Below are 144179 nucleotides of genomic sequence, written 5' to 3'. Positions count from 1 at the left end.
AGGTTACATGTGAGGAGCATGGGGAGTGAGGAATAAGATAAAACAAACAGACTGGGGAATGACATCATCTGATTTTCTCGGTAACTGTTGAAGCGGCTCATTTAACGGAAAATGTTACCTCAAATGGGCTACAACTTGATCATCTTGTATAGAATGCAATTAATCAGTGACTGAATCAAGCTGTCTGCACGACAGTGGATACAATATACAATTTCATGAAAGGATAGCTAGATATACTGACATCTCGACCACTTCGAATCCAGTTTTCATTTAAAGAGAACTCAAGTTGCAGCTTATATTGAAGAATATGCAACATGTGGGGTGTTTTTTTTTTTTTTTTTTTACATGATCCATTATCTCAAATGTATTTTCATGGGAATTACTAAAGCAGTGTGTGACCTTAGAAAGATTTACTCGTATATTTAATGGCCAGAAATGAAACAGCACCACAAAGAATGACAGTAGAAGAAATACTGGTGGAGGCTGGTGAACACAATAGCTAGGCCCACGCCTATCAATGAAATCAAATGTGAACTGCAAACTGCAAGTGATCAAGAGTGCCATTGTATTTCTCCATATCATATTATCTCAGCGGCGTTACTACCAGGGGTGAAAGTGGGACAGAACGGTCAGGAACGCAGTTCCGGTATAAGATTCAGAGCCGGAATGCTGTTCCGGTAGACAGTGCTTTGATTCCGAAAATATGACGGCAAGTGGCAAAACGTTATGTAAAAAAAAAAAACAAAAAAAATGCTAAGATGCCATACATGCATTTCATCTCCAAGAAAAAAAAACAATCTACCAACATCAGATTTACATACACAAGTGTTAACAACAAGCATAATAAAGTGCTTGTGTAGTGTAATCCGTTTCCACCAATATCTATTATTAATTTTATTCCATGGACGGCATGGAGGTTTCCCCAGCTGCTGCAGTTATCTGAGTCTGACAATGATGAGTAACGTCAATGTGCGAATGCACGCAGCAAAGCAAAACGCCTGGACTCATTTATCCGTTCAATTGGCTGACATACTGACATGTGATCAGCAGCAGAGATAGTTAGCTCTGATTGGTTCGAATGTGCATGTTTTCTGGAACAGCAAAAAAAAAAAATAGAAGGTTGTTGAATTGATGCGACAAAAAAAGGGCAATGCAACATAAAATGGATCAAATCTTTAAGAGCAACGAAAGAGTTGAGGAGGCCTATTTATCATATTTAGTTTTATTTGCTCTGATGGGGAGGTTCAGAACATCTTAGCTGTCAATGTGCACTTTGGACTTACATTTGTTCGTTTATGTTGGGCTACTTATTCATTTCCTTATGATTTAAAAAAAAATTCTTCGAAACAAATAATAGTTGATTTGATTTTATTTGACTTAGAACACATCCATAACTGAACAGCATGGACATGCAGGTGACAATGTTTTTTTTCTAGGTAACCTATTGGGGTTCATCAGTTTTATTATTATTATATTATAGTTATTCTTTATTCCACAGCCCCTTTGAGCTCAATTTGACCCCCTTAGAATGCTTCAAAATGCACACAAATCGGCAGGCAGGTCAAGACAGGTGCAATCTGCATAAATGTGTGCCCCCTAGGAACAAAATCAACATTTCATTTCATTTTTTTTTTTTTTTTTTAAGGTGAAAGAGGAGGTAACAACGCAAAGCTTTAAAAACTTAGAACACACCAGTACTATATGAATGGGATACCATACGTGGTGCCTAGACTGCCGTTAGTACTACATCCAGTTTTCTTTGGGTGGGCAGAGCGTGTCCGTGGGTGGGCACTGCCCCCCTCTCCGCCCCCCCCGGTAACGCCCCTGCATGGAAGCCATGAATTTGGGAATTTAATGCTGCACATGGTAGACAACTTTCAGAATTTGAGCCCGTTTAGAAGCATACTGGTTCATTCAACTCAAGCAACTCAAGCAAGCAAGAAGAGAGCCTTCACGCCCTTTTTATCTTTTGTCATGCTTCACAATTAATCAGGTCAGACTATTTGGTGGCTTTAACGTTATCACTCATAATGGGATGCATTGTAACATTTTTACCCACTGTTGTTAGTAGCCCATTTATGTAGTTTACAACACTAGTATACAGGAGATCATTTACTCTGACACACCCGATAAAATAAATCAATAAACCATTTAATTGTGTTTCTGTAGCTGAGTGATTAATATTTTGAGGAATAAAATAACATTTAATATTTTTTTACTGAAAGATTGTCATCTAGAATGCCAGAAAATGATGAAAGACATCAAAATACAGACCATAATAAACAAGAGTGAATTGGAATATTTTTAAGATGTCAGTCCAATAACAGGTGTAGTTATTCATAACCTATATTTTTTTCATCTTGTTTTCAGATTCTGAGTAAACGCTTGCAATTGATGCTTTACCTGAGTATTTTTTTGAAGGAATATATGCACCCTCTAGTGGCGATTATCACCATTAGGTTTAAACCACAGAACAGGCTGATTTGGCACCCGTGCACATTTTATACTGTACTCATACCTGTCAACCCGAGGCCGTTGGCAATCTTACAAATAGTGACGTATGCCCTTACAAATTGGTGACTAATCTTACAACGTTTTATTTAGTGTGCAATATGAAATAAAAATAAAACTTAATTTTTAAAAATAATATGAATTTATTGGTAATATTGTCACATGTAACCTGGTGCAATCAAAGTACAATCAATATCTTCAGCTACATCATGATTACTATAATTTAACAGTGGCTTTTGTTATAATTGTATGTAGCACTTTTGGCAATTTCTATCATGTCTTTTGATGGCTGCACTTAATGGCACTTCAGCTCGCAATTAAGTTTGACTAGTTCGTTAGTGTGTCCAATTATAAATGAAAGAGGTCAATTGATAAGATTAACTTACCGATGCAATCTTTGAGTCAGGGAACATTTCTTTTGCTAATTCTGAGAAGTGATCAGCAATAGGCAAATTGTGTTCGGCAACAAATTGGCAGAATAAAATCTCCACTTTTGTCACTTTTCATTCTGCAGACAGCATCTTTATGACCAGTGTTGTTATTCTTACTTTTAAAAAGTAATTAATTACAGTTACAAATGACTTCTCTCAAAAAGTAATTGGGTTAGTAACTCAGTTACCTGAATATAAGAGTAATTAGTTACTTGGCAAAGTAACTGGTGTTACCTTTCATGTTTTGTTTTGTTTTTTTTTTTCATTTAAAAAAAAAAAAAACATAGTAACCTTTGCTATGTTTGGAAGTCATTTAAGACGTACGCACCTTAATGTTGTGAATCAACCGTTAAACTTGTTAAAATTGCTCCCGTTTTTGCATTAGTTCCCTTCAGTCTACTTTCGACATGTAAAAGTTTTAAAACTGTTTCAACATTGAAAGATAGATTAAAGTCAAGATTTTGCTGATTTAGGACTATTTTAGATAAAAAGTTACTTAGGTTCGCTAGGAAGGTTCACTACAACAGCGCCTTTCTGAGAAGTCTACTGCTTTAAGATGGCGGCTGTTTACTAATGCCACCGAGTCTGTCATTTCGCATCTAGTTCTATATGCATATGATATCTAGTTTAGCATCAAGTGGGCGTTGTAGGCTGTCGGCTACAGTCAGGAAATATGGGAGCCACCTAGCCTAGCATCGCGTTTGCAACAGCGTCACAACACTCTTCCCTCCTTCCCACTCCCGCTCTTCTATCTCCGTGTTTCTAACTTTTCTCGCGTCATTCAACCAACGTAGTTACGCATAGTAACGCAATTGTCTCGTTGCGGAAACGTTGACAAAATCTGAACGGAGAAAAAAACACGTAATGCGCAAAAAACAGATTTTGAAAGGTACGCCGTACACATTTAAAAATCAGTGCTCACTTGTACAAATTACGCAAAACCGTACAACTCAACAGGTATGTGTACTATGCAAGACAAGACATTGTTTTTTGTTTGTTTGTTTTGTTAAAAGAACAGTACTTTTTAGTTAAGTATATCTACACATTTTTTAAATTGAATTACTACGTGGATGAATGGGTGGATGATGAATGGGCCAATGTGTTCACCTCGGTGTTAATTTTGTGAGTGGTTTTGTCAAGATTATAACTCTCCATATACTTTTTAGCACTTTTTTTAAACAGCCTTTTCCATTTGTATTACAACCTCCCAACCTTGCGCTCTGCTAACGGCTATTGGCACCTACTGAAAGGAGATGGAGTGTGTCTGTGTCAAACATTTCTATCCGTCCAATAAGTAATGCAGCAAAAACAGCTGATGAGGCATATTTGCTTGTCAGAATGAGAGGCTGCACATATAGGTACATGATATCAAAGCACTGTGGCTTATGATGCCTGACCATCGTTTGAAGTTCAGCACCTTGAGGGAGGATGAGCATGCATGAGAATGATGAAGGAGCCGTTTAAAGACTGCCAGTTTGAAAATTATTCTGGTGCTTAAAATATCCCCTGGAGGTAAGTTATTAACTAAGTTGAAACATAGGTCACCTAGATGCTAATCTATTTACAGTGGGGCAAATACTCTAAGTTTTTAGTCAACCACCAATTGTGCAAGTTCTCCTACTTGAAAAGATTAGAGAGGCCTGTTATTGTCAACATGGGTAAACCTCAACCATGAGACACAGAATGTGGAGAAAAAAAAAAAAAACAGAAAATCACATTGTTTGATTTTTAAAGAATTTATTTCCAAATTAGAGTCGAAAATAAGTATTTGGTCACCTACAAACAAGCAAGATTTCTGGCTGTCAAAGGGGTCTAACTACTTCTAACAAGGTCTAACGAGGCTCCACTCGTTACTTGTATTAATGGCACCTGTTTTAACTCATTATCGGTATAAAAGACACCTGTCCACAAGCTCAGTCGGTCACACTCTAAACTCCACTATGGCCAAGACCAAAGAGCTGTCAAAGGACACCAGAGACAAAATTGAAGACCTGCACCAGGCTGGGAAGACTGAATCTGCAATAAGTAAAATGCTTTGTGTAAAGAAATCCACTGTGGGAGCAATTATTAGAAAATGGAATACATACAAGACCACTGTTAATCTTCCTCGATCTGGGGCTCCATGCACGATCTCCCCCCGTGGCGTCAAAATGATAACAAGACGGTGAGCAAAAATCCAAGAACCACACAGGGGGAACTTGTGAATGACCTACAGAGAGTTGGGACCACAGTAACAAAGGTATCAGTAACACAATGCGCCGCCAGGGACTCAAATCCTGCACTGCAGGACGTGTCCCCCTGCTGAAGCCAGTACACCTCCATGCCCATCTGCGGTTTGCTAGAGAGCATTTGGATGATCCAGAAGAGGACTGGGAGAATGTTTTATGGTGAGATGAAACCAAAATAGAACGTTTTGGTAGAAACACAGGTTCTCCACTTTGGAGGAGAAAGAATACTGAATTGCATCCGAAGAACACCATACCCACTGTGAAGCATTGGGGTGGAAACATCATGCTTTAGGGATGCTTTTCTGCAAAGGGACCAGGACGACTGATCTGTGTAAAGAAAAGAATGAATGGGGCTATGTATCGAGAAGATTTTGAGTGAAAATCTCCTTCCATCAGCAAGGGCATTGAAAATGAGACGAGGCTGGGTCTTTCAGCATGACAATGATCCCAAACACACAGCCAGGGCAACAAAGGAGTGGATTCGTAAGAAGCATTTCAAGGACCTGGAGTGGCCTAGCCAGTCTCCAGATCTCAACACCATAGAAAATCTGTGGAGGGAGTTGAAAGTCCGTGTTACCCAACGACAGCCCCAAAACATTACTGCTCTACAGGAGATCTGCATGGAGGAATGGGCCAAAATACCAGCAACAGTGTGTGAAAAGCTCGCGAAGAGTTACAGAAAACGTTTGGTCTCCGTTATTGCCAACAAAGGGTACATAACAAAGTATTGAGATGAACTTTTGGTATTGACCAAATACTTATTTTCCACCATGATTTGCTAATAAATTCTTTAAAAATCAAACAATGTGATTTTCTGTTTTTTCCCACATTCTGGCTCTCATTGTTGAGGTTTACCCATGTTGACAATTACAGGCCTCTCTAATATTTTCAAGTGTTAGAACTTGCACAATTAGTGGTTGACTAAATACTTATTTGCCCCACTGTAAATTTACCCAGGGACATAAATTTTCACCAAATAATTAAAAATATCTTTTACTGTATCGTGGCACATTGATATTGTGACATGAAATGGCCCGTATCGTGATAATAGATTTTTTCCATGTAACACAACCTGTTTATAGCGATTGGTTAGAACTCCGGTTTACATCTCTATAAATCTACAAACAGTTTTTCCGCCTTGGAGGTGTTTAGGACAAAGTTGTAGGTGGCACACTAAACTGAAACTCCGTCTACCTCCATTCTGTGAGCTGTCTCACCTCCTCCAGAGATGAGATGGACTGCTTGGAGATCATGATAAAATCCCCGGCAAGCTGGTCAGCCAGTACTTTAGTACCCTCCATGTCACACAGTCAAGTGCAGCTGCATTCCTCAGAACTTTCCTCACATTCTGTGCCAGTGTACGTACAACATTGATTTGAAATAAATTTCTTCAATAGAAATCCATGCTCCCTCAAGGAAGAGTCATGCGTTTCATATTTAATAGCCCTGCTACACAGTCATGCAGACGAAATCGTAGCTCTTCACTGATTTATGAACATTAATGCACAGAACAAGGCCAAGCCTCCGTTAGGAGATCTGCAGGCACTAAGCAATGTTTAATCAGCGGCGCTACAAACCGTGCTGTAAGCAGGGAATCGAGGATGCGCTGTGGTCCTCACTTTCACACAACTTGCATGTCTTCAAATGTTAAAGTGCTGGAAATGCTGATAAGACCATTAGAATACACTGCCTGTTTTCACACTAACAAGCACACAGCAGATTTTCGTTTGGTTTGCATTACTGATTAAAGAACACACCCAGGGAGGCACACATAAACAACTTGTCTTCTCTCGGGATGTTTATCCCTGTTTTCAAAATGACTCTTTTATCATTTCCGATTCAACTCTGTGCACTTTATTCATGCGATAGACAAAATATAAAAGGAACAAAAAGATTATGAATCAATTTTAAAAGACTTTCAAAAAGCAAAAATTGCTATCATAACTTGAATTCACTGTCAGTCAGCCGTGAAATAAACGATAGCAATCGCAAATTCCCAGGGAAAATGATCCTGTATTTCAAAGAGCAGCTGTTAAGATTAAGAGATTATGAAATGATTGCCTAAATTATTTACTTTTTTCCATTCCTTTTCATGTTAACTGGATCTATCAAAAGCTCAAAAAACATTTTTTTTTTTCCTTTTTGGGGATACTCGGAGTTGATGGGGCAATTATCCCTGGGGAAGTTTTGCTATTTATCCTGCAACTCTTCATTCTTTGTTAATCATGAAACAGGTATTTAAAGTTTTTGTTGTTGTCTTTCTTACTTTCTTTTCTTTCTTTCTTTCTTCCTGTCTTTCTTTCTCTGCATTTTGATGTTGGAAGTGCAGTTACTCATAAGTGGATTTTAAGGGGGGGGCAGGGCCAAGCCCCCCTGGTGGCCAAAAAAAAAAGTGTCATTGCATGTAACTGACTTTCCTATAAATATAAAAGTTGTATAGCAATAAAACCAACAAAAATGAATGAAATGAACAAAATAATATACTTTTATAATGGGTCAAAATTATTTTTTGAGCACCTTAGACGGTCATTTGCATTGCATATAATTTTCAAATATGTTTATACAGTATATTAGAAAAAAATATTTTTAAAAATGATTTTTTTTCTTTGAAAATATTTTTTTGATTGAAGCAACTTTTTGGGGGATTGAATGATTTAGACACAAATGTCCTGATCATAATATGGCCCAAACACAAAAAGGATTGCTTCAATCAAAGAAAACTGTGTGAAAAACTATGTGTTCAAATGCAAATTTTTCAACTTCAAATATTTTTTTGCATTCAAAAACTTTTTCTATGATTTAATTTTCTTTTTTTGATTGAAGTGATTTTCTTTTTGAAAATCTATATTTTTATGAAGCAACTTATTTATTGATTGAATAATAAAGACAAAAATGTCCTAGCCACAATGTGGCCCAAACACAAATCAACATTACTTCAATCAAAAAAGTTGCTTGAAAAAACTTGACTTCAATCCAGAAAAAAAAAAAAAAAAAATCAAAGAAAAATAGCTTTCACGTGCATTTTTTGAGTTTCAAATTTATTTTTGCATTCAAACACTTTTTTTTTTTTTTTTTTTTACTGAAGCGGCAGTTATTGATTAAAAAATATATTTTTTGATTGAAGAAAAAAATTGTTTTGATTGAAGCAACTTTTTTTTTTTAATAACAAAGAAACAAGCCTACCTCCTTATGGCTCCGCCCAGCGGATACAATTTTTGACAGGGGTAACTACATTGGCACAACACCGGTGGACGTACGATATTCAATGGATGACGATCTTGGCGAAAAGTATTGCCTAAGCAGCCTGATTTAGAATTCCCCTCAAGAATGATGGGGGAAAAAAAAGCTCATTGTCTACTTATTATTATAAATATTCTTGTAAGTTCATTTTATTGCTGACCAGGGGTCGCGTTAACCGAATATTTTCCGTCGTTGACCGTTTTTTTAAAACGGTGACGGAAAAAACTGAAGTCCGTCCGTCATTTTGACAGGTTGCAATTCACACCCCAGACCACAGGGTGGCAAGTGAGCATATTAATTAGCTATTGTCTCTCTTAATGCATGACGTCGTTGGCTATTCTGTAAGAATATTGTAGCATCACCGGGGTCTGGCGGCGGCACCGTGATTGACACATCAACGCGAGGTTCTTATTGGTGCACCCGGTGTGCCAGCGCGTCATCCAATTGGTGGCCTGTGTATAGACCCCAATCACATGACGTCAAAACTCCGCCCCCCTGACTGGAGCCGCCATATTATCCGTCAGCTCATCGTGTTTACACATTACCGCTACGTACATGCCTCCTATTAAGGCGTGTTTTTCTGCTCATCAACATTAATAATCAAAATGGTGAAGGCGTGTGTGGCGGTTGGTTGCAGTAACAGAGAAGATAGACGGAGAGACTTGAAGTTCTACCGTATTCTGAGAGACCCGAAGTGGAGAGCGAGATGGACTGCTGTAATTCGACAAGAAATCTGGGCACCAAACGATCACCACAGACTATGTATGTAGTAGTCATTTTATATCTGGTAAGATGCATTTAATATATATTTAGAATATTTTGGGCTGACAACCACAATTAAGATCATTGTGTGACGTTGGTGATTGGGGTCTATATAATTGCCTCTTTTTCTTTGGGGGTGGAGTTGTTGTTTTGTTGATGTTGTTGGCGGTAAGCTGAGTAAAAAGAGGGAGAAAAATACCACGACTTCCGTGTCTAATTTTTCGCCGCCAAGCAAGCGTTACAATATTCATTAAAAATGAATGAAAACTAAATACTATTGAATATGTCATCATTATCACTTTAAAAATTTAAGTGACGGGTAAAAATAGATAATGACTGGATTTTTATGACCCTGTCAGTCAAAATGACAGACAACTAAAATGTCTAGCGCAACCTCTGTTGCTGACACTGCGTTTCGGGGTCATCAACATGTTGTGCCCCCCTGCCCCAAAAGCCAAACTCCGCCTATGCAGTTACTACTGTCTGCTATCCTGACAGATACACTGATTAGCAATACTGTTGAACTGAGTGACAACATAATAGTGCAAAAAGCCTCTTGACAAGTTTTAATGTCATTACACAAGAATGGAAATTCATGTGTGTGCAGTCTCTCTTGGCACTCTCAAAGTTACTGTAAAACCTTCCCCACTTCTGAAGCTTCTATTTTAGGCGTTTTTATAGGCCAACAAACGCTACACATAATTTTATTGACCTCAGGAGAGATGTGTGACGAGGCCATAGCTGGTAGATGAGGTGAGTGAAGATTAACTCCCCAAGAGTAATTTCATCCAGTATGTTTTTACTGCCATGTTGGCATGAATTCCTCTCTAATTAACATATAGAGTGGTGCAAAGGTATTTGAGGGTAATAAAATGAAAGCACACACAACGGCAGCTTCCCACAATTAGGTGATGTCCCGCTTGTGCCACTCTAGATGCTGGACAGGGGGCGCCGCTGATCTCCGCCGAAGCTGACGGCAGTTAATAAAGTAAGGTTGCCATGAAATAAATCACTGAGCATACACGTACAATCAAATGACATCCAGAGCTGAAATTTGTGTCCTGCTTGTTACGGTTTACATGATGTAGCTGTGTAAAGTTTTGTAAATAATGTATATGAGAAAAGCCTTTAATCAAAATTCTGACTTACTGTGTCTTTGAACATGGACAAGTGGTTATGAAGTGAATTCAAAGCAAAAGTTGTTAAATTAAAATTTATCTGAATATGATTGTCTTTTAAACAGTATTACTTTTGAGTTTCGATCTTTTAACTGGGTTACATGGATTCAACACGAACAAGTTATTTGCTTCAGCTTCCAAATGTTGCCTAAATGTAACACTAGACAATAGCATTGGCTATGATGTTGTTGCTTGAGGAGTTCACAGATAAAGGCCCCTAATGGATTACAGGCATAGCAGTGTATGATAATTGCTACTTGACCGCAATGTGAACTGTGTAGAGCTCACAACAACGTGAGGGGATGCTTGATTTACAATTTGTCTATATGACATGGAACATTGTTAAATTGGTGAATCAGCATCCCAATCCATGAATTCATTTTCATTTCGTTCTTTGCAGATTCATTGCAGACAAATGTTTGGCATCTTTGTTTGGCAGCCTTCACGGATCAATTTCTTACCTTATGTGTTTGAATGATAAAATGCATTCAGCAGAATACATTGAATGCACTTAGTGTATGAATGAGCAAAATGTGTTCAAGTCTCAAGTCTGATGATATACAGTAAATGACAACAAGTGGTTTTGCTTGAATGACAGGATTTCCTTTTACTATATGAGAGCTGTTACATCCGCGAATACGGAAGTAAGGTTGGACCAAGCAGCAGACAACAAGCGGGGATGGCGTACAAGGGTTTATTAATCACAAACGAAAAAAACACGCGATTGCGGAACGGTAGAAAAACAAAAACGGTCCGTGACAGTAGGTCGACGGGGTTCAATAATACAAGGGTTTATTCATCACAAACGAAAAAACAACACGCGATTGCGGAAAGGTAGAAAAAACAAAAAGGGTCCGTGACAGTAGGTCGACGGGGCTCAATAATACAACTCGAGGGTAAACTAAGAAATTAGGCAGTGGCCGAAAAGGCAAAATACAAATGCTCAAATACCTGCACAACGTAGAGATTCAACGGAGGGCAGCACACAAACAAAATCCTAGACAAGGAATACGCGAAAGTAGCGAGGCTATAGTGTGAGAATCAAGTGGCGATAAGCAAGCAACATCTCGGCAGCTTTCTTCGGGATCACCCGTGCTTAAATCCTGTGTTGATGAGCCTGCATTGAGTGCAGGTGCGACATCAGGAACGCCCCCCACAATGAGCCCTGTGACAAAACATAATCTACCCAGCAGCAGAACGTGACAAGAGCAATGATAATGAGATACTGTACGGATGATAAAATATACTTCAAAAGGTATAGTATGTATTTTTCTGCCCTAGATTTTACTTCTGCCAAGCCCCCCTCCTTAAGATCTCAGGTTCAGGACTGACAACAAGTGTGATCTGCACATGACTAGGCCAAATGCTGGGAACAAAATAAGAAGCTAATATAAAAAATGACTTGTCAACTATTTTTGTTGATGTACATAAGTTCAAATGAAAATAACGCCTGACTAGAGCCTGAGTTATGCTTCATCGTTGCGTTGACAGCGTAGTGACGATGTAGACCCTACGGCATCAATGAGCATTCAATAGTTCTGAAGCAAGGGAACACTCTGTAATGCTCTGTAATTCACCGCCAAGACATTAGATGGGCGTGGCGTTGTGTTTGTACGGTTTTGGGGTACTCTTGTCGACTTCTAGTTGCCAATGGAGATGGAACGCTTGATTGTGGATCTTCAGCTCATCAACACTGAACAACAAATGTTGATCATACAAATGTTGAGGCGCAGGCGATGCAAAAGACGGTTGCGGAGGTGGTCTGTCTGACTGTTGATGCCGCACAGAGACTGGCAGTCACATTACGAATTCTATCATCGGGTGGAAACCAGCAAGCTGCGTTGTTCAGCTTTTTGTCCGATTTCTTTGCCGTGTCCTACAACCAGCCAGTGGGAGGCCATAGCAGATTTCTGGTGGCTATGGAACTTCCCAAACTGCGTTGAGAGCCTTGATGGTAAACATGTTATCGTAAAAGCACCAAGGCACTCTTAATCAGTGATGATGTAACAAAGTGTGTGAACTGTCTGTTGTTGAAAATTAAACACACACATACCTGTCTCGGAGTTTCTTCCATTTTTTTATGCAATCGCTGACCTCGAGCCCCGTGTTTTCAGAATTCTCCTTCAAAGAATTGCTTGCCACATCGATGATCCTCCCGTCGGCTTGGTCCATTTTTGCGTATAGCGCAGTCAGGATTCTGTGGAGGTGCACGTCAGGCTACAGCGGAGGGTCCAAAATCGGGCCTGCCTTGACTGCGCAGGTCTGCCGCAGAACCATAACTCAGCCTTAAGGCTACACAATTTTTGGGGGCCGTTCCCGACGGTCAAAGTGTCAGATTACAAAATATGGTGTCATTAAGTCGTATATTGTCTTAGAACCAACGAGTGGTCACACTACAAGTGCAGAGCCTGCCCAATCATCGCAGACTACCGCAAATAGCGCGATCCGGCAGCTGTCGTCCGAAGTCTGGACAAGCAGCTGTCAATGCGTTACATGTACGGACGCACTTTCAGTCCACTTATGGCTGTCAGTCTCCTTGTTTCAGTAGGGGTAAAACATTCCATCGTACCATCATCTGATTCTATGATGTTGCCTGGCCCTTGAAGAAGCATGGAAGATCCTCACTCGCAACATGGTCAAAATTAAGAGATAAGCCTGGAAATATTTTTTGTTCTGATTGGAACGGAGTTGAACTGAAGTGAACTCTCTTGGGACCCCATCACACCCACCATCGCTCACAGTTACCTCAGCTATCTCTCTCATCACCGTGGAAACCCATCAAACTGTTCCCAGCAGGCGTTGATCAGGAGCACGATTCAGCCATTAACACAGTATTATCACCTCTTCTAATGGACTCATTTAGCTTCTTCACATTTCTTTGAATGCTAATTAGCTTCTACATAGACAAAGTTGAATAACCAACATGTTCAGGAGTGAAGCTTGTCAGTTGATGAAGAGCTTTTACAGCACAGGTGAAGCAACAGTTTCTTACCACCAATCAATTTTTCAATCGAGACTTAAATGAGTTGATTAAAAAAAAATATATATAATGGATTTGTCTTTTTCTTTAGTGTATTTATTGTGCTGCTGTCTAATTGGTGTAAAATATTCCTTTGTAAAAATTAATCTTAGCGCGTCTTCCGCTTAAGACAGCACTGCCTTGCAAATAAATTAAAAAATGATCCCTCGAGTGGCATTCAATTTTTTACTACAAATATATTTGTTTGGGATTTTCTTCATGTACTCCTTTCTGCTAACAATATTCTACCTCAAACTTGATTAATTTCTGCTCACAGTAGTATATACTACTGCAGGGCCCTCAGTTTAAGAGATGAATTTCAAAGAGGAGGTAGGTTTTAATTTCACCAACACAATGACGCACTTTGGAGCACGTAACATCTCATGCTAAACAGATAGCTCTAAAATGATACCAGAACATTATAGCTACCTTCTCTAACCTCATACATTCTATTTTGTAAACACACCAAAATATATGACAAACCGTCTTACTTGAATTTGCTCAGCAAAGTGAATAATACAAAATCAAGCATATTCCATGCAGGAGAAATTATTTGTAATCTGGAGAATGCATCCTCTGAGAGACTTTCTTTAGCTAACCTTTAAAGTGTTGTTTTAGCTTCCTTAAAGGTTACAGACCTCCTTTTGGGAGAAATAGTCCAGCCTGCAGCAAATTAGTCTCACTGAAGGCTGTTGCTGGAAACATGCGACTTAAAAGTTCTATATTTATCTAGTACAGTGGTACCTCTACATGCAAATTTAATTCTTTCCGGGACCTGATTTATATCAAAATGGTTGTATGTAGGAGTGAAAGTGGCTAGCATTTATTCCCGGAACTCCCCGACGTGAAGGTCGCCACGGAGCCAGAATTTTATTTTATTTTATTTTTTTATTTTTTTTATTTTGGGGGGGGGGGGGTCAACCCTCTTAAACTACTGAAATGCAAAGAAAACTGTTTTAGCACAGTTGTTTCTATAACACAGACAAGAACTCATTTTCAATCAAAATTGTATTTTCTCAATGATTTGCAAAATTAAAGTTAACAAAAACAGCAATAACCCCCAACCTCCATCTCCTAATTTTTATTTTCCCTCATTTCCTCACATAATAAATGGCAAATCTCAATTTTAACTACTTAAGAACGTAAGATGTACATTAAAATTGAAGTTAATGCGAACGTTTACTTTTATTTTTTTATTTATTTTTTTTTTTAAATAATTAAGATATACGTAACATACATTCAGAAAAATAAGTACAAATGACATATTATGCAGAGTTAAATGGAATATATTTTGAAGATGGGGCAAAAATTGACTTTTCTAAATCATAAGGAAATGAATAAGTAGCCTAACATACTAAATGAACAAATATAAGTCCAAAGTGCACATTGACAGCTAAGAAGTTTTGAACCTTCCCATCAGAGCAAATAAAACTAAATATGATAAATAAGCTTCCTCAATTCTTTCCTTGCTCTTAAAGATTTGATCCATTTTATGTTGCATTGCCCTTTTTTTGTCGCATCAATTCAACAACCTTCTATTTTTTTTTTTGCTGTTCCAGAAAAAAATGCACATTTGAACCAATCACAGCTAACTATCTCTGCTGATCACATGTCAGTATGTCAGCCAACTGAACGGATAAATGAGTCCAGGCGTTTTGCTTTGCTGCGTGCATTCACACATTAGCCACGTTTACATGCTGACTTTTATTCATACCAATTCAAATCATTCCGAATGGAAATTTCAAATCAGCTGTTTACATGTCACTTCATCTATTCCGATCCAGCGTTTACATGTGACTGCCTTTATTCCGAAAGGACGTTTGACAACTGCCGTCTGACATGCGCAGATTAATCAAAACAAAGCGTCACGTTGCAAAACATGGAGGTCGATCGTCGGAGTGCTGCTGATTTAACTTTAATCCACTTGTTGTGTTTGTAGGGGTCGTATCCGCTTCTGCTGTTTTGCTCTTTTGCCTTGTAGTAGCCGGTTTTCCACCGGTTTCTAATCTGGTCAACGCTCCGGTCTATTACGGCTTCGTGTAACCTCTCGTGAACTTTTTTAAATAGTTCACTGTTCCTCGTTTTACGCCCGTCTAAGCGAGCAATTATAATCAATTCTTTTAAAGTTTGAATTAATACAATCTTTCCGCCAGACTCCAATTAGGTGCGCTGTGCTTGGAAGCCATGTTGCAAGTGACGTTACTTACGTCACAAAGTGACGTCACCACGTCAGTACGGAGCATGTGCCGAAAGAACGCAACCAGACACCATTCCGCTTCCCTGTTTACATGATATAATTTTACTTCTAATCGGTTTGGGAAAAGGAATATTCCACCCGTGTGAATCGGAATGAAATTACATTCGGTTTGGGCCTGTTCATTCCGAATGAGGTGTTTATATGGAACACATATATTCGGTTTGAACAAATATTCCGATTGTAATTGGAATATTTGGCTCCATGTAAACGTGGCAATTGACTCATCATCGTCAGACTCAGATAACTGCAGCAGCTGAGGAAACCTCCATGCCGTCCGTGGAATAAAATAAATAATAAATATTGATGTAAACGGATTACGCTACACAAGCACTTTATTATGCTTGCTGTTAACACTTGTGTATGTAAATCTGATGTTGGTAGAACATTTTCTTCTTTGAGATGAAATGCATGTGTGGCAGCTTAGCATTTATTTTATTTTTTTACATAGTGTTTTGACAGTTGCAGTTATATTTTCGGAATCAAAGCACCGTGTATTGGAACAGGATTCCGGCCCTGAATCTTATACCAGAACTGCATTCCTGACCGTTCTGGCCCACTTCACCCCTGGTTGTATGTATTGTCCGATAACAATACATTATAATTTGATTAATTTGTTCCACAGCCCAAAAAACTACTCTTAATCCTTAATCCTTCATAAATACTGCATGTTAGAGCTTTTGCCCCTCCCTACAGAGATCTCAGCCACCTCTGTCGATCGACGGGCAACCGACTTACAGGGTGGAGAGGCTTCTGGACTTCCGCCGCAGAGGCCGTCGGCGCCAGTATCTGTTGGACTGGGAGGGCTATGGCCCAGAGGAGCGGTCCTGGATGGGTGTTGTGTCGTTTGCTTATCCAGGACTTCCACTGCACCCATCCTGGTCCTCTCTGTCGTGCGCTGGTTGGTGCCCGTAGGAGGGGCGTTCCTGTTAAGCCCTCTGCCCCTCCCTCCATAGATCTCAGCCACCTCTGGCGGGTGTGCATGTTTTGTCCAAATTACAGGTTGGATGTCAAGTGGGTGGAGCGGCCACAGGTGCAGGCTATCACCATCAGCAGCCTTTAAAAGCCAGTGGGCGCCTCACCTCGTCGCCAGATTAACTCGTCTAGTTCTGCTGTCAGTTGCATCATGCCTTACTTACATCTTGTCTTTGATTCTCGGCTCACAATTTATGCTTTCACCCCAGGACCTGGGGTGATCCCCATGCCTGGTTTGGTCCCTGAGAATTAACTGCCTCTCGCCGGTCTGAATTCCACCAGCTTGATTTTCATTAAAAACATTTGTGGCTAATAGCAATTACACATGGCAAAACAAATAAATACCCACATCGGAATAATTTATTTAATAATGACAATAATAATGTAACCAGTTGGGTTATAATGAGGCTGTTGTGTTTTGCATGCTGTTCCTAAACGCACCGTGGGACTGTTCAAGAGCGTGAGAGCGGTGCGGAAGAGTGGGAGGTTTTTACATAAGTTCTAAAATAAATGATTAAAAACCTGACAAAGCTGGCGACTTCCTTGCCGATGTTACAATGACAATAATAATAATGATAATAAATCAGAAGTAAAAATTCATTTTTATTATCACCTTTACTTATAGAGACTGCCAAACAGAGGTTGGAGGAGACTAAAGAAGAGGGTCTCTATATCTATATCAGCAAAAGGCGTTCCATCTCCTCCGAAATAGCGTTACGACATTTAGAGGGGATAGTCGTTCCCTTGAGAGTCGTCCTCGAGATCGTAGACATATTCCGGCCGTACTGTCAAGCCAGTTCACTGACGCGTACACCACGCCCATACTGTATTTTCTATCTTTTCCTTCTTAATTTCAAGGGTAAGTGTCACCTTTTTTACCACCTTCACTAACTTTCTTGATTCCTCTCTCAAGAAAATCTGCTGTGCGTCTTGCAGGAAAACAATGGAATTGCGACACTGTCATAAATTGTCGTAGTTCGCGCATGTCATCATATGTCGAGACAAATGACGAGTCAAATTTTACGTCGGATGTCGAAAGGATCGTATGTTGAGGTACCTCTGTATACATTTTAATTCATTCAGACATACTTCCAGCACCACTGATAGTTTTGTGGAGTCATGAAGCCTCCACTGAGAGATTCCAAAAGCTGTTTGTGAAGAACTAAACATTGTTGCATCATTAACATTTTAAAAACAGAAATCTTCCCAAATGTGAGACTTGTAGTTTCTTGAATACAATGAGCCTAGGCAATTGAATAAAATGCTTCTAAGTGAGGCTGCAAAATGTTCAAAGTTACAAAATTGGGGGATATAACATGAATGTATCAGACTGAAGGTCTCAGTGAATATATTTGGAGATTGGAACAAGAATAAGTGTTTGTGCAAAGAGTCTATTGCAGTTTGAATCTGCAGTGGTGCAAAACTGCAGAAATTATTATTGTACATATTGTATGTGAGTCATTTAAAAATGTGCCCATCTGCATCAGTGGGGTGAAGCTAAAAGGCAACATTTTTTATACATATCCTCTATTGGACTGTGCAGGTGTACCCATCAAGAAGGACAACAGGGTTAAGAAAGAAATATTTTTTACCTCAATTAGTTTCCATTTTCATCTTTGAAACCACCAACTACCCCAATAGTACACCTCAAATCAGTTACTATGCTGCTGCCTTCTTCTAATCTTATATCTCTGCATCCTAGGTTGGGTATAATTGGCTGCAATGTGTGTATCCGCCAACTCTCTCGGGAGCCAAGAGGTCAGTGTAGTCAGGGTTCATTAGTGTCATGATGGAGCCGCCACCACAATTCCTCGGGGAATTGTAGGTTCTTGATCAGCGTCATATCTCACTTTTTGTCCAAGCAGCCACTTGCAGTACAGGAATGGAAAGCTGTTGTCTTAATTGTCAATCATTAACAGTTATTATTTTGCAAGACCACAAAAATATATGATATAAACTCTGGGGGGGAAATATTTTGAGGGAATATGTCATGACATGAAGATATACATGGATACTATACCGGCGTATACTGGCCTTTGGTGCAACTTGTAAACCTACGCCTCATCTTTCAAAAGCACACCTCCAATGCACATCCGTGTCCTATTATTAGGTTTCTGGTTTCTAGGGGATAGCAGTGAGTCTAGATCGAGGCTCCCTACTCTTTCACTGTTTTTCACTGTCGGGCATCCATGATGGATGAGGCAATCCAAAAGCACAGAAAATGAACCAATGTGAGCTGTCACACTTGCCCATCTTCCCACTTTCAGGCATTACCTGCATCTGACTAGAGTGCATTTTCGATGAAATCAATGTGTTGTTTTCCTCGAGCTGCTTGCAGAGATCTTTTGGTAAGCGGAAACGAAGGGGACTGTTAACGCTTCAGCGGGTGCTCGTTTGCAACAATGTCTAGCGAGTGGGGGTTTGATATTCGTCCCCTGGCTATTTGAGGCTGTAATGTAAAATAGCTAGAGCGGAGAGTAAAGCTAAGGGCATGGATCTTAATGAGATCCATGGTGAATGAATGATTTTTAGAAATGCAGATATTGAACATAATCATTGCAAAGGAGGGGAGGTGATCACCGGTACTTATATATAATATATATGCTTGTCTGGAAAAAAAAAATAGAAAGTGAATGGATGGTTCTAATTATGAGGTAATATCCTGTGCAAGGCTTTGTATGCAGTGAAAAAAAATGTTGCCGAACATATTTCCCCTATCCTCGGTATCTTGGGTAGAGTTTTAGCTTTATTTCTTAAAACCTATTCACAGCCAGTTTAGGCATATGTATAGTATTGACAAAGTATGTGTTGTGGTATTTAGTAAAAGAAAATGTGTTTGCTCCCGAGGGGGCAAATGAACACACACTGCATAGAGCAGTGTCAGAAGCAGTTTCCTGCTCAGGCATTAAAGCGCAATCATTCGATCGCTGGCAGTCCAAATGATTGGACATCTAACGCTGTCAATGACAGACTATAGTCACTGACAACCCTCCCAGTTCAAATGGGTTGGACGTCTACAGCAGTCAGTGGCACTGAAAGTGAATATTCACTGCCAGCCCTAGTGTTCACGTTGTATGTGTTGTAGTAGTTTTAAAAAAAAAAAAAAAACATTGGCAGTGATAGCGATTTTTTTAAATTAATCTAAAATTGATGTTTTTCTAATATGATTTAGTTTCGCAATTTTTTTTGGTCATCCAACATTTTTAACTTGAAAAGTGAGAATTTTAATACCTCGAAAGACAACCTATCTTCCTATTTTTTTGTATTAATCAAATATTTTTAATCCTATTATGTAGTTCTTATTTTCAAATTTGCTTATATGAATGTATTGCTCCTATTTTTTGGTACGTTTTGTTCCCCTAATACAGTATTAATGTAGATTTTATCAATTTATGATTCATGTAAACATTTTCTTTTTTTGCATCTACGGAGTATGTTTTTATCCTAATGTTTAAGCAGTTTAAGAATAAAAAATTCCTAATATTAATGGTAGAGGAACAATTATTTTTTTTCTTTGGGGTTGTTGTTTTTTTTCTGTGTGTGTGCGTTCTTAGTGTGGTCTCTTTATGCTATTGTTTAGATGGTTATTATAATTATTAGTTTGAAAAGCAATAAAAATATTGTGGGGTAAAAAAAAAATCCTAATATTGTTGTGGCTGGGATGGGTGTCATTGAATCCTGTTTCAGTGCCATTGACAGCGATGAACGTCCAATCCATTTGGACTGGCGGTGATCGAATGATTGCGCTTTCAGCACAGTGTGAGCTGTATTTTGTTTGTGTATTTTTAACTCATTCTGTGGCACCGAAGTGGCTATTTCCTTCTTCTGCTGTGAATTTAAATGAGTTTATCACCAATTTATCACTAGTAGACGTCAAATTCATTTGAACTGGAAGGGTCGCTGCCGACACTCCCATTTCAATGGATTGACGTCAATGGCACTGAAATAAGATTCAATGACAGCCATCCCAGCCACAACAATATTAGGAATGTTTGATTCGTAAACTGTTTAAACATTAGGATAAAAAATAATACTCCATAGATGGTTGTAGATAGACAAGGTTGTACTTCAAAGCATAAAACAACAGAGGGAAGCGTTCAAGGGTTTATTAAGTAGAAACAAAAATACACGATCGCAGAAAAGGGATGCGTTCGAGGGTTTATTAAAGAGTATGAAAACACCTGGGGAAATGCTAATATTCCATCATTTATCCATAAACGCATGCCTTTTGGAGTCATATCATGCCACTTCGTGTAATTACACACATCACAACACCAAGAAAATGATAGAAATTTGGATCGATTGTCAAGCTAAAATGACTGGCGCCCGAGATCCCGGAAATCGAGCATATTGTGTGTGTGACGTCACAACTAGGAAACACACGGCTCAGTGCTTGGTACTGAATGGCGGACAATTTTGTTTCTAGTTGCAGCGGCGAATCCGACGTAACGAACATTCTTCTAATGGGGACGAGGAGAGTTATGAACCTTTCTTTGGTGTTTTGGGTTACCAATTTGAGCCCAAACGAAAGCCAATGCAGCCTAATTAAACCATCATTGAGGGGAGCAATCACACTGATGAAACACCGGCAACAGATCGTGTGGGAAACATAAAATGGTTTGTTTTGCATTTCTTTTTGTGAAGCTGATACACAGTGACCGCAAAATAAAGTAATATATAGAACAATTATCATTTATTGTGCTATCATAGGTTTTCGCTCTGCCAACATACACAAATATGAATGGGATTAGAGGATTTGTTGTATGTATTTTACGATAATTTATACATGTGTCCAGTCCTATATCCAATGCATGATATGTTTTTTTATTATACAAGAGTACACACTCTGGCCATTTAGAGCTTGGCTGCTCCCCTCCTTTGCTTAGCCTGGGGTGGTGGGGTGGTCTCATCAGTGCCAGTCATCGTCCTCTTTCTCGATATCTCGGGACATTTAGGTGGCTGTGCGTGTAAGGTGGGCACCGCGTCTGCTTTCAGCAGCAATTTCTTAGCAAAACCTGATTTCATTTGTCCATAGTTCGAATAGCTTTCAGGTGTAAATGCGCACCACACAAAACTGTGCCGGAGGCTGGGTCTGCAAAATTAGCCCTCTTTGCACGGACGAACTTTACTCATTCTCTGCGTAGTCCAGCTCTTTTTCTCGCGTTCGGGAACTCATGGATACGACATTGCGACAAATGGCTATTTGTACACCACATATCATGACAGGTTTGAACTATTTTAGCGATTTTTTGATAAAACACGAACGCAACTATCTCGTCGATAATCAACAATGGCACCTGCCTCGACCTTTTGTTTCCTGGCTGTGACGTCAAAGCCCCATTCAGCTGTTTCCGGAATACTTTCGGAAATGTTTGTAATTTTCTATCTATTTTCTATAATTGCTCATGAATGTGATTTATTTTTTTGTTAACTTTATTAATATTTGTTATCTTGAAACATAACGGTTCTATTGATATCTCACAGCCCCTTAGTATTATAATTCTCTTTAAGTAGAAACAAAAATACACGCGATCGCAGAAAAGGGGGAGTAACACAATGGATCCTTGACAGTAGCGCAAAGTAAGAGAGTCCATCGTCCATCTTTGGAAATGTGTGGTTTATTTTGTTGCTGATGTTAGGGTCCGCTACTACGGAAACAAGGTTGTACTTCAAAGCAGAAAACAACAGAGCGATGCGTTCAAGGGTTTATTAAATACAAAAAAAATTCACGCGATCACGGCAAAGGGGGAATAACATAATGGGTCAGTGATATTTCGACACAGTTCTCTTGGATCGCCTGGGCTTAAATACAGTCACAAGGACAACACAGGACAACACAGGACAAGTGTGTGAGAGTGTCCAATCCGCGTCATTCTCTGGACATGTCTACATGCGTAAAAGCAATGACGATAGTAAATCCCACGTCACCTAACGCGGGAATTTCCTTGGATATGTGTGTGAAAAGGGCTTAAGCTTCAAAGTTCTAGAAAGATAATAAAAATAATAATACAGTGGTTTGAATTAATTCCTTGCGTGTTTCTAAAAGATGGTTATTCTAATGATCTCCCTCAGAACAGTCTAAATGTGAAACGGTGAACAACACTCTTGCGTCATAAAATCAATTACCCAACATTGGTGGTTCCTGTTGGTGATTTCGGGTGAAAGAAATACAAGCAGGAATCTTAGATCAATACAATGAAATAATAAGAACTCATGACTTAACATTAAAACCTCTATGGACGTGATCATTTCCAAATGTTTTAAATTGAGAAGTTGTATGACAATGTTTACTCAATGAGAATTATGGATAAAGGAATTTAGCAGATTGCTCTGTACTGTAGTGTAATGTTAACCATTACCTGCAAAAGGCTAAATGGTAGTGACATAAAATGTGCCACCTAAGAGGTATGAGGGGCACATCAAAGTGAGGAGTGTTAAAATATGGTGATTGTTATAGAAGCAATGAAGCAGCGTGGCCTGGCTGGCTCACTGCCGGCCAGGCAGTCCATCTCAGAGGACCCATTTCAATCAGAGACTTTTAATCAGCTGCACATTCAAAAGCAAGGCCTTTATGTCTTTATGCCATGACCTGGTTATGGAGTGAAAACAGCACAAGACTGCAACTTGTAGAAATCATGTGAGAATCAAACAAAAATGTCAAATAAAAGCCACTGATCCACAAAATGTAATGAGGAACGTGTTGTTAAAGTCAGTAACTTCAACTGATGGAAGGTGTGACAATGCCATAGAAGCAAAGTGTGCCATGTTCGTGTAATAGACTGTTTTATTAATGCAGCAGGTAGGTCACCTCTGTGCACACACCTATAACTGACTCCATTTTAGTAATTGCACAGGGAAAGATAGAAGATAAATATATCGTTGAAGTCATAAAATGGCAGTAAATCAATAAATTGCTGCACTGCCACTGTACTTAAGGAAAGAGAACGACCTCTTTGTCCTCGTCATTAAGCGTTCGTGTCTCCACTTTGGAATAGATTGTGGCCGCCTGTCACCGGCCCATTAAGAAGTTCCAAAGTACTTGTGTACCTCGGCCAGTTGGATCATCAAGCCATATCTCATTTTGGAGAAACTTGAACTTATAATTTAATGTTGTGAATAGTTTGGCAAGAAAACATCTGTGCCACTGTTCAATTGAATTAATGAACTATTTATGGAGGAATTAAAAGCTGAAGCATTTTAGTGTGCCTACTCGAGGGCATCGCTAAAAGGTTTTACAGTGTCAAGCAATATGTTAAATGCTTAATGTTTTCTGTTAATGGCCTACTGTTTGCTCAAGCTATTCTTGGATATACTGTACTGCATACAGTTGTGTATTGTATGATTACTGAAATATAGTTCTTGTATTATCATTACATAATTTTGTGCGAGACAGACAGAACACATTCTATAGAAAATACCTCAACATTGGTTCACAGCAGTGGATCTTAACCTTGCCAAAGGTAGCGAACCCCACAAGTTTCACATGTGGATTCACCGAACCCTTCGAAATTAGATAATGAAGCATTTATCAAATTCAAAACCAATATATCTAAGCTAGCAAGCTAATAATTTAGCAAATTACCATTCAAAATTCTTCTCATTTTGACAGCATGTTTATAAACAGGTCAAAATTTGAGACCACGCTGCCCAATGGTCTGTTGTATTCCCTCATACCAAGTGCGAGTCAACCTTCCACTGAGCAAACCAGATCCTCCTCCCGTCAGATCAAGGACTAGCAGGTTTAGAAAGCCACTTTGCCTAGATTTAATCAGCATTTGAAAATAGGGCTCTACGTTTCTTTTACCTTCGTCTAACCCCTTAGACTTACTCACCGAACCCCTGGGGTTCAATCGAACCCAGGTTAAGAACCACTGGTTTACAGCAAAGGAGAGTGCCAAAATGTTACCACCATGAACTGTGTTTCATTATCATCTTATTTCTGGTTTCTGAATTCTTTTGAGCAGGTGGTAGAGTGTTGACAGGAGGATGGAGAGATGGGAGTCAGATGTGAATTATAGAGAGGATTGGATCAAACGCTTGTCTAATGAGCCATCTGTGGCATCGTCCCTGTGGAGACATTCTGACCCAGTCAAAAAGAAAGATGAAACTCACTCGCTGCATGTTAGTGTTTGGTGCCGGTTATTATAGTATGTCTCATATAATATTTCCAGATCTTTTAATCCTGTTTGAAGCAAGGCATTTAGTTAAAGCGTGTCACATTTTAACCCTTGTATTGTGTTAGGAATCTACCCACATTTTTTCTAGTGGATTATATTTGAACTGTGATTTACTATGCCTGAAATACTAAACCTTTGCAGTACTGTATATTGTTGGTTGCAAGCCACTCGCAGGGCACAATGAGACATACGAGGGGCATTCAAAAAGTAATGCACTCAAGTGCATTGCTCGCACAGGATTTTACCAATCTTGTTTATATTTGGCACAAACATGATAGGACACACCTTTTTGCGATTGTTATATGTGTTTTTCTTCTTTTCTGAAAATCTTTTCAGATTTTCAAAGCTTAAACTAGCTTCCAAAATGGCTGCCCGTCTTGAAGCTCGTCAGAAACAAAGAGCTGTAATCGAATTCCTTGTTGCAGAGTTGTCACTGAGACTTGACAAGTCAAGTTGACTTAACTTGACTTAACTCCTTGACTTTTTACAGTACTATAGTCTATGGTCTCATCCTTGAAGACATTTTCCAGCCGATTGTGAATCCTAAGAGGGGTTTCTCCCTCTGCAACAAGGAATTCGATAACAGCTCTTTGCTTCTGACGAGCTTCAAGAGGGGCAGCTATTTTGGAAGCTAGTTTAAGCTTTAAAAATCTAAAAATAAGAAAAACACATATAACAGGGGTCATGAATTAAAAATCTTCTGGGTCCGAAATTTAAAAATTACAACAATCTCGGGTCCGGAAATACTTTTGATGCTTCTTTTTCTCCAAAAAATACAAACGTATCTTTACGTGGCCATGCTGATCATTACAACATTCAAAAATGTAAATAATATATAAAAGGTGCATAAAACTAAAAAAGTGCTTTAATTGAATCATGAAATAGCAACATAAGAGCATGTTCAAGACTTTTTTTTTTTTTTTTAATCGTGGATGCTGACAGGGGGACTTGCCTTTTTTTGACAGACCTCTTCTTTGTGCTTTCCATTAGCAAAGTTTCAGCAACTGCACTCATACAATCTTTGGCAATCGCTGCGTCACTGAAAGACTTTTTGTTTTGACCCAATATCCACGCTATTCTGAGGGAGCATTCATTTGCGCGTTGCTGTGCAGTGAATGAATGAACCATGAGCCTTGAGGTGCGATCATATTGAGCCCTTAATTCCGCTAGTTTTTGAGAACGGATGGCAGAGTTCATAGGGAAACTTTGCGAAAAAGCTGCGTGCTTCGTTTCATAGTGCCTTTTCAAATTGCTGCTCTTTACAAGCGCTACCGTCTCTGAACAGATGAGCCATAGCGGTTTTGTGCTGCCGCCAGGTAAAATGAACAAAAATGTGTTGGTCCACTCCTCCTTAAACACTCTGTTTTCTGCATCAATCTTGCGTAGTTTTGAGCACGCCATTTGCCGTACCTTTTTCGCCTCTTCCTCCAACTTCATTCGGCTCAGTATTTGGCTGTCACTCCGCGGAGTCTGGAAAGCGAGTGTGAGACATGCTGTTCTAAAACTAACTTTCAAATGCTTCACTCCCACTGGCTGGCTCACGCGCGTCACTGCTAAGGTTTTTTGTTTGTTGCCCACCTTCGCTCTGCAAACCCGCAGACAAAAATGATTTTTGTTGTTGCAACGTGTATTAGTCGCGACAGCTTGAGATCCGGTCCAGACGGCTTGGGGGTCCGGAACCGGACCGAGGTCCGCGGTTCCGTGACCGCTGACATATAACAATCGCAAAAAGGTGTGTCCTATCATGTTTGTGCCAAATATAAACAAGATTGGTAAAATCCTGTTCGAGCAATGCACTTTAGTGCATTACTTTTTGAATGATCCTCGTACAACCATTCACGTACACACGCTTCCAAACGGACAATTTAGAGTGTTCAATCAGCCTACCATGCATGTTTTTTGGGATGTGGGAGAAAACCCACGCAGGCACGGGGAGAACATGGCAAATTCCACACAGGAAGCCTGAGCCCGGGATTGAACCCTTGATCTCAGAACTTTGTATCACTTTGATTTCCTCCGGTTGATTAAAATGAGAGAATAATATTTTTGGATTGTTTTATAGTTAATCATAGATTGGAACACATGTTGGTATTTGAGGTTCTCCGCCACTTAGAGTTACTGCTCTCTATTTTCCTCACCCAGCTACAGAAGGAATGAAGGATAGGGTGAGCTGATGGAGGCTAAAGAGTCTCACTGTCAATTGGAGCAGTGAATGGACACTGCATCGATTGAGGAATTATGATGACTGCAGGGTTTGGTGCTGTGTGTTAAAGCAATACACAGAGCTGTCAGAACCTCTACTTTCTTCAAGATTCTTGATTTACAGTAGATACTGCTGCCTTATGAAGTTATGATGGCTATTTGTTTCTCGAATGTCTGAGAACACATTTAACATTACTGTCACACATGAACAAACCAAACAACAAAATATATTCATGGAGAGGGGAAAAAAACATATGATAGCCTAAGTGGGTGACAGTTTTCAGTAAGAGCTGTAACCCATGATAAAAATCAAGGTCTGGTCTGCCTACAGAAACTAGAGGATCCCTGTGGGAATCCAGACCTCTGCCTTATGACCTCAAAATTTAACCATTTAATATCTGCGCCTATTTTGTCCGAATTTGATTGCCTTTGAATTTGCCTTTATATTTAAAAAAACAAAAATGTTCACAATGGCCTGGTTGGGTCCCTTCGTTTAGAACACCATAACCTTCATGTCACTAACCAATTATAATCAAGATTTTGGACCCAAATACACAAAAACATCCGTAAATCTTTTGTTAAATTTCTAATATTGATGTCCCTTTGACAACCAAACATGCTCGTGACAATAAACTACGGTAGTTCAGTTCAATTTTTTCAGGCATGCCACTCAGTTCCCACTTACGTCATACGCTAAGTCACACAACCCACTCTTCCGACGTATGCGCTGTCAGCCTGTCACTCTTCCCAACCTTCCAACTCATCCGAAGAAAACAACGACAAATCTGGTTCATCCTCTTCCGCGAGTTGGTGAAATAATGCATTAGCTTGCGCTAAATTTAGTTTTCAATTCATTCCGCACGTTTCAAAGTACTCGCTCAATCCAAACGGCCGTCGCTTACTACCTCAATTCTCCTTAGGTGGTGCATCGCTCAGCAATTTATTAAAAAATGTTCACTACGTCCGTCCTTCATGACCTCACAATGGCTCCTGGGATATGTAGTCTTTCGTGGTGCTTTGGTTTTGAAAAATGACAAGAAATGATGGAAATATGGACATAAACACATGGTCCATGAATCTTAATGCTTATTTATGAGGGCCATAAACTATAAAACTCAAATGACAATGTCTCCCGTTTTACTTATAAAAATGGGCATCGACCTCAACATCCGCACTTTCAAATGAGACCGACCAGTGGCACGTGGGTGACGTACTTACAGCGTGACGAGGTTTTAATGATGATATGCATAAGCGTGTTGCTGCCGACAGGTCTGGTATTAAAGGGTTATTCACCTCTTCTGTTTCAAATTACAAACATATCCTGTAAGTTTGATAATTGTCGGTTACAGGTAGTCCCCTGTTTACGAACGAGTTCCGTTCCTACTCCGGCGAAGTAACCCGAATTTCCGCGTAACTCGGAATTAACCATTTAAGTACCCCTAAATACCCCATAAATCTCAAAATAACGATCCAAAAACATGTATATTGTATATGTTATATTAATAAAATAAAGCAAAAAATAAGATAGATATTACCTTATTGGCCCGAATATAAGACGGTGTTTTTTGCATTGAAATAAGACTGAAAAAGTGGGAGTCGTCTTATGTTCGCGGTCTAGAAATTATACACATTTACGACGTTAGATGGCGCCAGATATCATTGAAGCGATGTTCTGTCATGACAGATCTCAACTACTCTCAAGATTAACCAGTTTGCATTATTTTATTGCAATGTTTTTCCTTATTCAGATTTGTTTCAAGAGTACGGTTACAGTTCGGGCCCAAATACACCAGATGCTTGATCGTTGCGGTTCCGGTCCGACTCCGGTAAAAAGTAGCGCCGGAAATCCGTTCCCATTATATCCTATTGTTCAACGTATACCGGCCGCGTCAGTGCTCCGGATTGACTGCGGACCATCTCCGGCGTGCCGCAGCCCGCCGGATGGTATAGGCTATTTTCTATTTTTGCCGGCTACGCATCCGGCAAAATGGGCGGAGCTGGGCCTGGACGTAACAGCCCAGTTGCTTATTCACGGTTTAAACACCAGCAAACATGGACGAAGAACGTTTAATCATGGAGGTGGAAAGTCACAAAGTGATATACGATGAAGCAGATCGTTATTATAAGGACAGCATTACAAGGGAAGCTGCAAGGTGTCCTTTTATGTGTGTTTTTCTGGCACTGATATCAAACACACGACGTGCTGACAACTTTGAGCGAAAAAAAAAAAAAAGCATATCTGGAAGTGGTTCCACCGCAGAAATTCTCGTGCCCTGCGCACACACAATGTCGGTTTGTATACAGAGTCGAGGGGGGAAAGTACGAAAGAGAATAAGGAGACACCCACAAGTTTCGACCTGGTGGTCTTTCCTACATTTTACTTGACTTTTCATAGAAAAACCAAGTTTGCACTGGGCACAGGAATCTGCAGTGTTGAGACACCAATTCCAAATATGCGGTTTTTTAGTTCGTGTAGTATATAATTCGCTATCCTATTTATAAATATTACAGATTATTTAACAGTTGTTTATGACAGCTCTATGAGACGTTATGTGCCATAAATTTTAAATGTGCACAAAGATGTAAACCCACCGACACAACCAAGGGCATAATAGGGCCCCGTCCCCCTTCCCCCCACACACGGAGCCCTGATCTCAACATGATGCAGTCAATCTGGAATTAAGAGACATACATAACTAAAATATCAATATGCAAAGAAAAAATGTGCTCTCTCTCTGGTTCTCTGATGAGTATAGACTCCGTGTGTTTCTCGTTGTTTTAAATGGCACATTATAGCGCGCGATCACGCGAGCGCTCAAGAGGGAATGGAGTTGGCGGACCGCAGCCGTGTGCAGCCGGTATGATTTGCCTGTTTTTGACGTATTGCGTGGCACGCAGTCAACACTGGGCCGGACCGGAACCAGAACAATCATGCATCTGGTGTATTTGGGCCCTTAGACTTCACATTGATTGTTAATGCAGTTATTGCAATTTTGTTGTTTTATCACAATAGATTGGTTTATTTACATTTCAAAAACCAGAAGCCATTCATTTACAAATGTGATTGCACTTTAGTTTACATATTTAAATGTTCAGATATTAAGATTTGAATGAGGCATAATAACATGCTTTTTTTCTCTCAAATATATTGTTATAATCATTTGTTGCAGATGTACTGTAATTATTTTCTGTATAAAAATTAATTTGGTGTTCAAAAAGTCTTTTTTTCAAACTTGAGTCTTGAAAAAGAGGGGGTGGTTTTATAATCAGGGCCGTCTTATATTCGGGCCAATACGGTACTTCCCTCTAGTAACACCAATCACACCATAGTTCTTCTTACAATTTGCATTTGTTAATTTGTCACCGTCATACTATGAACACAATATGAGAAAATACAATAATGGCAAAGAACATACAATAATGCTATGAAGTAAATCAATAAAGACATATTTGCTTTAAATAACGTAGCGCAATGGCTGCACATTAATACTAAGGGAAATGTGGTTCAAATCTTGGGCAGGACAACCAAGAAAACAGCAGGTATTAGTGGCACCGGTCCCACGGTGAAAAAGAACGCTGCTCAGTAAGCTAGCTGGCTGAATGCGAGCTAACGGGGGGCCTCGCCGAGGCAGTGCCATTTACCGTTTCTCTACCTTCCTGAAATGTTAACTGGCGTTCACCCCCGCTTCCCAAGGGGAAGGCAACGGTCGAAACTAACAGAAAATAGAGCTGGCGTGGCGTCAAACAAGTCCCAGTGCAACGAAGGAAAGCGGACCCCCCACATATACTGTAGTATAATGAAATACCTGTTCTTCGTTCTTCAGTTATTTTGAACACAAACATACACACATACAAGAATACATAACCTCCGCTTCTGTAGGTTTCACCTATTAGGGGAGGTAACAAAGTCACTTTCAAACATCTGAGCTAGGGGAAAATCATGTGCCAAAATGATGTATATGCTGTTAAGCTATTCATGGATTTGGCCCCGGTCCATTTATAATTGGAGCTGTGTTGAAAGCTTTTTGATGCTTGGAAGGGGAAAAAAAGAAAAATTAATCTCTCGCAGAATAAGAGCATGGTTCACAACGCAATTAAAGCTCAGACATTAAATACTAGCAAAAGAGAGAAATTAAATGAAACAGAGAGGATTTATTTTCACCGTTAACCATGAATATAAAATCTTATTTAAACAGTTTCAGTATAGTGTCATCTCATTTTGTGAAGATAGTGTCATATAGATACAAATACATTCACCGTAAATTGATGACAACATCTTGACTCTGCAAAAGTTAACTGTAACAGTTATCTTATCTTTACCAAGTTGCCCATCTCAGCTCACTTTGGGCAAGAGGTTGGAACTAGGCATGTGGTGGTATGATATTCTGATGGTAAGATAACCTTAAGCAAAATTATCACGGTTTCACAGTATCAAGGTATTGCAATTACAGCTCTAATTTTTGTTACTTTGAAATATCTGGGTTAAAAAAAAAAACTTTTTTTACATTGAACAGGATTTTTATTTTTTAAAAAATAACTGAAATATTCTAAATAAAATTAAAATAAATGCAGTCCTTTAGGTGTGCGTAAACACACAGCCACAGCTCAACATTATTAGCATCAGAACAAAAATAATTGAATTATTTTTCATAAAAAGCACGTGTGTATGACTCGTATCATGTTTACATTATACACACACACTCTTTCTCAACACAGACATTTGTCAGAGAGAAAAACCACCACATCTTACCACAGCGGACACACTAGACATGCTGGCATTAACTCCCGTAGCTGGTGGGAAATGCTCATAACAGTGTTTAACAGCCTTTGTTTTTGTATAAATGCAAAATCATACTGGAGGTATCACCTCCTCGGCAGCCACCCTCCGCAAACATGCTTTACATGTCCGTTGGTCTGTAACTTTTCTGTAGCCAAAGTATTCCCATACCAGCGATTTCGTTTTCCTCGATGAAGGAAAAAGTTTAGGAGCTTTACCTCCTCCAGCCATCATGTAGCACAGATGACTCACTGAAACTGCGCAACAACCGGTGGGGGAGGGTTGAGCCTCGCAGTTGAAAGCGAGGGATTTCTCCCTGCATTTTTGGGACATAAAAAACAGCATATACCGTAGGGACGGTATGGCGGGTGTGAGATGTGCTTTAATGCTTTTGCACAATAACAGTATTAACAATATTCACCATATTTACAATAGTTATTGCAATTATGTGTGTTTAAAACTAGGTGTTATGATTATGTTTTCTAATGTAACAGTCTATTCGCTTGTGCTTTAGTGCTTACACAATGAAAAGAGTCATAATGTTTCTGTTTTCAGTAGACATCACCATAATGTTTCCTTTTTCAGTAGACGTCACCATAATGTTTCTGTTTTCAGTAGACGTCACCATAATGTTTCTGTTCTCAATAAAAGGCTGCGCTCCTCAGGGGTTAGGTTAGATAAGCTTGTTGTGAGCCACACGGCCCGCATCAACCTTTTCTCCTGACGGCTGTTAGCATAAAAGCTTTATCTTCGTCTCAAGTCTGATTCTTCCTCCGTCCCTTCCTAGGTCTTTTGTTGTTTTTTTAGTTCAAGTATTAAGTTTAGACCTAACAGGGGGAAATTTTGGTGGTTCTGGAACCTTGACATTTTCATACTACGGTTTACCTTGAAACTGGTAACCGGCACATTTCTAGTTGGAACACCTATCGTATTGCACTGTTTTCTGTTATTTCAGGTTTTACCAGGGGTTAATTTGTGCTGGATCCTGCCGGAACAAGATCTGCCACATCTTGATTTTGGCCTCCCTGTGTTCCGGGACTTATTTGGGCAGATCCGGCACCTCTCGCGTATGGAAAATAATAATAATATAAAATGTTTTTTAAAAATGTAGTGTAATAGGCCTGAATGGGGGGAAAGAAGGAAATGAGTGGTTGATGGCTTTCTCCACTTTATTGTGGCAACAATAAGAAAACAATAAACCAAATAACAGCGGACTGCTGTCACATTCGACCGCTAACTTTTGCTTCTCGCCCGTCCCCCTCACTTCCTACTACCTCACAGCTCTCCAGTCCCAGCATCTCTTACTGTAAAGGGACTATGCATAGTTATGAACATTACAGTACAAAATAGAATAATAATATGCATAAATTCATTTACAGAACAATTCTCAAGAAGTGCATGTTGTTTATAAAAATTTTACGTCATTTGAAACAGTCGGAGATTTGTTGATGCACTGGAAAGCTGGACCAACAAATCACGCTCCTGACATAAAATTTTTTTTAAAACCTTTGGAAATTTGCGGCATCTGGGGAGCAAGCAGCCAGGATCAAATAGTATTTCAACATGCCAAATAGACAGTTGTACTTACTGTCTTTTTTCCGAAAAGAAGGAAGATGGTTCAGAGCGGGTCAGAAAAGCAACAACGGGCGATGAGGGCAGCTGCAGCGATCATGCTAATGGGCAGGACCGGGTGCAGCAGGAGACTAGCTCCGCAGCAGCTAGCCGGGTTCATGGACAGCCAGCCAAGCCGGGGCAGGAGGCTGCTACCGTGGCAGCAGCTGGTCAGGTTCAGTCCCACCCGGTCTAGGGTCAGCTAAAGCGCCAACAGCCAGAGCAACAGGCCAGTACCCTTATGGGAAATTCGAGTTTGGGTTGCACAGTTTGTAAGGCGGCGGGAACTTTGGGGCCAGAGAAAATGGGGGAAGGGGGATGAAACTCGCAAAATAATGGGTTTGTGTTTTTTATTGTAATCTCAGATTTTTTATTTTTTTATTTTTTTTTTTTATGTTTTACAAGTTAGACTGTACGTTACTGTAAGTCCCACCTGGGGTTTTGTAGGCAATTGCTCATGCTGCGCAGAGTATAGCCTAAATAATTGTAAATTGTTGTCATAACATTTATACCATGGATATTATCTGAAATTGAGGCTTGTACGTCCCACAGCATGCGTGTTGTTTTCAGCACCATTTTCCGCGTATGCTCCGGGACCTGTGCCCGTCTCGTCATCCCTGCGCTGTCATATGTACTTTGCGTTCCGGCACCTTATGATTCACAAATTAAGCAATGGGTGTGACTAATGTTTTGGCCTGTCATTGTCAAAAATTATAACTGTAGTCCTCGCGATAAGCATTTAGTGTGATGTTTAATGTTGTCTTTTCAGATGTTAGATTGCAGTGCTCCAATGTCAACTTCAGTTGGGCCTTCTGACTTGATGGTGCCAGTGATTACATGCTGGGTGAGAGTGAATGAGGAGAAGGCTCAACAAGGTAATGGGGTGTTGAAGTGCAGCCAAAGTTAAAGCAACATAAACATTAGCTGCCAGATGGTTTGGGATAGCAGCCAGGTCTTTGGATCATGTACATTTGGCTTTTCTTTCAGTTCTGTGGTGATGAAAGTGATGTTTTTATGACCCGCTGGAATGCAGAAAGACTTCTAGTCTAGTTTCGCAAAAATACCGACAATCTTCAAGGTTGATCACCAATCATCAACCTTTGAGTTATGTCTGTTCATTTAATTCCCACATTTTAGTTTTGAATGGTAACAATTTTATTGTCAAATATAAAGCATGCAGTCAAGTGCATTTAACTCAAAGGCTCTAACAGATGAGCATCCACAGCCAGTTTCCCAAGTTTAAATGAATTAGACGTCTATCATCGTCAATGGCAGACTATGAGTTAAATATCTTTGCCTGTCACTGTAAGTGACTGGCATAGATACAGTATACTGTAGATTGTTAATTTAACCTGATGCACCACAGCAATACACAGTTGAAAACTGCCAATATCTTTTGAATGAATGAATAATATACCAATCTTTCAACCACAACACTTTTCTTTCCTAATCATATGTACCTTCGAAAGTCTAATTCCATTTGTCATGAGTTTAAAAGGTATAGGTGGCATGTGGCTGTCATATTTATGTGCTGTTGTTCATATGAGGTTTCCTCATGTCTTGAGTTGTAATATCTAAAAATTCCATCACCAACAGTTGAGGTATAATATGCTGCCCTTTCAAATAGAAGCATTTTCAGAAATGTCACTGACATGAATATTCAAATGTGAACCCATGAATAAAACATCTACAATACCAAGAAACAGAAAGGAAAAACAAGGTCTTATAATATGGTCAATGTCATTTGCCAAATACAAGATGTTATCCACCTCCAAACCAAAATATGTTGATTTCCTTTCCCTGGGAAAAATCTCAAATGGTTTTAAGAATCAAGTTTATTTCAAGATTTCATTGATTACAATCAATGCAGTATCAATTGATCCTTGACCCCTAACTGTGTCCCACAGCTAAAACCACGAGGCAGAGCAAATAGGAACATCGACTTGTGTCTCTAGTTTTTATCCGTTTGTAAGCGTAGACAAAACTTGCAGATGAATAAATCCCGCTAATTTGAGTCTTGGATCTCGGTTAAGAATTTGGAGAGGAAGATTTGGAATATTTCTGTCAATGCCAATGATCGCCACGATGTCCATTTTTTTGAGCTGCCGAACGATGAGCATAAGTCCAGTTTTAACCCCTCATTTCCCAGAGATCCATAATATGGCTAACGACCAGCATATGAAATATGATTAAAAATAGTCTATTATACAAAATAGTGAAAGCATCTGATAGTAGATCTTTTAGTGCGATGTTGCTAAGTACAATATATCAACGCAAATACCTGTACATAAGACAACAATCCGATAGTCTTCCGTGTGATAACAAAACTATTACTTTAGCTCTTTAAATTCAAGTATTATGATAAGTCAAACAAATGAGGAAATTAGTGCAATGTGCTGGAGACAGTGGGGATCGATCTCAGACAGAGTTGATTGAAGTTCACTCGTCTCTCTCAGTTTTAGTGTCCAGCCAACCGTTAGAGGATGTTTGTCTGTTTTATGCTACATTGAGTTCACCAGGAGTTACTTGTCTTACATTGCCATTTGGTGCTAGACAGGCAGGAAGCAATGTTAATGAACAGTTTATTTAATTGCATGGGCGAATACATTAAGTGCATCTGCACAATCTATTATGATCGCTCCCTATCGAACCTGCAGCACTGCAAATTAAAACTACTGTTAATATTAGATATTTTAATTGTTTTTTTTTTTTTTTTCCCAAGCTGAACTCCTTCACCTTCCTTTGTCTTTTTGTGTCTGTGATCATCTTACCCATCTAATCAAGCGCTAGAGATGATGCGGTTACACAAAGACATATTTGCTTGAAGATTGAGTGCATACAGTATGGGCCACATTCTCCCTTATGACTGTAAGTTTTTTTTTTTCTATGCACTTTTCATCTGCGTAAGTTCTCTCGTCCAGGCTTCTGGCACACCCACTGTGCTCAACTTGGGAATTTGTGCTCAACCAACAAAGCGGCATGATTCATTGAAGTCTGAGGCTGGCAATAAATCATGGCGCAAGGAGTTTCCTGAGACTTTGGATTGTTATTGAAATCTGTTTGAAAAATATAGCTCACTTGAATATAAAAACTAGTTTACACCATGAAACTATTAATAATAGGGATGCCACCGATCCGATCATTTGATCGGAAATCGGGCTGCTGTTGATTTTTCCTTCATTTTCAGAGGATTGGAATTATTTAAAAAAGATCAGGTTTTTAAATGCATTTATTTCTTTTCATTTTGAAGTATTAACTGCCGTCAATGGCAGTGAAACACGATCACTCAACGCCTGGGGGAAAAAAATTATAATTCCTCTCCTTAATACTATATTTCCGAGGTATCAGATAGGGAGTCGGTATCAGCTGATCCTCAAAATCAGGTGACTTTGACCTGTACCTCCATGCTGAAATATGTGATCAGGACATCCCTAATCAATAAATTCATGCCCAAAATTTTCTCATGAGAAAATACTTCAAATATGGTTTGAGTGAAGGTGAGGTGGACTTAAACTGTAGTTCATCTTAATTTGATCCTACAAAAGATGTGTTATTGCAAAAGAAAATTAAAGTTCTGACAGATACCTCAGGCTTGCTAAAAACAGCTCTCCTTAAATTGAACAGATGGTTGAGATTTATGCATTCCTCTTATCAACACTTTGCAATAAAAAATTCAAGTTTGGTAAAACATTTAACTCTGCCTCCGAGGTATTTGCGAGAAAGAGAAACACTCATCTTCAAACGATTGTGTTTTCCTGCTGAGAGTGAGATGAGAAAACTGGTGCTGGTATCATGTTTGCAAATATAAAACGGCTCCCTTTTAATTTAGCTTTAGTGATATAAACAGTTGGAAACAAAGATTTGCGCTAAGCCATTTGTTTTGATGGTAAATAAATCCACTTAGTTTGTGCGGATGTTTATACTATGGCGAACAGTATTTTGTATGAATTATGCTGCACACTTTGTTGGGTGCTGTGTTGGACTACCAGATGGAAAAACTGTTAGATCAGTCTGCTTGCTAATGCGTGCAATGTTGCCAGAAGACATTGGCAGATGCTTCAAAAGGAAGGTACTGTAGATCCAAAAAAGTGCTTTTGCGTTTGTTATAATTGATGCCAGAATATATAAAGAATTGCAAAGATTTGTCAGCTGTTGTTTCGGCACCCTTTATAGGAATTTGTTTGCTTTACACACCAGATGGATTATTTCACAATTCCATTTGTGAAAGCGATACCGTACTTGAAAGTGCTTGAAATTGGCAGGCACTTTCAGAAAAAAAAAACTGATAATCCGTCTGTTGCACCCGTATGAGCCAATCAGATCAACATGTGAGTGCGTGGACAGCTGGGTTCAAGTTGGTATTGTATGAAAGTTTTCCAGAACAGTCATTTATTGGTTTTCACACTTAAAATAAATTGTTGAGGGTTCTTTTGTATTGTACTAGGTGTTAACGCTTTAATAGGTTGCCAGTGGTTTTGAGACAATTTATATATACTGGATATACACTCACCGGCCACTTTATTAGGTACACCATGCTAGTAACGTGTTGGACCCCCTTTTGCCTTCAGAACTGCCTCAATTCTTTGTGGCATAGATTCAACAAGGTACTGGAAGCATTCCTCAGAGAGTTTGGTCCATATTGACATGATGGCATCACACATTTGGTGCAGATTTGTCACGGTATGACTCACGCATTGCTGCAAACAGCCTACAATGGCGCTGTTTTACTTATATACAGAGATAAGAGGCAGAGTGGAATAGATACAAGCATTCATTGGGGCCGTGCTTTTAATTGGCAAAAGTTTTGCCATCTCTCCCACAGCAACTATAAATATTGTGGGAAGCAACGTGGGGAAGAATGACAGGAGTTGATCTTTTTCATAACACCCTGTAATGTACCCAACGCAGAGAAGATATAGCATTTGCAGCCACCACACACAGTCATGGTTGCACCACTTCCCATCATGCATTTGGGCAGAACAGTTAAGTCGCTACAGTATCATTTACTGAAAGCTCAACAAATACACTCGATGGCAATATTTAGTCACAATATACAAACTCACATTTATCCTTTAAGAATTACAAGTCTTTCTATCCTTTCACAGAAAGAATGTTAATAAAGTTAATGCCATCTTGTGGATTTATTGTTATAATAAACAAATACAGTACTTATGTACAGTGTGTTGAATGAATATATCCGTCTTGTCTTATCTTTCCATTCCAGCAATAATTTACAGAAAAATATGGCATATTTTAGAGATGGTTTGAACTGTGATTAATTACGATTAATTAATTTTTAAGCCGTGATTAACTCGATTAAAAATTGTAATCGTTTGACAGCCATAGTTAAATGTACACCTTATGCCTAATATATACATAACACAATAAAACAATTGTTGTGGAACTCAAAATGTTGACTGGACAGTTATGGACTATGCACATTAAATCATTAGTAACATCAAATATTACACAATACACCAAAATATATCAGTAGCCATGTCCTTAAGTCTTTCTAATAGTTTTCCCCTGACCTTTTTACTGCAATAATATAATGAAAACCTGAAATTATGGCTTTTAGTTTTGGCCACCCCAAGATTTTAAGTGGCCCCATTTGGCCAACCCTATGAAAACTTTCTGGTGGCGCCACTGGTAAGTAAGTGAACCATCACATTTAATATGAACTCTTGGCGTCATCTATGGTGAACGGCCACTCCATGGGAGAGAAGCAACAGTGCCAAACTCTCCATTTGCAGACAACTACTCTGACTGTCGATTGATGAACATCCAGACTTTTAGAGATGGTTTTGTATCCTTTCCCAGCTTTATACAAATCAAGATTCCTAGATCGCAGGTCTTCAGACAGCTCTTTTGACCGAGCAACGATGCACATCAGACAATGCTTCTCATCAAGACAAATCTTATAAGAGTGTGTTTTATAATGGGCGGGGCAGCTTTAAACCACTCATCAGTGATTGGGCACACACCTGACTTAAATTGTGTTCGTTAAAAATTGTTTTCAATTGCTCTTTTAGTCTCCCTAGGCAGAGGGTTCACTTATTTTTCCCCTTCTGTCATTGTTCGTTCATAATATTTTCATTAAAATGAGAAAACATATAAATGTATAAATGTTTTTTTTTTTTTTTATCTGTGTGATTTTGACAAAGATCAGATCACATTTGATGGTGATTTTATGCAGAAATGTGAGAAATTCCAAAAGGTTCAGATACTTTTTCATACCACTGTACATATTAGGAACCTAAGGAGAACTGCTGCAAACAAAAGATTGAAATTGCTGAAATTCCAAGTATAGGTATTAATATTCAACACACTGTCTCATGTGTTCATCTTCCTGTTCAACAGAACGAATTCCCCTCTTCACGGTCCTGCAGGATTAGGTTAAACCAAGCATTTCTTTTTAGTTCATAAATTATTTATTCTGATACTTTTTGTTCCTCGTCTGAATGGAAACAACACAATATTGTAAATGGTGGTATAATTATTCGGTGTACTGTACGGAGTGTTAAAACTATTGATATAACCAGGCTTTAAGTTTCATGTCCCATTGAATTAGCTAATTGCAAATGCCTGTGCTAGTGAATAATCTCCTGTGAGCTCAGTGAGACAGAACGCATGACAAAGTCTGACAATGTTACCATATGTGAAAGTATGCTCACTGAAGGAGAGAGAAAGAACGGGGGCTATATTTAGAGCTACAATCTGGCATGAGGTGGGCCAGGATGTGTGGGCAATAGGGGTTATATGAATGATTAATATGCTCTACTATAACATTGAAACTATACTTAAAGTAATGCTCTTCGTGGCCACTTGGATGACTGGAGACTCAGCTAATCACTGTTTCTCCTAAGTTAATTTTTTTAATTCAATGATGCTATTAGGACAAATCTGAGTGGTGTAAAAACGATGAACTATTCCCAAATACTTATGTCATCCACAGGTTCATTGAACTGTCTCTTGAATTGGATGACTTTCCCAGCTGGTGATGGCCCAACACATAAAGGTATATTTCGCAAGCAGCGAGAAGCGTTTAACCCTTTGAGGTGCAGTGCTCACTACAGTGGAGAGCTACTCGAAGTGGAACACGTTCATTCGTCACTCCCAGTCAAAATGGATTGGACATCTATAGCTGTCAAGAATGTAAGAGGCAGCTAAGATTTGTTGATATTTCAGACTATTTATGTTGCCTTCAACCCTGCAGACCTCTCGCACACCCCCATACTGGATGTAACCACAGACCAGGATTTTGCCCCAACCAAAATTCACTGTTTTGTAGCAAAGGGTGGATTTTTCAGATGAATCTTCCATTGAAGTACACCACAGTCGCCGCAAATATTGCAGGAGACCTACTGGAGCCCGCATGGATCCGAGATTCACTCAGAAAACAGTGAAGTTTGGTGGTGGCAAAATCATGGTATGGTATGGTATATAACCTAATATGGGGGTGTGCGAGAGAGGAAACAGGGTGGAAGGCAACAAACATAGTCTGAAATATCAACAAATCTTAGCTGCCTCTTACATTCCTAACCATAAAAAGGGACAAATTCTGCAGCAGGATGGTGCTCCATTGCATACGTCAATCTCTACCTCAAAGTTCCTCAAGGCAAAGACGATCAAGATCCTCCAGAACTGGCCAGTCCATTCACCAGACATGGGTAGGATGAAAGAGGAAGCATGGAAGACGAAACCCAAGAATGTTGATGAACTCTGGGAGGCATGCAAGACTGCTTTCTTTGATGTTCCTGATGACTTCATCAATAAATTGTATGAATCCTTGCCGAACCGCATGGATGCAGTCCTTCAAGCCCATGGAAGTCATACAAAATATTAAATTTGAATCTCACAGCACCACTACTTAATTCGCTTATCTTATGTAACATATTTTTGTATTTGAAGAACATTTTTTGTTCAATTTCCACATTACTTTCTGTAGGCGACAAAACTTTCGTCTTGCCAAAATTTTATCATTTAATGAAGACATTAAGGTCAATCTTTTTTCAGTGAAACAAATATATTTTTGTACATTCAACAACATTTGGGAGGGTCTTAGCTTTCATATGAGCCATTTCTGAAACCAATTGAATAATTAAAAGTCAGGTTATTAGCGATTGTTTCTACTAAATGGATAAGAGACAAGACTTTTGTCAGGGACTGTACTTGAGATTTAAAAAGTGCCCTGTAAGGGTTAAAAAAAATTATATGTATGAAAGGGTTAAAACAGTAGCACATATAAAGAGGGCAATAATTTTAAATGAGAGTACAAGTGCTGACATACAATATAAGCGAAACATCTCCCAAAAGGGCAAAAAGTATTTTCTCTTGTAGGTCTACGCACTGAACTGAAGTGGACGCTTAAACTCAACTGCCTAATTGCACGTGAGGTTGCACACTATAAACAAACACAGCACTTTCATTATGAAGATTCTTTTCATTACTGCCTAAGGGACTCCTTTCTCCCATCTCACTGATCTCAAGTTCATTAGGTGCTGTGTTTCATTGACAGGACTGATCAAAATTGGTTCATGAAAGCTTGAGTTATGGGGCTGATATCCATAACAGCACTTTTTATACATGAATTATAATTTTTATTTAAATAAATTTTATATAATAAAATAATAAATAAATAAAAGTTAAACCCCTAAACCACGGATGTCAAACCAATCCTCAAAGGGCCGCAGCGTGTGATGGATTTCACTCCAACCAAATGAGATGAATACCTTTTCACCAGTCTGTTGTCAAACAAGTGTAATCAGCTGATTCCAGTCAGGTGCTGCTTGTTTTAGCAGAGAGCTCATTGGTTGAACTGTCAGTGCTGGAGCTATTGGAACAAAGACTAGGACCCACTGCGGCCCTTTGTGGAATCGGTTTGACACCCCTGCGAACCTTAACTCGAGGTGAGATAATTAAAGACACCGTGATTTTAATGAGATATTTTCATGTAATTACCTTGTTTCAACCCAAAAACTCAGTGTAGCATGTCTCACGGAGTATCAAGACATACTGTAGCTATGAATGGCCACAGCCGGACTTTTTTGGGATTTTATGGGTGAAACACGGTAATATAACAAGGGTCGCAATGCAGAAATGGAAGACATCAAAGAGTGGTCGAGATATTCTTTTTCAAATATTTTCCCTCTTTTTTTTTCAATTTTTCTTTGTTTGGATCGATTATTTATCATCTAAAATATTGGAGAAAATGTGACTGTAACAAAATACAATTAAACGATAGTTATCAGGTAGATATCCGGACCTATTTACAGACACTATTTTTTTCATTGTGAAGTAATTTGTTTAAAAGTTTAAGATATACGACTAAATAATTTTATAAAGTTGTTTTTTTTTTTTAAACTAAATACTAGACATCAAGTAATGATTCTAAGCTAAAAATGATGGACAGTTCGGATACTAAATATAACTACTTACCTTCTTTTTATGGCTGGGTTGAAACAAAAGTGGTTGCGCGGTGTCTGTAAACTGGGGTCTCCAGGGTAAAATGGACAAATTAGAAATAGTTCGGGAGCTTAATACGCAATGAAACTGCTATGGCAGCATATAGACATATTGTTCTATCAAACACAACAGTTCTTTTGGTTTGAAATACAGCACTTTATTTTAAAAACTGGAGCAAGAGCAAAAACTGCTTATTCAGCCTTGTCTGTGTTTTCCTTTTCTAAATGTTCTTTTAATATTCAAAAGTGAATTGTGCAAAAGAAAATACTGTGTTATGCTTGAAAACCATGAATATCCACTGTGAGTGCTAAGGAGAGGATCTGTCTGAAAGTGAATTGCTACATCTAAGGTGGGCATTGCGGTACATGTTGATGTGAATATCAGTGCACTGCTGGATCTCCCTAAAGTCCGCTCAAACTTGCAGACACATCAACAAACACTAAAACAGCTGCAGACAGGCGAACGTGGTAGAAACAAATTATGTTTCCTGCATTAAAAAAACAAGAATTGATTGCTTGATTCTATATAGACCTGAACTTCACTTGAGGTCTTCTTGAACTCACAGGTGTTGTAAAATATGAAGAAGGAGGGGAAAAAACATCACAAGTTCAACACAAACATACACAAATATGAAGACAGTCCATTTGAAATTCTGTGCTTCACTGGAAACTGTGGATTTGAACAGTGGTGCTTAGTGGTCCATTTAATTGAGAAAGACTCTGAGTGACAGCTGAGAAGGATGAGGAGGAGAACTGAGATGGAGGTATGGGCAATCCGCTCAGCTTTGGTACACTCAATTTACTGACCTGCCTCTGCCATAACAATGCAAGAGAGAGAGTAGCAGGTCTGGTTTGAAACTAATGTACGTATGCTAGTCCTGTTTCTCTGAAGGGACTACAGTGGTATGAAAAAGTATCTGAACATTTTGGAATTTCTCATATTTGTGCATTAAATCACCATCAAATGTGTTCTGATCTTTGTCAAAATCACATACCTGTAGATGAAAAAACAGTGCCTGCTTTAACCAAAACCACCCAAACATTTATAGGTTTTCAAATTTTAATGAGGATAGCATGCAAACAATGACAGAAGGATGGAAAAATACGTGAACCCTCTGCCTAAGAAGACTTAAAAAGCAATTGAAACAAATATTTACCAAAAACTTTAAGTCAGATGTGTCCTCAATCACCGATGAGTGGTTTAAAGCTGCTTGCACACTATAAAACACACACCTGGTAAGAAATGTCTTGATGAGATGCATTGCCTGATGTGCATAATGGCTCGGTCAAAAAAGCTGTCTGAAGACCTGCGTTCAAGGATTGTTGATTTGTATAAAGCTGGGAAAGGATATAAAACCATCTCTAAAAGTCTGGAAGTTTATCAATCAACAGTGAGAGAAGTTGTCTACAAATGGAGAGAGTTTGGCACTGTTGCTTCTCTCCCAAGGAGTGGCTGTCCACCAGAGATGACGCCAAGAGTTTAGCGCAGAGTACTCAGAGAGGTACAAAAGAACCATAGAATGTCCGCTAAAGACTTTAGGAAATCACCGGCACAGTCCAATATCTCTGAGCACACATCAACTATATGTAAAACTATGGCCAAGAATGGTGTTCATAGGAGGACTCCATGGAGAAAGCCACTGCTGTCTAAAAAAAACATTGTTGCCCGGTTACTATTCGCAAAAAGGCACTTGGACACACCACAGACGTTTTGGCAAAATTTTTTGTGATCTGATGAAACCAAAATTGAATTGTTTGGGAGTAACACACAACGTCATGTGTAGAGGTAAAATGGAACAACTCACCAACATCAACATTTCATCCCCACCGTGACGCATGGTGGAGGGAGCATCATGATTTGGGGCTGTTTCCTACCTCAGGGCCTGGACACCTTACAATCACTAATGGAAGAATGAATTCAAAAGTTTATCAGAATGTTTTGCCGGAAAACCTGAAGCTGTCTATCAGACGGTTAAAGATAAAAAGAGGATGGATGTTGCAACAAGACAATGATCTAAAACACAGAAGTAAATCAACTTCAGAATGGTTTCAGTAGAACAAAATACACATTCTGAAGTGGCCAAGCCCAGACTTGAACCCCATTGAGATGCTGTGGCATGACCTAAAAACAGCGATTCATGCCAGATAAACCCAGGAATCTGATTGAACTACAGCAGTTTTGTAGAGAAGAATGGGCCAAGATTTGTCCTGATCAATGTGCCAGACTGATCTGCAGTTACAGGAAGCATCTGGTTGAAGTTATTGCTGCTAAAGGGGGGCCACAAAATATTAAATGTGATGGTTCGCTTATTTTTTCTCCTTCTGTCATTGCTTACCATCCTCATTAAAATATGAAAACCTATAAATGTTTGGGTGGTTTTAGTAAAAGCAGACTCTGTTTTTTAATCTGTGTGATTTTGACAAAGATCAGATCACATTTGGTGGTGATTTTATGCAGGAATGTGAGACATTCCAAAAAGTTCAGATACTTTTTCATACCACTGTACTTTATAGGTTAAATGACAGATCAAAGTCCATAGTAAAAAAAAAAATACAATGATAAACCCTAACTCAAACATTGTGATGTATTTATGCTTTATATAAATTCCTTCCCTCTTCAACTGTGACAACTGCAACAAAATTGCATTTAACATGATCAGATTCTGTTACCTTATTATTGTGAAGGGCGTGTATTTTATTAACATTATGTGGTATCCAAAGAGGTTAGTGAAGATTTCTAGTCATAAAGACCCCAAAAATATCACATATACTAGTACAAGGATGAGATAAAAATGATTTTTACAGCAGAATTGTTGAAATATGAGGGTGAAAAAAGGGCTCCCTCAAGAAGAAGCCAAGAAATAAGATTGAAAACTTTACAAATGCGAAGTGGATATGTTGACCACTCATTCCCTCCAGAATTAGGAGAGCCCGCTATACAGGTTCTATAATCTCTTCCTTGTTTTGAAACAATGAAAAATCTCTTTGCTGAGCAGACTATAGCTCTTGTGTATGAAAAGCTTCACTGTTTACTTGCTGAAATGCTGCTATGTCAGCATTTCCCATTTTGATCATGCTGGCAGGCGGGGCGCTGTCATCTTTCAGCATTGCCACAGGACACTTTCAAACTAGACTTGCGCAAGTGTGAAAAGGCCTTAATTCAGTTTATGTGCAAGCACAACCTGAAGGATGGGCAGGTCATTGGCCTTGCAGCAAGTACTTTTCCAGGCATTCACATGACCTCTTCGCTGTTAACTGCCAAATGTACATTATGATCATGTTTTGTTATTCATTTTGTTTTGCTTTATACTTGAAAGAACACATCCACACAACCACCCACATACCACTTAATGTACATTTTGACAGCCTTGCCCACCTGTTTCCCTCCTCCTCATGTCTGACAGCCTTGCAACTCATCTGACTGTGAATATTCATCACTCTTTTCCTGTGGCGTCTTGTTTTAGTCCCAAATAGAAAGTAGTCAATCTTGAATGGTCTGAAAGATTTCTTGGAGAAAAATGACATCATCTACTGTATGAAATTTAAAAAATGCCGAATTGCATCGAAAGAAAGTGCCCAAATATGCTATTTAGACCACAAATTGTTGATGAGATAAGCATATCACACCTCAGCTGCTTTTCTGCTCATCTAATGATCCATTAACTGATCCCTTTCTTATCCTAGAAGAATTCTTTATACAATTAAGGAATAATGTAACACCTCACCTGGGATTGTGTTTCAGACCTCAGAATACTGCATATGACCTTTGCTTTTTGCTTTTATGCTTATACGCAAGTAGGTAATTCCCTTGACAAAGTAATCATTAGCTATAACCATTGATGAAATGCTGATAGTCTTAGTTAAAAGTAATAATGAGGGAGGAAAGGCCAAAAAAGAATCCCCAAGAAAGACTACTGTGCTCCGTGAGGCAAAACAAGACCAATCAAATTGACTTCTGTACTAAGGGGAGAGCTATTCCCCCTGCAACCGTAGCTATTTCACCAAATCCAATCATTTGACTGTGGCTAACATGAGAACAAGGCGCCCGTGGCACTCATATCAACACGAACAGTCCATGCTAGAGTTTTATTGTCCGCTTAGCTGAGAGACTCACACCAGCAAGGTTAGTTAAAGGCAGAAGTGCTGACCGTGGTGCTGAATCCAGTGCCTGTCTCATTCACGCATTGATTCATGATGCTCATTATGGCCGCCTGCCTGCAGAGAACAGGCTGAGCAGCCATGACCTGAAAACCTGCTGTAAATCTCATTGTCTTGTGGAAGCAAAAGCTTAATGACTGTAAGATCGCATCAAACAGGCATTCTCTTAAGATTGTAAGACAAAGCATGGGAGGAAGGAAATAAATAGTTGAAAGCATTTCAAGATACTGAATGAGATAACCAAGGGAGGAAAACAATACATAAAGATGTCTATAATGAAGTCAAGAAAATGATTGTGCTGTGTTCAGTGGTTGGACAAGATGGAAGGCAAATCAATCAGCCTACAACTCATCATGTTAGACAAACATTGAGCTTTAGGGAGAGGAACTCGAAAGGGAAGGGGAGATCAAATGAGACACTTGCGTGAATGGGGACGAAGATGACGATGATAGTTTCCCTGACCCAGGGTGCACTTAGTAAGGTCTCCTTGCTTTGACGATTTACTGCCTTCTGGCCGCTAGATCAGACTAGTCATGTCCATGGTCATCTTGCACATTATCGACTTTGATAGGCTTCAGCTCTGCGCAACCGTGCACAGGTCAATTGGTATATACATTCAAAGGGCAAGTGGAGGATTTCATTGGTAATGTTATATGTCGCTGACTTGTGTAGCTAGCTCAGGATCAATTCCTCACTGTTGATTACACCATGTAACACATATTTTGTTCCCAGGTTCTAAGTGGCATTTCCTAGTTTGTTTCGTTGCGTTGACATATGAAACACTTTTGCTTCCCAAAAAGTTTGGGTTTGTGGTCACAACTTTGAAATCCTATTTTCCACTTTTCTTTACTGTTGTACTTTCTAATGCTTTCATAGAAATATATATGTACATTTTCCTCCTTATTTTATAGTTTTAGTTTGACCTGAAACACGAAGAAATGACATTTAAACAGTTGTTTTCGTGCTGAAATGATAACGAGCTAAAAACGTGTTTTGGGAGACTAAAACATAACCAGTTTTTGTTTGACGAGATGAGAACGATACGAAAATGGGCCATAGTTTCCGTCACATGTTCAAAATGTGTGATATTTGTGTAGTTAGCCTGCATCTAGCAGTGTCTGGTTGTGTCCCTCGTGATGTCCTGTGCTCTCCCCGACTCACCACTGTCATCTCCAGTCACTCCAGCTTGCACACACAATACGACTTGTTTTCTTATCCTTGCCAGAAAGAATATACAATGTCCCTTTAGCCTTCAAAGGTCTGTGCTGAGTGATCATCACACACTAAATGTAACTCGTAGCATTAGCATAGCATTCGCGTTAGCATTAGACTAATGCTCATGGCGAGCGTCCCCTTAAACTCTCGGACAACTTTTTTTTACATACAGTTCGTGGCCTCCAGGTGGGTATAATTCATTGAAAATAATGTGCTGTTTTCCTGCTGAGTGTGTATTATCACCAAGTTGTAAGTGCTCATCAGTCAATGTTCATTTGAAATAGTTGGAAACCTTTATTTATTTTTAGAATTCTTTTTTTTTTTTTTTTTTTTTTTAATTTTACAGACGAAAACATTTTCAGTAAATGTCGACAAACTAGACGAAATTAGTCTTGAGTTTTTGTCAACAAAAACTAACAAAGACAACAAAAACATTTTGAAACGGCTAAAAAATGACTAAGACTAATAAGTATTATCGTCCAAAAGACTAAGACAAAAATTGAAAGGGCAGCCAAAAACAACACTGCATTAAACAAATATGGCCTGCATAACTAGGACGTAAAATCAGAAATTTTGAATATAGCCTCTAATTTTAGCAAAAACAAACTTTTACGTTTTTAGTGGAGAGTGGCACTTTTTCATTTAGCTTGGACCCAAGCAACACAAATTAAATTATTACAAGCCTGAACAATTTTTTTTTTCTTAGATGATTTTGTGGTAACATTAGACGATAGGTGTAAAGAATGCAGAGGGATTTCAACATTAACAATAACACCTTTATTTAAAACACTATGAAGTGGATTTTTTTTTTTTAATAAAAAAATATTAAAAAGTCAACACACCCTTGCTGAACAACAGATTTTATGACAAGATATTTCTTACAAACAGTTGCTCAATGCATTGACCAGCTGTAGGATATTAAACAAAAGTTATTGTTAAGCATAAACATCTGGAATTAGACCGTACAATGTCGTATACATTGACAGAGGACCAAAAACTGAGTTATGTGGGTCCTCATGTCTTGGGTGGGAAGTTCTCTTTCCAGTACCACCCGTCTTATTCCGCGTGGGGGGTAGCTTGAGTCAATCCCAGATGACTAGAAGTGGAAGGATACTATACCCTGAACTGGCCGCCATTCAACTACAGGGCATGTATTGACAAGACCATTTACACTCACATTCACGCTGACACTAAGTTGGAACCACGCCCAGGCTGCTGCATAGAAGTCAGGTGAGTGAACCACAATGGATGAATGCAAATTTGCAAAACTTTTTCCTTTTCTTCTTTCTTTTTTCTTTTCAAATTAAATGCACTAAAAAATAGATGTCGGATAACCAGCCCGTCATAGGCTACACATAGTATCTTTCTTTGTTTGTACATGGAGACTCTTGCAAAGTACACAGTATATTTCTTTCGTTTGCCAGGTCGGCATTGCAAATAAGAATCTGTTCTCAATTATCTACCTGCATAACTACAAGTTTAAATTAGTGTTGCACCAATACCATTTTTTGGCTCCTGATACTGATTTTTATACGTGGCTGTGTGGGATCCACCAATCTCAATACTGTACCGATTCAATGCTTTTTGAAAAAAAAATGTACTTTTTTTTTAACACTAAATTACTGCATACTGACTTAACTGTAAAGTAATTGCTTTCATGGCTGGGTCAGACACTGCTTAACTCATTGGCTGCCATTGGCTACAATAGATGTCCAAATCATTTGAGGATAGAGGGATGGCGGTAAAGGAACGAACATTCGTTCGCTGCCAGTTTACCACTTCATATGGATCGGACGTCTACTAGTTATTAACGAATTTGTGGGAGTGTGCATCTTGGCCAGTTGAGGAACACATTTTATTTTTTTCCTCATTGGCTGCCATTGACAGCGCCAGACGTCCAATCTAATTTAAGTGGGAGGCTGTCAAACAGCCAGCCACTTCAAATGGATTGGAGGTGTACTAATGATGAACTCATTGAGATTCACAACAGAATAATGATTGAACACCACACGATTGGACTTCTATCACTATCTTGGGAAGGGCGATAAACGGAGCATTTTGTCATGGCAGTGTGCATAGCAGGTGGCCAACCTGGGGAGAGCGACCAACGGTTGAAAACTAAATCTCGAAAAGAATTTGCTGCACAGCATCATAATGTTATTTTTTTAGTACTCTCCAACACCAATTACGTCATTTTAGTGTCGTACTGGCAGTATGGCCCAGCGTTGCTTGAATGAAAAAGTGATATTTGGCTGTAGTGGACCAAACATACATGTGGACACTGGTGTTTCATCTTGGGTAAAAATTCCATTTAATAAAGTCACAAAAGAAAACCAATATTACAAAATATCTTGGGCCCAACATAAAAGAGGCCAACATAACAAAGGCTTCAACCAAACTGACCTCCAGACACATCTCTGTAGCCGTTTAAATCAGGGCGGACTCCACTAACAACCACCTGAAGTAGGTGTGACAAATTAACCAAACACTGTCAACATAATAATACAACAAAAGATGGAAAATATACAAATATTCAAACAATAATTAACTAATGTGCATTTAAACAAACAGTGAAAACTTTACTCCAAACAGTCATAATCAAATCAACTTAAATATCGCCCCTCCAGAATGGTAGGTGCCAGATCTTACACAGCTGTGGTCGTTACCTCAAATTAGCTAATAAAATTCAGTAAGCATTCAGACAAACATTAACTAAAGTGTGCACCCATTAGAAAATACATGTCCAAAAAAATATCACATAAATAACTAAAATTTTAAACACTAAATTGTGGTGGTAGTGGTAGCCACCACATTGGCATTTTCAATGTTAACTTTTGGAGTTTTGCATACATTTTCCGAATTTAAAGGTGGCCTACAGAGATCAAACCCATCTAATAACACTCCTGGTGTTCTGAAGGCATACCCATTCGCCAGAACGCCAGACACATAAAGAACAACTGTGTAAAATTTTGTCAAAATCCGCCCAGCCGTTTCGGCGTCCATAAAACACGAACACGCAGACAGCCACACATACAAACTTGCCTTTATATATATATTACAATATATCGAGCCGAAATGAATCCCTTAGTGACATTCCACAAAATTGTACTTTTTTTTTTTTTTTTTTTTTCAAATCCAGTGTCCTGTTGGAAAGAACTCAAAACCACAACATATCAGCACATTTCAATTTATACAATGTACATGAATGCGTACAGTTTGAAAGCCAACTACAAAATTGCAATTGCAAGAGGTGCATCTTTTGTCCAAAAAAAACCTGTCACCTCCACAATCAGCCCTTTTCTATGCTAATTTTTTTGGAGTTTCAAATTAATTTTCAGCACTAAATAGAGTCCTCAAGAAATCAAACCCATTTAAATCACTCCCTGAAACATAAAGACAACTGTGTAATATTTCAAGGAAATCGGTCGAGCTGTTTCAGAGTCCATAGGGAACGAACACACACACACACACACATCCCTGCAAACTTCCATTTATGCATAAGTATATATCTGTAGTGACACCGATACTAGTATTAGTCTAAATTACATAAAGACAACATGGTCACATACTGAGCCAAATATCTGCATAAGCTGCCTTTACAACTTGCCATGTAATTCTGCTAACAGGACAGCGGGTTGCTAAAATTCATGTAACCGCCTTTAAGTGGCTAATCTTTGCTAAGATGCTTTGAGTCAAGAGAGCTACTTACATTTCAAATTTCAGTCTTTTCACATAAATGAGACTGTCAACCGTAAGCTACAGTTACGACAGAAGCGGATACATCCTTTTTGAAGATTATTAAGTGTATGTAAGTCAAAAACGGTGGATCTAATATTAAAGACCCTGAAAGTGCGGTTACCTTATCAGATATCCTGTGGGCGATCTAAAAATTCTAGTACTTGACTTGATTTTATCAGTGTTTGCATGCCTTTCCCCTGCTGTCACACTTCAGTGAGCATTTATCTCCACTGCTTCACCCACTGTGCCAAATCTATCAAGCTAAAACAGAAACATACTGTAGATGACTCTCCTCTGCTTCATATACTTTCTATCACCACTTTCACTTCAAACCCCACTGGACAAAAAAACACTTTTGGATACTGTGCTCACCCCTATATGACCTGCCAGACACTTATATCTACAGCCAACTCCAAGTGTGGGGATAATCAATATGGGCATGAGTGATGGTAAGAATGAATGTTTTACTTAACCTTGCGAGGCATCTGGATTTACCAAATTACACATTCAATTTTTCAAGAGAAGATTAGATATGGCAAATCACAAATGACTACTTATATTGGCTTGGTTTTGTTCCAAGTGTGAGAAGCTACTTTACTCAAAGGAGATTAGAACGGATGTTTATTCAACCCTTTTGTTTGCACATTAAGTAGATACTGAATACAACAGGATGCTGTGTCCAACAATGCGAACTTTTGGTCGCTTACTCATTGGCTATGATTCAGTTTCAAGTCCCTATAATAGAGTCCACAGATCGGGCAGATTCAGTGTTGACTACAAATATCTACATCCGCATTTATAAATTTTGCACAGGTTTAACATTTTCAATCAAAAACTAACATTTAGCATATTCTGAACCTAAAAGATAATTGCTCAGGATAAATGTAATTAGAGACGTCTCATGATACGTTTTTTACTTAGATACAGTCATGGACAAAATTATTGGCATCTATTCTATTCTATCTATAGATATCTATATCTATTGGCTTATATGCATATTCACACCCCTTTCCCGATTGACAGTGCACTAACCCTTTCGGACAAGATCGTAGATGACGTACCATTTAAACACGCTTTTAACCTAGCGAACGCAACAACAACTATGATCGGGGATCGCCACGAGTTAACTTTCGGCTAACGTCGCTAGCTTATACTGTTCATTCCACAACAGTTGGCAGCTCTGCTTTCACAAAGTCATCAGTCATCTATCCAAAAGTCACACTTACTTTTTGGCAAATCCTTGATCATAAACAGACCGGTTAAGGAAGCAGGCATCTTCGCAGTGTTTGCAGCAGACAACACTACTCGATGATGGCATGAAATTAATTCGCTTCGTACGAACGAAAGATGTCCATTTACGTGCCCTGCTATCCTTTGGCCACTCATACAACTTTTCGTTTGAGGGAGAACAAAACATCGCCACACACCGCCGTGGCATCTTACCGAGAAGCAATGCAATAAACAATACTGTTCTATGGCGGACTTCCCTCGCACTTCTAGGTGTGACGTAAGAATTTTCGTTGCTATGGGTTAAACAAAGAATCTGGAAGGGTTGCATTAAAAAAAATTACGAAAATATGCTTGTAACTGTTTAGCCATTGATATTATTCAAAAACATGGTTGGCCACATTACTGCTTTAACACAATTATAAAGGTTTTCACTATGAATGTGTTTATTTTTTGAATTTGCATTGAAAAACCCAAAAGAGCTGAAAATTAAAGCCAAATATACACAATTTTACACAGAGTGCAAAAAATGGGCTGGACAAAATTGTTGGCACCCTTGACTCAATATTTGGTTGCACATCCTTTAGAAGAAATAACAGAAAACAATCGTCTCCTATAACCATCAACAAGTTTCGTGGACCACTTTTGCGAACCGTTCCAGGTCTCTCAAATTTGAAGGGTGCCTTCCTGCAACAGCAATTTTGAGATCTCCCCATAGGTGTTCAATGGGATTTTGATCCGGACTCATGGATGGCCACTTCAGAATTCTCCAGCGCTTTGACTTCAACCATTTCATGGTGCTATTTGAGGTATGTTTTGGGTCTTTGTTCTGCTAGAACACACATGAACTCTGACGCAGACCCAGTTTTCTGACAATACATCCTACATTGCGGCCCAAAACATTTTGATAGCCTCCAGATTTTATGACTCCTTGCACACTGTCAAGGCACCCAGTGCCAGAGGCAGCAAAACAGCCCCAAAAGATGATTGAACATCAACCATATTTGGCTATAGGCATTGTGTTATTTTCTTTGTAGGCGTCATTCTTTTCTCTGGCACAGGGTGCCTTAACAGTGTGCAAGGAGTCATGCCTTCTGGAGACTATCAAAACATTTTAGGCCGCAAGGTAGGGTGTAGTGTCAGAAAACTGGGTCTGTGTCAGAGGTCATGGGTGTTCCAACAGGACAATGACCCAAAATATACCTCAAATAGCACCAAGAAATGGTTGGAGACAAAGCGCTGGAGAATTCTGAGGTGGCCATCGATGAGTCCGGATCTAAATCCCAATGAACATAATGGAGATATCTCAAAATTGCTGTTGCAAGAAGGCACCCTTCAAATCTGAGAGACCTGGGACAGTTCACAAAAGAGGAGTGGTCCAAAATTCCATCTGAGAAGTGTGCAAAACTTGTTTATGGTTATAGGAACTGATTGCTGTCTGTTATTTCTTCTAAAGGTTGTGCAACCAAATATTAAGGTGACAGTGCCAATAATTTTGTCCCGCCTATTTTTTGAGTTTTGTCTAAAATTGTATCAATTCAGGCTTTTTTCCTCGGCTTTTTTGTGTTTTTCCAATGCACATCCAAGAAATACCCACATTCATGCAAAAAACATTTGTAATTGCATTAATTTCTGTGAGAAATGCTTTATTTTCTGGAAAAAATCCAGGGGTGCCGATAATTTCGTCCATGACTGTATAATGTGTATATATATTATTATGAGAACTGTGATTTGTAGGTTGTACAAATGAAACATGATATTCACCCACATTAGGTAAACATATGGCCAATGTAGTCCCATAATTTTTTGCACACTATTAGCCCAACAGAATGACAATACACAACCTTGGCAACCTCCACTCTATGCTTTGCGGACCATTGCACCAATTTCCAGGACAAATTACATCAAAGTGTGCACTTCTTTGTCCTTGTGAACAAAGTGCATTATGCTATTGACTTTTGAAGTGAATTTTTGCTAGTGTAACCTAAGAAAGAAGGTTGACTGAGTCTTTGGTTTGCTATCTTCAAGTATATGCATGCAATTTAGATTGTATCTATTGAGTGTGGGAGGGAATGTTGTGACATACATTTCAGTCATCATCAGAGATTTTTTTTTTTTTTTTTTTGCAGGTTAAATGGATTGGACGTCCATCGCCGTCAATGGCAGCCAGTGAGTTGAACACAGAACAGGTTTACAAATAGGATATAACATGAGGCAATAAGTTCAAGTAAAAGTGAAAAAAATAAAATAAAAGGGATTGTTTTACCACAACATTTCATTTTTAAGTCAGTTGTACAAAAGAAAACAATGTAACACTGTTTTTTAGTTATTTATGTGTTGTTAACCTGGGTGTTTCCAAGGTGCCTGATGTAGGAAGGAAGCTGTGGTGATAGGGAAAGCTGTTTGTGGGTAAACCTGACAAACAAATGCAGTGAGTGGAGGAGTTGAGTTGTTTCTCCAGCCAGATAAAGAGCTGCTGTCTGTATGTGCCTTGGGTTACGGCTGACAGTAGCCTGTTGAGCTCTTGCAATAAACCTCATAAAGACAGAAGTATCTCTCCGTTGTTTTCATGATGTTACAACTCGTGAAACTCACAAAGGTCTGAGTGTTATCGTTCATTTGTATCACTGCATTAAACGATAGACATATATAAACTGTAAAAATACCTTTTTCATATATATATATATATGGCGGAAAACACAGACAAGACCGAAAAAGCAGTTTCTGCTCTTGCAACCCTCTATGAAATAAACTGCTGTATTTTAAGCCAAAAGAACTGTTGTGTTTGATAGAACAATATGTCTGTATGCTGGCATACCAGATTCATGGGCCATTAAGCCCCCAAACTATTTTTAATTTGTCCCTTTTACCCTGGAAACCCCCGTTTACAGATGTCGCACAACCGCTTTTGTTTCAACCCAGCCATAAAAAGAAGGTAAGTAGTTATATTTATTATTCAAAATGTCTGTAATTTTTAGTTTAGAATCATTAATCGGTGTCCAATATTTTGTTTAAAAAAAAAAAAAAAAAGACTTTAAAAAAGTCATTCACTCGCATATTTTAAACTTTTAAACAAATTACGTCGCAACAAAAAAATGGTCTCTGAAAAACGTCACGGATATCTACCTCATAACTATCGCTTGTTTATTTATTTATTTAGTTTTTTTCACTGTCGCATTTTCCTCGATATGTTAGATGATAAATAATCGATCCAAACAAAGAAAAATTGAAAGGAAAAAAAAGTTTAAAAGGGAAAATATAGGAAAAAGAAAATCTCGATCACTCCTTGATGCCTGCGATTTCTGCATCGCGACCCTTGTTATATTACCATGTTTCACCCATGAAATCCCCAAAAAATGCGGCTCTGGCCATTCACAGCTGTGTTTTGACACTCAGTGATACATGGTAGATGGAGTTTTTGGATCGAAAAGATGTAAGTACGCGATAATATCTCGTTACAATCATGGCGTCTTTAATTATGCTCTCGCGTGCTCTCACCTCCAGTTAGGGTTTTGCTGTTTAAAAAAAAAAAAAAAAAATTTAAATGCCCTCCTGTTCAAAATTTTTCTTCCCCCAGAAAATTGAGATTTTAAGCTTTCCAATGATGTATCACACATGCATATAGGACAATTTTGAAATTTGGCCAAATTGGGGGTCTCGGAGCGGAACTTCAAGTCACCTGAGTGTTTTCCGCCATATATATTTCTATTTAATTAACATTTAATGCCGCATTTTAATGTTACAACTCAAGAGACAAAAAAACATGTGGCCATCATTTCCTGTGAACCACAATAGCTATGATTGATATGACCTACTGTAATTATGCAAGTGGCACACAAAATGTACATCTCTTTACAGCAGGTTTTTATGGATCGGCTGAATGACTCTGTTACTGCGTCAAACAAATTAACAACTGGATGTGGAAACATAGGCTCTAATTAAGTGCAAATAAAACTGAGATAATTGTCTTTGAAGAACTGAAGGACAGACATAATGTTTGGCCTCACCTTCACTCCGTGACTCTCATTACCCGGTGTCGAGTTAGAAATAGTAGCAGCACTTAAACTTCCACTGCCGTAGCCAATAAATATAGTCAATGTTTAACGACATCTAACTAGCAGTAAACAAGAGCGCCATAGTTTGTACATTTTAAGGATCGGATCTTTGATTTATTTTTGTTTTATGGCAAGTGTGTCTATGGTTATTCACACAAGTCAAGACTATACTGTACAAATATGTTTTTAATACTTGACTATTAACACTGTCTATTACATTTTAAAAAATAGCCTGTATCATTAATAAAAGAAGCAAAAACTTGACTGTAATTGAATTACCGTGATTTTTGAACGATAAGCTATGTATATTCCTCCACTTTGAACCCTGCGGTTTATAATACCGTGTCTCATGTTTTTTTACAGGCCGATGAGATGTATGTCTTTATAAAGACAGTAGGGTTGTCTAAAGTATTGAAAAGTATCGGAATATCGGAACTGAAATCTTATATCCGGATACAATATTGGATAGCAACAGTATCGATACTTTTTGCATGACCACAGGTCATCGGAAATTTGGTATGATTGTGTAAATTTGCCATTGACGGTGTTAGACATCCAATCCATTAGAAGTGGGATGGCTAGAATGAGTCATTCACTGCCACCCTTCCAGTTCAAATTGATTAGACTTCTATTAGTGATAAACTAATTGGTGGGAGGGTGCATCTTGGTTAAAGGAAGAACAAATTTAATTTTTCAACTCACTGGCTGCCACTGACAGTGCTAGACATCCAATCCATCCAGTCAATCCAATCCCAATTTTCAAGTGGGAGTCCCACTTCAACTGGATTGGACGTGTAAGAGTGATAAACTCATTTAACTAATTTGCTCCCAAAAACGTATAAAAACGTTCAATTTTTAATTGCTTCAGTGTCCTAAAGACATATTTATACATCTTTTATGTTTGTTTGTTTTTTTTTTGCAAGAGACATCTCTGGGTTCTGATTCAATTTAGCTGCAAAGCACGAAGCTGAAAATCCATTTTAAAGCAATAAAACTGGCCACCGGAGGGCAGTATCGTATTTGGTAAGACCCGCATTCAACAGCAACGAACGGCCGGGCCGCACAGCCGGGGGCACCGGCGGAAGACGAATGGAAAACAACCTAGAGGGTACCCGGGATGCCAGGTGCTGGACGACCGAGCAGAACGACCGGGACCACCAGTGCAGCGGACAATGCCGTTGAGTCCGTGCTTCTCGCCGTGCAGACCCCGTAGATACTCGAAAAAATCTATCTTTATGAGACAGGCGGCGATGAGGGAAAAGTTTAACCGGCAACAGCGTCATCTCTCAGTTAGCTATGTGTAAATAAATTGTTACTTTGCTATCTAAGCTCTATTTGTCTTGTTGTTTATGTTACTTTGTAAAAGGAAAACATTATTCAGATATTTGGGATGTAACTAAAGCAAAAAATAGCGGTGTTAAAGTCAAAGTTATGTTTGAAATGTATGCTTTCACGAAAAGCTCAATTTCTCTGTTTTTTCATCAGAAATTGGAAAATTACTCAAACTAAGCCATTTTCTAATGGTGATTTCAAAAGAATGGAAACATAAGAACTTACTTTTTTTCCTGCTGAAAGAAGAGAGTCTAATCTTTCTTTTGGTGGGTTCCATGTTTATATAGCAATAGAACAGAATTTTCTGTGGGCCTTGCAAAATCAGTCAAAATCCAGTAAAACGGCCGGGAGCGAAGGGGGTTGCAACGGCTGGGATGGCAATGGCTGGGAGTGAATGAGTTAAAGGGATCCACGGATAGAAAGACTTGTACTTCTTAAAAGATAAACGTTATTATGAGTTAAAATAATTTGATATTAAAACACCTCGTAATGTTTTAGTTTTTATACAATTTGTAAAATTAGTTTAACTAGTAGGTCGCCAATGTTGTTGACGTCGCAGGGCGGTGACGTCGCTGGGTTACACTAAGTATGACTCTAGCGACATAAACATGTCATCTGTTCAACCCTTTCAATTTGAACCGTAGGGGAACGTTAATGAGCATGACAACACTGTCAATATTTCACAAAACAAGCAGCAAAATGAACAGGAAAGATGGGATGAGACGAGACGAGAGTATGACAAAACCAAAATGTGCTACACCGGCAAAAAGCCTACAAGAGGTGAATTTGACACCCAAAGTACTACCGTGCTCTTTCAGCTTGTTTTGTTTAGATGCATATAGGCAGAACGTCATAAAAATGCCTTAAGAAAATACTTAAATGTAGTAATATCAAATAAGAGTGGTTTAAATACGCTAACTGAGTAATGTGGTCAACAGATCAACAATTTGCTTTAAAGCTACCACAAGAAAACACAATGCTTAAAAGTATGGGGGGGAAACATGCAAAAAGTATTTTTAGGCAATGAAAAGGTAATGAAAGACTCAATGAAAACACAAATTGTAAATACTCGCTTGCCTGGTACACCAGACTCACCGCTGTTCCAGTTATTGAGTCTGGCCACCATTCAAGCGGATACAATTTCCAGGGCGGAGCAAGCCACAGCAAACAGACAGCGGAGTGGACCAATCAGCGACGGGCAGACGTGACGTTAGTAAACTGACGAGGGAAGGACAAGGGACTTGCGCGCGGAAGTAAACATACGAAGAGAGCGGAGTTTATTTAACATGGCTAAAGCGAGACAGACTTGTCAATGACTCGTGTCAATGTGTTTTTGGTCATTTAAAACTGATTTTACCGTGGATTGGAACATATTCTCGGCTCTCCCGTTGAACATCTGTGTTATGGAGACGACTTTCGACGCGCAAGAGTGACGTTGCTCGTTAAGAACACGTCACGCAAATAAACTAATCTGATTTGTCGATTGATTTTGTACCTGCTCGAGAGGCCGTTAATGGGATGGTTCCCAGACTATTTCTCTCAGTGTTTGAAAAATACAGGGAGAATAGTCTGGCAGAGCCAGGCAAAGTACTCGCTGCTTTTAACTGATGTGCGCATGTGTGCGACGTCTCGCCGCATAGAAGGAATTGCTGCGCACCTGTAGTGTTCGTTGAGTGACAGTGACAAACTACGTCATCACCCCGACCGTCCATTGTGTGCATAAAACACGGCGCCCTCTGAAAGTCAAAACATGGACTAAATTATTACAGATTTTTAAAACAATGGCGATATTTTATTTGTATCTAATAAGATATTTTAGTAAAAGAGAACAATTGTGGCTTATCAGAGCCTACAAGTCTAAGTCTGAGGTTTAAATTTAGTTATTCATCATCAATTACACTGAAGTAGTTCATTTAAGAAAATATACTGTATATATTTTGGGTTTTCTATTCATCTAGTTGTGAAATTGTTATTGAAATCATTATGAGTATCATTGTGAATTTAAAAAATTTAGTATGGTGACAACAGTAGTCTTTAGGTGTGCGTATCCCGGCGGTTACTAGTCCAGTGTGGCTTATATATGAATAGATACAGTTTTCTTGTAAAATTTGATGGGTGTGGCTTATAGTCAGTTATAGTACAAAATTTACAGTTTTGCCATTTTCTTTTTTTTTGTCCTGAAATCGAAAGAAAATCGTAGAGGATCTGTGTCCCACAAGGTAATGTGTTCCACCTCTGAGGTTGTACTGTATTGCACTTTTTTTGCAGTGCTTGATTTATTGCAGTGCTTCTCAATTATTTTCTGTCACGCCCCCCCAAGGAAGAAGAAAAATGTTTCGCGCCCCCCCAAACTCTCTGCCGCCACTGTAAATAGTATCATTTGTCTATAAAATTACTATTATAAATACGCATCTGCCTAACATTGTGTCCTTTTTTTCTAATAAAGAAAAAAACATAGATCAACTTATAATAAAGTATAACTTTATTAACATTGTTTTGTTTGTAACAGAGAAGACTTGACGTGTATCAATTTGCCTGAATTAAAAAAAAAAAAATCACATCCAAACTAAAAAATACACTCAAGGTACATTTTTGACCATTTGATACAGAAAAATAAAATGTAATAAAATCAGTAAATAATAACAAATTAAAATTGATTAGAAACATTCACTCATGAGGACAATGTGCCAAAAAATTTGACCGAAAAAACAAATCTGAATAAAAGAGGGGAAAAAAGTGTCCTTGGACAGGAGAGTTTTTATTTTTGCTGCTCACAGTATTTACCTCCTTTGCAATGGTGTGGAGTTATTTTGCAATTAGCATGCTAACAATGCTCACTGGTTTACTGATATAACACTGACAAAGCAGGACGATTGTTGGCAATATTCGGCACGTTTTCACTGAAAAATCAAGCGGCTAAACAATGAGATTGGGTTCTAATGTCTTTAAGTGGCGTCTTAATTGATTTGGCTTCTGGCTGTCTGCTATAATTATTTTTAGACACGTAAACAGTGGTCTTTCATCATCACCCACTGTATTAAAAGTCAAAGCTAAAAGGCAAACAGCACGAAAAAAGCGCGTTCACGGCGGCCGAGGTAGAACCGTAGGTGAGGGCGGTCGTCGTGACGATCCCAAGGCGAAAATGGCACTTCTCGGGCGGCGACGTGAGAACCGGTGTTCTGCCAAAATATGCTACATCGGTGAAACGTCTACATTAGTCGAATTTGACACCTAAAGTACTACTGTGCGCTCTTAACTTGTTTTGTTTAGATGCATACAGGAATAAGGTACTAAAAAAAAATGCCTGCAGAAAATACTTAAATGTAGTTATATCAAATAAGGACGGTTTAAACACGCTACGTGACTAATGTGGTCAACTGCTTCAAAGCTAACACAAAAAAACACAATGGTTGATGAGAGGGTAATACATGCAAAAAGTATCTTTGAGGCTGTGAAAAGGTTCTAAATAACTAAATAAAAACAAAAATAGTGAGTAATCGCCGCCTCTAACTGATGTGCGCATGCGTGTGAATGCATGCACAAGCGCCCTGAGCATTGTGTAGGACGTTTCGCCGCGTAGTAAAGAATGGCCGAACACCGGACAAGACAGTGGGTCGCTGCGTGAGTGAGTCCGGTCGGAAAACGGCTTTCGAAAACGGCGGTGGCACACTGCTCTTCAAATCTGTTGTCTGTGTGTGTGTGCTGAGTGCTCTTCCTTAGTTCAAAAATACTGCGCGCACTCTGAAAATGAGAGCGCCACTACCACCTACTGAGTGGATGTGCAAGTACACTTTATTCCAGTACGGCAAAAAAAAAAAACCAAAAAAACATGTTCCCCGAGGTCACATGCACCCCCCCTGGCATCGCTCTGCGCCCCCCCAGGGGGGCGCGCCCCACTATTTGAGAAGTACTGATTTATTGTATCCATCCATACAGTTTATCCTACACAGGGTCATAACCAGGTGGACACTACAGTATTTCTGCTGACCCAGGGTTAGAGGATAACACAGTGCTTTGCATTGTTGACGGTTTCTGTTAGTGTTTTGAGGAGGTGAGTCTGTTTCCCTCGCTGACACACCGATAAACACACATGCACACCGACATACACACAAACGCGCACACAAAGTGTGACAGAAGGAGAGCGAGAAGAGCACAATAATGATGTTCCCCAGTAGCACGTCACAGGCAGCGTGCTATGAATTGAGGTGCAAGGCAGCATGTGAAAAACATTTCTTGGAGCGCCAGGACGGATAGAGACTATCGAGTGCCCCCCCCCCCCTCCCTCCACTCCCTCACACACACTCATAGACACACTTTCTTCCTAGAAGGGATGCTGAAGGAGATCAACTCAAAGTTCAGGTACAGTATCAAAACTTTTCCACCAAATATAAGGCCTCTGAAAGTATGCAAGCTGGTTGAATTGCGTACATATTTGTGTTTGCTTTTGTATGACAGGGGGCATTGGGAGGGGGTGGTCAACGGACTAACAGGGCACGTGTAATTTTAAAGTGGAAAAAAAATCTCTTCAAAGCTGCGCTGTGGAGACTGAGCGTGGGTTTGTATGCATATTTAATATGTGAGTGGGCAGTGATGTTTCAGAGATTGTAGAGCAGTAGAATGAGAGGGAGGGAGAGAATCAGTCTTGGTACATTGCTTCTGATGGGTGTCTGAAACCAGAATTTTTATAGTTGTGTTCCCTAAATTGGAGGAAAACGCTGCTACCTTCTGGAAGCAGAAGGATGATGCTTGTTCGTGGCTTTTGAACAGCTTTCATTTCATTTTAAAAACGGTGTAACTTCTGCATTTGAGTGACTCTACTGTATAATAAAGGTGGTATACAGGCGGCAGGAAGTGGCTCTCATATAGAACACCAGCACGTTTCCACTCTGCAGCAGCTACCACGTCTCCAGCATCAGGACGCACCGTCATCATCATCATCAGGTGCACATCGAGAAATCTTTTGGAGCTCCGCTGGTACACAGAAGAAGATAGGCAGATGCCCACTGGAGCGCGATGCTCCTGATGGTAGTCTTTCGGCTCCGGTACAGTCGAGCGTGTTAAAAGAGGAAGCAGCTACCGTACCGGGACTGCTGGGTGTTCTTTTCCCGTCCGTTCAAGCCTCACACTCAGAGGGGCATGCCAGCCGTGCGGTTCACGCAGCCTCCTTGCCTGGGGGAGTAGATGGGACCGCACGTCGTCCGAGTGTTCGAAAGATGGAGCGAATTTTCCTTTTCGTTCTCGGCTGTTTTGGCGTCTCGCGGGTCACAGCGGGTAAGTTTATGTACATATGCAATTATTGTTTTAGCCAACAGTATCCGTGTCTGAGTGCCATTTGACAGAGTCACTAAAGGTTCCACAGTGGGGCAGCGGCAAACGTGTGCATGGCGAGAATGAATAGGAACAACGATGGCACGCGTTGCATTGTCTTTGGAACCTGTGGAGAGCGCCGGCCTGACATTTTAGAGAGCAGCGTGTATTTGCCCCAATCGCAATTGTAACGGTTTCTCTTCCAATGGACTGTATTATGATGGCCTATAGGTTGAGTGGCTTGAATGGGCTGTATTAGATTGCCTCTCATATTTAATACACAGTGTGCATACACAGTGTGTGTGTGCGTGCATGCGCGCGCGCTCGGCTGTGTGTCCCAGATCTGTCGTTTATAAAATCAGTGCAAAAATTATATCACTAGATAATCAATTCAATTCATCCATTACGTCAAAATTCTATTTTATATTCTGCACTGTTAGACATTCTAAGGTCCAAACATGCATATTCATCACAATGGCAAACGACTGTACAGGGTTGGATTTAAAAAAAAAAAAAAAAGCACAAATAAAATATGATAGACAACAACATTAGTTACATGTATGAGCGGTCACCCCATTGCACCTGTTTTATTTACAGAGAAAAACGAATACAACTTTACGTTTAAAAAAAAAAAAAAGTAGTTTACATATATATATACACAGTGTGTCACAAAAGTGAGTACACCCCTCGCATTTCAGCAGATATTTAAGTATGTCTTTTCATGGCACAACACTGACAAAATGACACTTTGACACAATGAAAAGTATCTGCGTGCAGCTTCTATAATAGAGTTAATTTATTTTCCCCTCAAAATATTAATAATTAATAATTAAAAAATATATATATAAAAAAATAATTAATATCTAAACCCTTGGCAACAAAAGGGAGTACACCGCATGGGAACTACGTACATCTCTAAATGTCCAAATTGAGTACTGCTTGTAATTTTCCCTCCAAAATGTCATGTGACTCGTTACAGGATTGCTATCAGCATTGGTGCAGAGATTGAAGAGGTGTGTGGGGGGGTGGGTAATTCCCACCACCATGCTTGACTACAGGCATGACACACTTACCTTTGTACACCTCACCTGTTGGCCGCCACACATGCTTGAGACCATCGGAACCAAGCAAATTGATTTATAATTAATTAAAGATTCTATGTTTGAAAGGTGAAATGCTCCAATTTTTTAAACTCGTAATTTTTTTGTGTATAATTACGAGTTTAAAAAGTTGGAGCATTTCACCTTCCAAACATGGAATTTTTTCTCAGGGAAGAGTTTTCTGGTACACCGACTGTATTCGCGCGCACATTTGCTCAGCTAACGGCTACCATAATACAGAGATATGATTAAATAAGCACATCTCATCTTTTAAAAAAAAACCTTGATTGTTTTTAAGTAGAGATCGGCCGATCTGGATTTTTCAAGACCGATACCAATTATTAGAGGGGCCGATAACCGATTTTTGGAGTTGGCGTAAAAAAACTGAATAATACAAACACTGAACTTCATTGAAATGCCTAAAGCATGTTTATTGAATCACACAAATAGAAAATAATAGCGTAATAATAAAGTGCCTGAGGCGCTATACTAGTGTAACTCCATTTACCTTTACCATTTAAGCAATCAAGAAGATGGGGTGAATACTAGTGCAGGAAACAGCAGGCAGGAGGGGTGCGGATGCATCTTAGCCGAAATAACCTAGTTTTAAAGTTATTTTTTTCATATCGGCTGGTTTTAAAAAAAAAAAAAGTCTGGTACCGATGTATGTCAAATTTCCAATATCGGCGCCGATAATTGGCCCGCCCGACAATCGGTCTATTTCTATTTTTAAGATGGCTTAGAGTTTGAGGTGTTTCAATTACCCATTTATTTATCTGTTTCTTCTATCAGAAATGGAAAGATGAACTTTGCTTTTTTTTTACAATTTTTTAAATTTATTTATCAATATACGGCGTTAAACATGGCTTTCTGTCTTTTATGATACAACGTTAAAGCTATGTTTTTTTTGGTTTAATAAATAGTGACAGCTTAAGAGCATGGGTTCCACTTGACGTCAGCAATATGCAAAATGTCCCTACATCCATGTATGACAAAATATTTTTATTTAGCAGCGTATATGTGTGAGGCTCATAAACAGCAGGAAAAGAGGGTGGTGGTGGGGGGGGGGGGGGGGGTTAGAAAGACAAGCACTACAAACTCCAGGACACATTGATGTGATAAGCCTGAGTATGGGTCTGGCTAGAGTAAGTGGGAGTAGGACTGTAATATTTACACCGTGCTGAAGTCTTTACTGCATCTGTGTTTATAGTGACTCATAAACAGCTGGTTGAACCTGGGAAAGGAGAGGTAATGTTTCCATTTAAAATGTAAATTGACTCCCTAACACATTCCTCTAAATGAGTCCATAAATCCTTGTGGGCAATTTTCCCTGGGCTATTTCCCCAAAATAGAAAAAAATCAATTAATCATTCAACCAATTGAATACTGAAGAACAGAGCAAAAACGACTTCAGGCTTTCCCTTTTGTTTTTGTAATGCTTTTAATTAAAATGCAGACTTTACAGGCTGAGGCAATGTTTTTGTTCCTAATGTTAAAATGTATGAACTTTTAGGGGCTGAGCATCATTCAAGTGCAGGTGATTAAGTCTCAGTCATCGTCTCCAGTGTATAATTGACAGTATATTGTCTTCTTAATTTTTTTTTCCCTTTTGGCTCGTCCCATTCAGGGTCACTGCAGCGTGTCATCCATTTTAATCTTTGCATCCTCTCAGTCTAAAACCAATTCTCTTTTAACCTTATCTTTGATCTTCCTCGAGCTCTCTCGGATGGCAACTCCATCTATTTTTAATTTGGATTTTTTTTAATCATGTTTACCAGACATTAACTCATGCGCTGCCATTGACAGCGATAAATGTCCACTCCATTTGAAGTGGGAGTGACAGCAATTCAAACGTTTACTTGTGATAAACTCACTGAAATTCACATTAGAAGGATAAAAAGAACCACATGCATGGACATTTATCATTTTCAACGGCAATGAAAATGTTAATGTATGGAACTCAAATGAAGCCCCGTAGCATTGTCTTGGCCTAAGCATAACTTAGATCATCTTCCTTCACCATGCATGCTAATTACCACCCGACGAGCTAAATCAAAGCAGAGGAGATAAGAGTACATTTTCGGAATGTTCTTTCAAATTCCCACATAGACAGTTTGTAACATGGTTGCTCTTTGTCGGGCATGTTGTCACCATTCTCTTCACTTCAAAAAGCCTCCCTAAGTTGTCCTTTGAGAACTCATTGCCGCCTCAGTGAAGCGTACTCGAATGAAGTGATGACCTTGTACTTTGTGGAGAGGGCATGAGCACTATGATCTGATGGTAACGTGTCGACTGAGACCATGGTGAATAGTAAATCATTTTTCAGCAACGGTTGGTCAAATATTTAACCATACCTTAAATATTAACATAAATAATTAATGACTGTGGTATTACTTTGATTGTGGCTTTACTCATCCACAATAACATTTAGAGCTCGATATCAACTACTTGCTAATTACGTGTTTTGGCAAGATAAGGGGACAGAACACCTACAGAAACAGATGAGTGCGCTGAATGAAATTAGTCGGCATTATCCTTAATTCATTTAAATTGTCAGCAATCTCTGAATAAGGGGAAAGGAATTATTGTGATTATTTGCAAATACCACAAAATCCCTAAATGGATAACTGGATTCCATATTCTGCAAATGTTAACTGGCTGTCCCAGCGGCATGCACTTTGAGCAAGTATAATTACTATCATGCGACAAAGCCAAACTTCACTCAACCCATGTCGATGTTCTTGCTCTGTAACATGATGTTCTGTATAAATTCGACGTTTTGGCCGCCTATTAGTAGTATTTCCTATTCGATGATGTGGATTATTACGAATCATTAACTCCTGTGATTTTATTTTTCATATAAATGTACTATACAGTGACAAGTCAATGTCGACTTAAATTTCACCATATCAGTGTCGACTTTAATAAAATAAAATAAAAAAATCTGAACATATAACTTTATGTGAAGCACTACAAAGGTGTATCGGTCTTCAGTATGTTTAAAAAGTTCAAACACATCAACAAAAATAATATTTAGGGAAGACCCAAATCACATATTTTTGCATGTGACTTGCCGATACCCATTCCCAATCTGATACCTCAGAAATGTATTCAGGAGGAGAATAAAGCTAGTTAGTACAGCTGTGATTTCCACAAAGCTTATATAGTATATATTAGGGCTGTCAAACGATTAAAATAAGGTTGCAACAATTCGTTAAATTTTTTTTTTTTCTTCACAACTTAGATAAAAAGTAAAGTTGGTCACCATCAATGGTAGATAACGACTTAATGCTTAAAAATAAATAAATACATAATAAAAACCTGATCTTTTACATATGATTCCAATCCTCGGAAATGCGTCCCAATCGGATTTCAGATCTCCCTAGTAATATTTGATATGTACTTTTGCTCAGAAAGTGTAGCAGGAACAATCTCTTTCGCCAAAATACACTGGTACAGACAGCGAATGGGGTAACTGATTTTATCCAGCAGCCTCATGAAATATCCACAATCTCCTCATCTTTGCGGCCATCCATTTCCTGGACAATCATGAAACCCTGTTTTTGTGGTTCGAAAAAAAACATATTGTCGTTGGAATCTTGTAGTGCACCCTTAGAAAGTGATACAGAAGCTATGTTGGTCTTATAAATGGTGTCCAGTTTTTTGGCGTGAAGCAAAAAGTCATCGACTGTGATTTTGGGGTGGTGGTCCACTTCGGACGCATTCTTCTGTGTTGCATAGTCTGGAGCTGGCCTGAGCAGACTCGGAACCATGTAAATGCAAACATGAAATTTGTCGTATTCTCGGACCGTCACCATGTAAACGGCACCTCAATCCGTCTTTATCTGACAGGATTTAATTCTGAATATAAACTCTTTCTGGTTTAGATGATTAGAAAATCTTGTTCACACCAATTGTTCTTTATCCTTTTTGTGCCACAGTTATAACCGTGGGCAGAGAACCCCAAAAAAGGCACGTGAGGTATTTAGGGTAGGAATAAACAGTTTATTTGTCACAGAGCTGTGGAGTCTGTGGTGTGGAGAGCCTGGGTGAAGGTATCCCAGATAGCAAAATATACCTGGACCGGACATGGGCCAGATGTACTGCAAATTTCGGCCCAACTTCGTAAAACAGATCCGCCCCAGTGTCTTTTTGAATAATGGCTCATACTCAGTAAAGAGTCACTTGCCGGATCAGCACCGTGTTTTGGGCCAGAACTGGACCAAAATAGCAGACACGACACTAAAGTATGGCCCGAATATAGCACACATGTTACCCAATCTGGGCCAGATTGTATCAAAACCGTTTTTAGTATTAAATTTGAGGTCCATTTTGTTCAATGAATCATACTGTAATGTGTTTATATTGCAAATTACATTTGTTTATCAAAAGCAATAATGTTAGCATTGTAAATGGCATGAAAAAAGTGTAAACATATTAATGCAACATACAACAACATAAAATATTTTGTGAAAAAACAATGTTAATTGGAACAAGCAATTCAACATTAAACATGACCCATTTCTAGACTGCAAACAACATATTGTATTTGTTAAGGTTCTTGGGTATTGGGGGACCTGATTCATTGACGATAAGAGGGAGTGTTTGATAGTGTCCGAAGAATCCAATGGGCAGTTTGGTGCTAGAACAGGTGAACGGGCAGGCAGGCGTTTTGCCAGGCAAGCAGTACAGGATCTCGGGGGAAAACACAAAAATGAGCTCAGTATCAGGATTACAAGATCCTTTGTTAGCTGAAAGTCACCTAGTACCTGTAGGTGAGTTGTTGATCTGGTGATGATGTAAGGCCAAGCACCGGTTTAAGTAAGCTGCCGACGATGATCAGCGGCACCTGGTCCCAGGCTCACCCATCTGTGCAATCAATGCGACAATTAAGGCAAAACTGTCATAGCACTGAGTGTATAGTAGCTGCATCTAGCGCACTGACGTTAAGCGGGAGTTTGAGCATGTCCGGTCTGCAAGGTCCGCCCCGGAACAGTGCATAACCTGTCATTTGGATTTCCATAGTGCTGATCCGGGCCGCATCTGGCGCACTGACGTTAAGTGGGTGTGATTGCTACAGTATGCGGATCTGGAGAGCTGAGGCCAGCTCCTGCACGCGGTTGCCTGCTATTGGGGTATCATAAACAAGAGGCGCAGACGAGATCCTAGAACAAAGCAAATAGGTCGATGATCAGATGAGTCCACACAGAAATATTCACAACGCAAGAACCCATAGCAAAGCAAAATTGAAGATGACATGTTGTTAATGTCTCATTTACATCTCTGAGAAATGAATCAGCAATAATCGAGGCCAGAATGGTTTTCTCAAATTTGTCTCATGAGAAGTAAGTCTCATAGTGAGCATTACATGAGAAGGTCGTGAGAATAGTTCTACTGGCATTATTTTTCAATAAAGTCTCACAGTTGTCTCTTGGTGAGATCTTGAAAGGAGACAACTATGAGTACTTGTGTCATTCTCAAATGTGTCTCAATTTTATCTCCTTACTTGGAGTCACGATCCCAGTTAGGGATGGGAATTGATAGGATTTTTACGATTCCGATTCCATTATCGATATTGATTAACGATTCAATTCTTTATCGATTCTCTTATCGATTCTAATTTGGGGGAAAAGAACAAACGTTTTGATTGGCATCGAGTTTGTTTAATCAGAACTCACAACCTTACAAACTCACAACGAAATCAAAAGAGGCCCAAAGCCTCAATGTTAACTGTGGCAATAAGTGGCAAATACACAAGAATGTGTAACATTTTACTGAAACATTTATCTAATAGAAATAAAAAATATTGGTATATATTGGCAGATAGGTTGTTGTTCTGCCTTTGGCAATATGTGTTAAAGCAGGGGTCCCCAAACTTTTTCCTGTGAGGGCCACATAACTTTTCCCTTCTCTGATGAGGGGCCGGGGTCAGTTTGTAACAGAAAAAGTGTGACAATTGCAGAAGTGCATAAATGTAAAAAATTATTGTTTTTCAGAAAACCACAATCAAATAACCCTTTCTGGATTCTTCACGGAATGAAAGTAAATAAAATAAAAAAAATAATATAATAATTATTATTATTAATAAAAACACTATTAATTCAATAGATAATAACCAAATAACCCTCTCTGAATTCTTCAAGGAAAAAGGCCAGGAAATAAATAACACGATTGAGAGAGAGAAAAAATTCAAAATGGCCGGACCAAATGTGGAGGCGGGCCGTATTTGGGCCGCGGGCCGCAGTTTTGGCACCCGAAGAAATGCCGCATCCAAGCGAGTGAGTGAGCGAAGTGAGAGAGGGAAACACTTCTACGAGCCTACGTTCTTTGTTAATGTTAATATCTACAGAGGCAACGCCTGTATGTATCATCTTTTGTGTTGTTGTTGTTGTGTTTCCACTCGCGATCGGACACTTAAATCCAGTTGTGTAGTGGTTTGAACGATGTGCTAATGCTAGCGAACGAATGCTAACCATACTGTTATTAGCAGCTAATCATCGCTGATTTACGTTGATGCAAACCTGTTTGTTATTGGGGACGAAATTGATTTGTTTCATTTCTATTCTTAGTTTCACTCTTCAAGTGATGGTTGAATAAAGTCAGCAAATTATACCAACGTCTTCTACATCGTCATTTGGGAGTTTAGCTAGCTGTATAGCCAGAACTGAGCTTTAGCCTCTCTGTGAGGACAGCGCAGTCGTATTCCCTCCCGATGCAGTTACCTCCACCTTGCAATGACTGCAAGTCGCTTTGTTGTAATTTTTCCTCGTGAAGTGAAGACACACTTTCGAGCGTTTGAACCTACGTGCTGTCATTGTTATGTTTATGGCTGCAATGCTCGTGCTTACCCGTCGTAACCTTTCATTTTTACACTCTTTCCTGGTGAAGTGTAGTCAAACTTTGGAGCGAGTGGTTCTTAGCGCCATGATAGTTTGATGCGTCTGGACAACAAGACACGTCACGACGCAATACGCGTCTTTAGGAATCGTTAAAGGGATCGTTAAGGCTTTTTCATTGTGATGTCGAGGCCTCGAAACACTCGGAACCGGTTCCGAATTGGAATCGGATTTCGATTCCCATCCCTAATCCCAGTTATGTCTCAGTAAAAGATAGGGATGAGCAAAGTATTTTATTTCTTCAACTTGCCTCAAAGCTGCCTCTTTTACTGACCTCGCAGAGCAACCTTGTATTGTGCCAGTCACAAATATTTCTCAATTTGATCTCCTTCCAGCCTGCAATTGCTCATTTTGGGTTTTCAAGATTATTCCATTGTAAGAAAGAGTAGTGTCTGCTCTGACTTGTCGTCTTAATTCATCTCATTCCAAAATCCGAGAAATAATTATAATTGGTCAAATAATTAAATAACATCTGGTTCATTTGGTTTATCTTGTTCAACATAAAAATTGGAGATGTGACCGAAAATTTGGCGCCGAAAACTATCGGGCGCTACAAATGCATTATCGGTTTTGGGTTTCGAAGACCGAAAGTTGACCAAAAAATAGTGTGAAGAACCTTAGTCCTCTTGTTTGATGACGTAATCAAAACAGGCAACACGCTGGCTGATGATGTCTCGCTAAAACTACTGGCTCACAGGCAACATGTCTCCGATTTGGAAGTTTTTTTTTTTGAAATATCAAAGAAATATATATATATATTATTAAATGAACCAAAATATAATACATTTTCTTCATCGCTGCTACACGCACTTTCTGAAGTTGCTTTCTATTGATGTGCTGTGTCACATCGAGCACAGTGTACCTGAGCCCGTGCGTGGCTCAGTGGTAGAGAAGTTGTTCCCCAGCTCAGAGGTTGTGAGTTCAACTCTCTGCCCTGATGAATTGACCTAAGTATCCTTGAGCAAGACACTGAACCCCACGTTGTTGTCATCAGCAGATAGATGAGGATATAGTGTCAAAGCGCTTTGAGTTCCTGAAAGGTGCTGTACATCTGTAACTCTATTTTTAATGAAGAGAATTTCTCTTCTCAAATATTGCTCAAATCTGGTTTTCTCAAATCAATCTCCCTTGTCTCAATTGACTCATCACTTGCTCCCTTAGGAGCACAAACCCAGAAACAAATAAGCAGAGAATGAGATAAATTTGAGATGATCAAATTTGTCTGACGAGATGAGATTAAGCAACAGATGAGTAGCAATTTTTTTGCTATGGGAAGGCACTAACAGTTAACTGAAAGAGACGATCCAGCGACGTGGTGGAGCTCTAGCTGGCTTATGTAGGCTGTTGATGATTGTTGACACCTGCCGTTCCTCCACCCATTAGGTGCTGGTCCTGTAATGGGATGACAGACACACCCACACACTCGCCCAGCCCTTGGCCTGACAGCCACATTAGGCAATATCATGCTCAATCAACATAAAAACAAATCATTGAAAATGCCTCTCACCATTATGCTGATTTTAGTTGTTTTAATTAGTCTGGTCTTTAGTCTTGCGCTTGTTTGAGAGGAATGAAAGAGAATGACCCTATTTTGGTTAGCAGCATAGCACAAAATCCCACTTTACAAATATTTTGGTAATTAAATGTTGGAGGGAGAAGTACACCAGGATGCATCTGATTTTCAATGATTTTTTTTTTTAAATATCTAACTCAGATGATCATTGTTCACTCCAGTACAAAACATATTTTCTGGGGAGTGCTGCTTTACGTGACAGTGTCTATTCAGAGATTTAATTGGATTCTTATTGATTGATGCCCATGTTAATGTTGCCACTTGTTCCCTGTTATAATGTGCGCAACCACCTTCTTCATAAACCTGTCAGCATGTAACTCAAGTGAGACAAATCAATAGCAATGACCGGGTGAAAAGACACCGTGTCCCTATTTCATCCATGAGGGCGCTCTATGGCTGTACAGAAATGTCAGTTACCGTATTATCTAGGAATGTCCCCACACGTGAACAAAAATCGGGCCCGACCACATCATTTTTAGAGGATTGGAATCGAGTAAAAAAAGATCCGATTTTTAAAGAGGATACATTTATTTTTATTTTTGAGAATTACCTCAATGGCTGCCATTGACAGTGATAGACCAGAGGTCGTTCAATCTCTGCCAGCCCCCAGTCAAATTTGATTGGCAGTGAAACATGATCACTCAATGCCAGCCTTCCTAGTCTATACCTTTCAATGGCAGTGAATGAGTTAAGGGCTACAAGCAACAAAATAATCCAGAAGTCTAAATATATTGACAAAAAAAATAAACATCACAACCAAGACATCGTAATTCATCACATTTTTTCATCCATTTTTATTATTTCTATTTGCTTTTTAATGTAAAACTAAATATTTAACATTTAATTGTTTGGAACCTTATTTTGTGCTGCACAACTGATTTGCGCGTTAATCTTCACACTTCAAAATGTTATACAATGAAATAAAATCAAAAACCAGACCACATTCCTCATGATACAATGCACTAAATGCCACAGATAGGCCCGGTGCTAAAGCACTATATGCACTGTGCATCCATGTTACACTGGTATGAAAAAGTATTTGAACCCTTTGGAATTTCTCACATTTCTGCATAAGATCACCATCAAATGTGATCTGATCTGTGTCAAAATCACACAGATGAAAAAACTGTCTGCTTTAACTAAAACCACCCAAACATTTATAGGTTTTCATATTTTAGTAAGGATAGTATGCAAACAATGACAGAAGTGGGACGAATAAGTAAGTGAACCCGCTGCCTAAGGAGACTTAAAGAGCAATTGAAAGCAATTTTTACCAAACAATTTAAGTCATGTGTGTCCCCAATCACTGATGAGTGGTTTAAAGCTGCCCTACCCAATATGAAACACACAAGAAGAAGAATAGAGTTGTCTTGATGAGAAGCATTGTCTGATGTGCATCATGGCTCGGTCAAAAGAGCTGTCTGAAGACCTGCGTTCAAGGATTATTGATTTGTATAAAGCTGGGAAAGGATACAAAACCATCTCTAAAAATCTGGATGTTCATCAATCGACAGTCAGAGAAGTTGTCGACAAATGGAGAAAGTTTGGCTCTGTTGCTTCTCTCCCAATGAGTGGCCGCCACCAAAGATGACGCCAAGACTTCAGCGCAGAATACTCAGTGATGTAAAAAAGAACCCTAGAGTGTCTGCTAAAGACTTACAGAAATCACTGGTACAGTCCAATATCTCTGTGCACACATCAACTATATGTAAAACTATGGCCAAGAATGGTGTTCATGGGAGGACTCCACGGAGGAAGCCACTGCTGTCTAAAAAAACATTGTTGCACGCTTAAAGTTCGCAAAAAGGTACTTGGACACTCCACAGAAGTTTTGGCAAAATATTTTGTGGACTGATGAAACCAAAGTTGAATTGTTTGGGAGTAACACACAACGTCATGTGTGGAGGAAAAATGGAACAACACCTCATCCCCACCGTGAAGCATGGTGGAGGGAGCATTATGATTTGGGGATGTTTTGCTGCCTCAGGGCCTGGACAACTTGCAATCATTAATGAAAGAATGAATTCAAAATTTTATCAGGATGTTTTGCAAGAAAACCTGAGGCCATCTGTCAGACAGTTGAAGCTAAAAAGAGGATGGATGCTGCAACAAGATAATGATCCAAAACACAGAAGTAAATCAACTTCAAAATGGTTTTAGAACAACAAAATACATGTTCTGGAGTGGCCAAGTCCATACCCGAACCACATTGAGATGCTGTGGCATGACCTAAAGACAGCAATTCATGCCAGACATCCCAGGAATCTGACTGAACTACAGCAGTTTTATAAAGAATGGGCCAAGTTTAGTCTTGATCGATGTGCCAGACTGATCTAAAGTGACAGGAAGCATCTGTTTGAAGTTACTGCTGCCAAGGGGGGGTGCACAAAATATAAAATGTGATCGTTCACTTATTTATTTTACCCCCTTCTGTCATTGTTTGCTTAGTATCCTCATTAAAACATGAAACCTTATAAATGTTTGGGGGTGTTTAGTTAAAGCACACATTGTTTTTTCATATGTGTGATTATGACAAATATGAGATCACATTTGAAGGTGATTTTATGCAGAAATGTGAGAAATTCCAAAAGGTTCAGATACTTTTTTAGACCACTGTACAGTATATTCTGTACCATATCAATTATTCACCTGGTGTTTAACCATTCAAATGAAGTGAACTGTGTTTGCCTTTTTCACACTTTATAAGCTCATCGTGACTTTTGTGTGAGTGCGCTGTTGTGTTATGTTTATGTGCTTGTGTGCAAATCCGTATATGTGTAAGTGCGTGCGTGCCCGAGCCTGTGTGCCAAGGTCTCTTTTGACACACGTGAAGGCAATCTCCTAGTCATAAAACCTTGATGGTTCTATCATGGCACATTAAATATAGATGAGGTGAGCGGCCTTTTGCACTCAATGTGTGTTAAACCCCAAGAGCAAAAAGCAGCTACAGCACACATGACTCTCAAACTCAATATCATGCTAGCAAAGGGAAATAAGCAGCCGCATGTTGTCATAAGACAATATTCACAATGACCAACTTGGGGCTCAAATTATTGCTTAGAGCCTTAGACTTTCATGACTCTGATGTGGTTTTTTGGGTAACATTTAACTCGATGTTGCTTATATTTCGACATTTGGGACTATTACCTTTAGGGCAGCAGCTATCGAATATTTTAGTAATCGAGTATTCTACTGAAAATTCCATCGATTAATCGAGTAATCGGATAAAACGTTTTTTTTAAGTGAAGCTTATTTCTCACCTAAAAAATGTCATTACGCTTGATAACACACATTTCTTAAAAGTTAAGTGTTTTTCCCACGTGTTTCAATTGAATTTCCTTTTGTGTCAATCTAATTTTAAGTTCTAGTTAACTTTTAAGTTAGTCTAAATTGTAAGTACTAATAAGATTTTGAGTTTTTGCAGTGTTCAAAATGTATGTAAAGTGTGATACCTGCTGTATTGGAGCTTATTAGACACCAATGCTATTTGGCGTTTTATCGATCAGTGACTACTGTGCTAAAATTGATAGTTAGCTTTATTATGTTTTTATTTTACACCCTCATCACTCCACAGTGCTGTGTTTTTACAAAATTAAATTAGGATTTTTACAAATTAAATTAGGATTAGGATTAAGACGAGTTAGCCACGCATAGACAGTAGTCATAATTAATATAAACCTAGCCCTCCGCAGGGCTAACGTTAAGCTACCAATTTACACTAACGTTAATTTGATTTTTTAGCGCTCTGTTAACGGTGGAGCTGCAACGTTGAAGACGTGCTGTAGTGGTATGCAAGCGCTGTCTTACAGTAAATACATTAGGGTGACCAAACGTCCTCTTTTGCCCGGACATGTCCACCTTTCATGTCGTGTCCTCGTCATCCGGCCGGGTTTTATAAATTCATGAAAATGTCCGGTTTTTATGATTTTTCACGGGACCAATTTGGCGCTGGGACCGAAGAGAATCCCTCCGGCCGCTGGGGGGCAGCGCATGCCTGCATTGTCGTGGCTCCTACTAGTAGGGGTGGGAGAAGGAGTACAGCTTACCCCTTGTATTTGGGGCATTACCGCCATCTACTGGGTTGACGGTTTGGCAAGAGAACAGGCAGTGACAGACTACAATAAGGTGTAGTTTTAAGAGACGTTTATAGTGCTCCGTGCACCTTTCTGTAAATTTATCTTCTGTTAATGTCGCCCATGTGTCTTCTGTTATATATTATACAATATATGGGTACAAAGAGATGTGGTATGTTGTATTAGTCTAGTATTAATTGTTGTGCATTCGTGTATTTGGTTGAATGTTAGTATTATATTCTAAGTGGGAGCGCCTGCACAGTTGTTAAGTTTTTTACGATAAATACGTATATAAAGGCATCTGTTGACTTCTATCGGAGTTTTTTACTGGCGTTATCTGTAAAATCCCGTTTGGTGTCGCATCGTTGTGCTACAGATGATTGTAAACTTATATAGCAAAGTTTGATTTTGCCTCGTCTCCCGGTACTCGCTAATAGAGGCAGACGGACATCCGGGCATTTAATGACATCACCAGCCACAACAACGCGTCGCCATATTGACAATGGGGTAAAAGACCAGTCACTTGTAATAGAAACGCATTGTACTTTCGTCTTATTTGCCGTCTTTTTATTTTAGTTATTGTTTGCGTGCAATCTAGAACATTGAATGTGAATAAAAATTGATTAGAAATAACAATTTCTCAACGGCAATTGTCGTAATAATAATTTATAAAAATGTTTATGTGGCACAAGCCTACTGTGTGTTTGTATTGACTGTACTATATTTCCATGGGTCTGCATGATTTTTTTTGTCTTTTTTTTTTTTTTTTTTTTTTTTTTTTTTTTAGTAAAAATAAAGCCCGTTGAGTAAAAAACGTATTTCCATATAGTATATAATGTATACTAAAACTGTATGGCTTTTTTTTAAATTTTTTTTTTTTAAATAAAACTAATTTTTCTGTCCAGATGGAGGAGGCACACTTTAAATATATTAAAATGATATAGGCATCTTTGAGTGAACTTCGAGTAAAATTCAAGTATCTCGAGGCCAGGCAAAGTGTCCTCTTTTTTGGAAATCAAAATATGGTTACCCTAAAATACATGAAACAGTGTTCGCCTTGGTATCCAGCTTGAAATGCTCCTACACTTTTGACATTTCTGCTTTCTCTTCGGTTTCGTCGGCTTCTTCGTCGTTACCTCTATATTCGTTCATGGTTGAAATCAAATATATTCACCGCTTGTCTTTTTCCTCTACCTACGTGATGTCAGCGCATTGTGTTAAAAGTAGTCGGGGCAAAACTACTTACAGCTTAGAGCTGGGGAAATTAAACGATTCCTCGAGGTGGAGAAAAATCCTCGATCAATTTTTAAAATCGAGTTTCTCAAATTATTCGAGTAATCGTTTCAGCTCTAAGTACCTTTGATAAATGTTTAATGTTTTTATCATCAACTGAATCAATTGCTCTAATTTGTCCGAACAGGTTTTGTCAACCTTCTCACAAACATAGAGTTGTGATTAGGATTGGGTATCGTTTGGTTTTATCCGATACAGATTACTACTCTTTGCTTTTAAAACAGTACTAGTGCTTAAGCGGTTTGCGAAAGATTCCTCAGGAGGATGTCTAAAAGAGTTTATTTCCATATACCGTATTGGCCCGAATATAAGACGGCCCTGATTATAAGAGGACCCCCTCTTTTTCAAGACTCAAGTTTGAAAAAAGACTTTTTGAACACCAAATTAATTTTTATACAAAAAATAATTACAGTACACCTGAAACAAATGATTAGCAATATATTTGGCAGAAAAAGAATGTTATTTTGCCTCATTCAAATCTTAATATCTAAACATTTAAATATGTAAACTAAAGTGCAATCACATTCTTAAATGAATGGCTTCTGGTTTTTGAAATGTAAATAAACCAATATATTGTGATAAAACAACAAAATTGCAATAACTGCCTCAGTGTTGGGAATAACACGGGTATAAATAATGCCGTTATGTAACGGCGTTATTTTTTCACTAACAGGGTAATCTAATTCATTATTTTTTCCGCCGTTACAACGCCGTTACCGTTACTGATAGTCAAAAGCGGTGTGTTACTTACTTTGAATAAATTGAAGAAACTACCAGCTGTAGCGAGTCTACTCTGCTCTGTTTATTTGTCATCCAAGACTTGGGGTGCATTCAGGTTCATGGCAATAAAAATAGTAAACACACATAGCCTACCTTTGCAAGAATTATGGAGTTGCATAATGTGCAGGTCCAGGACCCATCCGCAGCAAAACTGTTTGTAGCTTTGTAGCGATTTGTAATTTCGGAATTGCTGATGAGTTTAGTAACATACACCAAACAATAAATACAGCACAATGTCCATTTCGCGTAATTGTGGAACCCCGTCGACATCTTTACTCCATTTGGCTTGCTCGTAAGGGTAAACATTGTTCACAAGTTTGATCACATATCTGTTCTTTGCCTTAGTAACGAGTTTGTGTTTTTATCGAACTGGCAAGTTAAAGTTTAATGTCCCGCAAGCCAGACCTGCTTCCAAAATGGCTACGTTGTTGTCAAGTCTCACGTGATCCCCCATTCTGTGACGTAAACACTCGAGCCTAATAGCACACGTACTTCAGAGCCGGTGTTTTCGCACACAAACCGGAACAGCGCGTGCGGCAAACACACACACGCAAAACAGATGCAGAGGGATATGATGGCAGAGCATTCAGAGGAAAATTTGTCCTTTACGAGGTAGAGCTATAAACACTATTTCAAGTTGGTCGAAATTAAACGAAAGAACGTGCATGTAAAGTGTCATCTGTGGTAAGCAGTTCAAATTTGTTTATTTTTGTTGCACTTCAAGTGTAGGATAAATCTGTTGCTGGTGAGGTGCAATAAATATTACAAGGTTCTATATAACACAACTACCTGTCTGTTCTTCTCTATTCAACTGACTCGAATACTGCTCAGAAAATTGCAAATTCTTTGACATACAACAACTTCTTTTTAAAGTAACGGAAATAGTTACTTTCCCTGGTAACTGGTTACTTTTACTATAGAGTAATTCAGTTACTAACTCAGTTACTTTTTGGAAGAAGTAGTGAGTAACTATAACTAATTACTCTTTTAAAGTAACGTGCCCAACACTGAACTGCATTAACCATAAGGTACACATGTTTAAAGTCCGGCCCGGGGGCCAAATGCGGCCCGTGGTCAAATTTCATCTGGCCCCCAGCCTCTGTCATAAAATCAATAACGTCTGGCCCACACACAGACTTAATAAATTGGTCAGCAGTACTGCTACCAGCATATGAAGTATTTTACACACTAAGTGCTGCTCCTCATTTACCCAGTAAAATGCAGCAGCACTCTAAGCAACATTACCCCGTGTGACCCTTTACTCCATTTTCTATAATGGCGACAATCAACAACAACAAAAAGTTGACTGTGACGGCCGACGCTTCAAGGATAGGTGGAAATTGGACTATTTTTGACTAAAATACGCAACAACCGTCTGCCTCATTTGCAAAAAGACAGTCGCTGTTTTTAAAGATTTCAGTGTGAGGCGATATTAGCAAAGAAGACACGCTGACATGTAAGACAAGATTACAGGGAAGATACGTAGCGAGAAATTGAAGCAACTTTTAATTTCACAGCAGCAGTATTTCACAAGAGCCCGAGAGTCAAAAGCGAACGCCACAAAGGCTAGTTGCGAGATTGTTGAAATTATTGATTTAAAAAATGATAAAGCAAATGTGACACACAGAATGGCTAGCTAAAATTTGCTTAAATATATTGTTCTACATAAAGGACGTCAGCCAAGGTCGCCCCCCCACATTTTTACCACACCATATCTCAGTGACGTGCGGTGAGGTTCGTTGTTGGTGAGGCACTGACTCCTTAAGTGTCAGATTTACAAATATATAACCAAAAAGGATAGCTTATTCAATTAACTACTGGTTATTTCATATCTCATCAGCATTCTTCACAAAACACACACACACGGTACATATTACAGATACGTAAAGGTAGAAAATAACGTGCATTTGCGCTAGACTCTCCATGTGTTGGAATTTCCATCGCAAGTCTTTAGTTCATACAACATAAATGAGTACAGAGTGGTGTACAAAACCACAGATTTCAATTTTGACCTTTTGTGAAATATTAAGTTGTTTTTAAAACTTGAATCTGATACTTAAATCAATTTAATACAGATTGCTCAACAAAAAGCATGAAAAGAAAAAGTATATTTTATTTAAGGCCAAAATTTAAGTTTTAAAATATTAAGACTAAAATGAAAACTGTGGTCTTACCTTTATTTGTAGATGAAGTCCATGCGCCTGCCCTTCGCCACAAAAACCTCAGTTACTTTGTTGTAAAAGTCCTCCTTATTTTCCTTTAGTTTTAAAAGTCTCTCCGCCTCAATGGAGATGATCGCCAGGGAGGAAAGTTGTCCTGAATCGGTCCTATTCCGACTGTATCACATCACCGATTGCTTCAATTAGATCGTTCTGTATTCTATTTGACAAGCCAGAAAACACAGTGGATGTGTCCAAATGTCTAGCTAACCTCTCATCTTTCTCAGCAAAAGCGTATAAAACTTCGACATAATTGCCACGATTAGTAGAGCTTGCCCTCTCATCGTTACCACGAAATGCTAACTCCTGCTTAGCTAAGAAGCAGGTTGCATTAATGAGGTCTTTCAAAATCTCGCGGTTCTCGTTTACCCTAGCATTGTGGGTGCTAACGTTGAGCCGCCGCTGTTCGTTCAAAGCCAAATCGATCCTTGAGCTTCCAAAATTTTTTAAAGCAGTCTGGCTTTGAATGTGAGTGTACGATCTCTCATGTTTGCTGAGACTTCGTGGTAAATTTTTCATGTCACAATATCCCGTGTTAGTCCAGACATTGGCACAAGTTGAGAACAAAAGGCATGGGAAGCAGTAAAGGCAGTTTTTCGAAGGACAGCCACACAGTCTTTTCGGGTGTACCACTCCGTTTGAAAAGAGCGAGTTATCTTAGACTGTCCCGTAGTTTGAAGCAAACCTTTTAGCTCCGGCGTTGGTCTTCCTCTGTTAATCAGGTCCACTTTTGACTGAAAGTCCAGTTTTGAGAATTTTTAAAGTTTGGATATATAATCCTCTTCCATTTTGGGAGTCCGATGTCGACGTAGTAAACAATACAAAACGGCTCGCCGCAGTGCACTTGATTCGCCTGGCGCCATTACCTGTTGGCTCACGTTCGCCCCCTTTCTGTGCGGCAGCGTACTATCTGCCGCAACCTGTGCCTTTTCACTGCGAGTTTATTTCCCATCAGCAAAACTAAATACGTCGCTAACAAACATTAAACTTTAAGGGTTAAAGACATTAGCCAGACTGTGGAAAATCAGGTCAAATAAACGTATCTGGAAACATTATAATGGCGACATGCAGATGTACGGCAACCAGCATGCTCCAATTCCATGTATCAACCCAGTTTGTTATGGATTGCGCAATCAGAGGTGAGGCTTTACTAGTTGCTGCCGCACCTCTCGTTTCATTTCGTTATTTGAACAGGAAATGGGCAAATTCAGCGATTTTGACTATAAAAAAATGTTTGAAATGAGTCATACATTAAGAGCAATGGACAAATATTAATATAAATTTGATGCTATAATTATTTTTTTGTCATGATGACAGGTGAGGCTCTGCCTCACCTGCCTCCCCTGACCGCACGTCACTGCCATATCTGGCCCCCTTTGCAAAAAGTTTGGACACCGCTGCCATAAGGGGTTCGCTTTGGCCTGGTTCAGCATTCGTTTCAATGATATCTGCCGCCATCTAGCGTCGTGAATGGGTATAATGTCTAGACCCCGAATATAAGACGACCGGCACTTTTTCAGTCTAATTTCAATGCAAAAAACACCGTCTTATATTCGGGCCAATACGGTAATAACAATTTGGGACTTAAGTGTTCTCCATTGTTGTATACTGTATGTTTACAGCACTTCAAGTATCCTTCATTATTTAGAAACAAATCATGAAAATGACTTTCACTTAATTTTAAAAAGCCTTTTCATACCAACACTTGTACCTTAGCATGTATTTAACAATTAAGATTTTTTTTTTTCCCATTCACCTGTTTGGACAAATCTGAATGTCTAGTTCAGCCAACCAGACAGCAATTTGTCCAACTTTGGTTGGGGTGGTTCAGAGGTGAACCTCTGGTGAGTTGGGGTCCTAGGGGATGATTCCTCAAGGGGAACTCCATACTTTCGCGGTTCCTTCAAGATGATCATATGATGTGTGGGTCAGCAGCAGTGCTAGTGGAACATTTTCTGAGGGCAACAACCAGTCGAGGAAGGGGGGGGGGGGGGGGGGGGGGTCACCCAACCACTCCCCATTTACGCCTGCAAACACGGCCTCTGGGAGCGTACCGTTTTATTTTAACAGTTAAACACTATATTACAGTTCATTTTCCTGTTCTGTTTGATTCTCCCCTCGCCCGACCACGCACCTTATACGGCCGCAAACCGGGCCCCTTAGAGGCCTAGGTCTGGGTGCCGCCACAGCTCCAGCACCCTCCTAAGTTCCACATCTGAGGAGGACAGTGATGCAAAAAGTAAAAGGAATTATCCGGAAAAATAAAGACAAGCGACTTATGGCTGCTTCCCAATATACTAGACAACATGCAGCTTTGAGGCAGTTTTCCTTGCAGGCTTTCTCATTAGCATCCCAGAGAGCAGCACCACCATGACTTTGAGTAATGTCTTTCCAAGGGTAGTAGAGCTGTAACACTCAGCAATTGGTTCTCTTGGGGGCTGGCAGAAGCTGAGCAACCACCCTGCAAACTTTTACAGCCCCTTAGTCTCTCAACCACTGAGTGGGTATTAAACGAAACCTCTTTGAGCCCTGAGGGGCCTGATGTCAACACTGTACTGTAAATCAGTGAGGACAAATGCACAATTTGTATTTACAGTACATTAGTAACTTGTGCATTTGTTTATAAAACACATCAATTGAGTTGATTTTGGTGGTCCGAGCAATCCAAAAGATCAATGTGCAGAACACGTCAAGGATGACCTTCAGGAAAGACATCTCAGTTCTAATGGTTTGTTTGATTAATGACACTTGATTAATTAACAAACATGTTTGGGATGTCAAAATTTGACAACGCAATTACATTTTTGCTTCTTTATAATAAGTACTTGTCTTCATCTCTACTTACCGGCCATGTTTGATAAACCTGAAATATCTAATGAGAGTTTATGAAGAACTTTAACCCTTTCAAGGGACGGTGGACAGCTGTTAAAAAATTGACACTTCAGACCTTTAACCATAGAGCAAGTGACTATTTTGGTCATTAAAAGAAACTTTAAATATTAGCAATTATTGTTATAATTTTAAATTATTAACATTTTTTTACATTATTTATTTATAATTATTAATAAATGTATACATTAATACAATGTTGATGAAATTACAATGACTAAAAAAAGAAATACACATCAATTTTGGCCCCAAGTAATGCTCGAAAGTTGATTTTGTTCATATTGGTTATCTCTGCATGCCATATATGGCAGGACGTCTAATCCATTTAAACCTGGAAGACTTGCTGTGAATGCTCATGTTTCAGTGCCATTGACAGGGCTGGACATCCAATCCCTCCCAGCCTCCCAGTCAAAATGGATTGGGCGTCCTGCATCGTCAATGGCACTGAAACATGACCATTGATGAGTGCCCTGTAATGTTTAAAAATGAAATACAATCAAGATTTCGTGCATAACAAGGTTAATAATCACATTCTACCTTTTTAAATAGGTTATGTTCAGATTGCGTCAATTCCATAGCGGATGCTACGGCATCTAAAAATTGTAGTCACCATAATAATAAATAATCATAGACTTAGTTTCACATATCCACTGGGAAGCAGTGAAGCATAACCAAAATGTAAAAATGAAAAAAAGAAAAATAAAAATACAGTAATGCTTTTTAAAAGCAAATTCCATTTGCCTTAAAGGTCCTTTATCAAACCAGATGTTGAACGTTTCATTGTTTTTTATATATATATATTTTTACTTTGCCAAATTAGTACCGTAGATGCAAGTGAGCTGTCCTGTTATTTCTTTCCAATGCAACATTTCCCTGCAAACAGTTCATTGTCAAAGGGAAAGCAAAAAAAAAAAACTTAAATAGAAACAACAAGAAGAAGCATGAAAAATTCTCAACTTGAAGCCGAAACCCGAAGCAGCAAATGTAAGCTTCTCTCCCATGTTGTCGGCATAGAAATGAGAAGGAAATCTATTAAATAATGATAAGCCAACACTGCATGTTCCCCAAAGTCTGTTAAGAAATCATGACTTCCTCTCCTTTGCTCTCTATAGTTTGACACAAATCCTGTCTACTGTGATCGCTTCTCTAATGAACAGGAATATAGGAGAGCTGTCACCCTTGACTCCACTCAGCATGGAATAGACAACTAGCTGCCATCATGAACAAACACACACTTACCAGGACATCCAGCATGGCTCAAAGTCACATTCATATCTCACAGCGATGCAGACAAGTGCGCTCAGGGAGAGTTTATGAAGACGTGTGTCTGGTGTTTCATTAGAGCTGACTGACATGCGGTTATTTAAAGCTCGTGGTCACTGGCAACACTCACCGTTTCCTAAGACATCATGAAATGGAATAATAAGATGGGTGAAGACATAAAAGCAATGACTGCAAGCGTTAAGACGTGAGGATGTGAGGTTGCAGTTTAATGGCTACAGAGTTATGAAAGCTAATGTATCTACAGTACAGTGTAAGGTTTGTGAGTATTTGGAAGATGATTGAATAGGTTTTTATTAAAGTTGTCCGATATTATCGGGTAATATCGGCCAATAAAAGCATTTTAAAATGATATTGAATAGTATCGACTAGAGATGCACGATAATATCGGTCTCCGATAATTATCGGCCGATAATGGCAATTATGACGTCACACAGATAATCCAGATAAAACAAAATTCAACCGATAATGCAATCCGATAATTATATACTTGATTTAGCCTCCAAATGTGCGCAATCAAGTTTAGTCCAATTCTGCTAGTTTTAAGGAGGTGTTTTTGCAGTGTAGTAATGTGATATATGTTAGGAACGGCTTACTTTTAAAGGCATTTTTGTGCAACTTGGGTGTTTATTCTCTAAGTAATTGTTGCCAAAAGCTTACCATTACACAAAGTCATTGCCATTGTTTAGATGTTAGAATTTACTACTTGTTCACATTTGATGTGGAAAAAAATAGCACTAAATTACATTTTTGCACAGTAAAATTTGATCTTTGTATACTTTAAATTTTTACATACATATTTGAATAGAATTATCGGCGTGACATTATCGGTTATCGGGTGGAAGGGGCAGGAAATTATCGGTTATCGATATCGGTTGAAAAATGTATTATCGTGCATCACTAGTATCGACATCTGTTTTGGGCCAATATGCATATTGCTGTCATGTCCACGGATTGCCTGTGTTTCTAGTGCTTTGTTGCCCCCTGCTGTCATTTAGTTTTAATTAATTTCCAGTTAAGTTCCAGTACCTTCTGCTCACGTAAACATATGTCAACACGAGCTCAGTACGGATAAAGACAGCTAAATGGACGAGCTAACGTCCGCAGCCGTTGTACCATAGCAGTTCTTGCCATGTCACCACCTTGTCTGTGCCTTATACAAGCATCGTAAGTTATATTCTTCATTGTTTTTTATATTCATGAGCTTTGTGTAGTATATTGGAGATGTTTATAATTCATTTTGTTTGCATTTGTGGTAAAATATGGTTACAATATTTCATTGCTTACAAACTGTACTATATCTATTCAAATGGACATATAGTGTATAATTTGCCTTCTTTTGTTCCTATATTTCGTATTATTGTCACAATCTTTAGTTGTATTCAGTTTTACAAATAAAGTATAACTCTTGTCAAGCGTAAGATGACCACATAAAGCCAATTCAACTTTACTCCAGCGTCTGACTTCTCTTTGGAACCTGATTTGTTCGCATTTTGTCGTTTTGTGTACCCACAGACACATTTAGGACAGAATAAGCGCTTTACTGGCACTTGCACTTGATCCAAATAACACTGATGTTCTCGCTATTTTGATTTCAACAATTGATATAGGCACTTTTTCCATAACTTACATTGAAGTTGTTCTTTTATTTTTCACAGAATGTTTATTTGGGAAACCTTGAAGTTGTTGTATTTATCATTATTAAAGCATACTCTGGGGCATCACAATACAAGTAGCCATAATATGTAAAGTCCACGACCGCATGTACCGGTATCGGATTGATATCAACATCGGGATTTTTGGAGTTTGACATTATCGAGTTATCGGTTAAAAAATCATTATCAGACAACTCTAGTTTTCATGATATTGTCTTTAACTAGATTTATTAATGTCTTTATTTCGTGATAATTTGGTTATACAGTACTTCAATTGTGCCATTACTATCAACTGTATCAGATATATTTTGAGCCTCTAAAATGTCCTTAACTTGCTTTGAAATCTCATTGTTCTTCACATTGGCTACCTCATTCAAACAAATGCCAAGTGCCCTCCTAATAGCTGATATCAACGACTTTAATCTGCTTCATTTGTCCTGAAACAATCAGCAAATTGAGTCCACCCAGCTAATTAACCTCCAGTGCTAACTGTTGGCTACTTTCGAGCCCCTTGAAAAAGAAGTATTTGTCTTAAAATGGATGCAATTTAAGGTAAAAGCGTTAAATGATAGTTTTTTGTGATAGAAAAATAGATAAAAGCGTAACAGTTGGCATTAGTAAGTTCCTTTGGAATCTTAGAGTTTAACAAAGGATAACAATAGAGAGGATAGAGCTGTTTGTATAGTCATTATTGATTGGTAAAACATCAATGTTTGTTTGTTTGTGTTTGTTTGTTTGTTTGTTTGTTTTTATCCGGCCTGAGTTATTAAAAATAATTATTTAATGAGTTGTTGATTTGTTGTCTGAATGAGATAACTTCTATTCAGTACAAAAAAAAAAAACTCAGTTCCCCAGAGTATTGCAGTAAATTATCCAGTATGACTGCGACTGGCTGGCAACCAATTCATATTGTACTTTGCCTCCTGCCCATTGTTAGCTGGGATAGGCTCCAGCAAAAACCCTAACCCTTGTGAGGATAACTGGTTCAGAAGATGAATGAATAAATATCCAGTATGACCTAACCTTGTGCAAAAGTAAAAAAGAACGGGAAAAAAATCCCATAGTGCTTTGCCAGGTGAGCTTTGGGGGAAAGTACCATCCTGATTTGTATCAAAACCTTAGAAATGCATCCTTTGCCTGCTTTTAACCTGCCATCGCCTGCCTCTAGTAGCAGAGAGACTGCAGAGGCGGATGTTTATCTTGCTGAATGCACCAGGTTGTTGTTGTCTGTTGAACTCATTGATCCGGAGCTGACTGAGAGCTGAGCAATCTATGGCCCACGACCATGGCTGAAAATATCTTGAGTCTGAGTTTGATAAATTCAAGGCACAGTCAGCAATGTTGAAATAGCATATACTGCAGATTTAGGAGCCTTTTTTTTTTTTTTTTGTCAAATTAGGTGGAAGTAAATGATATCACCAGAAAGAAGATATTTATTCGAAACTCCAGCCAACTTCTGAGGAGTACACAAACCTCTTGGAAAAGGGCATGGGGTTTTTTTGTTTGTTTTGTTTGTTTGTTGCCTGCTTAACCAACCCAAATGGAGGTCAAAAAAGTGTGTGTTCATACAAATAAATTGTTTTTAATTAGTCTAATAGATTGCCTGTCCCAAAAGATGATTTTTTTCCCGATTAATCTGCGGACATTTTTAACAATTAATTGACTAGTCTGATATTTATTTATTTATTTATTTACTATTCTTGCAATTGAATTTTTGTTGACGATTATTAATTCACAAAAACAGTTTGGAACACCTAAATTATATTTATTAAAGTACAAATAAATACATAAATATAAAAAATAAATAACAAATAAACAATGAGGTCAAATACTGATGGCATTACCTAGTGCAAAAGAATGGAATGTGTGAACCAGGGGTCGCGTTAACCGAATATTTTCCGTCGTTGAACGTTTTTTTTAAAACGGTGACGGAAAAAACTGAAGTCCATCCGTCATTTTGACAGGTTGCAATTCACCCCCCAGTCCACAGGGTGGCGAGTGAGCATATGAATTAGCTATTGTCTCTCTTGATGCATGACGTCGTTGGCCTTACTCGGAAAAATGTCAAGGCAACTGAGTGTTTGCCTGGCACGGCCAGACTGTTCTCCCTGTATTTTTCAAACACTGAGAGAAAAGTCTGGGACACAGCCTCTCGAGTAGGTACAAAATCAATCGACAAATCAGATTTGTTTATTTGCGTGACGTGTTCTTCACGAGCAACGTCACTCTTGCGCGCCGAAAGTCGTCTCTGCAACAACACGGATGGCGAACGGGAGAGCCGAGAATTTGTTCCAATCCGCGGTAAATTCAGTTTTAAATGAGCTAAAACACATTGACACGAGACATTGACAACAGTCTGTCTCGCGCTAGCCATGTTGAATAAACTCCGTTCTCCTCGTATGTTTACTTCCGCGCGCAAGTCCCTCGTCGCTTTGCTAACGGCACGTCTGCCCGTCGCTGATTGGTGCACTCCGCTGTCTGTTTGCCTCTTGTTAAGCTTGTTCGGACAGAATATTAATTAACCCTTTAAGGTCTGGGCCTATTTTGTCTGATTTTGCATGCCTTTGAAGTCTAGCGCAACCTCTGGTGTAAATTGAGTAAGAACACTGTGACTTTACTTTTCCAACAGGATTTAAAACAATTCATAATTTCTTTTTGTGGTATGTATATATTTTTCTCAGCATTAGAGTGAGCACCGGCAGAATAGATAAATAAATGTCACGTAGCATTGGAGTGGAATACGTGAAAAAAACGTAATGATACACGTGGATATGACGCCAGGACGCAGTATTAGTCCGTAATACTGTGTCGTACGACCCACATAAAGGAAAATTCAATAAAATATGTCATTATATGGACTTACGATCCACCAGCTTGTTGTCTCCTGTCATCTTCCAAAATTATACCTGGGTGACGGTGCTTCACAGCCGACGTGATGCCATGGTATGCTAGCTTGGCATTACAGAGACTGCACACGACAGTGTACCCTCCATTGTTTCGTTGAAATAAGTCCATGCTTTGGTCACTCTGGTGCGCTTTTTTGGCTTTGTGCCGCTTTCCCCGCTTGAATCCCGAGCGTCCACCATTCTCAACTTTCCACACATATATATTTTTTTAACCTTTTATAAAAAAGTCAACGGGATGGTGTGCTCGTTGACGCATTTACGTCATTGATGACGTCGACTAGTCGGGACAGCTCTAATTGCAACCACTGTGGATTAGTGTTGAGGTCTGCTATTTAAAAGAGACTTTTGTGCATTAGGTTGCTGTAATATTTTTTAACATGGAAAATGGAAAGGAGTTTTATCATCGGTGACATGACTACTAATGACTTGAAGACGTAGATAGAGACGCAAAACCAGCCATCAGAATTCGTCTTAAAAGACGGCTTAGAGGTTCTATAAAATGATTTTTATGCTTTCTTTCTAAATACTAGTAGATGGAATGTGTTTTATGATGAGTGCTGAAAATATATATGTTGGAAAACACAGACAAGGCTGAAAAAGCAGTTTCTGCTCTTGTACCCCGCTTTAAAATAAACTGCTGTATTTTAAGACAAAATAACTGTCGTGTTTGATGGAACAATATGTCTATATGCTGCCATAGCATTTTCATGGCGCATTAAGCCCCCGAACTATTTTTAATTTATCCGTTTTACCCTGGAGACCCCCGTTTACAGACACTGCTCAACTGCTTTGTTTCAACCCAGCCATAAAAAGAAGGTAAGTAATTATATTTATGATTCAAAATGTCTATCCTTTTTAGCTAAGAATTATTATGATTCAAAATGTCTATCCTTTTTAGCTAAGAATCATTAATTGATGTGTAATATATAGCTTAAAAAAACAACTTTAGAAAATCATTCACTCGCTGTAGCAGCCCCTCGGAATGATGACTTGAGATCGACTGATGTGTAAGGTTTCTTTATTTTTCCAACACTCTTTACGACACCGTGAAACTAAAATTCATACAAAACTATTAGTATTTCACAGTGATCAAATAACAAGCAATTCCAACACAAATAAGATACCTCGCTGCGCTCTCCGAGGCGTGCAAATCAACCCGAACACAGAAGTGTCACTCCAAGACAAATTGAGCTGACATCAGCTGGTCAAATCAAATTCCAACAGTTTGCATTTGTTAGATTTTAAAGAAGCAAAGGATAGAATTTTAACTCAACAAGGAAGCAATTTTACCGGCTCCTGCATTGACAGGACGCTACGATTTCTTCATTGCGACCCTTGTTATATTACCATGTTTCACCCATAAAATCCCCAAAAAGTCCTTACCCTAACCCTGTGTCTTGACACACGGTGAGACATGCTATACGGAGTTTTTGGATCGAAACAAGGTAAGTACGCGATAATATTTTGTTAAAATCATGGTGTATTTAATTATGCTGTATCTCAAGCTCTCACCTTGAGTTAGGATTTAGGGGTTTAAAGAAATTGTTTTAAAAAAATGCCCTCCTGTTCAATTTTTTTTTTCTCTCATAAAATTGCAATTTTAAGCTTTCCAATGCTGTATCACACATGCATATAGGACAATTTCGAAATTTGGCTAAATTGGGGGTCTCAGAGCGGAACTTCAAGTCACCTGAGTGTTTTCCACCATATACATACTGTATATACTTATCTTTTTTTTAATTCATCGAATTTGGCAGGTTTGTCAAAACACTGTTCTTTTTCTTGTCAAAAATATTTATTGGTGTTGATTTCCATCATACAGGACATTTAAAGAGAAAAAGTGTGTCGTGTCACCAGTGGTTCCTGAACATTGAAAACTGTAAAATTGACTATAACATCGATAGTCCTTTGATAAAATCATCTTTGATTTCTTATCATGAGGTCTATTTAATTCAATATGTTCTATAGCAGGGGTCCCCAAACTACGGCCCGCCTCCACATTTGGTCCGGCCCCCTGAACAAAAAAAATAATTGGGGGAACCCCCCCCAATAGTATTATTCATTTCCTGGCTTTTTTCTGTGAAGAACCCAGAGAAGGTTATTTGGTTATTATGTATTTAATAATTTTTTCCGTTTTGTTCCGTGAAGAATCCAGAAAGGGTTATTTGATTGTGGCTTTCTGAAAAACAATGAATCTTTACATTTTGGCACTCCTGCAATCGTCACACCTTTTCTGTTACAAACTGACCCCGGCCCCTCATCAGAGAAGGGAAAAGTTATGTGGCCCTCATAGGAAAAAGTTTGGGGACCCCTGCTCTATAGGCTTTGTTTTTCAGATAGTTCAGATTTCAAATAATGTCCTTATTTTGAGGAAAGGCACCTTCTATATGTATTACTAGCTACTATCACCGGGAAGTCATTTGCATTACAGGATTGTCTCTGAATTGTAAATCTTTACACAACTTATGCAATATTTTTGTAGTTCACCAAAGCAACTGTGGAATTCTAAAACAACCGATACACTGACCTTCAACAAGAAAACTATCTCCTAATAACTCACTAATAACATCATAAAATCTGAAGAGTTTGTAATTCTGTCATTTGTTGCTATCATTTCCAACTGTTTGCTCAGTTCAATCCTATTCAAGTGTATCAGTAATGACTTTTGAACAGTGTAATTACAACATTATGCTTCCCAAATTTCCAATTAACTAGGTGAAGTAAATTCATGCATAACGTTTGTTTGGTGCTATAAATGACAAGACGGACTTTCAATTCCAACTTTATGTGCATCAGTGTATTTGTTTTTATAGCCAGGCATTATGTGCTACATTAAACATTTAAACTATCTCGGAATGTGATCCTTGCTGCGGTATGTAATGATTCATACTGTATGTACACACAAGTGAAAGTCAGAATTTATGGTATCTATTCCATCCAATAATGCATCATCACGTATGCTATCATCCTTATGTTCTAACCTCTAGTGGCTACAGGATAAATTGCATTGGAAGCATTTTTTTAATGGGTATAATATTACCAAAGTCAAAAGCCGCATGCTGATGGATACTTGATTCATAACAGTGCAAAGTGAAACAAAAGAATGAAAGAAAGGTATAGTTTAAGGCAAAGCACTTAAAAAAATAATGTACAGTATATCAGGAAGTTGGATTTTGCCGTAGTGGATCTCTCACACTAGATAGGCAGGTCTTAATATACATTCATTTTTAATTGAGTGGTCCAACATAAGGGGTCCTTTAGTGGGAAAAACAATGCTCTGAATAGACCAAGTATTTGTTATTATTAAACTTGGGTGAGACATTGCAAAAGACGGCATTGGTATTAAGGCCTCCAGCGACAATAATTCTGGGAGTTGGGCATATACAGCATGTGCATTGGTTAAGGATGAGAGACCAGCGGGTAGAGAATAAAAAAAGAATCTGCAGGGAGCAATACTAAATCTACCGAGCTGGCCTTTAATATTACATAAGGTCCCTGTTGGAGGTGCAGTCCCTGTGAGGACTCAAAGGTTAACTCGCTGTGTGTCTTTAGAGATGAGAGCGCAATATAGACAGAATGAAAGAGCTGAATAATATGTTTTATCGTTGACTTCTCAAGTCCTTTCAGGTCCCTTCTGAGACCTTCTGAGATGACAAATAAGTAAGCAAAAGCAAAGTAACTTCAAACATGAGAGTCACCCATGATAAACATATGCAGCTGGGCCCTTTCCTGTCAACTTCTCTTATTAGTGCTATTCATCACAGCTTCCACCGCAGGTACAATGGAAACAATTGAATTTGCTGGCAAGAGACTATATGAACACATGCTTGAATTCACAAGCGTCCAGCAACATGCCCATTAATTACGGACAATTGCAATTTGTTATCTTGTACAATATCTCATCTCTGTACTGAGCTGGCTGATTATGTTTATATCCTAATAAAAACAGTAGAGTGGCATCATTGAATGGGGCCACTTCTCCGTGTCCCTATTCATCTTAATCAAAAGCAGTGTCCAAGTAGCTATCAATCCATAAAGCCACAGTGCTACAGCGTAAAGCAAGGTGTGCTGTAATATAATGACAATATTACATCGATTCCCAATAGGATAGTAGTATCAAAATGACTAAGTTTGCTACAAATACATAATGAGCCTTCATGATTACTGTAATTTCCACACTATACGGCACACCTGAAAGCCTTCACCAAAAGCTGACATGGATCCTTATAATCTAATGTGCCTTAAACACAGTATATGGATCAATATTGGTTAATCATGGTATGCCATTCCATTTAGCTCAGCTCCATCTTATGGATGCATAACTCAACGGCAACCATTGCTACTACTACTGCGCCTTATAATGCAATGCACCCTATACATGAAAACATTTTTTAAAACAGGCCATTCATTGAAGGTGGGCCTCAAACTCAGATGTACCTTATAGCGTGGAAAATAGGGTAAATGTGTATTTACCCTGCAGTTTAACTTCATTACAATATTAATGAATTAGAAGAACGTTTGTGTCATGTTTGTCCTCCTACAGAAACCATATTAAACCCAAAAATATACCCCCCCGAATCCGAGCCACGCGTTGCTGACCGCCGATTTAGGATATACCTTTTTTTTCTCTTTAGTAGTTGTATTGATAATTGTTTTGTCACCATATCGTGAGATAAGCGTTGTTGTCAAAGGTGGGTAGTAACGTGTTACATGCACTCCGTTACATTTACTTGATGTAAGGGTAGTGGAAGCTTCTTAATGATGACCAAGACGCTCGCTTTTCAACTGGAACACTTACTGCTTAAAAATGCTTCAGTATAACATATAGAAAAGGCATTTCTGCCATAACAAGGTTTATTCAGCTTGGCTTGCTTTTCTTCTTTTTTCCCTTTCAGGAAACACAAAATATAACAGCTCCCTCTGTCGCACTTCAAAATAAAAGCACTTCCAGTCAAACCTCTAGCAGTATATTGACTGTTCAGGAAATAATATTCAGAATAATTTTAGCTGTGTATTTATTACTTTTCAATGTAAACAATGTAAATAGAAACATTTTATATCGTGACTATTTCTTTTTGCTGGTTTTAAACTAAACTATTATTCACTATGAATTCAATTATGCATTTTAACCAAACATTTCACAACACTTGAGTAACTTTTTAAGAAAAATGTACTCCCAAGAATACTTTTACTAAGCCATACTTTTTACTTTTACTTTACTTTTACTATTTGTGAAAATAAAACTTGACTCTTACTTACACAAGAGTAGTTACATTTTCCCTCTTTATTCTACATATTAGACCTTTTTTTTTTTTTTTTGGTTAGCAATGCCAAGAGTAGCTTGACTAATTTCACCAATGAGACATCGCAACAATAATCACATGACTTCAATATGCCAATCAGACTCAAGCTTGCAGTTCTGTGATGATGCCAGCCTGTTCAATAAAAAATGAGGTATTTGACATAGAGCCCTGCCCTCAACACGAATCAATCGCGTGGATTTTAACCTTTCTCCCACTTTTTATTTGGCACCGATTGACAATGGAAAAACCGAGATATGATCCTTTTAACCCTTTAACACCTAAGCCTAATTTGTATGCATTTGATGTTGCCTTTATATTTCAAAGAAAAATTGTTTACAATGGCCAAATTGGGTCCCTTTTTTCAGGACACCTTGAACTTCATGTCCAAACTGTTGTTTTCTTCACTGACCAATTATAATCCACATTTTGGACCCAAAAACACACAAAAAATCCCAAAATCTTTTTTCAAAATTTGTAATGTTGAAGTCCCATTGACAACCAAACCTGCTTGACCGTTTTGAAGCTTGATAATATTTATTCAACTTGTTACGATAAACATTCAATAGAAAAAAATAAGATTGAATAGTTTTATGTTTGACAATTCAACACAAACAGCAGGTATGGGTATAGGCGTTTTTGGCCTTTACACATACTATGGTCAAAACAGGTTATATAGTGTGCAAAATAGTGAGACATTTTTTATATATACAGTATATCATCTAACACAAAAAGGGTTTGGAAGATATCTCTTTGTGAAGTTAGGTGTTGTACCCATCACCTTATCAAAAGTATATACGTACATGCAATCAAGCTTCTGGAACACTAATCTTCATAAAAATTGAAAAGATTATAGTGAAGAAAAAAAATCTATATAACATTGAAAAAAAAGGATTTTAAAAATTATTGACAAATAGTTCAATTCAAATTTTTCAGGCATGCGACCCAATAAAGTTTTTTTTTTTTTTTTTTTGCGCACTCAATAAAGCTTCTTCTTGAACAGGTCACGGAGCTGCGTCATACAGCCTACTCTCTCTTTCGCCGCTTGCACTCTACTGTCACTTCTACTCGCCGAGACGCCGATTCATCAGAGGAAAACAACGACAAATACGACTCATCTTCTTCCCTGAGTTAATGAAATAATGCATTAGCTTGTGCTAAATGTAGTTTTAGATTAATTCTGCACGTTTCAAAGTCGCTCGCTCAAACCAACCGGTGTTGTGCTTTTTCCGCACAACACCGGCCGTTGCTTGCTTTGCATGCCTCCCTTTCAATAGTTGGCACCTCGCTCGGAAATTTATTAAAAATGATCACATTCGGTTCGTCCTTCCTGACATCACAACGACTCTTGGGATAAGTAGTCATTTGTGCTGCTTTCGGTTTTGAAAAGGACAAGAAATGATGGAAATATGGAGATGGATACATGCTCCATGCAGCATTTTAATGCATATTTATGAGTGCAATAAAACTGTAAAACTCAAATGACATTATCTCCCGTTTTTCTTGGCCGAGTGACTTCAAATAAAAACTGGTGTGGACATCAACCTCCGCACTTTCAAACGAGACCAACCAGCAGCACGTGGGTGATGTAATTACAGCGTGACGAAGCTTCAAAGACAATATGCGTAAAGGCGTCACTGCCTACACGTTCGGTGTTAAAGGGTTAATTTAATAAAAGTAACTATGAAGGGACAAATCACTGTTCAGACTAGGAACTATTTTCTCCACTAGAGGGCACTCATGCTTTTTGAGCGAATAATGCTTCATTTCTGTACTTCTTTTCATTTTTTTTCCCCCTTTGGCTTAATGTGGTTATGAAATGGGTTACTGTACAGTATCATTATAAGTTCCGTTCATATAGATAACTGTGCTGAGAAAAAAAATACCATTGTTTGATAAAAAAATAAATAAAACTAATAATGTAAGTAGTTACTCACAATGTTACTTTTTAGTTGAGTATTCTTTTCACCAAATACTTTTCTACTTGTACGTGAGTACATTTTTTGAATGACGACTTTTACTTTTACTTGAGTAATATTATTTTGAAGTAACACTACTCTCACGTGAGAAAAATTCTTGGCTACTCTACCCACTTATGGTTATTGTGAGACTTGTATCATAAATGATATCATACCCATATGTTCCCACTACTAATCAGACATCAGAATGACATCAATTTATAGTTTCTCTTCTTCATCGTTTGTGCACTCTGCTCCTCCACAAGAACTGTGCCAAGGGGGACATTGTAATTGAAACTTTCATTTCACAGCAATCAGCCACTGTAGACTGATGTGACTTTAGCACCTTGCACACTGGTTATTTGACCTTTTTTTTCACTTTAGGTTCAAATACAGTTTGATAGGGTTAAAGTCAGCCTGCAAATTTGTAATGCCAGAGCTGTAATACAAGTAGAAAACAGCAAGTGTATCAGTAAGTGACGTTTAACACCTGAGTGTCATTGCTATTATTTTTCTGTCAATAATGAAATGTTAATATGCTTTGTAATTCTTTCAGTTATTTTTTAAGCAGTGATCTCAAAAATTCCTAGGTAGGAATTATAATTACATTTCCAGTAACTATTAGAAACATAACTTCCATGATCTTTGGTACATTCACTTGACTACTTCGCCTAATTACCCGGATGTGTGTCACTGTAAAACTGACATTGATGTAGCGATCTGAGTTTCAATGAAAAAATTTTGTCATCAAAATTTCATTTCTTCGAAAATTAATGGTGTGGTGTTAATTACATATGTGTTTTGGCTGTAAAGTTATCTTTCTTTTCACCATCCCTTCCCATTTCAATTTACCAATCCATATTTTTCATATTCATTTTTCATTCATGTTGTAGAAATTACTGCAAGTTTAATTCATTCACCAAAGTGATTTTTAGGTTAATTATGTTGGATGTCGGTGTGCTTTTAAGTTTATTTGAATCATTTAAAACACACATTTACCAAATACCATGAATCAGGCCATTATTTTTATACCTAAATACTGTCTTTAAATTATGATTATGCAATTCAGCAATCCTGTACACATATCGTTTACAATTATAATTGTGGTCAATTCTACAGCAGATATGGGGGTTATACAGTGGTATGAGAAAATATCTGAACCTTTTGCAATTTCTCACATTTCTGCATTAAATCACCATCAAATGTGATCTGATCTTTGTCAAAATCACACAGATGAAAAACCAGTGTCTGCTTTAACTAAAACCACCCCAAAATTTATAGATTTTCATATTTTAATGAGGATAGTATGCAAACAATGACAGAAAGGGGGAAAATAAGAAAACCATTACAGTTAATATTTTGTGCCCCACCCTTCCAACCCTCCAATGGCAGCAATAACTTCAACCAGATGCTTCCTGTAGATGTAGATCAGTCTGGCACATCGGTCAGGACTAATCTTGGCTCCTTCTTCTCTACAAAAATTCTGTAGTTTAGTCAGATTCCTGGGATGTCTGACATGAATCGCTGTCTTTAGGTCATGCCACAGCATCTCAAGGTTCAAGTCTGGACTTTGACTTGGCCACTCCAGAACGTGTATTTTGTTTTTCTGAAACTATTTTGAAGTTGATTTACTTCTGTGTTTTGGATCATTGTCTTCTTGCAGCATCCATCCTGTTTTTAGCTTCAACTGTTTGACAGACGGCCTTAGGTTTTCCGGCAAAACATCCTGATCAACTTTTGAATGCATTCTTCCATTAATGATTGCAAGTTGTACAGGCCCTGAGGCAGTGAAACAGCCCCAAATCATGATGCTCCCTCCACCATGCTTCACGGTGAGGATGAGGTGTTAATATTGGTGAGCTGTTCCATTTTTCCTCCACACATGAGGTTGTGCGTTACTCCCAAACAATTCAACTTTGGTTTCGTCAGTCCACAAAATACTTTTCCAAAACTTCTGTAGAGTGTCCAAGTGCCTTTTTGCAAACATTAAACGAGCAACAATCTTTTTTGTAGACAGCAGTGGCTTCCTCCGTGGAGTCCTCCCATGGACACCATTCTTGGCCATAGTTTTACATACAGTTGATGTGTGCAAAGAGATATTGGACTGTGCCAGTGATTTCTGTAAGTCTTTAGCAGAGACTCTTGGGTTCTTTTTTACCTCTCTAAGTATTCTGCGCTGACCTCTTGGCGTCATCTTTGGTGGACGGCCACTCCTTGGGAAAGAAGCAACAGTGCCAAACTCTCTCCATTTGAAAACAACTTCTCTGACTGTCGATTGATGAACATCCAGACATTTAGAGAAGGTTTTGTATCCTTTCCCAGCTTATCCCCCTCCCCTTCTGTCATTGTTTGCATACTATCCTCATTTAAATATGAAAACCTATAAATGTTTGGCCTAGTTAAAGCAGACACTGTATTTTGATTTGTGTTATTTTAACAAAGATCAGATCACATTTGATGGAGATTTTATGCAGAAATGTGAAAAATTCCAAATGGTTCAGATACTTTTTTCATACCACTGTATATCAACTTTGCTTTGATTTTATCTATCAGAAGTTGAAAAGTAAAACTTTTGCTTGTCTTTTAACAGATACCTTGTCCCCGCCTGTCAATGTTACCATCAAAGCGGTGAAAGCTAACTCTGCTCTGGTAACATGGGACATCCCAGAGGGAGACCCTGTCATTGGCTTTGCCATCACACAGCAGGTGATTGACACACAGATACAACAAACGCAGACCACATAGCTTTTAGTTGAAATCAATACTATGCATCAAAGACGATACTGTACTCAATGACACATTATACAAAGGAGTTTGTGTTTCTCACTGCAGGTTGCTGCCATATATTTTGCTTACAAAGTATTATTTTCCCCTCATATGAGTTATGAAAGCGATCAAAGGAGTTGAGGTGTTGCTTGACTGCTCTCAGAAACTAGCTTATCAGTGTGTAAAGGGGTTACTACTGGATGCCAGTCAGTCGCGGGCACTTACAGTGACAACCATTTGGACATTAAACAAATTTTCGACACGAGCGACATTATAGTTGTGGTTTCCCTCAAAGAGCCATCATGATTATTAAACCATATAAATGTAAGGAACGCCTAATTTTATTTCCTACAAAACAAATTGAATGATATCTGGCTTTGAAATGAGACGCCAGTAAAAGGAGAACTGGGAACAAAAAAATTGCTTGCAATTTTTCAATGTTTTTAGTCTCAAATATACTCATCTTTATAAAACGTCTTAAAAGAAAACCATTGAACTTCATCCGGTGGGCCTTCAAATCCTCAAATGTTATAATTGGCTGCATTGCATGACAGTGAGTGAGAAATATTTTGACATTCTAAGCGTTAGCTTTATTTTCTTTTTAATTTTGCCATGGAATCGGCATTAAAATCTGTTCTAAGAGTTCTTGAAAAGGTCTGGGAAAGTTTTAAAATACACTTGAAGAAACCTACACGATTTTCTCTCGCGGGCCGCATAAAATGATGTCGCGGGCCAGATCTGTCCCCCGGGTCTTGAGTTAGAAACCTGTTATTTAGAGAGAATAACACCATCATTGAGTACAGTAAAGTATAGTAAGTATAAAATGCACATAAGCAGGCAAAGAAGAATTATTAATTAACCCAACGTCCAATCCATTTTGACTGTTCATTCGCTCCTCCCAGTCAAAATGGATTGGACATTTAGCGCCTTCATTGGCAGCCAATGAGTTAGTTACGATTCAGTAAATATCAGAGACCTAGTAGAGTTCGTGATAATTGTCCCAAATGTTGCAATTATCTTTGTGAGTAACCACTTTAGTTCATTTGAGTTAATGTGTATGTCATTAGTGTGCAGTGAAATTTAGTTTTGAAGGTGTGTGTTCTTCCATTTTTTGGTCAATACTCTCCTGTATTATGCACCGACAGAAAAAAGACGTGCGTATGCTCCGATTCATCCAGGAAGTCAACACCACCACACACTCCTGTGCATTATGGGACTTAGAGGAGGAAACAGACTACATTGTTCATGTCCAATCCATCAGCATGTTTGGAACCAGCCCGCAAAGCGAACCTTTACGCTTCCGAACACCAAAGGAGGCAGAGACTCAGGCTTCTAAGAATAAAGGTAAAAAACATGAATCATGACACACATGCGTACAACGCTTTTTTTTTTGTGGTTGCTCCTGTGCCAGAACTTGTTTTTCTGATCATTTCTTGACTCTTAATGTCTAAAACACCAATAACAATCAATATGTACACAAAGCGTGAAATGAAATTTTACAACAGAGTGCTCCACACAGCCAAGGGGAAGTATTCTTCATTCTGCATTGACGTGCCTCCGCAGGCCAACTTGCTTGCAACCAGCCCTACTGAAACAGTAAATGAAAAGGAGCGCAAGGGGGGTGCAGCATTTATCAGTTGCCGAGCAGGGAAGCCAGCGTTGCAAGGGATGGTAAATCAATGTGCTCTTGGCTGAAGCCTTATCTACAGGGTTCCTCCTCATCCTCATCTCACGTGTGACACTCTGTTGGATTCCTCCCTGAAAGTGGGGCCAGAAAGAGTTTGAACTCTTTGACAGTGGCAAAAGCGTGTGGAATACAGATAGAGAAACCATCACTGCAAAAGATTGAACATATACTCTTTCCACTACTGAGGCCTAATTACCTCTCCAAGTGTTGTCTCAGGGTTGTTGCTGCAAGGAAACAAATTCGTAAAAATCAATAGTTGGACAGGTTTTGAAACAAGTTGTTTTTTTTTCTTCCTTTCTATTGAGTTTCATTTACTGCACTGCCTTGAGCTCATTTATTAGACATTGATGACTTTTTCTCACAAATAAACATGACTCTTAATTGACATCACACAGAGAGCAAAACATACCGTAAACACATATACAGTGGGGCAAATAAGTTCTTAGTCAACCACTAATTGTGCATTTAAGTATATATTTTCATGGGACCACACTGTCAAAATGACACTTTGACACAATGAAAAGTAGTCTGCGAACAGCTTTTATAATAGAATTTATTTTCCGCTCAAAATAACTGAAAATATAGCCATTAATATCTAAACCCCTGGCAACAAAAGTGAGTACACCCCTTAGAAACTACATCCCTGAATGTCCAAATTGAGTACTGCTTGTCATTTTCCCTCCAAAATGTCATATGACTCGGTACAGGAGTGTTTCAGCATTGCTGCAGAGATTGAAGAGGTTGGGGGGGGCAGCCTGTTAGTGCTCAGACCATACACCGTACTCTACATCAAATGTGCAAGGCTGTCACCCCAGGAGGAAGCCTCTTCTGAAGACGGTACGCAAGAAAGCCCGCAAACAGTCTGCTGAAGGCATGTCAACAAAACACATGTATTACTGGAACCCTGTCCTATGGTCTGATGAGACGAAGGTTAATTTGTTTGGTTCCGATGGTCTCAGGTATGTGTGGCAGCAACCAGGTGAGGAGTACAAAGATAAGTGTGTCATGCCTACAGTCAAGCATGGTGGTGGGAGTGAATCCCCCCCACCCACCTCTTCAATCTCTGCAGCAATGCTGACAGCACTCCTGTAACGAGTCATATGACATTTTGGAGGGACAATGACGAGCAGTACTCAATTTGGACATTTAGGGATGTACGTAGTTCCCATGCTGTGTACTCACTTTTGTTGCCAGGGGTTTAGATATTAATGGCTATATTTTGAGTTATTTTGAGGGGAAAATAAATTACCTCTATTATATAAGCTGCACATAGACTACTTTTCATTGTGTCAAAGTGTCATTTTGTTGGTGTTGTCCCATGATAAGATATACTTAAATATCTGCAGAAATGCAAGGGGTGTACTCACTTTTGTGATACACTATATGTGTTTGTTCTTTTCACATCTCCAATCCTTAAAGTATTGTTATTAGTAGTAGTATTTCTTTCCTTGAGTTAGCGTTTGGCTTACTCAGGGTCTATTGTATATCGTGAACAAGTGAATAGGTGTGGCCTTTGGTTATTGTACTTTAGCAATGTTAAATCTGACCAGTTTGTTCTTGTAAAGCCAAATTGATCAAGCTGCTCAGCACCTCTCGGGCACTTGTGCTTTGATTAGTTAATACTGGGCAACAGAGACCAATCGATCAGCAGAATTGCTTGTTTCTCAAAGCTACTGGAGCATGGGATGCATGCTTGCCACGCTGGGGACTCAAAATGTCACCTAATGCATTTGATAAAGGATGTGAAGGCGGCACCCTGCACTGTGGTGAACTTTATTTCTAGCTTGTGACTTCCACAACAATCAGTAATGCTCGAAAAATTGGGTTTTAGCACTCAAGGGCACCCCAGGAGCAAACAGGTTGCAGACTATCATCTCAAAAACATCTACCGTAGTTGCCATTTCTTAAAGCTGAAAATCTTGACTGTCTTTCCAAGCTTTTTTTCTCCGTCAGTATATCTTACTAATTACTACACATACACACGCAAAACAACCCTAAATATTAGTAATAACGAGCATTTAGCAGAGCCCAAACGACCTGAGTAATTATCTAAGTATATTGCCTTCTTACTATCACAGACGAAGTAACGATGGAGGAAGTGGGCCAGACCAACCAGCTGAGAGCAGGGGAGCTCATCATCATTGTGGTGGTGCTTATCATGTGGGCAGGTGAGGATCATATCAAATACAGTACTCTGAATTTATCAAGATTTATTCTGAAACTAATTAAAACACAACAATTAAAAATCAAATAAAAATGAAAAACAATCATATCCACGGAGCCGATTTGTCTGCTCTGTTCAAATTTTAAAATCATTTTCTCTATTACAAACAACAAAATTTGCATATACTAATCCCACAAATTGAAACAGTGCTGCATTTAAACAGTTCTGTACAGAAAAGGTCATTTTAAAGTAATATTTTTGGCGTAGTTTATTCCTTGTAATTAGTGCAAGTTTAGGCAAAAGGTCTTCCAAACATGGACTGTGTTATCTCAACATGATGTAAATCTTTTAAATCGAATTTTGGGATTTTTTTTTGTTTGTTTGTTTGTTTGTTTTTTGTTCAGACACCAATGTAGACTCTTCTGGACAAGTTGCATATTTTTGTTTTATATATGACTTCCACTCATTTAGAAATGCATTTCTTCCAAGGGTGTAGATTTACACAGGGAAGTTAGGAGCGTAACACTACCAACTTTTCAGGAAGCTCAAATTGTTCCCACCCCAACTTTTAAGCAACGTTATTTGCATTATATAATGAGTTCAGTTAAATTTGTAATTTTGATTGTCTTCCCGTATTTTGCAAGGATAGAATTGACCCTACCTTTATGCCGGTCCATTTTTTTCCCTCAATGCACATTTGATTGGCTGATGACTTGACCTCTCCCCCACCCCCGCACACATGCACACTCAAAAAGACATTCCGCCCCCTTCAAAGAGGAGCGATATTAGACTTTTTTTTTTCCGGCCAGCAGCAGTAGCAGCAGCAGCTACAGTAAGTAATATAAAAAGACGTCAATGTTGTGGGGGTGGGGAACACACCACTAATTTTGCTACTGAAAGTCCGACCTGCACCAGACTTAGCATAACATTAAACTGTATGCTAACCTGCAAAACTCGAGTAGAAAGCTACTTAGAGAGACGTGTCCTCCTGTAAATGTTTTCTACTGCTAACGTTAATTAAACTGTGAGAAAATGTAGTGAACTCTGCTGGAAACTATACACCAGCAAAACGTGTGCAATAATCTGCTTAGAGAGAGAGAGGTCCCATTCTGTGTTTCACAGGAAAGTGTTGATAGTCAAAAAAACAAATGCGGCCTGATTTAATAGAAAAGACGGCTAAATGTTGTGATTTTACACTTTTGAAAAAAAAACACAGTGGCACCTCGACATACGATCGCTTCAACACACGATCTTTTCGACATCTGACGTAAAATTTGACTCGCAATTTGTTTCTACATGCGATGACATGCCCGAAATACAACTATTTTTGGCAGCGCCGCAGTGTCTTTGTTTTCCCGCAAGACGGATGCACGGCTGATTTTCTTGTGAAAGTAATCAACATGAATTCCAAGAATGTTAGCGCAGGTGGTAAAAAAAAAAAAAAAAAAAAAAAAGGAAAGGTGAGGCTTACCACTGAAATGAAGATGAAAATGATAGAAAAATATGAGCGTGTCTGTGAAATGGCTTGACAATACGGCCGTACAATGCCAATCAATTGGAAGGTCCTCCTCCGACCTCCGTTTGCCAGTCTTTATAATTTAAGGAGACAATTATTATTATTGTAACATCACCAATAAATCGACAGCTTCGTCAGGTTTTTAATCATTTATTTCAAAACTTGTGCAACACAAAATGCCTACTGTCCGCAGCAGCTGAACATGAAAAGTGAAAGTAAAAAGTTGTCCCCCACTCTCTGGTACGTCAGCCACGCGGTGCGTTGAGGTACACCACGCACGATTTGTTACATTATTATAGGTACAATATTATTATTATTATATTATTATTACGATTTCTATTCATTTTTTTTTTTTTTTTTTGCTGTGTAATTGCTATTTGCAATAGTACCAGCAGTATTTATTAATGATTTAGTGTAGGTTTTCGAGCGGTGTTTCTTATAGAAAAATCCTGCTCGACATACGACCATTTCGACTTACAAACAAGGTTGTGGAACGAAATAACTTCGTATGTAGAAGTACCACTGTACCTATTTGTGTATTTATTTATTCATTTATTAATTTTAGACATAATTTATTTTAAAATATTTTCATTTGCAGCCTATGCAGACATTGTACAGATAATCATAAATTAATCATAATCATGGTAAAAAGTTTGATTCATCCCAATTTAGATTTTTTTTTCCATAATTGCCCAACCCACTGATCCACAAGTTGAAAATAGTGTTGGAGAAGATGAAAGAGACAACTAAATAAAGTAATGTACAGTATTACTCTTGTGGTGAAGGACAAGAGATTATTAACAAGTTTGTATTTATGGTTTATGTTAATACAAGTTATTTTCAAATATTGAAAATTAAATTTGTGAATCAAATCCAGACATTTATTCTGGAAGTTTTCAAAATGTCCCTTTAGTAGTTTTTGAAAGCAAAGGTTTGAACGAAATGGTGTATCACCTGAACCAGTACAAATGATAGTTCATTAAATCGATACAGATTTATTTTGCATTGATCATTTAGCCTACCAATTAATTAGGTTCATATTCGTGAGAAATGTAGCCCTGACCCCCGTTCACCAAATCTTTTTTGTCTTATTAATGTCCAGTCCCCAGCAAAAAGTGTGCATGCAGGTTAAGCTGTTATATCGCCTCTACCAATGTTGAGACCAAATCTACGACCTTGATAGTGAAAAGGATCTTAAACTAACAAAAGTATAATGGTTAAATATCTATGGGGCGCCATTTGTAAATGTCACACGCTGAAAATTAAGACATTTTCTCACATTTAGCGCCACACAGTGTTCAAAACGTGGTGTAAATTTTTTGAGTCACTTTTTTTTTGCACATTTACAACATTATTCGGCAACTTAAATACTCATTTTTAAATACGAAGTTTTGTACCTGAGTGTTTAAATCCAGAACTAAATATTTAATTTTAATCTTAAATTTATATCCTATACAGTGCTGCTCGAAAGTTTGTGAACCCCACAGCGATGGTCAGATTTTTTGTAAAAAAAACTAAAATAACCTTATTAAATGTTAAGTTATACCCAAATCCACAATACTGACATTCCAAATAATGGACTGAAACAAAAGAAATAGTTATATTGTCATTCTTTATTTAACAAAAGTGGTTGATTTAAGAAAAACTCAGGTATCATGTGTGCAAAAGTATGTGAACCCCTTCAGTTAATAGGATATTGCGCCTCCTTTTGCAGAGATTACCTCAACCAAACGGTTTCTGTAGTGACTAATCAGCCTCTCACATCTACTTTGGGGGATTTTTGCCCATTCTTCCTTGCAGAACGCAGTCAGTTGAGAGAGGTTTGATGGGCGTCTGGCATGAACTGCTCGCTTCAGGTCCCGCCACAGCATTTCAATGGGATTTAGGTCAGGACTTTGACTGGGCCAGTCCAGAACACGAATCTTCTTCTTTTTCAGCCATTCCTTGGTTGTATTGCTGGAATGCTTTGGATCATTATCATGTTGCATGATCCACCTTCTGCCAAGCTTTAACTTCAAAACAGATGGCGTCAGGTTATGTTCTAGGATTTGACAATATTCCTCAGAATTCATGATTCCCTGCACTATGTGGAGTTGTCCAGGTCCTGAGGATGAAAAGCAAGCCCAGATCTTGACATTCCCACCTCCATGCTTCACTGTTGGGAGAAGGTTCTTTTGGTGGTATGCAGTGTTGACTTTTCGCCAGACATGGCGGTTTTGGTTGTGACCAAACAGTTCAATTTTGCACCTACATCAGTTGATGAAAACTCTTTTTAATTTAGTCTCGACAACACAACTGTTAAAAAAACAAAACAAAACTACTGAATTGATTGATTAGGAAATCAGGTTGAAATAATAGAAAATTCCAAAATGTTGAGGGGGTTCACAAACTTTTGAGCAGCACTGTATCCTAACTGCTAAATCTGATAATGGTTGGAACTAAATATTTAGCTTAATATGCAAATTCACATGACTGGAGACCGGAAGTAACCAAATAAAAGCTGGAGCACACAAATTGCTCTATAAATAGTTTCTCCTAAATATGTATTTTACATATATATTGTTATTATCACAATTACTCATGTCTAAGAGCAGACTGCTACCGTTGAGTAGGTTTTATTCATTTTCAAGCAATGCAAACAGACAGTCCCAGCTGCTCCACCAGCTTTTATTTTGTTAGATGTTGTCGTAATTTCCAGCATGTGCTGCTTTACAAACGGCGCCCATTCAATACCAGATTCCATCTATTTACTAATGTTAAAAGTTTGATGGCAATGAAATTTTTATGCCCCTCTTTCCAGGTGTGATAGCCCTTTTCTGTCGCCAGTATGACATCATCAAAGACAATGAGCCCAACAACAACAAGGATAAAGCCAAAAATTCATCAGAGTGCAGCACTCCTGAACATCCAACAGGGGGGCTGTTGCGCAGTAAGGTATAACCCACCCACCCTTCTTCCCCCGAGGTGCCTCCCCTCCCTCAACAGCACCGGGCAGGTGAATGGTGCCGCCTGCTAGACTAGATCTTTTCCACTTAACAGTCTTGTACACTCATGCAGTGTTTCTCAATGTCAAGCAAAAACTTACTTCCCTTAAAATGTCTATTACCCTCCATCTGCACATTACACTATGTGTCTATCATCCTTGAGGTAATGATGCATAGTGAGCAGGAAGCGTTTAAAAATAGGCCATAGTAACAGCCAGGCATTAAAAAAAAAAAAAAAAAAAAAACTTTTTATTTTCTAGATTTCTGTCACAACAATAAACCGTTTTGTTAAAGCAATAACACACGTACGAGAAGCCTACATTATGTTTTTAATAAACAAAACATGGAAACATTTCATTTGGGTTAATGTCAGGATTCGGAGCTACACTAAGCGACATTTTTTGTGATGTTAAATCCATTTCGCTGTTGCTTAATTTTTGTCATTTGGGTTGTTGTACTGGAGCCTAATTCCTTCTCTGTTAATCGTCAACTGACAGACAAATGGTTATAAAGTCTGTAAAATGCCCTGATGCCGCAGACATCAGCAGCAGCATTCTACGGTTCTTCTTCACGTCATCGAGCATTCTGCAATGTGCGCTTGCAGCCATCTCAACAGGACAACTATTTCTAGTAGCAACAGTTCTGAATTTTTCATTCATAGAGCTGTCTGATCCTACATCGATAACTAAAAGGTCTTTGAGAAACACTTTTGTTACTCTTTATTCATGAACGTTGCCAATTTTATCTGGAGATATAATGAGAGCCCTTTTGTGTGAGGGATGGTTCATATCGGGCTTTGCTGAAGTAAAGCAGGGCCACTTTTAATTGAATTTCAATCTCCTCAAATTGATTGGAGTCTAGGTTGACTGAGTCCTGACTCTAGCTTTTGGAGAGGGCTTTATACACGCTCAATAGGCGTGTGCATGGTGTATCTAGTAAAAACATGAGTGTTTTCTAATGTTGTCACATAATTTTGTCATATTGTGGAGCTTGAAGAAACAAGAGTCAACAGTTTACTTGCAAATTCACAAAAAATAACAGCACTTTATGATGACTCGACCAGTACATGCCATACAATGCAATCTGAGTAAATTCCCACAGGAAGCCATGTAATAGGTCTCCACACAATCAATTTAACTTCTAATTTCGCAAATTAACTAGCTAACCGACTAAATTGACAACTGTATTAGCATCCCGCCCATCAAAAAACTAAAACAATATATATCTGAGCTTCAAAACTTTGTGCTTGGTCATGGTAATAACACTGGTTTACAAAATTTTGGAAAATATCTGCTTAAGAGATTTAAAAAATAATGATAATAATAAAATAAAATAAATTGTACTTGCTGCTGTGACATTGATTAGAACATAAAAGATTATCGTGCCGGTTGGCTAAAGTATTTAAGCTATTTAATGTTAAAAGTTCAATTACAAAGATATATTGTTCTAATTGTATAATATCAGTTTTACAAGTTGCTAAGTACATTTGACATGAGATGGATGTATCAATGTGAGCCACCTCTTATAGAATGTGTCTATATTAATGCATTTTGTCCACTTCCAAAACACCTGTATTTATGCACTACATTGAAACAGCATATTATGTCAAAGCTCTTGCCTGCACGATTATATTCTGAATTGGAAGACATTTTTTATGGTACATATGTTTACCCAGTAATAACCATTCCCATTTCAATTAATACCCATTTCGGCCTGATGCTGTACCTCAAAAACTAGCATATTGACACTTTTGTCCTCATTTTTCTTTTTTTAGGGACTCAAATTTAGTCTCTCTACACTCATCCAGGAAGTATTTTCTTACTTGTAGACCGGTGTAATCACTGTAAAACATACGTGGTGACTGAGGGGAGGCAGGTGAATGCAATGAATGAAATTAACAAAAACCCTACAACGTATTTTAATAATGGGTCAAAATATTTTTTCTTAGAGACGGTCCTTTGCTTTGCTTAGCCAAAACTACTGAGGCAGCAAGATGGATATTCGAAATTTCTTTAAACTTAAGATTTCAAAAGCTTCAACAGCAACTGAGCTTGAATCGAGGATTGAACACTAACAGTCTCAAGATGTAAATGGCAGAAAACACTCAGGTGACTTGAAGTTCTGCTCTAAGACCCCCAATTTGGCCAAATTTCAAAATTGTCCGATATGCATGCGTGATACATCGTTGGAAAGCTTAAAATCTCAATTTTCTGGGGGAAGAAAAATTTGAACGGGAGGGCATTTAAAAAAAAAAAAAAAAAAAAACAGAAAAACCCTACCTGGAGGCGAGAGCAGAATTACAGACGCCATGACTTTAACAAGATTTTATCGTGTTCTTACCTTGTTTCGATCCAAAAACTCCATGTAGCATGTATCACCGAGTGTCAAGACACAGCTGTGAATGGCCACAGCTGGATTTTTGGGTTATTTTATGGGTGAAACATGGTAATATAACAAGGGTCGCAATGCACAAATCGCAGACATCAAGGAGTGGTTGAGATTTTCTTTTTCATATATTTACCCTTTTAAACGTTTTTTTTCAATTGATTATTTACCATCTAACATATCGGACAAAATGCGACGGTAACAAAAAACATACAATTAAGCGATAGTTATGAGGTAGCTATCAGTGACTTTTTTACAGACACCATTTTTTTCATTGTGACGTCATTTGTTTAAAGTTTAAAATATGCGAGTGAATGATTTTTTAAAGTTCTTTTTTATTTTAATGAAATATTAGACAATCAATTAATGATTCTAAGCTAAAAATGACAGACATTTTGAATAATAAATATAATTAATTACATTCGTTTTATGGCTGGGTTGAAACAAAAACGGTTGTGTGACGTCTGTAAACGGGGGTTTCCAGGGTAAAACGGAAATTAAAAATAGTTTGGGGACTTAATGCGCCATGAATCTGCCATGGCAGCATATTGACATATTGTTCTATTAAAATACAACAGTTCTTTTGGCTTAAAATACAGCAGTTTATTTTAAAGAGAGGTGCAAGAGCAGAAACTGCTTTTTCAGCCTTGCCTGTGTTTTCCGCAATATACATACAGTGGGGCAAATAAGTATTTAGTCAACCACTAATTGTGCAAGTTCTCCCACTTGAAAATATTGGAGAGGCCTGTAATTGTCAACGTGGGTAAACCTCAACCATGAGAGACAGAATGTGGGGAAAAAAACATAAATCACATTGTTTGATTTTTAAATAATCTTTTTGCAAATCATGGTGGAAAATAAGTATTTGGTCAATACCAAAAGTTCATCTCAATACTTTGCTATGTACCCTTTGTTGGCAATAACGGAGACCAAACGTTTTCTATAACTCTTCACAAGCTTTTCACACACTGTTGCTGGTATTTTGGCCCATTCTTCCATGCAGATCTCCTCTAGAGCAGTGATGTTTTGGGGCTGTCGTTGGGCAACACGGACTTTCAACTCCCTCTACAGATTTTCTATGGGGTTGAGATCTGGAGACTGGCTAGGCCACTCCAGGACCTTTAAATGCTTCTTACGAAGCCACTCCTTTGTTGCCCTGGCTGTGTGTTTGGGATCATTGTCATGCTGAAAGACCCAGCCACGTCTCATTTTCAATGCCCTTGCTGATGGAAGGAAATTTTCACTTAAAATCTCTCGATACATGGCCCCATTCATTCTTTCCTTTACACAGATCAGTCGTCCTGGTCCCTTTGCAGAAAAACAGCCCCAAAGCATGATGTTTCACCCCCATGCTTCACAGTGGGTATGGTGTTCTTCGGATGCAATTCAGTATTCTTTCTCCTCCAAACACGAGAACCTTTGTTTCTACCAAAAAGTTCTATTTTGGTTTCATCTGACCATAACACATTCTCCAAGTCCTCTTCTGGATCATCCAAATGCTCTCTCGCGAACCGCAGATGGGCCTGGACGTGTACTTTCTTCAGCAGGGGGACACTAATTGCTCCCACAGTTGATTTCTTTACACCAAGCATCTTACCTATTGCAGATTCAGTCTTCCCAGCCTGGTGCAGGTCTACAATTTTGTCTCTGGTGTCCTTCGACAGCTCTTTGGTCTTGGCCATAGTGGAGTTTGGAGTGTGACTGACTGAGGTTGTGGACAAGTGTCTTTTATATCGATGATGAGTTAAAACAGGTGCCATAAATATAGGTAACGATTGGAGCCTCGTTAGACCTTGTTAGACCTCATTAGACAGCCAGAAAGCTTCTTTGTAGGTGACCAAATACTTATTTTCCACTCTAATTTGGAAATAAATTCTTTAAAAATCAAACAATGTGATTTTCTGTTGTTTTTTTCCACATTCTGTCTCTCATGGTTGAGGTTTACACATGTTGACATTTACAGGCCTCTCTAATCTTTTCAAGTAGGAGAACTTGCACAATTGGTGGATGACTAAATACTTATTTGCCCCACTGTATACAGTATATACAGTGGGGAGAACAAGTATTTGATACACTGCCAATGGGTTTTCCCATTGTCAGTGTAAAAAATACTTGTTCTCCCCACTGTATATGCAACAATATATTGATATACTATATATACAGTATATCTTGTAAGTTCATTTTATTGCTGACACTGCGTTTCGGGGTCATCAACATGTTTTGCCCTCCCTCCCACAAAAGTCAAACTCCGCCTTTGCTGTAGACTTATTAAAATACCTTGCTAAATGTTTTAATGTTTGTGATACAAAGTTCAATAAAGCAATCCCTCTGATTATAGTCCAACATTTGTCACTTTATTTTCTACTTTATTTCAGTTGTTGCAGTGAAGTGACCGTTTTCAATCATGTATTCCGGAAAAGTCACTTGTCCCATTTCGGTTCTCCGATGTTAAGAGGGAATCAAGCACCCTATAAAAATTGTAACAGAAAGTCTACTTGACATTGACAAACACTTACAGTGTCATCTGAACATCAGCTTCAGGCTAAATTGAAATATGGCTTCAACGTGGCGCCATTTGTGCTTGAGTGCAGTATTCAGCGTCAAGTAGCAAACAGACTCAGGCTCAATGCGAACTACTAAAGTGCTTTCACCAATGTATGCATTACAGAAAAATAAAGCAAAACAAATAGCTTTTCATTAGAAATGTCCTAAATTCGAATATGTGATCGGAAACTGGGCCCAGTCCGAACATGTGATAGGAACTTGTGCTTAATCCGATCACATGATTGGAAATCAGGCCTGATCACATCATTTTCAGTACTGGAATCAGGTAAAAACAAAATATCGGGTATTTCAAATGTATTTATCTATTTTAACTTATAAGAATAATCTAATTGGCTGCCATTGACGGCTATAGACGTACAACACATTAAGACATATTTTGTTTTGATTCTTGCTGATTTAATGTGATGTAAAGCACATTGAATTACCTATAAATTTGCCTTGCCTTTCCTTACATATTAATGTAATGCCACTATTAAAAAAAACGTTTTTTTGGTTGTCAACTTGTCACAATATTAACTGATTGGCAGCGACTGACAACAATAGACATCCAAACCATTTTGACTGGGAGGAATGGCAGCGATCGCTTGATCAGTGCCTGTTCCCCAGTATAATTGGACTGGACATCTATCGCCGTCAATATCAATGAAACATGATCATTCTTGATACCAGCCTTCCCATTCGAAATGGATTTAATATGTAGGTTTTATTTAAAAAATGATTTTCTATAACTGTCAATGGCAGTGAATGGGTTCAGAGCTATAAGCAACAAAATAATCTACAGATATAAGGATATTGATTAAATTATCTGAACCTTTTGGAATTTCTCACATTTCTGCATAAAATCCCCATCTAATGTGATCTGATCTTTGTCAAAATCACACAGATGTAAAAACAGTGTCTGCTTTAACTAAAACCACCCAAACATTCATAGCTTTTCATATTTTAATGAGGATAGTATGCAAACAATGACAGAAGGGGGGGAAATAAGTCTGTGAACCCTCTGCCTAAGGAGATTTAAAGAACAATTAAAACCAATTTTTACCAAACAATTTAAGTCAGGTGTGTGTCCAATCACTGATGAGTGGTTTAAAGCTGCCCTGCTCACTATAAAACACACACCTGGTAAGAATTGTCTTGATGAGTAGCATTGTCTGATGTGCATCATGGCTCGGTCAAAAGCGCTGTCTGAAGACCTGCGATCAAGGATTGTTTATTTGTATAAAGCTGGGAAAGGATACAAAACCATCTCTAAAAGTCTGGATGTTCATCTATCAACAGTCAGAGAAGTTGCCTACAAATGGAGAGAGTTTGGCACTGTTGCTTCTATCCCAAGGAGTGGCCGTCCACCAAGGATGATGCCAAGAGTTCAGCGCAGAATACTCAGAGAGGTAAAAAAGAACCCTAGCGTGTCTGATAAAGACTTACAGAAATCACTGGCACAGTCGAATATCTATATGTAAACTATATGTAAAACTGTGGTCAAGAAGGGTGTTCATGGGGGGACTCTATGGAAGAAGCCACTGCTCTCTAAAAAAAAAAAAAATAATAAATAAATAAAAACATTGTTGCTCGTTTAATGTGCTCAAAAAGGCACTTGGACATTCCACAGAGGTTTTGGCAAAATACTTTGTGGACTGATGAAACCAAAGTCAAATTGTTTGGGAGTAACACACAACGTCATGCGTGGAGGAAAAATGGAACACTTCATCCCCACCATGAAGCATGGTGGAGGGAGCATCGTTATTTGGGGCTGTCTTGCTGCCTCAGGGCCTGGACAGCTTGCAATCATTAATGGAAGAATGAATTCAAAAGTTTATCAGGATGTTTTGCAGGAAAACCTGAGGCCGTCTGTCAGACAGTTAAAGCTAAAAAGAGGATAGATGCTGCAACAAGACAATGATCCAAAACACAGAAGTAAATCAACTTCAGAACGGTTTCAGAAGAACAAAATACATGTTCTGGAGTGGCCAAGTAAAAATCCAGACTTGAACCCCATTGAGATGCTGTGGCATGACCTAAAGACAGCGATTCATGCCAGACATCCCAGGAATCTGACTGAAATACAGCAGTTTTGTAGAGAAGACTGGGCCAAGATTAGTCCTGATTCATGTGCCAGACTGATCTGCAGCTACAGGAAGCGTATGGTTGAAGCCACAAAGGGAGGGAAGCGAGGGGGGGGGGGGGGTACAAAATATTAAATGTGATGGTTCACTTACTTATTTACCCCTTCTCTCATTGTTTGCATACTATCCTCATTAAAATATGAAAACCTATAAATGTTTGGGCGGTTTTAGTTAAAGAAGACACTTATCTTTCATCTGTGTGATTTTGACAAAGATCAGATCACAGTTGATGGTAATTTCATACAGAAATGTGAGAAATTCCAAAAGCTTATGATACCTTTTCATGCCACTGTATATATTATATATTATATACTATAGTGTTATATTAACACTAATGAAACAAACTTAAATTTGTTTGCACCTTATTTTGTGCCGTGCAACTGACTTGCAAAAAAAAGGGATTTGTGAAAAAAGTTTTTCATTATAATGTTGGGATAGCTTTGTTAAAATGTTGTGAAAAACAGACATTTGGTTGAATTTCTTCCTTAATATATTTCCAAGGTATCGGATCGGGACTTGGTTTTGGCAGATCCTCAAAATATGGTGGTTCAGACTCACATGCAAAAACATGTGATCGTGACATCCCTACTTATCATTTAAAATAAATGCAGTACAGAGGCCTCCTCATTCTCATTGTTATATTCCAGAGAACTTTTCGGGATCTACAATACTGTCCTCTTCTTTTCTCTACAGTTTTCCAAGAACAACAATAGGATGCCATCTGTCAACATAATTGAAGTGTGACTGTCTGTTCCTTACACTAAAGACTTGCTGTTCTCACAAAAAGGCAGGCCTTTTAAGCAAACCTCCTCGTCAGGATGAGACGCTTAAGTCTCCTTTGCAGTGGGCCTGCCAATGAAGCAAAGCTTGTGGGACTCAGAGGATTCAGGAACAACTTGGCTGGCCTGAAAAGACAACCCACTGAGGAGCTACTGCAGGGAGAGTTGAGCAGATCCACCGTGTTTAACAACCACCATACCATGGGGGAGGCACAGATTAGGGCCAAGTGGTCCTGGCAGTGGACAGACTCCTGATAAAGCACCCCCAAGGACAAAAGTCGATAAACAGAGCTGGAGAGCTTTTCATCCACTCTCCCTCTTTCTTCTCTGTCTATAAGTGGGTCGTGATTTGACCACACATTTGTGGGTCGTTGCCACTGTGTCAAAATATTCCTCTGTGGTGTGATTTAATCCCATCTTCTAGATGTTGTTTTGTCCTAATATTCTGTAATCCAATTTTTTTATGAGCGAGGGTGAATAATTTAGTAGTCAGGCGCATAATTTTATTACAAGGTGTACCGCCAGAACATTTCTCTTTTTTGGGTACTTTTTACACCACATCAAGGCAGAAAGATCTGCCATCCTTTGGGGAATATACTGTATGTCTGGTGATCTTGTTTTCCCCCCTCAGGAAATCCAGACTGAGTGAGGGGCAAGTCCAAAAACAATCATAGACGAGACTTCCTAGGAATCGCTCGCATCTGAAGTTCAGATTTCCCTTTTTGACATCTCCTTGTCTCATCTGTGCTTTTTAAGAGATTGTGATTCTTTACATTCCACACCCTGAATGAGCTGTTTTTATCTTTTAGGGTGATGGATATCTCAGCATTCTGGGTAAAGGACTTGACCCAGTGTGCCTGATCTAAATAATGAATTTTAAAAGAAGCTTGGATTGTTCTACAAAGAAGTGGCCTTTGTAGAGACATTAGAGAAGATTCCTTGAGCAATAACTACTCGAAGCCCTGACACATGGAGACAAGGACTTCATGTGCAATGAGGTCCCATTCTGTAGAAAAGCATCACACATATAACATCTAGGCATGCAATGTTGAGACAAATGCACATCGTGATGAATAAGTATGGCGAGCCTCAGATGTTTGCTTTCATGTAATAACGTTGGAGAAGAACATTACGTATATGGGTTCATTACAGACAATTCTGCGATGAACAGATTTCATCAAGGTGTAAGGGCTTCTCATGAATATTTTTAATTCAAAATAAGTATTTAGTCATAATAGGTATAATACATACATGTAAGTTGAATTATAAAATCAATAGGAACTAGTTCCATTTTTTTTTAGTAGAGAAGTTACCGTAAATGTTAAATACATATTATCATTCAGTGAGACTGACCCTACAGCCAGCCTTAGCTCATGAGTTGTCTAAAATGTCTCCTCATACTCAATAAAACTATTTCACTTGAATAGCCAACTTCTAAGTATGGCAAGGGCCTTCATACACAATAAAGCCATGACTTAAGAATTCAGCGTATTAAAATGTTATTTAAAGTCGAAGCTTTGTCTTTAGGAAGTAGGATCGTTAATTATCATTTCTAGTGTAGGGAGATAGTTTGATTAGTCTGATCAACAGTATAATAAAAGTCACTTTTTTTGATGGTGAGATGGACAGTCCTTTATTTTACATAAATCGCATATTTCAGATACTGACATTATACTGTTTTGGTCAGATTTTGTAATGTGTGTACAATAAACAGAACTATACAGTTGTAGGATCAGGCTGACTAATGCTAAAATATTTAATGTGTAAATACATTTAATATTACTAGAGCCCGAAATGAGTTCTAACAGATACGGACATGAACTACAGCACTGTGCAAAAGTCTTACAGGCTACTATTAGATTAGCTAATTTTGATACAATGGCATTATTACAATACAAAAGATAACCGACAGTGAAATGGAATGGGCCCTCATTTGTATGTGGGTCGCCAAATCCTTGGCAGCTCCCTTGTCCATGCATCCATTTAATCTCTATCTGTCCGCCTATTTACTGTACTACTATGCTAAAATGCTTCTTAAAATTATATGTAAGAAGTGGACTAAGACCTTCGCATAGAATTGTGTACTTTCACCTTACAGGGAGGTACTATTAGTGAAAGAATTATTTTTTGTGTTACAGTGTATCACAAAAGTGAGTACACCCCTCGCATTTCTGCAGATATTTATATCTTTTCATGGGACAACACTTACAAAATGACACTTTGACACAATGAAAAGTAGTCTGTGTGCATCTTATATAATTGAGTTAATTTATTTTCCCCTCAAAATAACTCAAAATATAGCCATTAATATCTAAACTTCTGGCAACAAAAGTGAGGACACCGCATAGAAACTACGTACCGTATTTTTCGGACTACAAGTCGCACCTGAGTATAAGTCACACCAGCCATAAAATGCCCAACGAAGAGGAAAAAAAACATATATAAATTGCACCGGAGTATAAGTCGCATTTTTGGGGGAAATTTACTTGATAAAATCCAACACATAGAACAGATATGTCATCTTGAAAGGCAATTTGATATAAAAATACAATAGAGAATAATATGCTGAATAAGTGTACAGTGTACAGTGCGTGAACAACGAAATGCGAATATGTCCTCACCAGGACGCTACGGCTCGGTCCTGGCTATACAGCGAGCTGAACTCCCAAATGACGATCCTGGACGTCCGTATAATTTGCTGAATCAATGTCGTCCTCGATACCAAACAGGTTCGCATCAACGTAAATAAATGATAATTAGATGCTATTACAGCAATGAAACAAACGGTTAGCATGCGTTCGCTAGCATTAGCACATCGTTCAAACAACCACACAACTGGCTCTAAGTGTCCGATCGCGGGTGGAAAACACAACAACAACAGAAAAGATGATCCACACAGGTGTTGCCTCTGTAGAGATAGTTTACAAGCATAAACAAAGACCGTAGGTTCCCAGCCATGTCTCTCTCTCTTGCCCACGCGCTCAGAGACGCTGTGTAGCTGTCCATCTTCTTTTGGCGTGTGAGCGCTCCTCTTCGCGTAAACAAGCGCGAGTGCGCCCCCACGTGGGCGTGAAAGCGCCACAAACTATAAGCATGCATTTCAATATAAAAAAGTCAATAATACAATTGAACACACATTGCCAAAGGCAGAATGCGAACGTGGCCATAGCTATTAAGAGTTATTCAGATAACTATAGCATAAAGAACATGCTAACAAGTTTACCAAACTATCAGTGCCACTCGAAAACACCAAAATAACATGTGAAATGATATCATAATGTGTTAATAATTTCACACATAAGTCGCTCCTGAGTATACGTCGCACTCCCAGCCAAACTAGGAAAAAAAACTGTGACTTATAGTCCGAAAAATACGGTACATCCCTAAATGTCCAAATTGAGTGTGAAAGCCCTCAAACAGTTTGCTGAAGACATGTCAACAAAGCACATGGATTACTGGAACCATGTCCTATGGTCTCATAAGACGGGTGGGCTTTCTTGTGTCCCGTCTTCAGAAGAGGCTTCCTCCTGGGGTGACAGTCATGCACACCAATTTGATGTAGAGTGTGGCGTATGGTCTGAGCACTAACAGGCTGACCCCCCACCTCTTCAATCTCTGCAGCAATGCTGACAGCACTCCTGAAATGAGTCACATGACATTTTGGAGGGAAAATGACAAGCAGTACTCAATTTGGACATTTAGGGATGTACGTAGTTTCTATGCGGTGTACTATCTTTTGTTGCCAGGGGGTTGGATATTAATGGCTATATTTTGAGTTATTTTAAGGGGAAAATAAATTAACTCTATCATATAAGCTGCACACAGACTAGTTTTTATTGTGTCAAGTGTCATTTTGTCAGTTTTGTACCATGAAAAGATATACTTAAATATCTGCAGAAATGCAAGGGGTGTACTCACTTTTGTGATACACTGCATTTACTGTTCAGGTCTAACAAATAATAATGATTTTGTAGTACTTATCTGTTTATTGTTCTCTTATTTTCAGTAAGAAAATAATCTTTTGTTAAAGAAAAAATGTCCTAAACATGTCCTAAATATAGGGAATGCTAGATTTTTTGAGTAGCTAGGGACTCACAAGTTTAATTCTGTAGAGATTAGAGACAAAAACCATGACCGACAGCTTTCAGCCTATATCCTTACCCAATACACCAATTAATCACACAACCCTCATTAGCTAGCCATAAGGCTAGCCATTACAATACAATTATTGCAGGTTTTAAGTAGTCATTTAAGTAACTTGCCAATACTGCGAAGGAAGAATAAAGTAGCAAAATGAGTCTGATGGTCAGACAGGAGCAGAGTTACATTGCTTTATAAGTGACAGTGCTCAATAGTCGTCCATTCAGGTACGAACAGCAGCCATATTGTATATCCAATGTACTCACCGATGTTTCTAATTTCCTTTCCTACCAATGAAATCTTCTTACATTTGTGTCGGAAGCTACTAACTCATATTCGAAACTCTCTATAATCAATTTAAGTAAAATTGTTAGCCTGAAATCCTTTTTACCATGGTAAAAATGACTTTGTTGGAAAAATGTGATTTTAACTCATAACAATTGTAATTGTAGCTTTGTTGTACTAGTACCACATGTTTGGTTTTACACAATGGGTGATTTTATGAAGGATGTGTATCGGAAGATAAACATTTGCCCATTGATCCTGTTAAAGAATGCAAATCCCTCATTTATATTCAAGTTCTAGACTGGTCTAAACGTGTTCAGCTAATATTGATGTATATGGCTCGAGCAGATTGCGTATCTTGACACCCGTTAACCATAGATCTCTATAAATATTTTCCTAAACCAGAAAGAATAACGGTGTTGACTCAATAATCTATTTAAAGCTCTGTGGTGAGACCTATTTTTGAGATGTCAGAACCTTTTAATGTGGTCAGCTCACTTGGGTCTTTCATGCTTCTTGCTGTGAGTTTATTGAACTTTTTTTTTTTCTTTTAAAGGAATTTGAAAACATGCCTGGAAATAACCTCGCCATTGAGGGAAATCATCCTATTTTAGCTGCGATAGAGAATGTGGAAAAAGAAGCTTGGTGAAGAAACATCAACTGCTTTATTAACTCCAACTCATTTATATTTATTGTGTAAAGTGTACAGCAGTTGTTGCTTAATGAGGGCTAGCATGGTTTAATTAACTATTATGCACAAGGTTACACAACTTCAATTATGAGGTATCTTGTGTGTTTGGAATTGTGTTTGCTTAAAATAAAAAGTATCAAATATTTTCTCCAAATAACTGTCTCAGCTCCTAAATGCAGAACAATTTTGACCATTTCTAATGATATACTGTGGTTCTGGAGCGCCCCCTACAGATATTAGTGTTCAGTGCACATCCAAAAAATGACTGGGAATATTACAGGTAATGTACTGGTTCAAAGGGCGGTGCTACTGAAAAAGCAACAAGGAATGAACCCACAGTAAGAATCTGAACAAATGTGTGTGCGCAATGACATTGCATTTGTTAGTAATAGGCCCTACACACATGCAGTATATACACTGGGTACAGACAGTATTTATACCCCCTTAAATTTGTATATTGGACCCATTAACTTTTTCAATGGCAATGATAGTAGTGGCTCTTTTCAATCTTTTTCTGTAAATTGAATGAGTTTGTCACTGGAAAATATCTAATCCATTTGAAGTGTGAGGGGCTGGCATTCATTTGGTGCAGCCCCCCTAGTTCAAATGGATTGGGTGTCGAGCCCTGCTAATGGCAGTCAATGAATTAAGTTTTTTTTTAATATGCACAGCACCCAATATAGACAGAAAAGGTTAACTAAGAAAGAAAATAAATAAATAAATCTCACTTAGACATAAGTATTCAGATCATAATTAACTCAGGTGATGTCCGTTTCTTCTGATCATCCTTTAGAGCAAGGGTGGCCAAGCTTGTTTTTTCATGTCTTCCTCCTCCAAACACACTTGAATCAAATAATCAGGATCATTATGAGGCCCCTGCAGAGCTTTCTGATGAGCTGATCATTTGATTCAGGTGTGTTAGAGGAAGGAGACATGGAAAACAAGCTATATAGGTGCTCTCGAGGACCGGATTTGGGCACCCTTGCTTTAGAGGATTCTACCCTTTCATTGGAGTCCCCCTATGTTTCATAAAAGTGAATGGACTTGCTTGGAAAAACCACAGACCTTACAGGTCACAGTGCATATCAAAACACACATATGACACTACAGTATTCTGCAAACTCCGTTCAATCATTTGCCTAATCACACCAACATCGGATTTCAGTGACGCCACCAGGACATGGCCAGGGGTGGCGACGACCACTAAATATACTGGCCACCACACTGGCGAGTATAGAAACAATATAAAAAGGCAGAATTAGAAAATAAGTAGAATACATTTGAAGTATGAGTTGTTGAGGTAGACAAAAGCACCTGTGTGTGTGTGTGAGTGATTGAGATTTGCAGAGCCAAGACAACAGGCAGATAAAGGAGAACAACAACACGATGCCTGCAGAAGCCGACCACCTGTGAAGTCGTGCTGACTGGGGGACCCAACGCATGCATCATGCAGCTGATTGAGCGAGATTGAGGCTGACTGAGCGAGACAAGCAGGGGATGGCTGAGACATCTCGCCTACCAGCCCATCTCTGGTAGGTGAAGCAGACCACCAAATCCCACCATCAGCTCTTCTGTTGACCAACAATGGTCAGTCCAGAACAATGGAAAGACATACTCTCCTACCACAAGCAACATCTGATAACGGAGGGACTGTGCATCTTAGATTTGGACACTCAGCACTCATGTTGCACCAAGGCTGGCCTCAACTCTCGCTGCCCTGACAGCAGTGATGCACATACCCTCCTGTCGATTCCCCAACAGATGATAACACTACACAGCGCCTGAACACACCTTTTTCTGTCCTACAGCCCGCCTCACAAACTTGATTAAAAGAATGAACTTTTTAGTTAGCCGTCCCCATTCCTTAGGAATCCTTTACCTGTTTATTGTTGTCCCTGGATCCAGCCTTTCTCATCGTCTGGGTCTGTTTGCTGTTTTTGCCTTGCTATCTGGTTCTTGTCGACTTGAAATAAATTGTCAGCTTGTGTTTCGAAGTTTTGGGGTGAGCCTTTTTCCAGCTTTTAAAATGGAGTCAGTACGATGGGTTAAAACTTAGGTGAACACGCGGAATTTGGTTAAAAGGCCAAATTCCACCACCAGTTTACAAATAATCGCTATAAATTTTGCTGTGACAGTCCAAGATTTTAAGTGTTCCCATCTGGCCACACCAGTGAAAAATTTCTGAAGGCATCACTGTCAAGTTTCCTTAACCACATAGACTAGCACAAGAGTGTGAGTACTTCTTTGCCACCTCTGGTTCTGTGCCACAGAGAGAATAGAATAGAATAGAATAGAATAGAATAGAATAGAATAGAATAGAATAGAATAGAATTTGTTTTTAATTTATCTAATTTTAAGATATTTGTTGTCATTGCACAGGTACAACGAAGTATATGGAAGTCCAAGAGATTCGAAATTAAATAAACAAAAACAACATTTTTGAAGTAAATTCCATTTTGAGAAATAACAGACAACAATAAATTCGGAAAGAGTGTTTTACTATTATGAAATATATTTTATTATTACAGTATAACGCAGGGGCGTCACTCGATTGAAGAACAGGGGGGCTTAGCCCCCCATTAGGTGTAACTTTCAAATGCTGTGGAAAAACTCAGCCTTTCTATTTTTCCTGTTGTACTGAACCCACACCGAACCGTGACCCCTGTACCAAGGTACGTATTGAACCATGACGTGTGTATTGTCACAACCATAGATATACTGTATTTTTTAATATGCAGGTGAGGCTCTGAATCTCCTGCCTTTCCTGTCTTTGCTTTTGTTGTTTTGATTAAAAAATACATCACACAAGGCTCATGGATACTTAATTCAAGAAAATTTTAGGGCAAGTAAATATTTTTGGCAATAATAATGAAATATTGAAGGAATCTGACCTTTTAGACAGATTGCCCAAATCAAGCAAGCTGAACCGCCGGACCCGCGCTAGCGCAGATCCAACGACCCGGGCCGGCGGTATCCAACAACCCAGCCAAAAGGCCAAACTCTGCGCGTTTACCTTTGTCATAACCCCTTGTACTGACTCCATTTTGAAAGCTGGAAGAAGGCTTCGAAACACAAGTTTACAATTTATTCAGGTCGACAGCGATCAAACGGCAAGGCAAAACAGCAAATATGATATAAATGTTATTTATTTTATATTGCGTGTGTTAGAGTAATACAAACGGTTGATCGGTAAATACGAGAAAAGATACTATTCCATTCAATATATTTACAAATGTATTATTATTATTATATTGTAGTGTCTACAAGGCAATGCTAAGTTGGTGATGATAATGCACACTCAGCAGGAAAACAGCATACTATTTTCAATTCAATTCATTGCAATCACCTGGATGCCACAAACTGTATGTAAAAAAAAAAAAAGGGGGAAAAAGTTGCACAAGAATTTAAGATGACGCTCGTCACACTAAATGCTAATGCTAATGAGAATGCTAGTGCACTGCTAACGCTCCGAGCCAACTATCATCATCATCATCGCGTTTGCAACGCCGTCACCATCACCTTCTCTCCTCCCTCCTTCCGCTTTGCTCTATCCAGATTCCAAACAGCTTTCAAAATCAACTTGCCTTTCATTCAGCCAAATCGTACAAACGACCCTCTTCACATTCTCAGTAACGGTAACGGCATTGGAAAGATGGGAAAAGTAATTTATTAGATTACTCACTACAGGGGGGGGGGGGGGGGGGGGCAAGCAAACAGAAACGCCATATTTACTCGCCAGCCCGGTACCAATTGCGAGCAAGGACACAGGAAAAACACTGAGTGGATTTTCAGTCATGTAGGTGTTCTCTCTATTAACAAGTGGAATGGATTGGAAGGTGAACTGATTGGCTTTCTACCTTACTCTATGAAGTGAGGGAAAACTGTCAGATTTATGATCATATTTAAGTTAATAATCATACGTTACTGGGGCGACGTATAGGGGTGAAAAGTGATATGACTTCTAAGGGCCCATGCCCTGATGGGGCTCACAAAGAAAATTAGAACATTAGGTAATTGTTTGCAAATTTAAATATTAATCATAATTTTAATAGGAATAAAACGAAGGGTTTCTTTTTTTTGTTTTGTTTTTGGCAAAAATTAAACACCCACAGAGCATATGTATTGCCAGCCACAACCCCCCCCCCCCCCCCCTCATATTTTCATGAAATGGTTTGGTCCGCCCTTCCTTCGATCAGACTGGGAGCAGCGGTGCGCACCAGTCAATGACTCTGAGTGTGCGGTACTGCAGAAATGTTTTCAAAACAAAAATCGGATTATCAAAAGAGGAAAGAAAAGAAAGCAAAAGAGGAGAGGGGTAGAAAAGGCCAACAGGATGTGACAAAGTACTTCACAAAGAAAGGTTGGTGTCTTGTGTCAGTGTAGTGCTGAAAATTAACCTGCTATCTTAGCCCACTCCAGCCCCATCTGGAACCTCGCGATGTCTATTACAAAGCTCCGAAGTGAGTTCCCAGCTCACTCCCTAAGAAATACGGGATTTTCCCATCCTCAATGACATTAGCCTATTCAAAAACATGAATTCCAAATAATGACGGCATTTTTTGGTGTCCTACAGATGTTGAAAGTTGGTGGGGAAATTTTCTTTTTAAAATCGGCTTGAATCCAGTTTGTCAAGAATGTATTACATTTAGTTTGTCATCAATTAAATTTAGTTTGTTAACAAGGGACCTCGCTTTGGAGCTGTAGCCTATAGTGGAGATCACGAGTTTCCAGATGTGGCTAAGCCTACTCCATAATGAAATACTGTAATTGTTTGATAGCTAGTGTTTGCTCCACTTTTAGCTTACATTTAGTCAGTACAGCAGGCAAACCCTTAGCAAGCTCTTTATACTAAAACAGTTGTCTCTGCCCTTGCCTGTTGTAACAGGCACAACTCCTCTTGCTGCGTCTTATAGATGATATCAGTCTATTCAATATTGCTCTATACCAGGGGTCCCCAAACTTTTTCCTGTGAGGGCCACATAACTTTTCCCTTCCCTGATGAGGGGCCGGGGTCAGTTTGTAACAGAAAAAGTGTGACGATTGCTGGAGTGCCTAAATGTTTTTCAGAAAGCCATAGTTAAATAACCCTTTCTGGATTCTTCACGGAACAAAAGTAAATAAAATAAAAGTAATAATATAATAATAATAAATAATAATAAAATTATCAATTAAATAGATAATAACCAAATAACCCTCTCTGAGTTCTTCACAGGAAAAGGCCAGGAAATAAATAACACTATTGAGAAAAAAAAAAAAAAAAAATTCAAAATGCTCTCTGGTATTGTTCAGGGGGCCGGACTAAATGTGGAGGCGGGCCGTATCCGGCCCGCGGGCCGTAGTTTGGGGACCACTGCTCTATACGCTGTATGTTTACATAAATATATTTTCATTTTAAATTAATGCAGGAAATGCACAAATTAATGTGTAAAGAGATAAATATTCACCAGAATGCAGGAAATTACGTATAGCTGATACTCTAAATGTGTGTGTGTGTGTCCCGGCACTGGTGGTGGGGCCCAAAGTGATATCTTTTCATGGGGCTCAAAATCCCTGGAAGCACCCCTGATACGTTATATGATTATTGATTTAAACTAATAGTCTGGCAATTTCATAGCGAATATGTCAGCGTTTTTTTGTATCTTATTTTATTTTATTTAAATAAAACAACAAATACAGAGGGGCTTGAGAATATTGGGGGGGGGGGGGGGCTGAGGCCCCCCTAAAGTAAGCCTAACAACACCACTAATGTCTTTTTCCACATTTTTTTAAATTTTTATTTCATACCTTTTATTATTGTCATAATATTATTTTAAAATTTTAATTGCAATAGTATACTATGTCTGGTTAGTTACCAAAACAGCATTTTTAAAAAATGTTTTTATTAAGTTATTTTTTAATCTTTTGTGCTTTCATAATACTTTATTCAGTGGCGCCCCCAGGGGAGGCCAGGGGTAGCCACGGCCACCCCTATAAATTTGTTGGCCACCCCACTGGCCACCCCGCTTGCCAGTATATCAAGATTGTTGTAGCATCAGTTATGCATTTCATCCCAAATGCAAATCTGCCAGCACTTGCTTTTCCCCAGTAATTATTTTGTTTTGTTAAATGTACACCTTAAGCCTAATACATACATAACACAATAAAACAGACTTGTTGTGGAACTCAAAATGTTGACTGGACAGTTATGGACTATGCACATTAAATCATTAGGAACATCAAATATTACACAATACACCAAAGTATATCAGTAGGTGTGTCCTTAAGTCTTTCTGATAGTTTTCCCCTGACCTTTTTACTGCAACAATATAATGAAACTCTGAAATTATGGCTTTTAGTCTTGGTGTGCCACCCTAAGATTTTAAGTGGCCCCATCTGGCCACCCCTATGAAAAATTTCTGGAGGCGCCACTGACTTTATTCCATAAAACTACAGTACAATACAGCGGAACTAAACGCCTTGATGATTGTAACTCGAGGAGCAATTTCAGTCTTCTGCCAGTAGATGCCAGTGTAGACTACATGATAATGCGTCAACAGGGTGCTCAAAGAATGAAGAGAAAAAATAATTGCTGTTTGTGGAAAAACTACAATTTTTTTGAGAATAATTGCTTATAGTATTATTCGTTGTTGTTTTTTTTCTCTGATGTGCAATGTTTGGAATGTTTATACCACCTGGCATATTTGTGTTTGTACTCTTTTGTTTTTTTGGTTCGTATTGTTGACTATTTTCTGTCTATTTTTGTGTTTGTCTTGTTGTTTGTTCTGTCATATTGTTGTTGTTAATAAAAAAATTAAAAAAAAAATTAAAATAATAAAAAAAATGTTCGTCCAAAAAAAAAATAATAATAATACTTAAAAAATAAATGAAAAGAAAAAAAGTTGAACTTATGTGTTTGAACACCACCTCCCACCATTACCTCCAATCAAAAGGTGTGAGCAGTGTATCTGACACTTTGTGTTCCGGACACGACATCCACACCCACGAAGCCACTTTGATGGAATTGTTGTGCTGTTACAATTTGTGACGATGTAAGTTTTGCTCCCATGTTGCAATTGTTCTGTTTTCGATGCGAGAGTAAAAAAAACCTCTGCTAGCTAAAACCGGCCACTTTAGCGCTACATTAGCGCCAGGTTAATGTCGCCGTTAGCCTATGTGCTAGTAAAAGAGAGGAGCGTTTTGAATTTCGAGTCTCGATTGCGTTTGTAATGTCGGTTATTTTCTCCAGCAAAACTAACTAAAGCAATATCCTACGGAGTTGTCGGTCGCTTAGTAAGATAACAATGATAAATACTTTGTAGGAGGCTCCTACCTGTAACCTATTACCGAGGCCGCGTCGAGGGAGGTTTTTGTCTTGAACTTGTAGGACTTGAGTGCATCTATTATATCATTACCGATTTGAATGTGAATGCATGGAAATATTCAAGATTGCTGTGGCTTCCGAAAGCTTTGGTTCCAATGTGTTATTTAGCCAGGACTCACTAAACAAAGAATAATATACTAGTCCTCTAGGAACACTAAAATACAGGTAGTGCCCGGGTTACAACCGTACTCGATTTACGCGATTTCAACTTTACGACGCAGGAGTCTCGTCATTTTTTATTTAATTTTTTTTGTCGCATAATCAGTACCTTATTGTACGTGAGTACCTTACAGTATCTTTTTTTCACTTTACGAATATTACGTGTTTTGTCCTCACTAAACATGAAGCTTTACAGACAGCAAACAAGGCATTTGTGCTTTTTGAAGCTTTTTACTTCATTCACTTTTGACAATTGTAAAGCTGTAGCACACATATGTACACTTATGTTCAAAATGACACGCATTTTAACAATAAAACACTACACAAAACAATTGGTGTTCAAACGTCCATCGAGTCTGATGAATATGTAAATTTAAAGATTCAATTTAAAAAATTTGCCTCACAAATAGGAGTGGAAACCTCTTGGTACCTCACGATATGATACGATTTGCGATACAAAGCTCACGATAACGACGATATGGCGATACAACGATTATCGATACACTAGTCAGTAAGCCTGTCGCAATATGCAATAATTCCATTTATCGTGCGATAAATAAAAATGAAGGCAGTAATTTTTCCGCTGCGATTTATCGCCTCGCAGGCACGTGTGTGCGCGCGTGCGGCAGACGTGCTGTTAAAAGTTCGGATTCCTCGTTACCAACTGCGCAAAATGCATCCTCGTTCCAGGTCCGGCAAAAACTAGCGCCGGAGCCAATCGTTCCCATTATATCCTATTGTTCAACGTATACCGGCCGCGTCAGTGCTCCGGAGTGACTGTGGACCATCTATGGCGCGCCGGTGTTGTTGACGTGTGGGCGCTCTCGTCAGGAGTGACATTTCACGCGGGGGCAGCTATTTTTCGGCACATTTACAACAAAGTCCGCCAAAACATTGTTACCGACTTGGCTGCTACGAACAACCTGGCTTTGACAACGAACAGCTGCTTCAAACTCGTCCTGTTTATGAAAGTCGATTCTCATATGCTGGTGTTGTGTAGTAATGAGCAGACGTGACTTCAGCGGTGCTTGCTAACTTTTTTAATGCTCGCACACACTAGATGTCATGAAATGGCAAACTAGATGTGCTACGTCCATGCCATTGGCTACGTGAGCTCAGAGTGATTACGGGACACGTAGTCCATATACTGCATCGATGAATGGTAAATTCTAAACTGTCATGACTGAATGGAAGTTAAGAAGGTCAAATCAATCCATACCAGTGACTATAGATAATGTTGCAAATATTGCTAATTCAGTACGTGACACAGATGGATTCGGACCACAAATAGGATGTCTTGCTCATGTAGTAAACCTAGCTGCTAAGAGAGCTGTAGCAATCAACAGTGTGCCCTGCCTCACTTTACAAACAGTAAAGATTGTTCTCAGCACTTTTATACAAATTTTTTTCAGATCAGTAAGAAGTAAGCACATAAATATTATGCACTAAAATGCATGTTTATATGATGGCAATTTAATTTTTGCTCGTTAGCAAAAAAAAAAAAAAAAACGAAACAAAAAATATAATTGTTATTTTTTTTAACAGAGCATTAAATGTATTGAATCGGATCGAAAATCGTGTCTCTTGTATCAAAATTTGTACCAAACCATGACTTAACTGTATCGTTGCATCCCTATGGAACACCATTGCAAAAGCTATGACGGGAAAAGTTTTCATTTGCCTAAACACTTAAGTTATTAAGCGCATTTTTTTTTTTTTTTCTAAACACATTTTATTTATTCTGTGTTTCTGTGCGGTATCAATATTGTTGTTTTTTTTACTTAATAGGCATGGTCTATTGTTTTTAGTTGTGATTTCTTAAAAAGCATTTTTGAATTTAAGATTAAATATTTATCGCGTTTAAATGGGTGTACTTGATCTATTAATATATACTGTATTCTCACTGTTATTGTAAATTGGTTAGAAAAAATTGGGGGGGCGCAATAATATCGCATATCGCAATAATTTATGAGAATAATTATCGCACACTAAAATTTGTTATCGCGACAGGCCTACTAGTCAGGAAGTCATTCTAGGATATTCTAACTAATGAACAGAAAAACAAGCTTCTGTTGTGAATTGGAATGGGTTTATCACTTGTAGACGTCCAATCCATTTGAATTGGGAGGGTGGCCATCCCTCCCACTTCAAACGGATTGAACGTCTATGGCCGTCAGTGACAGCCAATGCCAGGCAATGAGGTAATTTTGGGCCATTTAAGGTCATTTACCTGTCTATATTCAGTTACTTCCTGTTGATTTTTGGGTATTTTATGGGTCACTTCATGTTTATTTTGAGTTACAGAACAGGAAGTGACCTGGGAATCACCCAAATCAATAGGCAGTGACTCAAACTCAACAGGAAATGACCTGTAAATGCCCCAAAATGAACAGCAAGTGACCTGTAAATGCCCTGAAAATCGGATAGAATAACTGTAAATGCTATGGTTTCGAATGAACAAACGTTCCCAGTCTAAATGATGGGCGTCGAGCACCATCAATGCAGCTTTATAGTTAACTGAGACACTATTATGGTGGAAGATTTTGGTAGCAACTTGTTGGTTCCATTTTTTTTTTTTTTTTTTAAACAGTGACACCTTTTTAAAACGATATCTCGATTCTTGGCAGCAGCATATCGATAACTTTTTGGGATACAAAGTATCACGATATATCACCATTTCGATATATTGTCACTCCCCTACTAACAAAAGTCCGTTATCTTGAATGCTAACGTATTTCCAACTCTCACAGCAAACGCTTGCGCGTAACTCCACAAACTTTAGCTGTTAATTTAATTAATTTTAACTTAATTACAAATGCATATGCAAACATATATTAGCTGAAACAACTTACAGCCTTATGTGGGACAAACCAGAGCGCAGCTATCTTTCATCATCTTCGACATCTGAGTCTGCTTCTCAGTCATACAAGGCGACAGTCCAGCTGGACCCAACGCTGCCACTAGAGGGCAGTGTATCCTCCATCTTTAAACAAAATACAATACTTTTGGACTTTTTGGATAGTTATTTTGAGATTCACTTAAAGGGTTAATTCCAAGTTACGCGGAAATTAGGGTTACGCCACCATCATAGGAAAGGAACTCGTTCATAACCCGGGGACTACCTGTACAGGGATGTGACCTTGCCTCAATTTACTTACTGAATTTTAAATCTTTCTGCAGTACCTTCTGCTATCCACTGCTGTGTAAAATCATTTAATTGTTCTAGGTCTGGCTCGGAACTGCAGAGTCTTGCCGAAACGGAACCATGTTCATTCAAGTTTGAGTTGTTGCCTGATGATCCTGTCTTTGACAATGACGTTGATGAGCTCTTCAGCCTCGACATCGATGAACCTCGTAAAGGTGCTGATCCTAATGGAAAAGATGAAGATCAGGATACGGGTTATTTTTCCATGTGCCAAACACCCTCACTCCGGTCCCCACCTGCCTCAACTCCAAATCGAAAGGAGTCTGAGGACAAGATCCATCCACCATCCAAACGTTCAGTGAAACGTCCAAACCCTGCTGTCTGTGGGCTGTCGTTAGATTTCACTGTAGAATCAATCGGCAGAGATGTGAAAATAGCGCGGAAGACCGGTCTCCCTCTTCCTGAGTCATCTGTGTGCGTGAAGGAGTGTGAGAGTCGGAGTGAAACGTATAGGAAAGTGCACCTAAGTAAGGCAAAATCCCTCCCTGATTGTGACAACTTGGTAATCAGTTTCAAGGTAAGTGGTGAGCAATTGAGTACATTGATGTATGTGTAAAGTGTTATGGAATGCAAGTTTTTAATTTTTTTATAGGGGAAGTCTGTAGCTAGGGTTGTCAGTCAGCCTACTACTAGCAGTTCACAAGCTAATAAAGATCTCAGCAAGAAGAAGTTGCCAGCTTCAATACCCAGTACCAATAAAGACGCCACCCGTGTCAGGTCAGTACTGAAGTTTACCGTTACATCAATATGAAAATTTGTGTATGATCACTTTTCTTAATAATTTTTGGTTACTCATTTAACACACTCACTCACTGGCTCTGTTTACATGAACAAATTTTCCATAAACCGATCAGTATTCAGATGAAAATTATGATTGGATGCGCTGTTTTCACGGACAATAAAAATTAGAGATGTCCCGATCCGATATTTGGATCGGATCGGACGCCGATATGGGCAAAAAAAATGCACATCGGTATCGGATCGGAACACGGGAAAAATTCCGATCCAGACTTCCGATCCAGTTTTTTTTTTTTTTTAAAGTCCGGTCCGGGTTTTCCAGCGCACCGATTTACATAATCCATTCCAGTTTTTGCTTCGGTTTCCCTAAAATCCGGTCCGCATTTTACGGCACACCTTCAACACACTACATTTACATTACCGTCTCCCAATTTACCGGGAGACTTTATCGGTAAAAATGTCAGCTTTGTGGGATCATTTCACCTTAAAGGACGACAAAGACGAAGAGGCAGAGAGCAAAATATGCCACAATAAAGTCAAGCGTATTGGTAAAGCTGTAAGAAGTTTTAATGCAACCAACCTAATCAAGCATTTAGCGAAATACCACCACAAACAATATAAGGAGTATGTTAAGAAAACCAAAGACAAAAAGAAAGGTCCTACGCAACTAACACTGGCAGAAACTTTTGCTATGCGTGACAAACTGGCACTCGACAGTCCCAAAGCCTAGGGAATAACAAGAGTCATTGCCGAAGAATTCATTCTGGATGACGAGCCATTATCTCACGTGAGTAAAGATGCACCATCCAACACGCGATTTGGCCGCTGAAGATTCGAGAACGATTCACAAACATCCAAATTCCGATTATTGAAATATGTCAAGTAAAGCGGAACTAATACACAGCGCGGTCTTCGGGACGCAATGAGAAACTGACCGCATTGCGTACCGAAAGTAAACATAACTTGTCTTAGACCCGGGTAATGCCAATGCTCAACTCACGGCTTTAGCTCAACTCATGCGGCTGTATAAAAAACACAAGAATACCTGACTTCTGCTGACAGCCGCAACAAACTACGTCAACATCGTTTTACTGGAGATAATGGATATCATATGTATATAGAACCAGATGCTACACGACAGACTCGACTGCGTTAGCAACATTGAAGTATTGAAAACCAGATGCGTTAGTAAACAGCCGCCATCTTAAAGCAGACTTCCCTAGTAGGCTGTTGTGAACCTTCCAAGCGAACCTAATTAACTTTTTATCTAAAATACTCCTAAATTGGCAAAATCTTGGCTTGAATCTATCTTCAAAACAGTTTTAAAACTTTCACATATCGAAAGTAGACAGAAGGGAAATAATGGAATAACGGGAGCAATTTTAACAACTTTAACAGTTGATTCGCAAAATTAAATGAATTGAATGTAGTTTAAAGCTGCTGATACAGAATTGGGACTTGGGGATTTTATTTACTGTTTTAAAATGTTAACTTGATACTGAAATAGTCGTTTATTTAAACCTGAGCGTCTTTTTATACAATTTTTGTAACTAATGCACGAAACATTAAAGGCATCTAATAGCTTGGGGGATTTGTGGGATTTTCTACTGAGGTTGTTGGTGTGTTTTGCTTTTTTAAGACAGTTTACAATAGAGCTGGGAATCCTTTCAGGCTAAACCAAACTACTATTTCAGTATCAAGTTAACATATAGCAGTAACAAATATACAAAAATAACAGTAAATAAAAAACTCCAGTCCCCATTCTATATCAGCAGCTTTAAACTACTTTCAATTAATTTAATGTTGTGAATCAACCGTTAAAGTTGTTAAAATTGCTCCTGTTATTCCATAATTTCTCTTTTGTCTACTTTCAACATGTGAAAGTTTTAAAACTATTTTAAAGATAGATTAAAGTCAATATTTTACCAATTTAGGAGTATTTTAGATAAAAAGTTAATTAGGTTCGCTTGGAAGGTTCGCAACAACAGCCTTGCAGGGAAGTGTACTGCTTTAAGATGGCGGCCGTTACTAACGCCCGCATCTAGTAGTTTTTTGTAGATGTGCTGGTAACGATACCGAAGCTATAATGCATCTAGTCCTATATAAATGATACCTACCGTAACATAATGTGGCTTGTAGCAGCTTTTCGGCCGCAGTCAGGTATGTTGTTGTGTTTTTTTTTTAATCTCGTGGCATGAGTTGAGCTAGAGCCGTGAGTTGAGCATTGGCGTTACCCGAGGGGCCGGGTAATGAGAAGCATGATGTTTAGCTACTCTCGCTCCGTCCCTAATTGCGTACCGAAGACCGCGCAGCGCGCTGAGTGTGTCGTACTTCCGCTTTACTTGGCATATTTCAATAATCGGAATTTGGATGTTTGTGAATCGTTCTCGAATCTTCCACGGCCGAATCGCGAATAATCTAAGAATCGGAAATTTTGCACACCTCTAGTTTACAATATTATTTGCACATTTTACTGACTTGACTTTGCCATTTCTGTTTGTTATTTATAATGTTTTGTGTTTGTCACTGAATAAACAGGTCAGTTTCTTGTTACCAACCGTTGTGTGTTATTCAAACTCACCTAATTCAGCTGGCTAGTTGTTATCAAGGGTACTAAAACCTTTTTCAACATGAGTCTGACAACTAAGTAAGGAGGCTAAATAACTTTAAACTTTAACACATGCTCAAATAGGTAGGTATCGGCCAGTATCGGATCGGAAGTGCAAAACAATATCGGTATCGGATCGGAAGTGCAAAAACCTGGATCGGGACATCCCTAATAAAAATATTTGGACTTGCGTGTTCATAGATCAAAACTTAAGTCAGAACAAATTATTTTGACGCGCGCGGATTGAGGCTGCCTTCGTGTGGTGTTGTAATTTTGGTAAACATGGTTCGAAGCTTATGGATATATTTTTTTTAAAGATTTGTTATCTTATTATTATCTTATTATTTTATATTGCATAAAATGTCAAAATGAATCCATCACTTATTTTCCCCATTTTCTAGGCCCGTTGTGTTCAACACTGAGGCGGACTGGGAACGAGAGAAGGGGATATACATCAAGTCTGTTCAAAGACACATCCATGAGCGATCAGGTGCAGCTCAAGGTAATGTCCGATCCGGCACTGTATAGAGCAGGAGTCTCCAACTTTAGATACACAAAGAGCCATTATGACAGTCTCCCACAAAAAAAAAAAAAAAATTATAATACCAGGAGCCACAAAAACTCTTTGACATCTAACATTCAATGAACTGCAAAAGAAAGCAACATTTTGTGTTCATCTATAGTTTGCCTATTGGGGGCTAAATAGTTTCTTTTTTTGTATTAGAATAGCACCATCATCTCCAAATGTAGTAATATACTTTTAAAAAATTACATCCTAATTCAAATCCAAATACTCGTTAACTCATTGGTTGCCATTGACAGTGGACCTGATGTTTACTAGTGATAACATCATTGAAATTTACAGCAAAAGGATGATTGTGCATCTAGAAACTGAGTTAACTTCCAACGTCACAAAGAGCCACAGCAGAAGAAAAAGAGTCACATGCGGCTCTGGAGCCACATGTTGCAGACCACTGGTATAGAGGGTGCACCTCAGTCAGAACTACAACGTTTTTACTAAAGATACACGATAATATCAGCTACCGATAATTATCCGCCGATAATGGCAATTATGACGTCACACAGATAATACAGATAATAAAAAAATCAACCGATAATGCAATCCGATAATTATATACTTGATTTAGCCTCCAAATGTGCGCAACCCAGCAGTTTTCTCCACTTCTTCACTGCCGCCTGCTCAACCCCTCCCCTCTCTGAAGCCCCTGTGGGAGGAGGGGTTTAGGAGTACGGCGTCATAGAGGAGGCGGTGTTACACATCAGTGTTGACACTGTTGAGGCGCTCTCACTAGCGTGCGTTGCTTTTCCCGTGTGTGAAATGAAATAAACGATGCTCTCGCCATGTACAAAACAGTTCCTCAAGGCCAAAAGAAAGCTTCCTCATTGAACACCACTAGCACTAACCCAGCAGCCATTTAAAACTGCATCACAATGATTTTTGGAACGAATATGAGGCTGCTGCTAGCATGAATGCTAAAGCTATTGTTAACAAATAAACTATAAAGGAAGCTACGGGGCTTGTGACGATACAGAGACGCTGCAGTCCTCCCGGAGTCGGGGGGTTTGGGAATGCAGCCCAAAGCGAGTGGTAAACTCCCATTTATGGCTAAACACCTCACGAGATCGATAGTTGACAAGTAGCTGTCTTCCGACGGAGCCCGCCGGTCCGGCAGGCCGCCGCCGCCGCCGCCTCGCCCTAGGCGGGTAGAGGATGAGAGCAGAGCCATGCACCGAATGCGCCGCAGCGAGCCGGCCGGGGCGGGCGGATATCCGGTACGAACTTAGCTGCCGCCGCCACTCCGGTTCAAGACAGAGGCCTGGCGCGGGCGCTAATTTGGCAGCCGGGCGAACTGAAGGGCACAGGCGGGAGGAAATTCCCGAAATGACCCGATAGCCAAATCCCTGGATGAAAAAATAATGCAGTTTATACGACCACGGTTCTTCGTGAAAGACATGCCGATCACATCTGTTTTACCACGGACATTTACACAGGTGATGTCAACAAACCATGTTTATCATGACGGCACAGTGGTTAGTTGATAATTGTAACATGCACCAAACGACACAAAGAAGTCATCCAGTCAGTAATGCATTCAGTACGCTTTAAATTTATGACGTCTTAATCAGATCATTCTTCTTAAATCTAGTCAAATAATTTTCCCCATCTTGTTTGAGTGTTGAAGACTAGTTGAATGCGCCAGATTATTCCACTTACTTGAACTAAATATTGCAATTTGTTCTTATTAAGCCCAAACATCTAAAAAAATAAGGTCATTTTCACCTAAATCAAGAAAAAATTGCTTTCAAATAATGTTTTGAACCATACATATTCTTGAATAAAGAACATTTCTGACAAGGTTTTTTTTTTTTTAATTTTTTTTTTTTTTTTTTTTAGGATTATGTATAATAATTTATTGCTTAAAATAAGGCAGTTAATGTTATTTTCGGCTGGCCATTTTTCTTCAAGAAATCTGAGTGAAATATACTTGAAGTGCTGGCAGTTAATTTAACTTATTTCCAATAGATTTACACTGAAAACAAGGGACTTTAACTAGTCTTAAGGAGCTGTGTTTTTGCTGTGTAGTAATGTTATACTTTAGGAATGGCATACTTTTAAAGCCATTTTTGTGCAACTTATGTATTTACTCTGTAAGTAATTGTTGCCAAAAGTTTACCATTACACAATGTCAGACAATCTGTCTTTATTTAGATGTTGGAATTTACTACTACTACTACTTGTTCACATTTGATGTTGAAAAAAAAAGAGCAATATTATTTTTGCACAGCAATATTTTCTCTTGTGTATACTTTAAAATTTTACATAAATCTTTAATAAAATTATCGGCTTGACATTATCGGTTATCGGTTGGAACGAGGAGGAAATTATCGGTTATCGGTATCGGCTGAAAAATGCATTATCGTGCATCACTAGTTTTTACGTTTACATGGTTTTCGCGGGTCCTTAAAGTCTTAAAGAGTACCACGGACTTGTAGGCTCTAATAAGCCACAATTGTTCGCTTTTACTAAAATGTTATCGGAGACTCATAAAATATTGCCAATGATTAAAAAATATTTTAGTTCATGTTTTGACCTTTGGAGAACGACATGTTTTACGCCCGCAATGCACACTGGGAGTGATGACGTGGTTGGGTTGTACTGGGAGGATAGCTGTGCTCTATACTAGGGAAGCTAGTATGGCAACTGGCAGGATTTTGTCGCATTCTGCTGCTGGTCAGATTGTTATGGTACAGAGCTCTGGGATGAGTTTCCGACATCATACCTGTATCCAATTCCAATTTATCAGCAGTGCCTTTAAACCGATCCTAGGAGGGTTGCCGATAAGCCTGAACGATATATCGTTTAAACATCGGCATCGCGATGTGCACATGCGGGTTTAGCCCATCGCAAGGACGTGCGATATTTTGTTTTGTTGTTTTTTTTAATCCACAAGCCTTTGATCTGCTTCATGCACTCACACAGCCTCCCTCCCTCAGCTCTCAGTCACTGTGGGCACTTGCCAAAGAAGCCGACTTTACACGCGCAGCAATGTGTCAGTCATCGTTTAACTTGTTAAACAGTTTCTGCAAGGAAGCTGCGTTGGAATGAATGTGTCTGTGTTTGGAGACGTTCGAGAAATATAAAATAAACACCAGAAGTTATCATGACAAGTTTGACATTTCTACATGTCACTCCAAGGGTCACAGCCAAGGTAGGTAAACCGAAGCATTTAATAAAGCTAGGCATTTTTCTACTACAGTATTGTATTCTTGTTTTATAATGATTCAGTTGGACAGTAATGTTTAAAACTGATCATAATTATTACATTTGAAGTGCTTAAAAAACATTAATTAAAATACATGAATGTATGTATACACTCACCGGCCACTTTATTAGGTTGGACCCCTTTTTGCCTTCAGAACTGACTCAGTTCTTCGTGGCATAGATTCAACAAGGTGGTGTAAGCATTCCTCAGAGAGTTTGCTCCATATTGACACGATGGCATCACACAGTTGGTGCAGATTTGTCGGCTGCACATCCATGATGCGAATCTCCCGTTCCACCACCTCCCAAAGATGGTCTATTGGATTGAGATCTGTTGACTGTGGAGGCCATTTGCGTACAGGGAACTCATTGTCATGTTCAAGAAACCAGTCTGAGATATCGTCATATCGTTTTAAAAAGGTGTCAGTTTTTAAAAAAAAATAATAATAACTCCAACTGAAAAGTCCAACTTTGCTTCCGCATTCGCAGACTGTAACAGATTTGTTGGTTTTCATCTAAGGACTTGGGTTACTGATTGCAGCTAATAGATCGATAAATACACATACCACCAATGTAGAAAAAATAACATGGTCCTTGTGGTGTTAATGTTACGAAACAGTGTGGTCTTGAACGCTACCTGCATGCAGCGAACATGCTTTAAGTACAAATAAAGTCCACGAGTCCTCTTATATCTTAATGTGCAAAATAAGGTGTCATTATAACCTGTTAGGCAGAAAATGTTATGAATAGCCAGCAATTAAACAAAATGTAATATATTAGTTTTCTGTGTCGCTTTTCCGTCTTAAGCATTTACCGCATTGGCCCGAATATAAGACAGCCCTGATTATAAGACAACCCCCTCTTTTTTAAGACTCAAGTTTGAAAGAACTTTTTGAACAAATTAATTTTTATACAGAAAATAATTACAGTACATCCGAAACAAATGATTATAACAATATATTTGAGAGAAAAAGCATGTTATTTTGCCTCATTCAAATCTTAATATCTGAACATCTAAATATGTAAACTAAAGTGCAATCACATTTGTAAATGAATGGCTTCTGGTTTTTGAAATGTAAATAAACCAATCTATTGTGATAAAACAACAAAATTGCAATAACTGCATTAACCATCAAAGTAAAGTCTAACTGTAACTGTAGTCTTGAAACAAATCTAAATAAGGAAAAACATTGCAATAAGATATTGCAAACTGGTTAAACTTGAGAGTAGCTGAGATCTGTCATGACAGAACTCACTTCCATGATATCTGGCGCCATCTAGCGTCGTGAATGGGGAAAGTAGCTGAGATCTGTCATGACAGAACATCGCTTCAATGATATCTGGCGCCATCTAGCGTTGTGATTAGGTATAATGTCTAGACCGCAAATATAAGACAACCCCCTCTTTTTCGGTCTTATTTCAATGCAAAAAACTTACAAAAAACTTGCAAAAAAAAGTCTTATATTTGGGCCAATAGGGTATTTACACAGTATTCATGTTGCATATGTATGGTTATGATGCAACTTGTTTATTTGGCATAATTTTGGATAATGAGGATTCAACTGAATGTAAAAGAGTTCTTATTCAATGCTACAAAAGCTTCGGGAGCAACATCTGATAATCATCAATCTGGACAGCGCTTTTACGCTTTGTCACGGAGGCCATTAGACGTCTCAGTTGAGGCAGGTGGCATCAAAGTTTTCGTGTACTGTGCTGCTCGGGCTATCTGCAAAAATAATCAAACTCCTGTGTTTCACTGTATATCCTAATCATATGTAAAGCACACAACAGCTCTGGATGCTAACAATCTCCATAATTATATTGGAATAGGTTTGATCACACAAGAAGGTCTGCAAATAAAAACTGGAGTTCTTGACAGATTAGACAAACTTGCCACATGAACACCGGTTTTGTCCTACTCTCGTCTCATCTAATCCCGTCTTTCCTGTACATTTTGCTCTGCAAAAATACTTTTGTTCGGTACAATGAAGTTCAAAGCCGTCAAGTCGCTCATGAGAGAAAAACACCAGCGGTCTGTAGCAGCTGCTTTGTTTACAGTGGATTTTTTTTTTTTCTTCATCAGAAATTGTTGCGATGTTTTGGATTTAAATTATAATTTTAAGTTCTTAATGTCTTAAAAGCCATTAAATTTGACTGAAAATAGCACAAGAACCCTGCTTTTAGTACTTTTAACAGTACTGATGTCTTTTGTAAAGATGCTGTAAGTGAAGTGTGGCATCTCATGATGCAAGTGGGGCATGATTCTTCTGGGAAACCATGGCAACATCCCTCTGATCTTACACACAGGTACAGTTCTGTTATGTGTCACTCTTGGGGTGCATGGAATTTACACAAGAAAATTCTTTCCAGGAATTTCAGGGCACGAACTGGGCACCAACCAAAAATGTCTCTCTCTGAGTGGCAAGGCAAGAACAGGACAACTTACAAGCGCTTCAAAAACATGGAGAAAAGGTTTTTTTAAAATTGAGATTTTTTTTTTTTTTTTTTTTATTGTTATAGCTCTTACAGTATTTTGCACTCTTTTGTTTTCATTGTTTACAAATTATAAGTGTTTGCAGTTTGTTTGTATGATTTACACTGTATTCCTTTTGCACTCTTAATGGTTTTCATTGTTCACTGTTTGCAGTTTGTCGTTTTCATGGTTTACAATTAGGCTTTATCACATACAGGTATGTGAAAGAGCGAGCATGTTTACTTTTGTTATTAAAAAAGAAATAGGCATTGCATTTTGAGCATCTTAGAGTTTGCAATTTTACTTACATGTTTGTATTTGCTGTGTGTTAAATGCTGAGTAAAGTTAAAAAAAAAAAAGTTAAATGCTGCATTTCCGTTCATTTGGTCTCAGTTGTTGTTGCTTCATGGTAGGATTTTTACCCATTTCTGAATGGTTAAAATGTTTTTTGACCTGGATACAATCTTAAACGAAGCTAAATCGAAATGCTATGTATTCATATACTACACAATGTACAGGTTGTCACAAATTGATTAGAATCGTGTATTGAAAATGAAAGCTCACACAATTGAAAGATGATGTGAAATACTTAACCACTTTAGCAAATTATAAAACCTAATTGGGCATTGGGCATTTTTTTCTAAAATTAAAATATAACAACAAATTTACATAAGTAAACAAATCAAATACACGTACTAAAAATAAAACAAGCGCGAACCCCCAAATAATAAATCAATGCACCAAAATGTATTGACAGTGTATTCACTATCGATTGAGCAATTTCCAATCCCATTGGTTTTGGGCCAATATGCATATTGCCTTCAAAGTGAATTTAGAAGCCTTCTGCCTTTGTTCAAGGGCTGGTCACAGTTTAGCACAGCAGTTATGCTTATTGGCCATTAGATGTCTCTAAACTAGATGCTTGGGTTTTGTTATGTGAGCATTATCATTATTAAAGCATCCAATGGGGCATCACAATTCAATTAACCATAATATGTTAAGTCCACTATAAGCCTGTCGCAATATGCAAAATTCCATGTATCGCACGGTAAATAAAAATGAAGGTGGTAATTTTCCCGCTGCGATTTATCTCCTCACATGCGCGAGGCAGACGTGCTGTTAAATATTCGGCTTCCTTGTTACCAACTACTCAAAATGCATCTTCGTTCCGGGTTCGGTCCAGGTCCGGCAAAAAAAATAGCACCGGAGCCAATCCGTTCCCATTAGATCCTATTGTTCAACGTATACCGGCCGCGTTAGTGCTCCGGATTGACTGCGGACCATCTCCGGCGCGCCGGAGCCCGCCGGATGGTTTTGGCTATTTTCTATTTTTGCCAGAGACTCATCCGTCAAAATGGGCGGATTCAGGCCTGGAGTCAACAGCCCAGTGTCTTATTCACTGTTTAAACACCAGCGAACATGGACAAAGAACGTTTCATCATGGTGGTGGACAAAGTGATTTATGATGTAGCAGATCATTACTATAAGGATAGCATTAAAAGGGAAGCTGCAAGACATCCTATTATGTGTTTTTCTGGCAATGATATCAAACACACGACGTACTGACAGCTTTGTTTTAACACACAGCGCTAATAACACTTCAACCTGTGGCTCTCGGTAGACTGTCTCTTTCTCACTCCCGCATCACATGAACAAAACAACAGCACTGTAGCGTGCACTTCAAGGTGCCTTGGAAAACATCCAATCAGAATATTAAACATGGAACGCCATAGCAGAAGCTATGAGGATGGACGGGGAGTTTTATCATGCAAGTCATGTAATTTAAAACGGTAAATAAATAGTGTCGCAAACTCATAGTAACAGCAACAACAACAAAAAGGGGGGGGGGGGGGTTGTTCAATCAAATCAAGTCCACCTCTTTCTCTCTGCTTCTCTGATGAGTACAGACTCCGTGTGTTCGTCGTTGTCTTGAATGCCACATTACGACAGACGGAGTTGGCGGACCGCAGCCGTGTGCAGCCA

At 38.7% G+C, this 144179-nt stretch overlaps 2 protein-coding genes and 1 long non-coding RNA gene across 5 annotated transcripts; 2 read left to right on the top strand and 1 right to left on the bottom strand.

The window, feature by feature from the left end:
• The first annotated feature begins 63119 nt into the window (after positions 1 to 63119).
• Positions 63120 to 122345, top strand: fndc5a (fibronectin type III domain containing 5a). 3 transcript variants are annotated; one of them, XM_057859543.1, is made up of 6 exons: positions 63120 to 63825; positions 100375 to 100490; positions 101729 to 101894; positions 104316 to 104405; positions 108718 to 108851; positions 116668 to 122345. In XM_057859543.1, the coding sequence occupies exons 1-6, from the start codon at positions 63768 to 63770 to the stop codon at positions 116716 to 116718; spliced, it is 615 nt and encodes a 204-aa protein (XP_057715526.1). In that variant the 5' UTR covers positions 63120 to 63767; the 3' UTR covers positions 116719 to 122345. The 3 variants fall into 3 exon arrangements, 2 of the variants coding, with proteins under 2 accessions (XP_057715526.1, XP_057715525.1); XR_009067161.1 differs by having other exon boundaries at positions 63127 to 63825; positions 101696 to 101894; positions 108718 to 108912; XM_057859542.1 differs by having other exon boundaries at positions 63127 to 63825; positions 101696 to 101894; positions 116668 to 122344.
• On the bottom strand, positions 68963 to 75880 carry LOC130931068 (uncharacterized). Its single transcript, XR_009067163.1, has 4 exons — positions 73142 to 75880; positions 69907 to 70126; positions 69731 to 69830; positions 68963 to 69656 (listed from the first exon to the last, which is right to left on the bottom strand). It is a non-coding gene; the product is annotated as an uncharacterized LOC130931068 (long non-coding RNA).
• A 6440-nt stretch (positions 122346 to 128785) lies between the features above and the next one.
• On the top strand, positions 128786 to 142537 carry LOC130931061 (S100P-binding protein-like). Its single transcript, XM_057859536.1, has 6 exons — positions 128786 to 128897; positions 132615 to 133110; positions 133186 to 133310; positions 136341 to 136441; positions 141940 to 142030; positions 142094 to 142537. Coding segments are annotated over exons 1-6 (927 nt in total). The 5' UTR covers positions 128786 to 128895; the 3' UTR covers positions 142206 to 142537.
• The last annotated feature ends 1642 nt before the right edge of the window (positions 142538 to 144179 follow it).

This window comes from Corythoichthys intestinalis, chromosome 15, assembly GCF_030265065.1.
Source record: "Corythoichthys intestinalis isolate RoL2023-P3 chromosome 15, ASM3026506v1, whole genome shotgun sequence".
Taxonomy (NCBI): domain Eukaryota; kingdom Metazoa; phylum Chordata; class Actinopteri; order Syngnathiformes; family Syngnathidae; genus Corythoichthys; species Corythoichthys intestinalis.
Note: the sequence above shows the minus strand (reverse complement) of the source record. Positions and strands in the feature narration are given on the sequence as shown.

Bases quoted from the DNA above. Each gene is read 5' to 3' on its own strand.
- fndc5a (XM_057859542.1), top strand. From the start codon at position 63,768: ATGGAGCGAATTTTCCTTTTCGTTCTCGGCTGTTTTGGCGTCTCGCGG. The intron at 63,826-100,374 runs GTAAGTTTATGT...GTCTTTTAACAG, and splicing joins CGTCTCGCGGGTCACAGCGG to ATACCTTGTCCCCGCCTGTC. The intron at 108,852-116,667 runs GTATAACCCACC...TTTTCTCTACAG, and splicing joins GGGGGCTGTTGCGCAGTAAG to TTTTCCAAGAACAACAATAG.
- LOC130931061 (XM_057859536.1), top strand. The intron at 133,311-136,340 runs GTCAGTACTGAA...CCCATTTTCTAG, and splicing joins AAAGACGCCACCCGTGTCAG to GCCCGTTGTGTTCAACACTG. The intron at 136,442-141,939 runs GTAATGTCCGAT...TCTTTTGTAAAG, and splicing joins GCGATCAGGTGCAGCTCAAG to ATGCTGTAAGTGAAGTGTGG.